The 144,179-nt window shown below is 43.1% G+C and overlaps 4 protein-coding genes across 20 annotated transcripts in view; 2 read left to right on the forward strand and 2 right to left on the reverse strand.

Moving 5' to 3' along the window:
• Positions 1-2,362, forward strand: part of nrxn3b (neurexin 3b) — a 416,790-nt gene extending 414,428 nt beyond the window's left edge. For all 13 annotated transcript variants that reach the window (XM_014145020.2, XM_014145028.2, XM_014145029.2 and 10 more), the window contains one exon: positions 1-2,362. This exon is cut by the window's left edge. In XM_014145020.2, coding sequence (XP_014000495.1) covers positions 1-490 — 490 coding nt within the window. In that variant the 3' untranslated portion in view covers positions 491-2,362.
• A 24,164-nt stretch (positions 2,363-26,526) lies between these two features.
• Positions 26,527-72,939, reverse strand: LOC106571677 (centrosomal protein of 128 kDa). 2 transcript variants are annotated; one of them, XM_014145016.2, is made up of 25 exons: positions 72,807-72,939; positions 72,234-72,411; positions 71,996-72,082; positions 71,694-71,820; positions 71,320-71,453; positions 70,977-71,068; positions 70,835-70,907; positions 70,463-70,582; positions 69,499-69,585; positions 68,706-68,780; positions 68,458-68,587; positions 57,914-58,056; positions 57,232-57,519; positions 56,089-56,412; positions 54,009-54,335; positions 52,233-52,397; positions 47,297-47,473; positions 40,367-40,426; positions 39,979-40,171; positions 35,723-35,772; positions 34,969-34,992; positions 30,452-30,529; positions 29,059-29,172; positions 27,987-28,095; positions 26,527-27,700 (listed from the first exon to the last, which is right to left on the reverse strand). In XM_014145016.2, exons 2-25 carry the CDS (start codon positions 72,390-72,392, stop codon positions 27,570-27,572), a joined length of 3,267 nt encoding a protein of 1,088 aa, XP_014000491.2. In that variant the 5' UTR covers positions 72,393-72,411; positions 72,807-72,939; the 3' UTR covers positions 26,527-27,569. The 2 variants fall into 2 exon arrangements, with proteins under 2 accessions (XP_014000491.2, XP_014000492.2); XM_014145017.2 differs by having other exon boundaries at positions 72,234-72,378; positions 72,807-72,924.
• An 861-nt stretch (positions 72,940-73,800) lies between these two features.
• LOC100136382 (thyrotropin receptor) lies at positions 73,801-107,970 on the forward strand. Its single transcript, XM_014145015.2, has 12 exons — positions 73,801-74,212; positions 83,973-84,044; positions 88,368-88,442; positions 90,616-90,690; positions 91,079-91,153; positions 95,700-95,777; positions 96,272-96,340; positions 97,910-97,987; positions 100,143-100,331; positions 104,995-105,337; positions 105,461-106,042; positions 106,234-107,970. Exons 1-12 carry the CDS (start codon positions 74,019-74,021, stop codon positions 106,861-106,863), a joined length of 2,460 nt encoding a protein of 819 aa, XP_014000490.1. The 5' UTR covers positions 73,801-74,018; the 3' UTR covers positions 106,864-107,970.
• Positions 107,971-110,681: 2,711 nt separating this feature from the next.
• On the reverse strand, positions 110,682-122,275 carry LOC106571676 (transcription initiation factor IIA subunit 1). 4 transcript variants are annotated; one of them, XM_014145012.2, is made up of 12 exons: positions 122,047-122,275; positions 120,162-120,263; positions 119,723-119,882; positions 119,126-119,164; positions 118,863-118,927; positions 118,106-118,181; positions 117,870-117,908; positions 117,485-117,618; positions 115,850-115,951; positions 115,326-115,586; positions 113,497-113,586; positions 110,682-113,258 (listed from the first exon to the last, which is right to left on the reverse strand). In XM_014145012.2, the coding sequence occupies exons 1-12, from the start codon at positions 122,074-122,076 to the stop codon at positions 113,151-113,153; spliced, it is 1,206 nt and encodes a 401-aa protein (XP_014000487.1). In that variant the 5' UTR covers positions 122,077-122,275; the 3' UTR covers positions 110,682-113,150. The 4 variants fall into 4 exon arrangements, with proteins under 4 accessions (XP_014000487.1, XP_014000486.1, XP_014000489.1 ...); XM_014145011.2 differs by having other exon boundaries at positions 117,467-117,618; XM_014145014.2 differs by lacking the exon at positions 117,870-117,908.
• Positions 122,276-144,179: the final 21,904 nt, after the last annotated feature.

Genomic DNA, 144,179 nt, shown 5'->3' on the forward strand with positions numbered 1-144,179 from the left:
TGGCACGCCGCCCAAACTGCCCGCCGGGAAAATGGACAACCGCGAGGTGATCAAACCCCTACAGCCGGACATTGTCCTGCTGCCTCTGCCGACCGCGTCCTTCGACCTGGACGGCACCAAGCCCCGCGGGCCCCTCATCACCTCGCCCATGCTACGCACGGTGCCTGCCACGTTACCCACCGTACCCGTCGTAAGGCGGGTGCCCCCGGGGGCCTCGGAGGTGATACGAGAATCCAGCAGCACAACAGGCATGGTGGTGGGCATCGTCTCGGCCGCGGCACTCTGCATCCTCATCCTCCTCTACGCCATGTACAAGTACAGGAACAGAGACGAAGGCTCCTACCAGGTAGACGAGACACGGAATTACATCAGCAACTCGGCACAGACCAACGGCGCCGTGGTGAAAGATAAAACGCCCAGTGGGGGCAGTGGTGCCAAGGGAGCCAGCAGCAAGAGACCGAAAGACAAGGACAAGGAATACTATGTATAGAAAAAAATCAACCATTCCCAATGCAAACAAAAAAATATAAAAAAACTGTTTGGAGAAAATAGGAATAAACGCTTGACAGTACCATATTGGGAGCTGTAATTCAAAAAGGAAAACAAAATCTGCTCATGAGAACTCAAAGTGAATGAGTCCAAGTTTAAACATTTTCAAATGTACTGTGACCTAAAAGCACACTATGGTAAGCATACAGAGAAACAGGCTGATAGGGACACTACTATAAGAGACCTTGTTGTGACGAGATGACGGAGCTCTGTCCGGAGTCGTTGCCAGAGGTTTGGCAGTGTAAGATACTTCACTGTTACTTCGCTATCCCTCCCAAGTGACTGTCAGAGATGTGTGATCCTTGGCGTAAACAACCTTGTCCATTGTAACCCTGTAAAATAACAAAACAAACAACCATAATTTCGGCCATTCTGAGCATGCATGTGAGATGTATGTGACGTGGTGCTGGCATCTGTGTGAGGGACCTGAAGATAAGAACGATTGGTCAGTTAAAGATAAAGTTTGAAAGACAAAACATAATTAGCATAAAATATTTCCATTTCTATGCCTAGCATTGGTATAAGGGAAGGTATGTGTGTAGTAGCTAAGGTGTATTTATTCCGCCCTATGCTTTTTGAGGGATGAGACATTGTCAGGGCTGACCAGTCAATGCTCAATGAATGGTAGTGCAGTAATGTATCTCCATTTTGTTTTTACCTTTTTTCCCCACCGGTCTCAAATAAGGATTTGAAATCTACAGTATGCATGACATCCACAATCAAGAGGGTATTCAACCGTACTAGAGTGGATGCAGCAGGCAAAATGCTATGTTTTTTTAATTATATATTTTACAGAACATTAGATCCCTGATAGCATTTTTATTTCAGTTAATTTCGTTTTCCATAGAACACTGATTCAGTTATTTGTTACATTCTGTTTGTCCCATTTTTCAGTGTGTCGGAGGTTTATTCAAAGTCATGATGTCTGAGAGATTTTTGGTACAATATTGAAAACAATGTGGCTAAAGAAGACTTAACCAATGTGAAAAAGTTTAGAATTATTTTCTGTTGTCACAGTCAACTGTGTCAAAACAACAAATATGTTTACATATGTTATTGCATCATAGCCGTCGTCCTTTGCAGGTCAATATTGTACATAACCTTTGATTTTTTTTTGTATTGTACAGACAGATCATTTGAGCTGATTTATTTTCTTGGTGTACTACAATCCATTACAAAAATCTAACCTTTTTTTGATGTTGAGAAAGTGATTATTGGAGAAAGACTGGAGAAAGCGATGCTGTACTTGCATTTTGTTTGTAAGGAGAGGAGGAAAATGTTGATAAGTTAGAAAATCTAGTATTTTTGGATGGTGTTTCTAAAACGCATGAATATTTGACCAATGGGAGGAATCAATCGATATTGTACTAGGGCCTCCTGATTTTGGATTACGTTGATAGTTTATTTGTTTTTGTTTTTTTTACATAAAAACAGTGAAGAGAAACCTGATAATAAAGAAAGAATCTGGTGGATTTTTGAGACCCAGTACTGGCACCTTACTAAGATACAGGATTATGTTTTTTTTTACTGTGATGTCTATGTTCCTTCCTTTCGGTTTTTGCTGTTCTTTTATGTTTATGTTTCTCCTCTTATTGTGCAGTTTTCATTTGAAGTCCTATCATTTTTATGACAGTTTGGGCTGGCAGTACATTTTTTGTATTTATTTATTACTTAATATATTTGATTGTGTCTTGTTCAGTTCGCATTCTAAGCAAATCTCAAGTTGTTGTGCACATTCATTTTGATTTTGTGTTGTTATTACTGCTTTTCAACCCATTAATAAATCCCAGCAATAAAATGTTCTTCCCCAAGTTTTCAATGGTAGATTATGGTTAGCTGTCTGTCATGTGGTGTGGGTGTGAATGTAAAAAAAGAGCATAGACATGAATGGAAGGGGAAAAGAAAGAGAAAGAAAAATAAATATGGTTGACATGGAGAGGGTTTATGAGCTTTTAGAAGTACATTCATCAGTAACAGAGCACAGAGACAGGATTCGGTTTCTCAACCTGTGTCCATTACCTAAATCATCTTATTCCAAAATGGATGAATGATTTTTTTCCATTAAAAGTAGGGCAGAGGCGATACCAGTATCGCGATACTCGTTAGTATCGTGGCAAGGAAACAAAACACGAAACGGATTTAACTTCTTTAGGAAAACAGCCCTAATGTTGGAAACAAACATCATTATGTTGTCATCCAGAGTCATATTTATTTATTTTCTAATCTATAACACATATTTTATATACAGCAGGTTTTTAAAGGACCAAAGAGTTTGGCCTGCTTAGCATAAAAAAATGTTATCATGGAAAAATGATTGCCATACTGGTATCGTCACAGCCCTAATTAAAAGTCCTAAACACAATAGTACATTTTTAGATTAATCTTCAGGTAATCTTCAGGTAATGACCAGATATTCCTCTAATTCCTTTTTACAAACAAGGTTTCCATCCAACCTTTTTATGCGAGAAAAGTACATTCACAACAGGCCTGATGGAAACAGCGAATTTGTCGGTAAACAAAATATTCTAGACAAGGTGGCAACTTTTTTTTTTGTGTCTGTAAAATGTATTATGAGAGAAATGGGGGTGGAAACAACTTTATGCGCAAATATTGATATAATAATCATATCAAAGTAAACTTGGAGTCACGCAATGAGTTGTGTGGTCCTCCCACTACAAGGCTACAGATGAAATAAGATATGATGAACTTCACATGGAGGTGAAAGTGCACGGTGATGAGCTAGATTTGCCTGGATACCCAAACTCCTTGCTCCGACAAACACTACGCCACACCCACAGAAGTTAGTTTCTTCTCCGCAATGAGTCTGGATCTGATGCCGCATTCAAAACAACTGGGAACTCGGAAATCTCCGACTGCAGTCGGAGATTGTAGTCGGAGATTCCCAGACAACTGGGAACTCGGTAAAACACTAGCTCAGACTGGGAAAAATCATTTTGAACGGTCATCCAACTCGGAATTCCAAGTCGGAAACTCTGGCATCTTTCTAGAGCTCCAACTTTCTAACCTAAAGATCACTGACATCATGATTTGACCTTGTTGAATTAACAAGCTGTTGGCTAGAGCGCCCGTACCAAGATCAGAGTGGGCACATTCATCAGTAGAGTTGGTTGGAAACCCATTTAAATTAGATTTTTTAAATCGGTACATGGGAATTTAACCGCAAAAGTTATTTTTATGTGCGCTACATCATCCCGCACAGCCTTTTACCCGCAACAAGTCAATTAGATAAAAACACATCTCTGGTGGGAAAATGTGCATATTGTTTTTATGCAGATTTGAGAATATTCGCATGAAAATCTCACCAATTGTATGGAAACCTAGTTATAGCTAGAGTCAGTGTTAACTCTCCTATACCCTCCAAGCACAGCAGGTTCTGAGAAGAGACTGGAATAAGAAGAATGCCATTATCCCCTTCCATCACCAGGTCTTTGTGGTAACGCATGAATGATGGGGGGAATGAGATATTTATTTTCTTCTAGGCACCATATGGACAGGTTATGACTTTGTGAATGGCTGGCTGCTGCACCTGCTTCCCAGACCCATTTTTACACCATTCCATATTTTGCGCTAATGGGCCACACAGTCCTGATCATTACCTTGGAATAACCCATTGATGTAAGTTAGAGGGCTGTAAGGAGTATATTTAGCCAGCACAATGACTACATATTAACTCATTCATTCTGCTACTGCCAAGGGTAATAAGAGTCCAACAGTTTTTTTTGTTTTCTTTACGACCTAAATGTACTTTCACATTCTCATTGAGTGACCTGACATGCTTTTTTTACTCTCAATGGGAACATTTTAGTAGGCTTACAGTACTCGTGGTTGGTTGGGCTTAGTGAGGTTGCTAGTATTGACTCTGTAAGAATGTACGTATGATGCATAGAAAACCAATAACCGTGTATTAGTGTATGAATGGGTTTGTCCAAAAAAACACCTGACTGCACCAATCAGTAGCCTGTCTATAACTGTAACGCTGGATCATAGGAGGAAGGAGGAAGCAGGTGACTGACTGAGCCTTTAGTGATGTCACACACAGCTGCTATTTGGTGGTCTTGGGTGGCTCATTTGGTAAAAGTGTGGCACAAGCAACGCCAAGGTTGTGGGTTCAATATCGCACAGTCATGACATACCAATACGAATAATGAATGCACTCGTACTTTAAGTTGCTTTGTGTAACCTTGTCTGCTAACTGACAGGTAATATTTCAGGTGTACGCTGGCCCACCCTACCCTGTCACCTCAGGGCCATGTAACCAGCGGGTGGGTTAACTGTTGTGCTTGATGGCTCAGAGAGACTGTTTTCTTTTTTTAGTCAAATGTGCAGAAATAGGTTACATCAATTTGCCCAAACAGATTGGATAATTCATACCATTCATTCGAACCCCTTCTGTTCTTCCACATTTATTTTACGCTACAGCCTTGTTCTAAAATGGATTACATTCATGTTTTGCGTCAATCGACACAAAATACTCCATAATGACAAAGTGAAAACCGGTTTTAGAAATGTTTGCAAATTGATATATAATTTTTTAATCTTGAAATAGCTTATTTACATACGTATTCAGACTCTTTGCTATGAGACTAGAAATTAAGCTCAGGTGCATCCTGTTTCCATTGATCATCCTTGAGATGTTTCTACAACTTGATTGGAGTCCACATGTGGTAAATTCAATTGATTGGATATGATTTGGAAAGGCACTCACCTGTCTATATAAATCCAATTTTATTTGTCACATGCGCCAAATACAACAGGTGTAGATCTTACTGTGAAATGTTTACTTACAAGCCATTAACCAACAATGCAGTTCAATAAATAGGGTCAAGAAAATATTTACTAAATAAACCAAAGTAAAAAAATCAAGTAACAATAACGAGGCTATATACAGGGGTACCGGTACCGAGTCAACGTGCGGGGGTACAGGTTAGTCGAGGTAGTTTGTACATGTAGGTTGGGATAAAGTGACTATGCATAGATAATAAACAGCGAGTAGCAGCAGTCTAAAAACGGGGGGGGGGTAGAAGCTGTTATAGCTTGGGGGATAGAAGCTGTAAAGGAGCCTTTTGGATCTAGACTTGGCGCTCTGGTACCGCTTGCCGTGCAGTAGCAGAGAGAACAGTCTATGACTTGGGTGACTGAAATCTTTGAACATTTTTTGCGCCTTCCTCTGACACCACCTAGTATATAGGTCCTGGATGGCAGGAAGCTTGGCCCCAGTGATGTATTGGGCTGTATGCACTACCCTCTGTAGCACCTTACAGTCAGAAACCGAGCAGTTGCCATACCAGGCGGTGATGCAACCGGTAAGGATGCTCTCGATGGTGCAGCTCTAGAACTTTTTGAGGATCTGGGGACCCATGCTAAATCTTTTCAGTCTCCTGAGGGGGGAAATGTGTTGTCGTGACCTCTTCCCGACTGTCTTGGTGTGTTTGGACCATGATTGTTTGTTGGCGATGTGGACACCAAGGAACTTAAAACTCTCAACCCGCTCCAGTACAGCCATGTTGATGTTAATGGGGGGCCTGTTCGGCCCTCCTTTTCCTGTAGTCCACAATCATCTCATTTGTCTGGCTCACATTGAGGGCGAGGTTGTTGTCCTGGCACCACACTGCCAGTTCTCCGATCTCCTCCCTATAGGCAGTCTCATCAATGTCGGTGATCAGGCCTACCACTGTTGTGTCGTCAGCAAACTTAAAGATGGTGTTGGAGTCGTGCTTGGCCACTCAGTCATGGGGGAACAGGGAGTAGAGGAGGGGACTAAGCACGCACCCCTGAGGGGCCCCGGTGTTGAGGATCAGCGTGGCAGATATGTTGTTGCCTGCCCTTACCATCTGGGAGCGGCCCGTCAGAAAGTCCAGGATCCAGTTGCAGAGGGAGGTGTTTAATCTCTTACATCCAGGCGTTCCGCTAGTGGAACCCCGTTCCGCCAGCAGAACCCCTAGCCAACAGCCAATGGGATCGCATGGCGCGAAATACAAAAACCTCAAAAATCCAATCATTTCAATTTTTCAAACATACGACTATTTTACACCATTTGAAAGATAAACCTCTCCTGAATCCAACCACGTTGTCCGATTTCAAAAAGGCTTTACAGCGAAAACAAAACATTAGATTATGTTAGGAGAGTACATAGACCAAAATAACCACACAGCCATTTTCCAAGCAAGCATATATGTCAATAAAACACAAAACACAGCTAAATGAAGCACTAACCTTTGATGATCTTCATCAGATGACACTCCTAGGACATTATGTTATACAATACATGTATGTTTTGTTCAATCAAGTTCATATTTATATCCAAAAACAGCTTTTTACATTGGGGCGTGATGTTCAGAAAATGTATTCCCACCAAAAACTTCCGGTGAATTTACAAAAATACTCATCATAAACGTTGACAAAATACATAACAATTATTTTAAGAATTATAGATACAGAACTCCTTTATGCAATCACTGTGTCAGATTTTAATATAGCTTTTCGGCGAAAGCACATTTTTCAATATTCTGAGTACATAGCTCGCCATCACGGTGAGATATTCAGACACCCGCCAAGTTCGGGGCAACCTAAACTCAGAATTAGTATTAGAAATATTGTATTACCTTTGCTGATCTTCGTCAGAATGCACTGCCAGGACTGCTACTTCCACAAGAAATGTTGTTTTTGTTCGAAATAATCCATAGTTATGTCCAAATACCTCCGTTTTGTTCGTGCGTTCAGGTCACTATCCAAAGGGTAACGCGCGAGCGCAATTCGAGACACAAAAAGTCAAAATGTTCCATTACTGTACTTAGAAGCATGTCAAATGCTGTTCAAAATCATTTTTTATGGTATTTTATATGTAAAATTGCGATAATATTCCAACCGGACAATAGTTTATTTATTCAAGGAGGAAAAGAAAAAACAGCGTGCTCGCAAAAACGCGCATATCCAATCTCTTTGTCCTCAGGCAGACCACTCAGTAACTGAGCTCCTATACTCTGCCCAGAGACAGGAGAAGGCTCAATCCACTTTCTGAAGGCTTTAGACAGCCAATGGAAGTCTTAGAAAGTGCAACGTAACAGCACAGATACTGTAGTTTCGAAAGGGACTAGAAAGAAGAACTACATTTCTCGGATCCTACACTTCCTGGTTGACTTTTTCTCATGTTTTTGCCTGCCATATGAGTTCTGTTAATCCCAGGGTCCTTAGCTTCGTGATGAGCTTGGAGGGCACTATGGTGTTGAACTCTGAGCTGTAGTCAATTAACAGCATTCTCACATAGGTGTTCCTTTTGTCCAGGTGGAAAAGGGCAGTGTGGAGTGCGATTGAGATTGCGTCATCAGTGGATCTGTTGGGGCGGTATGCAAATTGGAGTGGGTCTAGGATTTCCTGGACCAGCCTTTCAAAGGACTTCATTGCTGAAGACGTGAGTGCTATGGGGCGGTAATCATTCAAACAGGTTACCTTTGCATTCTTTGGCACAGGGACTGTGGTGGTCTGCTTGAAACATGTGGGTATTACAGACTCAGTCAGGGAGAGGTTGAAAATGTCAGTGAAGACACTTGCCAGTCGGTCTGCGCATGCTCTGAGTACACGCCCTGATAATCCATAAGCCCCGTGGCCTTCTGAATGTTGGCCTGTTTAAAGGTCTTGCTCACATCTGCTACGGAGAGCGTGATCACACAGTCATCCGGAACAGCTGGTGCTCTCATTCATGCATGCTTCAGTGTTGCTTGTTTCGAAGCGAGCATATTGGTGGAGTGCTGCGGAGATGGTTGTCCTTCTGAAAGGTTCTCCCACCTCCACAGAGGAACTTTGGAGCTCTGTCAGAGTGACTATTGGGTTCTTGGTCACCTCCCTGACCCACAGTTGGTATAAGGTCCCACAGTTGACAGTGCTTGTCAGAGCAAAAACTAAGCCATGAGGTCGAAGGAATTGTCCATAGAGCTCTGAGACAGGATTGTGTCGAGGCACAGTACCAAAAACTTTCTGCAGCATTGAAGGTCCGCAATAGAGTGGCCTCCAGTATTCCTAAATAGAAGAAGTTTGGAACCACCAAGACTCTTCCAAGAGCTGGCCTCCTGGCCAAACTGAGCAATTGGGGGAGAAAGGCACTGGTCAGGGAGATGATCAATATCTCGATCTTCACTCTGACAGAGCTCCAGAGTTCCTCTGTGGAGATGGGAGAACCTTCCAGAAGGACAACCATCTCTGCAGCACTCCACCAATCAGGCCTTTATGGTAGAGTGACCCGACGGAAGCCACTCCTCAGTAAAAGGCACATGACAGTGGGCTTGGAGTTTTCCAAAAGGCACCTAAAGGACTTTCAGACCATGAGAAACTAGATTCTCTGGTCTGATGAAACCAAGATTGAACGCTTAGGACTGAATGCCAAGCGTCACGTCTGGAGGAAACCTGGCACCATCCCTACGGTGAAGCATGGTGGTGGCAGCGTCATACTGTGGTGATGTTTTTCAGCAGCAGGGACTAGGAGACTAGTCCGGATCGAGGGAAAGATAAACGGAGCAAAGTACAGAGAGATCCTTGATGAAAACCTGCACCAGAGCGCTCAGGACCTCAGTCTGGGGCGAAGGTTCACCTTCCAACAGGACAATGACCCTAAGCACACAGCTAAGACAACCCTGCAGTGCCTTCAGTACAAGTCTCTGAATGTCCTTGAGTGGCCCAGCCAGAGCCTGGACTTGAACCTGATGTAACATCTCTGGAGAGACCTGAAAATAGCTGTGCAGCGACGCTCTCAATCCAACCTGACAGAGCTTGAGAGGATCTGCAGAGAAGAATGGGAGAAACTCCCCAACATAGGTGTGCCAAGCTTGTAGCCTCATACTCAATATATACATTGGCAAACATTTCTAAAAACCTGTTTTTACTTTGTCATTATGGGCTATTGTGTGTAGATTGATGAGGGGGAAAAAACAATTTCATCCATTTTAGAATAAGGCTGTAATGTAACGAAATGTGGAAAAAGTAAAGGGGTCTGAATTTCTTTCCGTATGCACTGCATCTTAATTGACAGAAAAAACTTTACATTTGCCAATGACTTTGTCCTAAAAAATTTTTGGGAACAATTGAATAAGCTCACTCTGCTCTCTGGATAGTGTTTGAACTCTCCATACACAAAGATAAATTCTATTCTTCTTTAACCTTTATTTAACTAGGCAAGTCAGTTAAGAACAATTTCTTATTTTCAATGATGGCCTAGGAACAGTGGGTTAACTGCCTTGTTCAGGGGCAGAACGACAGATTTTCTATCTTGTCAGCTCGGGGATTCAATCTTGCAACCTTTTGGTTACTAGTCCAACGCTCTAACCACTAGGCTATGCTGCCGCCTACTTCTAAGAGCTGTGCTCTCCTTTCCTTTCCTCTCTCCTCTGAACGTCCAATTAAACAACAAATTAAACAAAGTATGGCAGCTTCACAGATTAGTAAAAGTATAACAAGTGATCATTGTGAATATTAGCTCAAAAGTATTGTGGAGTTCCTACACCTAAATATAAACAGTACCGGCGCACACAAAATGAGTACCGGCACCTATTTCAGTCCATGTCAAGAACTGGTCTTCAGTTTTACCACTTCAATCATACAGTGAAGGCAATTGGAACCATTTGGGTATTTATACTGTATATCCCAAGCAAGGGTCTTAGTAGCAGTGATACCAAGTGATACCTCTTGAATGAAGAATGAGGTTTTTCATCGTTTTGTACAGCAGCAGTAAGCTGCTCCAGCCCTTCATAACTATCCAATACCCCAGAAAACCTGCTCCGAGGAAATGGTGATCAAACCTGGCAAGTAGAATATGAGTCGATCCGACCTTACCACCAGGTTTAGGAAGGGTAAGAGCATGCAGTGTACTGCCGTCAAACTACTCTACGATACGGTGTGTGTTTGTGTGTGAGTTTTCACTCTGTTTGTGTGTACACAAAAAGGAGATGCCCGTCCATTGATCTATTTCCCCCCTCTCCTACTACAGCAGTTTGGGCATGTAGCCACAGCTTTTTAGTTTACTCCTCACACCTAATTAACTGGAGCGATATGAACGTGCAAATCTACAGTTCCACTGACAAAGGATTTTATGACTATCACAGCATCATGATAAACACTCCCTGGTGATGTAGTGTGTAGTGGCCGGCTGGCATAGTGTGTAGTAAGTAGTTGACAGCGCCATCTAAGGACTGAGTACAGGAATGACATGCAGGTTTAGGAGCCCGGTTCTCCTGCTCTGCTTTGCAGTATTGATGCAGACTTCTTCGGGGCATCCATTTTCAGAATGCAGTATTCTAGTGAAACATCTGCACTAGTATGCATAATGAAAAGGGCTCTTTTGTAAACATGGATCGGCTGCATTAATATCAATGTAAATGAGGAGGACCAAGTGGATGGTAGGTAGAGTAACGTCCCATGATATACAACACACAGCTTTAGCTGCAGAGTTATCTAACATATAGCAGACCTACAATAATAAACATACACACACACACATATACACACACACACACTTGACTTCAGATTTCTGAATAACAAGGTGTGACAGAAGGTGAGATTTAAAGAGTGAGTTTAAACGACCATGTCAGCCAGAATGAGATTGGTATTGCTGCTCCACTGTGCTATGAGAGAGAGAGAGAGAGAGAGAGAGAGAGAGAGAGAGAGAGAGAGAGAGAGAGAGAGAGAGAGAGAGAGAGAGAGAGAGAGAGAGAGAGAGAGAGAGAGAGAGAGAGAGAGAGAGAGAGAGAGAGAGACGGGATAAAAAGAGGAGCAGCTCGCCAAAACATTGGCTCAGTGGCGTTCAACAGACTAGGAATTGACAGGGTTGTGTTTTCTCTTGTGTGTGTGATCTGCAGCCTGACTGCTGTGTGTGTGAGAGAGAGCGTGTGTGCATGCCTGCTTGCAGGCATGTGTGGCTGACAGGCTGATTTCTACTGTGTGATTGGATTCAATGAGAATCCAAATGTAGCAATAAGCATCCCAGACCCAGCACCACTCTCCCAAGACCCAACCCGTCCCACAGGCAGCCTCTGCACAGACAGACAGACGGAATTGGAAAGCAGGGCACACAAAAATACTGTTTCAGTAAGCTGCTTGCAACAACCCACTCACTCACACACGCCATAACCCACGGCATTAAATACAATACACTCCCAGCCAGCTCCCAGCCCAGCAGCCAGGGGGCTTAAGGTAGAGCAGTAGAACAGCAAACCTGTCTGATTCAATGGGTTTATAATGCAAGCCAAATAGGTCTGTTCTGATGGGAGCAGGCTGTGGGCTGTGCTGATGCCGTAAAGGCTTACGCCAGCAGCACCATAAAAGTATAACAGCCCAGACTGCAGTACAAAGTACCCCATCGTTATGTGATCCAAATGAGAGGCAGTAACTACTGGAACAACAACAGTAGGTTGATGTATTCACAAATGACCCGTTTGGCACTGCAGTATGCTGTGGAGCATGTCTGTGTGAGTGTGCGCACAAGTGTGCATGTGTGCATGTACATTACAGCGTGTGTGCGCCCAAGTGTGCATGCATTCATGTGTGTGTGTGTTTACTGTCAGTCACTAGCTGGCAGCGTTGAAGACTATTGTGTATCATCATTCACAACACAACACAGCTGTAATGACCTGATTTCTGTTCCATCTCTGATTTAATGGAGGGTAAGAAAAACCTTCAATAATTCATTCTGAATTGATTTGAATACATGACTGTCCTGTATTGAATATCTTTGAATATAATTCATATACTTTACTGTCGGTTAGCTTAGCTCAGAGCAAATAGTTTCTTTCTATTTACTCTGCAGTCAATTATTTACAATAAGGTGTCTGGGAAAGACAAGTTACAAGAAAACAAGTCTAAACTCTGACTTTATTTCTCATAATCGTCAACAAGGCTAAATGGAACACTCTGTTTAATAAAAGCAGAATTTAAATGGGACACACCCTACTGGAAGTCCCACAGGTAAATGGCGTGTGTTAAAATGGCGCCGAAGAGGATGGCTGACGTAATCAATTGTGCTACTTTGTTCATTTTTTGTTGTTGTTTGTAACTTCTTTTATAACTTGTTTTGTACATAGTGTTGCTGCTACTGTCTCTTATGACCGAAAATAACTTCTGGACATCAGAACTGGGATTACTCACCACGGACTGGAAGAAGCTTTTTCCTTTAACGAGTCCGATGAGAAAGAGATACTGCTCTCCCGAGAACAGGCCCAGATCCCCGTCATTTGCGTGAAGAAAATACGCAGGAAAAGAGGACGCAGATCAGGCTGCCTTTTGAAAATCTGTAGGCGAGCGAGTAAACTCCCACTGCCATCAACTTAACTTGCTAACATGCAATCATTGCAAAATAATTGCATAACAGTCCGTCTCCTTCCTAGGGTACCGCATTTCCACGTCAGGGGTGGAGATGGAGAGTGACCGCATTTCAGCCGTGCGTAATTGTCCGACTCCCACCACGGTAAAAGAAGTGCAGCGGTTCCTAGGGTTTGCCAACTACTACCGGAGGTTTATCCAGAGCTTTGGTCAGGTAGTGGCTCCCATTAAGGGGGGACCGGTGCGACTGCAGTGGTTGGCTGAGGCGGACAGGGCTTTTCGTCACCTGAGGGCTCTGTTTACCTCGGCTGCCGTGCTGGCTCATCCAGATCCCTCTCTGGTGTTCATAGTGGAGGTGGACGCGTCCGAGGCTGGGATAGGGGCCGTGCTCTCTCAGCGCTCGGGTACGCCACCGAAGCTCTGCCCCGTGCCTTCTTTTCGAAGAAGCTCAGCCCGGCGGAGCAAATCTATGATGTGGGGGACCGGGAGCTGTTGGCTGTCGTCAAGGCTCTGAAGGCGTGGAGACATTGGCTTGAGGGGGCGAGACACCCTTTTCTCATCTGGACTGACCACCGCAATCTGGAGTACATCCGGGCGGTGAGGAGACTGAACCCTCGCCAAGCAAGGTGGGCCATGTTTTTTACTCGTTTTGTGTTCACCCTGTCCTACCGACCAGGTTCCCAGTACGCTAAGGCAGACGCACTGTCCCGGATGTATGATACAGAGGAGCGGTCCATGGATCACACTCCCATACTCCCCGCCTCTTGCCTGGTGCCACCGGGTAGTGTGGGAGCTGGACGCGGACATTGAGCGGGCGTTACGTACAGAGCCCACTCCTCTCCAGTGTCCAGCTGGGCGTCTGTATGTTCTGTCTGCTGTCCGCAACCGGTTGATCTATTGGGCCCACATGTCACCCTCCTCTGGTCATCCTGGCATCAGTCGGACAGTGCGCTGTCTTAGTGGGAAGTACTGGTGGTCCACCTTGGCCAAGGACGTGAGGGTTTATGTTTCCTCCTGCTCGGTGTGCGCCCAGTGCAAGGCTCCCAGGCACCTGCCCAGAGGGAAATTACAACCCCTACCCGTTCCACAATGGCCGTGGTTGCACCTGTCGGTGGACTTACTGATGGATCTTCCTCCCTCACAGGGCAACACCACGATCCTGGTCGTTGTGGATTGGTTTTCTAAGTCCTGCCGTCTCCTCCCTTTGCCCGGTCTCCCTTCGGCCCTACAGACTGCGTAGGCCCTGTTCACTCACGTCTTCCGGCACTACGGGGTGCCTGAGGACATAGTCTCTGATCGGGGTCCCCAGTTCACGTCCAGGGTATGGAGGGCGTTCATGGAACATCTGGGGGTCTCGGTCAGCCTCACATCAGGTTTTCACCCCGAGAGTAACGGGCAGGTGGAGAGAGTAAACCAGGATGTGGGTAGGTTTCTGCGGTCATATTGCCAGGACCGGCCGGGGGAGTTTTGGGCAGAGATGGCCCAAAACTCACTCCGCCACTCCTCCACTAACCTCTCCCCTTCCAGTGCGTACTGGGGTATCAGCCGGTTCTGGCACCTTGGCATCAGAGCCAGATCGAGGCTCCTGCGGTGGACGAATGGTTTAAGCGCTCGGAGGAGACCTGGGACGCCGCTCATGTGCACCTGCAACGGGCCGTGAGGTGGCAGAAGACGAGCGCCGACCGCCATCGCAGTGAGGCCCCGGTGTACACACCTGGGAACCGGGTCTGGCTCTCGATCCGAAAACTGCCCCTCCGCCTGCCCTGCCGGAAGCAGGCCACGTGGTTTGTGGGGCCATTCAAAGTCCTGAGGAGACTGAACGAGTTATGCTACAGGTTACAGCTACAGGTTACAGACAAAGGAGCTGATCGTGGACTACAGGAACATTAACATCAACGGGGCTGGAGTGGACCGGGTCAAGAGTTTCATGTTCCTTGGTGTCCACATCACCAACGATTTATCATGGTCCAAACACACCAAGACAGTCGTGAAGAGGGCAGGACAAAACCTTTTCCCCCTCAGGAGACTGAAAAGATTTGGCATTGGTCCCCAGATCCTCAAAAAGTTCTACAGCTGCACCATCGAGAGCAATCTGACCGGTTGCATCACCGCCTGGTATGGCAACTGCTCGGTATCTGACCGTAAGGCACTACAGAGGGTAGTGCGTACAGCACAGTACATCGCTGGGGCCAAGATTCCTGCAATCCAGGACCTATATAAAGCCCATAAAATTGTCAGAGACTCCAGTCACCCAAGTCATAGACTGTTTTCTCTGCTACCGCACGGCAAGCGGTACCGGAGCGCCAAGTCGAGGACCAAAAGGCTCCTGAACAGCTTCTACCCCCAAGCCATAAGACTGCTGAACAATTAATCAAATGGCCACCGGACTATTTACATTGACCTCCTCCATATCTGTTTTGTACACTGCTGCTACTCGCTGTTTATTATCTCTGCATAGTCACTTCACCCCTACCTACATGTACAAATTACCTCTAACCTGTTATTGTGTTACTTTTTACTTTAGTTTATTTGGTAAATATTTTGTTAACTCTTCTTGAACTGCATTGTTGGTTAAGGGCTTGTAAGTAAGCATTTCACGGTATGGTCTACCTACACCTGTTGTATTTGGCGCATGTGACAATTAAAGTTTGACTTGATTTTTTTATTAGATTTGATTTAAAGGCGGAACTGTATCAACCGAATTAATCTACCTCACACCCAACCACACTGTTAAAGTACAAGACTCAACCACCAAGAAGACAATGAACTGAAAAAGTGTGTGTGTGTGTGTGTGTGTGTGTGTGTGTGTGTGTGTGTGTGTGTGTGTGTGCGTGCGTGCGTGCGTGCGTGCGTGCGTGCGTGCGTGCGTGCGTGCGTGCGTGCGTGCGTGCGTGTTGGGTGATTAGAGACACCTTGAAAAAGGGAATGTACCAGTTTCCCTGTCAATTTGGAAGTCATGTGTGGGACTCCCCAGTACTCTACCATAGGCTGTAGTATATACCTAGCTAACAACCAACATTCCCACAACTTTAGAAAACATTCCCTCATTAGGTCATGTTTTCATAGCAATGTTCCTATGATGTGCAAGGAATGTTTCCATGAGACTATTCCCTTATCGTAAAATAGAACTACAAAATGTGGTTACCATGTTCTCAGAATTTAAGATATTAATGTCCTAGACTTGTTTCATAGGAACATTGCAAGAACATGTGTCCAGTTTTCTGTCGGTTGGGAGAGTATTCCATCAACGTCCCCTCAAATATACACAGTACATGGTTGCCATGTTCTAAGATAAGAAATGAATGTTCTAGACACGTTTCAATGCAACATTCATGTGTCTGGTTTTCTGAGAATATTCCATCAACATCACTCAGAACACAGTTGCCATGTTTTTAGAATATATGTTCATATTCTAGTCACTTTTCATTACACCTTTTTACTGTTGCCAAGCAAATCAAGGCCCTGATTGGTGAACAACTGATCCATTCATAGCTCTTTGTTTATTGGCAAGGTGGCACACACATGGGGGTTTTTAACGTACATATTTGACACACATTATTACATTGTCCATGCCTTCCCTGGGGTTTGAACTCACAACCTCTTGGTTCACGGTATTACTATCTTCCCACTACACCACCATGTCTGTGTCAGGTATCGTTTAATCAGACTATTCTCATCATTTTATTTGTATTGACTTATTTCAGCAATTTAAGGGCTTTCTGTATAGTTGTCTAATGTTGGTGGGGCATAGTAACCTGTATCAATGATACTCCTGAATCACTATGATCTAGAAAATTGTTTTCTCTTGAGAGCCCTTTTAACTGACATTTACTTCAATGTGCATTCACCCTATTGCTTACACCTATCAAGTTGTTTCATCTACAAAAGTGCCTAGGGAGGAGTGGTTAGGGTTTATTCTGGACAGGGCCTAACTATCACAACCGGACGTGATCGGGAGTCCCATAGGGCGGCGCACAATTGGCCCAGCGTCGTCTGGGTTACGAGAGGGTTTGGCTGGGGGTAGGCCGTCATTGTAAATAAGAATTTGTTCTTAACTGACTTGCCTAGTTAAATAAAGGTTTAATAAAAATGTAAAAAACTATACCGGCCCAATAAGTACATGCCCTAGAGATATCCCTTATAGTGGTTAGGGTGTTTATCACTGGTGCTGGTGGCCTGGGCTTGAGACCTGCTAGGGGAGTCTCTCTACTCTCACCTTCTAAGCAATGTGTTAATGTTCTATGTTAATGTCATTATTTGGCAACAGTTACAACACACCGATCTGATCTAATTCAAATGACACGTTTGTTCTACATTGTATAAGTGGTACAGATTTAAAAAGATGGTGGAGTTCTCTTTGAGATGCTGAGCTATATAGAATGAATAAATACTGATTGATGAGGTAGTGGAAATCTAGTCATAACTCGTGCTCAAGGGGAAATCCTACAGATTCCCATCTTTCAATGAAAACTCATTAATTCGATCAGATAGGTGAATTGTAACTGTTGTTAAGACTGTAAGAGTTAGTGCCGTGTATTCATGGATGCCAAGGGAAGCCAGGCTTCGTCAAATATTTGCCCCCCAAAAATGATAACAATAATAATATTTATTTCATCTCTCTGTGATTTCATAATTTTCCATCAATTTGCAGGTGGCTGAATCTCACCGGAGAAATCCTCAGAGTGAGGGAAACAGCACCGCTCTGTCTCAGTATGTGTAGCCCATGTATCTGATGCTGTCTGGAACAAAAGAGTATGACATGTTGTCGCAGTAGCATTTGGTTGATTGATGCCAGGAAGCGTTTGGCCTCCCTTGATAAAAACAATTATAAAATAATTAGCCAATCAGCTTTGAGCTGGTCTCAACTGTGCCTTGTCCTGGCACAGCATAACACCCCCCAAGCGAGGCCAGTTTGCATTTGGCTTCAGACTAATCAAATCACATACTAAGCAAAGCAGCATCATTGTCAGAAAAACCTGTCTGTTTCTGGTCTGCTTGTGTTGACGTCCTGGAGTAGTAGCTTTCTATATCGACCCTTCCCTAAGCCATGGATGAAGATGGGGATTTGGACTTCTGGTTTTGACTTAATTCTTTGTACAGGCCAATGATTATGACGGCAATTTTGATCCAACCATAAGTTAATATATTGTGCCACTGGCCTGAGATGATTGAAGTTCAATATGTAGCCTAGATGTAGCCTAGTAGGCTCACGCTAACTAGCTAGCTAACTTAGCTGGTTCATTGTTGGCCATGCAAGGAAGCTAGGCTAGCACGCATTTTAGCTTGGTAGCCTTTGACAACAAAAACTAAAAGCGTACTGTATGACAGAGCCAAGGACCGTTTTGCCAACATGAAGGAGAGGAGGATGGCATTGGCGTTCAACTGGTCTACAAGTAGTAGGGCGAGTCAACATTTTTTGTTTTTACTTGAGCACGCACGCACACACACACACACACACACAGAGAGAAATCAGTATCATGGACAGCCACATGATATTTAGCTAAATTTGTATTTTTAAGTTTGTTTTCAGTGTTTTCAACTAAGTATATATAGCCTTGTTGATTTTATGTTTAACCCTCAGAAAACTGGACACATGAATGTTCTTGCAACGTTCTCATGAAGCGTGTCTAGAACATGGCAACCATGTTCTGTGTATGTTCGGTGCGACGTTGATGGAATATTCTCCAAACCCACGGAAACGAGACATGAATGTTCTTGCAACGACCCATAAAACAGTAATATTGTATATTCTGAGAACAGGGTAATGTTCTGGATATGTTCTGTCTGAAATCAAGGGAATGTTCTCCTAACTCTAACGCCAAAACGTGCTAAGAAGGTTTTTTTACAGCCTGAAATTTAAATGGATTACATTGAGATTTTGTGGCACTGGCCTACACACAATAGCCAGTAATGTCATAGCGGAATTCTGTTTTTAGAATTTTTTTACAAATGAATTACAAATGAAAAGCTGAAACATCTTGAGTCAATAAGTATTCAACCCCTTTGTTATGCCAAGACTAAATACGTTCAGGAGTAAACATTTGGTTATCAAGTCACATAATAGTGTTTAAAAAAAAGAAGAATTATGACAACCTCATCTCTGTAACTCACACATAAAACTATTTGTTAAGTCCCTCGGTCGAGCAGTGAATTTCAAACGCAGATTCAACCACAATCTCCAGGGAGGTTTTCCAAAGGGCACCTACTGGTAGATGGGTAAAAAAAGGTTAAAGCAGAAATTGACTTATCCCTTTGAGCATGGTGAAATTATTAGTTACACTTTGGATGGTGTATCAATACTCCCAGTCACTACAATGATACAGGCATCCTTCCTAACTCAGTTGCCGGAGAGGAAGGAAGCAGCTCAGGGATTTCACCATGAGGCCAATGGTGACTTTTAAACAGTTACAGAGTTTAATGGCTGGGATAGGAGAAAACTGAGGATGGATCAACAACATTGTAGTTACTCCACAATGATAACCTAATTGACAGAGTGAAAACAAGGACACCTGTACAGAATAACAATATTCCAAAACATGCATCTTGGTTGCAACAAGGCACCAAAGTAATATTGCCAAAAACCTTATGTCCTGAATACAAAGCATTGTTTGGGGCAAATCCAACACAACACATCAATGAGTACCACTCTTCATATTTTCAAGAATGGTGGTGGCTGCATCATGTTATGGGTATGCTTTTCATCAGTAAGGAACTGGGGAGTTTTTGGGGGATAAAAAGAAACAGAATAGATCTAAGAACAGGCAAAATCCTAGAGGAAAACCTGGTTTAGTCTGCTTTCCATCTGACACTGGGAGACAATTTCACCTTTCAGCAGGACAATAATCTACAACACAATGCCAAGTTGTTTACCAAAAAGACAGTGATTGTTCCTGAGTGGTCTAGTTACAGTGCTGACTTATATTGGCTTGAAAATCTATGGTCTAGCATTGATCAACAACCAACTTGACAGAGCTTGAAGAATATTGTACAATCCAGGTGTGCAAAGCTCTTAAGAGACTTACCCAGAGAGACTCACAGCTGTAATCACTGTGAAAGGGGATTCTAATGTGTATTGACTCAGGGGTGTGAATAGGTATATAAAAGAGATATTTCTGTATAAACATGTTTTCACTTTGTCATTCAGAGGTAGTGTGTAGATGGGTGAATTATTAAAATGTTTGTAATATACATTTTGAATTCAGGCTGTAACACAAGAAAATGTGGAATAAGTCAAGGGGTATGAATACTTTCTGAAGGCACTGTATGTTTCAATTAACTTGTCCAGTGATTTGTTGTTGTTGATGTTTATAAAGTTTGCATAGAAAATAGATGCAACATTTGCCTGTTGGGGGCGTCCCGAGTGGCGCAGCGGTCGAATGCACAGCATTGCAGGTTGTGTCACAGCTGGCCATGACCGGGAGCCCCATGAGGCAGCGCACAATTGGCCCAGCGTCGTCCGGGTTAGGGGAGGGTTAAGCCTTATCCCATCGCGCTCTAGTGACTCCTTGTGGCGGCCCGGACGCCTGCAAGCTGTGACCGGTTGCCAGCTGGACAGTGTTTCATCTGACAAATTAGTGTGGCTGGCTTCCGGGTTAAGTGAGCAGAGTGACAAGAAGTAGTGCGGCTTGGCAGGTCGTGTTTCGGAGTACGCACGGCTATCGACCTTCGCCGAGTCCATAGCGGAGATGCAGCGATGGGACAAGACTGTAACTACCAATTGGATATCACGAAAAAGGTATAATAAAAATAAATACATTTTCCTGTTAGGGTGCGTTTCCAATGAACTATCATGTGTCAATAAAAACAGCTGGACGTAATGACGTCACACCTACCAAAACACCTACAGTGTAAAATAGAAATGTAGCAGTGAAGTGTTTCCATTACCCATTTAGGCAAATTTCGCATGAATAAATTGGCGACAGCCTGTATACCCTCCCACCTATCTGTGTCATGTCTCAGGTAGCCTCGAAACCCAGCATTGATAGAATGCAATAACTGGCTAATCCTAATCCTTGTCCTGCAAATAAACATTTTTATAGTTGAACAAAATAATTTTCAAGCTGTAGGTATTTAGAATTAAATGTGGAATAGAGTGTATAGTTGCATAATAACATCACATGCCCCGCATACCTTCAAAATTATTCAGCAATCATCATTTATTTGAAAAACAGTTTATCATCGTTTGTTGCAAGAGGAAGTTAGACATAAGGAAAATCCACCCCAGCCGAACAGATAAAAATGTTGACATTTAGAACAGTAATCCTGTACAGTTCCTTCAGAAAGTATTCATAACCCTTGACTTATTCCACATGTTGTTGTGTTACAGACTGACAGGTGATGAGCTTCGCCAAAGTTTTAAATTTTTGTCTCATCAGACCACAGAATCTTTTGCCTTATGAGCTCAGTCTTTCACGTGTGCCTTTTTCTCAGGAGTGCCATCCGTCTGGCCACTCCCCCATAAAGCCCAGATTGGTGAAGTGCTGTAGAGACTGTTGTCCTTCTGGCAGGTTCTCCCATCTCAGGCAAGGAACTCTGTAGTTTTGTCAGTGGTCATTGGGTTCTTGGTCACCTCCCTGACTAAGATCCTTCTTGACTGGTTGCTCAGTTTGATGGGATGGCCAGCTCTTGATAGAGTCTGGATAGTTTCATATTTGTTCCATTTACCAATGATGGAGACCACTGTGCTCTTGGAAACACTCTAGAAATGGTTTTATACCCTTCCCCACATATATGCCTCGTCACAATTCTATCTCAGAGATCGACAGGACTTCATGGTGTAGTTTCTGCACTGTGCACATTAACTGTGGGACCTTATATAGACAGGTGTGTTTCTTTCTAAATCATGTCAAAACAATTTAATTGGCCACAGGTGGACTCCAATCAAGTTGTAGTGACATCTCAAGGGTGATCAAAGGAAATTGGAGGCACCCGAGCTCAATTTGGAGTGTCAAAAGCAAAGAGGTGTGAATACCTATGTAAATTAGTTAGTTCTGTATTTCACTTTCACTACACAAAAAAAAATCTAAAAACTTGTTTTCACTTCGTCATTATGGGGTATTGTGTGTAGATGGGTGAATTTTGTATTTATTTACAGTTGAAGTCGGAAGATTACATACACCTTAGCCAAATACATTTAAACTCAGTTTTTCACAATTCCTGACATTTAATCCTGGTAAACAGTCCCTGTCTTAGGTCAGTTAGGATCACCACTTTATTTTAAAAATGTGAAATGTCAGAATAATAGTAGAGAGAAAGATTTATTTCAGCTTTTATTTCTTTCATCACATTCCCAGTGGGTCAGAAGTTTACATACACTCAATTAGTATTTTGTAGCATTGCCTTAAATTGTTTAACTTGGGTCAAACATTTCAGGTAGCCTTCCACAAGCTTCCCACAATAAGTTGGGTGAATTTTGGCCTGACAGAGCTGGTGTAACTGAGTCAGGTTTGTAGGCCTCCTTGCTCGCACACACTTTTTCAGTTCTGCCCACAAATGTTCTATGGGATTGAGGTCAGGGCTTTGTGATGGCCACTCCAATACCTTGACTTTGTTGTCCTTAAGCAATTTTTTCACAACTTTGGAAGTATGCTTGGGGTCATTGTCCATTTGTGACCAAGCTTTAACTTCCTGACTGATGTCTTGAGATGTTGCTTCAATATAGCCACATAATTGTCCTTCCTCATGAAGCCATCTATTTTGTGAAGTGCACCAGTCTCTCCTGCAGCAAAGCACCCCCACAACATGATGCTACCACCCCAGTGCTTCATGGTTGGGATGGTGTTCTTCGGCTTGCAAGCCTCCCCCTTTTCCCTCCAAACATAACGATGCTCAACGTAGTCTGGCTTTTTTATGGCAGTTTTGGAGCAGTTGCTTCTTCCTTGCTGAGCGGCCTTTCAGGTTATGTCGATATAGGACTCGTTTTATTGTGGATATAGATACTTTTGTACCTGTTTCCTCCAGCATCTTCACAAGGTCCTTTGCTGCTGTTCTGGGATTGATTTGCACTTTTCACACCAAAGTACATTCATCTCTAGGAGACAGAACAAGTCTCCTTCCTGAGCGGAATGACAGCTGCGTGGTCCCATGGTGTTTATACTTGCGTACTATTGTTTGTACAGATGAACGTGGTACCTTCAGGCGTTTGGAAATTGCTCCCAAGGATGAACCCGACTTGTGGAGGTCTACAATTCTTTTTCTAATGTCTTGGCTGATTTCTTTAGATTTTCCCATGATGTCAAGCAAAGAAGCACTGAGTTTGAATGTAGGCCTCGAAATACATCCACAGGTATACCTCCAATTGACTCAAATGATGTCAATTAGTCTATCAGAAGCTTCTAAAGCCATATAATTTTCTGGAATTTTCCAAGCTGTTTAAAGGTGTACCTGTGTCAACTTTGTGTGTGTAAACTTCTGACCCACTGGAATTGTGATACAGTTAAATAGTCTGTCTGTAAACAATTGTTGGAAAAATGACTTGTGTCATGCACAAAGTAGATGTCCTAACCGACTTGCCAAAACTATAGTTTGTTAACAAGAAATTTGTGGAGTGGTTGAAAAACAATTTCGAATGACTCCAACCTAAGTGTATGTAAACTTCTGACTTCAACTGTATACATTTTAAATTCAGGCTGTAACACAAAATGTGGAATAAATCATTGGTTATGAATACTTTCTGAAGACACTGTATCTGCCATTTCCATTACACGTCCCAATGATTTTTTTTTACGATATTGCTTTTGTTAAATAAACCTGGGTCCATGGAAACCTGCCTATATATAGAAACTAATCTAAGGAAAACTGGACACTCAAACGTTAGGGTAGCATTAAAAAAAAACAATCTCCCTAGAACTGTTAGCTGTGTAGAATATCATAAAGGGGAATATGTTTAATTCATTCCTCAGTTTGGTGTTATGTGGAGGAATATTCAGTTAGCTCTGTACTGAAAATAAAATCAATACAAAAATGATGATTACAGATAATAACTTTACAAAACAACCCCATGATAGATCAAATGTGTTAGAATCTTCCAAAAGAGCTCTCTCCTGTACAGTAATTCTTTCACAGGAGGATTCAATGTACTTGGCCTAAGACCTAAAAAAACTAAAAACTAAGACCTAAAAGCTGACAGTCCATGTAATTGAGAGGAAAGTACTTTTGAAAGGGTTTGTAAGAGCTTCAGAAAAGACCAATACACTAGAAGTCAGTGAATCGTCACCACTCAACGGTAACAGAAGACTTCCAAATTCTTTTAACTGTAGGTTATAGACCTAAAGCCTCAGAATATTCATAGCCAAGGCCTGTCGTTCAATTTAAAACATGAATATGAATTATATAGCAGTTCAGTCCATTTACAGTGCATTCAGAACATATTCAGACCCCTTGACTTTTTCTTCATTTCTTTGTTACAGCTTTTTCCTAAAATGGATTAAATAAAAAATCCTCAATCTATACACAAACCCAATACCCAATAATGACAAAGCGAAAACAGGTTTTTATAAATTTGTGCAAATGTATTACAAATAAAAAACATTGATTGGACATGATTTGGAAAGGCACACCTGTCTATATACGGTCCCACAGTTGACAGTGCAGAGCAAAAACCAAACCATTAGGTCGAAGAAATTGTCTGTAGTTCCGAGTCAGGGTTGTGTCGAGGCACAGATCTGGGGAAGGGTACCACAAAATGTCTGCAGCATTGAAGGTCCCCAAAAACACAGTGGCCTCCATCATTCTTAAATGGAAGAAGTTCTGAACCACCAAGTCTCTTCCTAGAGCTGGCCGCCCAGCAAAACTGAGTAATTGGGCGAGAAGGGCCTTGTTCAGGGAGGTGACCAAGAACCCGATGGTCATTCTGACAGAGCTCCAGAGTTCCTCTGTGTAGATGGGATAACCTTCCAGAACTATCTCTGCAGCACTCCACCAATCAGGCCTTTATAGTTGAGTGGCCCGACGGAAGCCACTCCTCAGTAAAAGGCACATGACAGCCTGCTTGGAGTTTGCCAAAAGGCACCGAAAGGACTATGACCATGAGAAACAAGATTCTCTGGTCTGATGAAACCAAGATTAAACTCTTTGGCCTGAATGCCAAGCGTTACGTCTGGAGGAAAACTGGCACCATCCCTATGGTGAAGCATGGTGGTGGCAGCATCATTCTGTGGGGATGTTTTTCGGTGGCAGGGACTGGGAGACTAGTCAGGAGAGGGAAAGATGAACAGCACAAAGTACAGAGATATCCTTGATGAAACCTCTAGAGAGCTCAGGACCTCAGACCGGTGGAAATATGTCCTTTAGTCTGATGAGTCCAAATGTGATATTTTTGGTTCCAACCGCTGTCTTTGTGAGATGCAGAGTAGGTGAACGGATGATCTCCACATGTGTGGTTCCCACCCTGAAGCATGGAGGAGGGGTGATGGTGTGGGGGTGCTTTGCTGGTGAGACTGTCAGTGATTTATTTAGAATTCAAGGCACACTTAACCAGCACGGCTACTACAGCATTCTGCAGTGATACGCCATCCAATCTGGTTTGCGCTTAGTGGGACTATAATTTGTTTTTCAACAGGTCAATGACCCAACACACCTCCAGGCTGTGTAACAGCTATTTGACCAAGAAGGAAAGTGCTGCATCAGATGACCTGGCCTCTACAATCACCTGACCTCAACTGGGATGAGTTGGAGTGAAGGAAAAGCAGCCAAGTGCTCAGCATATGTTGGAACTCCTTCAAGACTGTTGGAAAAGCATTCCAGGTGAAGCTGGTTGAGAGAATGCCAAGAGTGTGCATAGCTGTCATCAAAGCAAAGGGTGGCTACTTTGAAGAATCTCAAATATAAAATAGAATTTGATTTGTTTAACACTTTTTTGGTCACTACATGATTCCATGTGTTATTTTATAGTTTTGATGTCTTCACTATTATTCTACAATGTAGAAAGAGTAAAAATAAAGAAAAACCCTTGAATGAGTAGGTGTGTCCAAACTTTTGACTGGTATTGTATGTAAATGTGATATTTCAGTTTTTTATTTGTAATAAATTTGCACACATTTCTAAAAACCTGTTTTTGCTTTGTCATTATGGGGTATTGTGTGTAGATTGATGAGGAAAAAAAACTATTGATTAAATCTTAAAATAAGGCTGTTACGTAACAAAATGTTGAAAAAGTCAAGGGGTCTGAATACTTTCCGACGGCACTGTAGAGAAGTTTCGATCAACAAAGTTATTCATCAGTGCAGTTTACAGAGAAAGCAATATGAAAGTACAGTATTCAGCTTTGAAAGGTTGAGGATGAGGCTTCTACGCAAGTCCCTGTGGGAAAGAGACAGCATAGCTACATGTGGTCCGAGGTGTGAAATCTTATGTGCAGAACATAGGACATTAATACAATAACTCGAAATTGAAAAGACACGGAACTTTCTAGCGACTTGTTTTCACTGAACAGCAGATATGTATCGGCTCTTCTGAAGTACAGATGCATTTGGTAAATGTAAATTGAAGCTGAAATAAGGCTGGAGTGGCCATATAAACCTACAAACATAAGCCCATGCTACGAGTCATTTTCTCAACAGATGGACCAAGGCAACAGCGATTGACATACCATAGAGACTTAGGAGCCTAAGGAAACAACACTTCATTTTGAAATGGATGAGACCAGGGCTCAGGGGAAATGATCCTTACAGATCTGTGGAGATTTGTTTATTGCATATATTCTTTTCTACATTTCATAAAAATATACATATATTGTGCTTATTGGCATTTTTCTTCTTCTTTACAAATAAAACTTCTTTCCACAACTGCATAAAAGTACTTTTTTTTTTTTTTAATTACGGTAGTGGTAAAAACACTCCAATATAAAAACAAAGTCATTGTGACTTGTCAAGTCTGTTGAAAACAATAATATATTGTTAATGCATAGGCTACATGAAGTTAGAAAGGCAGCACAACTTTCACAGATTGTCAGCATAAATATAATCATCACATCTAATCTGTTCAGATAAAACACATTGGCATGATAACACCAGAGTACAAAAACTGTCACAAAAAGGTAAACATTGGGGCTTAAAACAGTGTTTTTCAGATAAGTGTTTGAGTGTTGAAATATGTATACAAACGTAACGTCAGTATGACATGTTGGAATGTTGACCTACCTTGGCTTTATCACTGGTTCTTCAATCTATTTTCAGTCAAACTTCATGGGTTCTTTAAGCTCTGCCTGCTTTCTTTGCACCAAGTAACATTCAATGAAAAATCTTCATTAAAAAAAAAGCTACAATCGTCTTTCACAGTGCTAAATTTGGTGGTTCTCTTATAAGATACCCCAAGCTATGTGCAATGAACCTTCCACTAGGTTTAACCCTGCTTTACTTATCACAATCGCACTTAGTATGTATGCTTGGCTTCATGCTAGCTGTTTTCTAGGTTGGCTGCTAGTTACGTCGCTTGGAAGGGTTGGCTGTTTTTGGTTGAGGTATTCACGGAAGACTGTTGTGGTGATGCTTTGCAACCAGGGTACTGCATAGAGCTGGGTGTCGGTTGTACTGTCAAGTAAGGCATAGAGTTAAAAAGAGGGCCCACCACTATCTTTGCTATTATCGCCTCTGTGCCCGTGTTAAAACATACTTCTGTGTGAGCCCTCTATCCAACTCTATAATGAAAAGCTTGTTGATGAATACATGTATGTAACCAGTGTGAATCCCTGATGGTGGGCACTATGTGTTACTGTTGAGGTGGTCGGAGACGGAGTGAGAGTGGGCACCGTTGACAGCAGGAGAGGCTCGGCGGTGCAGAGAAAGGCTATAGTCCAGGGTGCAGTCTGGAGAGACCAGGCGTTTGTGTGGAGCTAAGCACCACAGGGAGAAAGGGAGGAGTTACAACACTAAGCACAACCTATTAAGAGTCATGTTTTAAATTTTTTGTTAGAAAAAAAAAAGGAACATGTTCTAGGGTCTTTTAATGCAATGCTTCTTCACAGAGTTTCTTTACATTAGGGTATGAGACATATGAGTGATTTAGCAGACGCGCTTACAATCAGCGCAGTCGACTGAAGTAGGTAAAACAACCACACATCACAATCATTGCACTCTTCGAGAGGAGACGAGAGGTGAACATTGCGGCTGTGTACTCACATGTGGTGTCAGTGAGCATGGAGCTGGTGAGGAGAGCGCTAGGGCCTCTTATGGAGGAGGAGAGAGCAGTCAATCGAATGCTCTGCGTTGTAGCATCCAACCTGTCATCCTGGAAGAGGGTACAGTCTTGAGTACACACACTGCAAACTGGCATAACATCCAACCTTATGTGAAATGTATTCCGAGCAGTGCTCTTTCAGTCTTTGTCCTGGGTGAGCCAACAGGGCGACCAGGGTTTTGTTCCAGTCCAGCACTAGCACGACAGGTTAAACTAAGCAACTCGTCTTCGAGCTTTTGATTAGCTGATCAGGTGTTAAAATGCTGGGCTGCAGAAAAATCTCCGGTCTGTGCTTATCCTGTGGGTCCCCAGGACCAGCGTTAAATGAGAACGGACTCTATCAGCATTCTGTACTGAAACAGATTGCCTCTAACTGCAAAGTGAAAGCTAAGTAGATGAAGACTTTTCTTTATTCTACTTTCTTTAAATGAACTCCTGGTGGGTGCCGTACTATTAGGCACTAATGCAATCAGCACTTATGGATCAACACGGGAGTCGTTTGGCGTCGCAGCAGAGTCGTCTGGCAGATTAATGCACTTTAAGAAGTGGCTTCGATGTGGCTGCTGTGTGTGTGTGTGTGTGTGTGTGTGTGTGTGTGTGTGTGTGTGTGTGTGTGTGGCTGCTGTGCGGGCAGAATAGACACACTGATGGCAATCTGCTGTCAACAATGCAATGATGTTTCTCTGTTGGCCGCGTAAGAAGATAAATATGATCATTAGGACTGATTGGAAGTTACTACCCTCCGTCTCACTCTGTCAGTTGCGTTTGCCAACATTGGCTTGGAATATTCATATTAAATGCAAATGCCAGTTGTGGACAAACGATACACCAGTGCACTCAGAAGGTGTCATAGGCTGGATGGCTCTGGGAGTAAGAGTACAAAGTACTCTTTGAACAGGCCAAGTATTGAAATTGCAGAGTGGCAAAGTCTCGTTTTGGGCTTCTAGGTATCATAAAGCTGATATTTGATGTAGCATATACATAGAGTGCACTATGGGTAATGTAGTCAAGTACCCTGTACTCCTGTATCTGTCGTTTGGACTCATCCAGCTGGTGCTGCAGGACTCCAACGATCTCTTTGTATTTAATGTAACGTTGTTCCACCAACTCCTTCTGCCGCTGAGACTCCTATATAAACAACATGGAAATAGTCACTCGCCACACAAACCAGCCATAAAATGGAACTCATCACAAAACCGGTTTGGAGTTGAAGTTGCACAGATCTAGGATCAGGTTAGATAGACACCTAAGTTGGTGTCATTAAGATTCAGAAGAGATCAAACACATAGAAAGACCCAGGCCACAGGTCTCCCTTCTAGACATATGGGTCGTTCCACCAATTAGATGCCGTTTGAGTAGTCTAACTTGGTGAAAAAGTTATTTCACCTCATTTTAACATTCTGTCATAAACAAAAAACACTTTTTTCCCCATCTCAAGAGGTGAAATAAAATAATGACTATAATAAGTGCCGAATAAGTCCTACAGAAAGTAATAGGGTTGACCGTAACAGGGCTGATGACTACATTTTAAAATCAGCCATGGAAGCTTGTTGTGTGCAACAGGGAGGGGCAATTGAATGTAAGCTTTAAAAAAAAACGTTAATTGTTAAAACATTTCTAGCGTGTCTATCTATGGGTAACAGGGTTGACGTGTTATGCTCAACCCGCTCAGTTTCCCACCACAAAACATGAGAAAACGGCCAAAGAGAATAGAACCAGTTCACCTGCTTTTACACTATGATTTCACTATGAGGTGTTCAATGTCTCTTTTGGAGGAAAAAAATACTTCAAAAGGAATAGTTTCACCATATTAAAACGAGAGTTCAGTTCACGTAATAGGGTTGACCTTGAAGAGATACTTCGGGATTTTGGCAATGAAGCCCGTTATCTACTTCCCTAGAGTCAGATGAACTCATGGACACCATCTCTGTGTCCAGTATGAAGGAAAATGGTATCCACAAGTTCATCTGAATCTGGGTAAGTAGATAAAGGGCTTCAAAATCCTGATTATTTAATTACCTTAAAATAAATCACAAATAAATAATAATCTTCAGAAATGTCTGTCAAAGCAACAAAATAATTAGGGCTTTACAATGATGGTGGAAAATTGGGAGAAATGTTGGGGTTTTGTTAGTTAAAATCTTCCTAGAAGTCACAGAGGATAAACAGAGGGACATGTCAAAATGCTGAATTTTGTCATTTTAGCAAGTCTTTTTTACATATCAGATTTATGGAATTTTCCATATGGTCTATATTAAAGGGCACTTCATTTAATATAACAAGCTTTTAAAATGCTATATTTGTGCACAAGTTCTACTTAAAATATTAAAAGGGATGCAAAAAGGCCCTAATGTCGTGGAACAACCCATATATTTGGTACATCCCAGGTCTCCCCAGTGAGCCTCACCTCCAGGTCTTTGAAGTTGTCCAGCAGACACAGCTTCTCAGGGACTGACTCCAGGTGATCCACCGCCAGCCTGGTGCTCTGAATAGATAAAGGAATACAAGGAGGTTAATATACTGCACATTAGGTTTACTCACAATACAACACAGCAAGGTGCTGAATCCAGCTACTATTCATGCCCATTCAAAAGGCTTTATTGTACTGTCACACAATGTACTAAAAAAGCTCTGACAACGGCAGTAGGCTGCTATAAGTGGGCTTAAATGACCTAGTGATACTAGGAAAGTGCAGTGTGCTGGTATTTATTTGACACAGCACATGCACAGTGGCTTCAGAAAGGATTCACACCCCTTGACTTTTTCCACATTTTGTTGTGTTACAGCCTGCATTTAACATTGATTAAATTGCAATTTTTTTGTCACTGGCCTACACATAATATCCCATAATGTCAAAGTGGAATTATGTTTTTGGGACATTTTTACAAATTAATTAAAAATGAAAAGCTGAAATGTCTTGAGTCAATAAGCATTCCACCCCTTTGTTATGGCAAGCCTAAATAAGTTCAGGAGTAAAAATGTGCTTGACAAGTCACATAATAAGTTGCATGGACTCACTCTGTGTGCAATAATAGTGTTCAACATGATTTTTGAATGACTACCTCATCTCTGTACCCCACACATACAAAGACCAGGGAGGTTTTCCATTGCCTCGCAAAGGGGACCTACTGGTAGATGGGTAAAAAGAAACTGCAGATATTGAATATCCCTTGGAGTATGGTGTATCAATACGCCCAGTCACTACAAAGATACAGGCATCCTCCCTAACTCAGTTGCCAGATGAAGGAAACTGCTCAAGGTTTTCACCATGAGGCCAATGGTGACTTTAAAACAGTTATAGTTGAATGGTTGTGACAGGAGAAAACTGAGGATGGATCAACAACATTGTAGTTACTCCACAATACTAACCTAAATGACAGAGTGAAAAGGAAGCCTGTGACCGAATAAAAACATTACAAAACATGCATCATGTTTGTAACAAGGCACTAAAATAATACTGCAAAAAAATGTGGCAAAGCAATTAACTTTTTATCCTGAATACAAAGTGTTATGTTTGGGGCAAATCCAATACAACACATTAATGAGTACGACTCTCCATATTTTCAAAAATTGTGGTGGCTGCATCATTTTATGGGTATGCTTGTCATCGTTAAGGACTGGGGAGTTTTTAAAGATACAAATAAACAGAATGGGGATAAGCACAGGCAAAATCCTAGAGGAAAACCTGGTTCAGTCTGCTTTCCACCAGACACATGACAATAACTTAAAACACAAGGCCAAATCTATACTGGAGTTGCTTACCAAGAAGACAATGAATGTTCCTGAGTGGCAGTTTTGACTTAAATCTAATAATATAAATCTATGGTAAGACCTGAAAATGGTTGTCTAGCAATGATCAACAACCAATTTGGACAGAGCTTGCAGAATCTTGAAAATAATAAATGGGCAAATGTTGCACAATCCAGGTGTGGAAAGCTCTTAAGAGACTTACCCAGAAAGACTCACAGCTGTAATCGCTGCCAAAGGTGCTTCTACAAAGTCTGACTCAGGGGTGTGAATACTTACGCATTTCATTTTCCATCAATTCGTTCCAAAAACATGTTTTCATATTGTCATTATTTGGTATTTGTGTGTAGATGGGTGAATTCTTTTATGTAATGAATCCATTTTAAATTCAGGCTGTAACACAACAAAATGTGGAATAAGTCAATAAGTACTTTGAAGGCATATGTCTACAGAAAGACAGCATTTGCAAGATGACAATTGAAGTAGCCCCACTGACAATCCGTTATACGAAGACAAAACAAAAAGCAATTGTCATCTGGGGTTGTATTATTATTGCCACATCATATTAGACAGACAGGCCTGTATTGTATTCCATTCTATTCAGATGGCGGCTTCGTCCCAAATGACACACTATCCCCTCCATAGTGCACTACTTTTGACAAGTAGTGTACTATGTAGAGAGTAGGGTGCCATTTGGGACTCGGCCCGTGCGTTTTCTGAGACATTAAAGAGCCGGGGCTGTTGGAGAACCTTACACAGACTGCTCCGCTGATCGCCGCTGTAGTAATGTAAACGTGAAACCCCGCTCACTGCCTGATGAATCAGCTGCCTGCATGCGCACACATACTGTACAGTGCTTTCGGAAACTATTCAGACCCCATGACTTTTTCCACATTTTGTTACGTTACAGTCCTAGTCTAAATTGATTAAATCGTTTTTTCCCCCTCATCAATCTACACACAATACCCCGCAATGACAAAGCAAAAACTAGTTGAGAAATTTCTGCAAATGTATCATTGTTTTTTACTGAAATATTACATTTACATAAGTATTCAGACCCTTTACTCAGTACTTTGCTAAAGCACCTTTAGCAGTGATTGAAGCCTGGAGTCGTCTTGGGTATGGCGCTACAAGCTTGGCATACCTGTATTTGGGGAGTTTCTCCCATTCTTCTCATTAGGGTTTAGCTCTAACATGCACTGTCAATTGTGGGACCTTATGTAGACAGGTGTGTGCCTTTCCAAATCATTAATTGAATTTATTACAGGTGGACTCCAATCAAGTTGTAGAAACATCTCAAGGATGATCAATCGAAAAAGTATGCACCTGAGCTCAATTTCGAGTCTCATAGCAAAGGGTCTGAATACTTATGTAAATAAGGTATTTCTGTTTATAATAAATTTGCAAAAAAAAATCTAAAAACCTGTTTTCTGTTTGTCATTATGGGGTATTGTGTGCAGATCGATGAAGATCAATTGTTATTTAATCAGTTTTAGAATAACGCTAAAACGTAACAAAATGTGGAAAAGGGGTCTGAATACTTTCTGAATGCACTGTACATACACACACAGGTCGATACCCTGTGCCACAGTGTTGTAGCAGTAAGCAGGAATTATCTGAATGGATGGGCTTCGCAGGGTTTTTATTAAAGCTAATTGAAGTCGAGGCCGCCGGCCGCGACACATAATTGTGATGGATAGAGAGAGAACACAGATCGCTTCATAGCTTCACAGCCCATAAATACTCTTAGGTCAATACGGCCTGTCGATATCCCTAACGAATGTGTCTGTCGGTTTGGGTTGACGTGACATGGAGCGGGTGATAAAGGATGTTTGAGTGGGGTGTTTACATTCTCCTGCCTGGGGGCAATGTTTGTTGTTGAGTCAGTGGACCCTAATCAGTGTCTAATGATCCTTACATATACCTGATCATGTTAGCTTTATGGTGATTGAATGATGCTCAGCACTTTTATAAAAACAATCACTAACAATTTACCATCTTCAAGTTAGGAGTCAGAGTTTACAAACAAACCTTCTCTAGGTTGAGTCCATCAAGCTATCAAGAGGGAAGCCATATATCTGTTAATACGTTTTGTTGGCTATGTTAAAGGAAACACGCCCAGTAGAATGGCCTTACTGAAGAGCTCAGTGACTTTCAACGTGGCACCGTCATAGGATGCCACCTTTCCAACAAGTCAGTTCGTCAAATTTCTGCCCTGCTAGAGCTACCCCAGTCAACTGTAAGTGGTGATATTGTGAAGTGGAAAAGTCTAGGAGCAACAACGGCTCAGCTGCGAAGTGGTAGGCCACACAAGTTCGCAGAACGGGACCACCGGGTGCTGAAGCGTAGTGCAACACTCACTACAGAGTTCCAAACTGCCTCTGGAAGCAAAGTCAGCTTCAAAAAATGGGTTTCCATGGCCGAACAGCAGCACACAGGCCCAAGATCACCATGCGCAATGCCAAGCGTCGGCTGGAGTGGTGTAAACTCGCCGCTATTGGACTCTGGAGCAGTGGAAATGCATTCTGTGGAGTGAAGAATCGCGCAACACCATCTGGCAGTCCAACGGACAAATCTGCTTTGGCGGATGCCAGGAGAATGCTACCTGCCCCAATGCATAGTGCCAACTGTAAAGTTTGGTGGAGGAGGAATAATGGTCTCGGGCTGTTTTTCATGGTTCTGCCTAGGCCCCTTAGTTCTAGTGAAGGGAAATCTTAACGCTACAGCATACTATGACATTTTAGACGATTCTGTGCTTCCAACTTCTTGGCAAAAGTTTGGGAAAGGTCCTTTCCTGTTTCAGCATGACAATGCCCCATGCATAAAGAAAGGTCCCTACAGAAATGGTTTGTCGAGATCGGTGTGGAAGAATTTAACTGGCCTGCACAGAGCCCTGACCTCAACCCCTTTGGGATGACTTGGAAAGCCGACTACGATCCAGGCCTAATCATCCAACATCAGTGCCCGACCTCAATAATGCCTGTGGCTGAATGGAAGCAAGTCCCCACAGCAATGTTCCAACATCTAGTGGCAAGCCTTCCCAGAAGAGTGGAGGCTGTTATAGCAGCAAAGGGGGGACCAACTCCATATTAATGCCCATGATTTTGGAATGAGATGTTCGACGAGCAGCTCTCCACATACTTTTGGTCATGTAGTGTATAAACAATCAAATCTTACCATCTCCAGATCCAAGATACGATCCTGTGAAGACAAGAACCACAGTTACTTATTGTTTAATGACCAAAAGACGTGTATGAGTGACTGAAAGCGTGTCAAAGCTTAAACCACTAAACAGTGAGTCAGCACGGCGTGTGTATTGCCAATAAACAAGCAACAGGGGACGGAACAGAAGAAGCTGTGGAGAACACGCTCCTCTCTCTCCTCCCTTTCATCTGGCTCCTGAGTGATGTTGGTTCTCTAATGATGCATAAGTGATGCGATGCGTCTTATAGGCCTGTCACTCATCCATCCCCACACCTGCTAGATTCCCTCCCTCTCTCCCCCTCCTCCCCCGTCCTGTGACTGCGCTGGCTGTTGGGTGGCAGCAGTGTGCGGTTGAACTCGACTCCTCATTCTTCTTAATTAAAGGCCTGGCTGGGTCCGAGGGGACTGATTAATTATAGCAGGTGCACACACGTACAGACACAGATGGGCCCCAGTACACACACACACACACAGACACACACACACACACACACCACTTTGAGGAGAAAATGGAAAACAGACTGTGTGACTGGACAGGACTGCCATGGGGTTTAGGACGTTATAGCTGGATTGGGGATGGTGTGTAGTAATGTTTAATAGAGGAGAGAGAGGAGGTAGTACTATAACAGGGTACTCTGTCTGAGGGTGAGTCTGTGTGTTGGGGCCCTGGACAGCAGGCTGCATTGTTCAGACAGAAGAGCAAGGCCAACATGGGTGTCTGGCTCACCTGAAGACTTCTCATCTCATTTTCCTTCCTTCGAGTCTTCTCCAGGAGTTCTTTAATGAGACAAGCACATTAATAATTACCATCTAATATAATATTCACATAGACAGAGGCATTTGGGACCCACAGCCTTAACACCTTGACTAGCCATGCTATCAGTGGCTATGAAACTTTTCCTATTCTGAACAACCTTGCTGTCAGTCTCAACACCTCCCTAAACTTGGTCAAATCAAATAGATTGCTGTGATTGCTGCTCATTGGTCTCCCACTCCCTGCTGTCTGCTGTCTTGTTGAACTGAGTGCTGAGCAGGCTGGCTGGGCTGGGAGAGGAGGCTGCTCCCAGCTCACACATTCAATATTCAATCACTAGGCATTGGATGACTGCTTTCTACCCTCGTCCCTCTGTCCCTGCCCACCTCTGTCACTCACACTCACACACACTCCACCACGTGCCCACCCAGCCGGAACCCCATGCCGCCACCTCAGGAATACCCAAGCAGCCACTGAGCCACTTGCCAATCTCCAGATGGCACCGGCGAGACTCTGGCAGTCTAAACGGGTGTAAAGACGACGGGCCACATGACGTGAGAGAGAACGTCACAGACCGCCAAACTGCCTTCTCTCGCTCACTCAGTCCCTCTCCGTTTAATCTGAATGTGTGGAAGTCAGTTACTGAGGCAAGAGCTGTAATCCAACAGCTATCTACCACAGACTGTGTTTTAGTAAATAGGGAGGTGTTAAAAGTTAGACCGTACGCAAGAGAAAAACTTCCTCTGAAAAGTACCACCGTAGTGTTTAAGAAAGAAGGCAAAAGTTCCAAGGCAGCCGTTTTTATCTCAATATCAACTGTGATTGTTATTTAACATTTTAATTGAAAACAAACAAAAAAATCTTCTTAGCAAAGACCAATTTCTGAAACAAGACTAGGACTGTCTGGGAGTGGTCTGAGTGGGGAAGGGAAAACTGAAAACTAGCCGCTATTGGCAGAGAAGTTTGGAACTCTTATCGGTCTATTAACTAATTTCAAAGTATTTTTAAACAGCTCTTACACTAAAAGGGCATTATCATAATGTTCACAATTCCACAGTATTATTCCAACCTCAGTGTGTAAATATATATAAAGCACAGGAAATGTAGTTTTTGACTGCACTGGGCCTTTAAGTTGGCTGACCTGAACTTAACCAATTGAAAAGTAAGAGGAAAGTACACTGGCAGCAACTGTCAGCAACCAAAAACTCTGAAAACTTCTGAAGTAAGTTACGATGATCAAAGACATGAGGAGTGCACCCAGTGAACCGTATATCTAGATAGAACAAATACATCTAAGATGTGTTGCTGTTCGTTCCTAATGAGAGAGAACATTTCCAGATGGCCCAATTTAGTTTTCTTCTGTTTTGTACCAAATCGCGCCAAAGATATACAGCTACCAGCCTCTTTCCCAAGGGGAAGGCAGAGTTGGGGGTTAGACAGCATCATTGTAAATAAGAATTTGTTCTTAACTGACTTGCCTAGTTAAATAAAAGTTAAATAAAAATAAATAAAAAAATACAAATTACTATGGTGTCTAGGATCCACAATGTAAGGGCTGATAATGGCCAGGGACACGATATTATCACGATACTTAGGTGCCGATTCAATATATATTGTGATTCTCACCATTCTATATCTATTGCTAATCGATACAGCGATGTTATTGTGATTTGATATTCCAAACATATTGCTCACTATATGTCTGCTGCAGCAGACAAGAGAGCATGAGAAAATTAGTTTTGATTACTCAGAGAAATAAAAATGCTGAAAACATGTTGGCTCACTATTTACATTTTTGGCATTTAGCAGATGCTCTTATCAAGAGTGGCTTACAGGAGCAATTGGGGTTAAGTGCCTTGCTCAAGGGCACATCGACAGAATTTTCACCCAAACCCAGTTTCCATTGGCACTAGAAAGTCAGCTTGGTGGGCTAGCTCAATTTGCGTTTCCACTGCCTTAAGAAATGTGAAATGATGTCATGTTGCTAGGTAGCCAATATGTGACTGTGTAGCTGGCTTCGCTAATGTTGCTAGCTAGCTAGCAAGATGTTGATGAATGTAATTCACCCTCACCATGCTGTAATTAACGTTAACCCAAACTCCAGCCATTGCCAGCCAGACTCAGAGCCACGTATTTAGCTTGCTAACATTAGCTAGCTAGCTAAACGGTTAACGTCGTCGCATAAAAGGCTAGCTAACTTAATTACTACCTTGCTTGCCATGGCATTGCTTATTAGTTAGCTAGCTAACCAAGCGAACTAGAAGACAGGTTCGATATGATGTAGCTAGCTAGCTAGCTTTCAATACGACCTGGCCAGCTATAATTCCTGCTAGCTCACGTTAGCTAGCGAGCTTGTTTCAACTCTGACGTTAGGTAGCTACCATTAGAGGGCTGACTGTTCTCATACATAAAAGTTTATTGTGTAGCACAAAAATGAATCAAGGATCTAACTATGGTGGTAATTCGTGTTATGTTTGACTACTGCAGTACTGCTTGTCCATGTGCTTGCTAACAGCCACAAGCCCAGACGAGCTAGCTAAACTGTACCCGATCCTGTAGGTTCATGCTCTACAACATTCGCAGAGTACGACCCTGCCTCACACAGGAAGCGGCGCAGGTCCTAATCCGGGCACTTGTCATCTCCCGTCTGGATTACTGCAACTCGCTGTTGGCTGGGCTCCCTGCCTGTGCCATTAAACCCCTACAACTCATCCAGAACGCCGCAGCCCGTCTGGTGTTCAACCTTCCCAAGTTCTCTCACGTCACCCCGCTCCTCCGCTCTCTCCACTGGCTTCCAGTTGAAGCTCGCATCCGCTACAAGACCATGGTGATTGCCTACGGAGCTGTGAAGGGAACGGCACCTCCATACCTTCAGGCTCTGATCAGGCCCTACACCCAAACAAGAGCACTGCGTTCATCCACCACTGGCCTGCTGGCCCCCCTACCTCTGAGGAAGCACAGTTCCCGCTCAGCCCAGTCAAAACTGTTCGCTGCTCTGGCACCCCAATGGTGGAACAAGCTCCCTCACGACGCCAGGACAGGGGAGTCAATCACCACCTTCCGGAGACACCTGAAACCCCACCTTTTTAAGGAATACCTAGGATAGGATAAAGTAATCCTTCTAACCCCCCCCTTAAAAGATTTAGATGCACTATTGTAAAGTGGTTGTTCCACTGGATATCATAAGGTGAATGCACCATTTTGTAAGTCGCTCTGGATAAGAGCGTCTGCTAAATGACTTAAATGTAATGTAATGTAAACCTGCTAGCACCCAGCAGTGATCAGCTGGTGGTTGCATAGTAACGGCGTCACCAACCAGAATTCTAATCAAGCTAGTTGTGAAACTGGGCTGCGCTGGCCCTGGGTTCCCTTGAACCAGCTCGATTTTCAGAATTACACCCGAGTCAGCTCAAATTTGGCCCTAATTTTAAGTGCCAGTGGAAACTGGGCTCTAGTCGGCTCAGGGATTCGAACCAGCGACCTTTCGGTTACTGGCCCAACGCTCTTAACCGCTAGACTATCTACCTATTTAAATAGAAGATGGAGAACAAAGTAGCTGTACGATGAAAATTACCAGAGTTTTTGCGCAGGTACAGTTGATTAGCACTAGTTAACGCAACCTAGCAAAACAAATATTGAAGTATCGATATAATATTGTCCAAAATAACATAGCGATTTGTAACTGTATCGACCCCCCCATTACTACACAATGCCACGCTGTTCCAGCCAGAGCAGCACAGCACGTCTGAATGAGAGAGACTGGTTGATTAGGTCTTTGTCTGTACGTCTGTCAGTCTGTGTAAAACAGAGGAAAGAGGGAGCTAAGAATTAGATGGAGGTTCCCCTGGTTGTTGTGATGAAACCTGCTCTGCTGGGTCCACCTTCTCTAACTCATTATCAAGAGTTTAGTTTAGAAACTGGGAGAGAGAAGAACTTCCCTGTCTGGATGTGAATGTGTGGGAGGAAGAAATGAGAGGAACAAACCAAGTGCATTTGCAGAAATGAACACAAATTAAGAACTACAGACAAAAACAAGGACACTTGAGCAGATAGAAACACAACCATAATGAGGCTAGCTACATGTCGGACAATTCATTAGCAACCGTCTAGATGGAACAGAAAAAGCCTGAATGAGCCCATATTGCAGCTCTTAAACTGATGTACGGGAGATTTAGAAGTTGGCCCTCAATGAATGAATGAATGAATCAATCAATCGGATCCAGCCCTACCTTTCTTCTCTGTGCTGATGGAGTGCAGTAGTTTCTCCTGCTGGTCCAGTCTCTGTAGCAGGGCCTGTCTTTCAGAGTCTCTGCTCTGTCTCAGTCCTTTCAGCTGTTCTCTGTCCTGTTGGACCTGCCGACGCAGCTTTCTCTCTCTGGCCTCACGGACAGACACCTCCTCACACAGCCAACGCAGCTTGGTCTGGAACACACACACAGCCTCCTTTCATAATGCAGTCATATGCAGTCATACCCACAATGTCACACATGCATGTTGTTTCTCAGTCTCTAACATTCACACCCAAAAAAACCTGATGAACTGTCAGTTTCTCCCAATAGCGACAGGTGGGTCAATGCTTTTAAAGTATCTCCGTAAAAGATGGATAATGTAGTGTACCTTGGTCTCAGCCAACCAGCGATGAGGGTCTTTCTGGAGTCCAGGATTGAGGGATATGGCCTAGAAATAACAAAGACGGTTAGGTCTAGAGTTCGACCGATTAATCGGAATGGCCGATTAATTAGGGCCGATTTCAAGTTTTCATAACAATCGGTAATCGGTATTTTTGGCCACCGATTTGCCGATAAAAAAAAAAAAAAAAAATGTTTTTTATATAAATATTGTTTAACTAGGCAAGTCTGTTAAGAACACATTCTTATTTTCAATGACGGCCTAGGAACGGTGGGTTAACTGCCTTGTTCAGAGGCAGAACGACAGATTTTTACTTGTCAGCTTGGGGATGCAACCTTACGGTTAAACTAGTCCAATGCTCTAACCACCTGCTTTACATTGCACTCCACGAGGAGCCTGCCTGTTACGCGAATGCAGTAAGAAGCCAAGGTAGGTTGCTAGCTAGCATTAAACTTATCTTATAAAAACAAACAATCAATCAATCAATCAATCATAATCACTAGTTAACTACACATGGTTGATGATATTACTAGTTTATCTAGCCTGTCCTGCGTTGCATATAATCGATGTGGTGCGCATTCGCGAAAAAGGTCTGTCGTTGATCCAACTTGTACCTAACCATAAACATCAATACCTTTCTTAAAATCAATACACAAGTATATATTTTTAAACCTGCATCTTTAGTTAATATTGCCTGCTAACATGAATTTCTTTTAACTAGGGAAAATGTGTCACCTCTGCAACAGAGTCAGGGTATATGCAGCAGTTTGGGCCGCCTGGCTCGTTGCGAACTGTGAAGACTATTTCTTCCTAACAAAGACAGCTGACTTCGCCAAACGGGGGATGATTTAACAAAAGCGCATTTGCGAAAAAAGCACAATCGTTGCACAACTGTACGTAACCATAAACATCAATGCCTTTCTTAAAATCAATACACAGAAGTATATATTTTTAAACCTGCATATTTAGCTAAAATAAATCCAGGTTAGCAGGCAATATTAACCAGGTGAAATTGTCACTTCTCTTCCGTTCATTGCACGCAGAGTCGGGGTATATTAAACAGTTTGGGCCGCCTGGCTCGTTGCGAACTAATTTGCCAGAATTTTACTTAATTATGACATAACATTGAAGGTTGTGCAATGTAACAGGAACATTTAGACTTATGGATGCCACCCGTTAGATCAAATACGTAACAGTTCCGTATTTCACTGAAAGAATAAACGTTTTGTTTTCTAAATGATAGTTTCCGGATTCGACCATATTAATGACCTAAGGCTCGTATTTCTGTGTGTTATTATGTTATAATTAAGTCTATGATTTGATAGAGCAGTCTGACTGAGCGATGGTAGGCAGCAGCAGGCTCGTAAGCATTCATTTAAAATAGCACTTTCGTGTGTTTTGCCAGCAGCTCTTCGCAATGCATTGCACTGTTTATGACTTCAAGCCTATCAACTCCCAAGATTAGGCTGGTGTAACCGATATGAAAGGTCTAGCTAGTTAGCCGGGTGCACGCTAATAGCTTTTCAAACGTCACTCGCTCTGAGACTTGGAGTAGTTGTTTCCCTTGCTCTACATGGGTAACGCTGCTTCGAGGGTGGCTGTTGTCGATGTGTTCCTGGTTCGAGCCCAGGTAGGAGCGAGGAGAGGGACGGAAGCTATACTGTTAGACTGGCAATACTAAAGTGCCTATAAGAACATCCAATATTCAAAGGTATATGAAATACAAATCGTATAGAGAAAAATAGTCCTATAATTCTTCTAATAACTACAACCTAAAACTTCTTACCTGGGAATATTGAAGACTCATGTTAGAAGGAACCACCAGCTTTCATATGTTCTCATGTTCTGAGCAAGGAACTTAAACGTTAGCTTTCTTACATGGCACATATTGCACTTTTACTTTCTTCTCCAACACTTTGTTTTTGCATTATTTCAACCAAATTGAACATGTTTCATTATTTATTTGAGGCTAAATTGATTTTATTGATGTATTATATTAAGTTAAAATAAGTGTTCATTCAGTATTGTTGTAATTGTCATTATTACAAAAAATTAAAAAAGTTAAAAAAAGTAAAAAATAATAATAAAAAGAATCGGCTGATTAATCGGTATCGGCTTTTTTTGGTCCTCCAATAATCGGTATTGGCGTTGAAAAATCATAATCGGTCGACCTCTAGTTAGGTCTAGAAGTTTGGAACCCATCAAGATTTGTATGTGTAGAAATCCCACAGCCCTAAACTGCTCCTACCTCCTCAGAACGGTGAGTGGGAGCTATAAATGGCCATTTCCAGCAACATCACACACACAGTGGGGAGAGACAGACAACATTCTCTGACTGTCACATAAAAAAAAAACATCCGCTCCCCTGACATACCCTTCTGCTGTCAACACAGCCTGTGTCTCTGCGTGGGTCAGCAGTGGCAGACAGAGTTGGGCATAACAGACAATGTGTACGTGTGTGTGTGTGCTTGCTTTCCTGCATGTGCGTACGTGCGTCTACAACTGTGTGAAAGTGTGTGATCATGTACAGAGGTAGCAACCTGCCCCTTTCTCTCCCTGTACCCTTTAGCGATCAAAAGCCCAGTGTGTAATGTTGGGAGGCTGATAAAACAGTGTGAAAGAGCAGGATATATTATAGGAGGAGTAAAAAGCTCTGTTTGACAGACAGCACCCAGGTGAAATGAAAGAAAGACGGAACAGGCAGCAGAGCAGTCATGTCGGAGCAGGGTGTGAGATGCATACTGCCTACATAAACAGCTGTTTGTTCAAAACTTATCCAGGAAGAGAGAGAAGAGGGGGAGTAGAGAGTAGGGGGAGGATGACAAGGAAGAGAGGGAGGAGGAAGAAGAAGATAAGGATGAAGAAGATGAGGAGGGTTAGACGGAAGGGAAAATAGGAAGGAGGAGGAGAGGGGTAGCATGAAGGAGGTGTTATAGTTATGCAATAGTTAATGAAAGGCAGCTTAATGCCGCTTGTTTCTCTCTAACCTTTAACTTTAATGATCCCCCTCATTAGCCCAATCCTTGACACAGTTTGACTCCTTTATAACATGACAAATTACAGATGAACATTGTATTAGGCCGACTCGCCTCGGTGCATATTGGAAAATCTATATGCTGGAGCAAAGAGGGCTAACTGGGTTCGTTAAACTCAGCGGAGAGGGAACAGTACAGGGTTTGTGGGAATATTTTGTATTGTCCTAAGAGACTGGGACATTTACAGGCCTTTTGTGTTTTGGACTACAAACAAATAAACACACATGTTACCAACTCACTCTTCACTCTGTGAATGAATACAGATTATTGCAAATCATCTAATGTAGATAGACCTCTGAGTCACTAATCATTATTACTGTATGAGGTATTATTGGTTAGGTTACCCCTGTGCTGTGACTTGTGTATATATGGTGTGTCTTATCCACTGGCTGTCTGGCAAACAGGCTACACTAAGCAGTCTCTTCTGTTGATGTGTGTAGCAGTACTCTCTCTCTCTCCTACACTATTCACATCGGCAGTGTAAATACCTGCCTGTCGACCCAACAAAAACCTTTATCTTTACACCTCTCTAACAACACCGCTACAGGTTTAGGTTAAAGTGTGTGAGGAATAGGTGAGGGTGTGTTAAAATGTGTGTGGAATAGGTGAGGGTGTGTTAAAGTGTGTGTGGAATAGGTGAGGGTGTGTTAGTGTGTGAGGAATAGGTGAGGGTGTGTTAAAGTGTGTGTGGAATAGGTGAGGGTGTGTTAAAGTGTGTGAGGAATAGGTGAGGGTGTGTTAAAGTGTGTGTGGAATAGGTGAGGGTGTGTTAAAGTGTGTGTGGAATAGGTGAGGGTGTGTTAGTGTGTGAGGGTGTGTGAGGAATAGGTATGGGTGTGTTAAAGTGCGTGAGGGATAGGTGAGGGTGTGTTAAAGTGTGTGAGGAATAGATCAGGGTGTTACATGCAATAGGCATGGTAACATGCAATTAAATGTCAATAGAAAAGCCATGACACAAGCCTACCAGACGAGCTAGATTACTTCTATGCTCGCTTCAAGGCAAATAACACTGAAACATTCATGAGAGTATCAGCTGTTCCGGACGACTGTGTGATCACGCTCTCCACAGCCGATGTGAGTAAGACCTTTAAACAGGTCAACATTCACAAGGCCGCAGGGCCAGACGGATTACCAGGACGTGTACTCAGAGCATGCGCTGACCAACTGGCAAGTGTCTTCACTGACATTTTCAACATCTCCCTGTCTGAGTCTGTAATACCAACATGTTTAAAGCAGACCACCATAGTCCCTGTGCCGAAGAACACCAAGGTCACCTGCGTAAATGACACCTGCTTTGAAAGGCTGGTCATGGCTCACATCAACACCATTATCCCAGAAACGCTAGACCCACTCCAATTTGCATACCGCCCAAACACATCCAGAGATGCAATCTCTATTGCACTCCACACTGCCCTTTCCCACCTGGACAAAAGGAACAACTATGTGAGAATGCTATTCATTGACTACAGCTCAGCGTTCAACACCATAGTGCCTTCAAAGATCATCACTAAGCTAAGGACTCTGGGACTAAACACCTCCCTCTGCAACTGGATCCTGGACTTCCTGACAAGCCAACTCCAGGTGGTAAGGGTAGGTAACAACACATCCGCCACGCTGATCCTCAACACGGGGGCCCCTCAGGGGTGCGTGCTCAGCCCCCTCCACACCCCCATTCTCATTGACGGGGCTGTGGTGGAGCAGGTTGAGAGCTTCAAGTTCCTTGGCGTCCACATCACCAACAAACTAACATTTATTTATTTATTTTAACCTTTATTTAACTAGGCAAGTCAGTGAAGAACAAATTCTTATTTACCATGACGGCCTACCGGGGAACAGTGTGTTAACTGCCTTGTTCAGGGGCAGAACGACAGATTTTTTTACCTTGTCAGCTCAAGGATTCAATCCAGCAACCTTTTGGTTACTGGCCCAACGCTCTAACCACTAGGCTACCTGCCGTCCCAGGTCCAATCACACCAAGACAGTCGTGAAGAGGGCACGACAAAACCTATTCCCCTTCTGGAGACTGAAAAGATTTGGCATGGGTCCTCAGATCCTCAAAAGGTTCTACAGCTGCACCATCGAGAGCATCCTGACTGGTTGCATCACTGCCTGGTATGGAAACTGCTCGGCCTCCGACCGCAAGTACTACAGAGGGTAGTGCGTACGTCCCAGTACATCACTGGGGCCAAGCTTCCTGCCATCCTGGATCTTTATACCAGGCAGTGTCAGAGGAAGGCCCAAAAATTGTCGAAGACTCCAGCCACCCTAGTCATAGACTGTTCTCTCTGCTACCGCACGGCAAGCAGTACCAGAGCGCCAAGTCTAGGTCCAAGAGGCTTCTAAACAGCTTCTATCCCCAAGCCATAAGACTCCTGAACACCTAATCAAATGGCTACCCAGACTATTTGCATTGCGCCCCCCCCCCTCTTTTACACTGCTGCTACTCTCTGTTATTATCTATGCATAGTCACTATAATAACTCTACCTACATGTACATATTACCTCGACACCGGTGCCCCGCACATTGACTCTGTACCGGTACCCACTGTATATAGCCTCGCTATTGTTATTTTACTGCTGCTCTTTATTTATTTGTTACTTTTATTTCTTATTTTTTGGAAGTATTGTTCTTAAAACTGCATTGTTGGTTAAGGGCTTGTAAGTAAGCATTTCACTGTAAGGTCTACACCTGTTGTATTCGGCACAAGTGACAAAATGTGATTTGATTTGACAACGGAGGAAAATGGAGCGTTTGCTGCCGTTCCAGCTGTAGACTTTGTAGTGTTAGTTGGAAGGATTAAATGGTATGAGTTTCCTTATCAAAATAACGTGCAGGCATCACGAGCATATGTCAATAAAGTGAATGTGCCGCTTTTGTGATGGGTGTGTTGAAGTGTGTGTGAGGAATAGGTATGGGTGTGTGTGAGGAATAGGTAAGGGTGTGTTAAAGTGTGTGTGAGGAATAGGTATAGGTGTGTGTGAGGAATAGGTAAGGGTGTGTTAAAGTGTGTGTGAGGAATAGGTATAGGTGTGTGAGGAATAGGTATGGGTGTGTTAAAGTGTGTGTGAGGAATAGGTATGGGTGTGTGTGAGGAATAGGTAAGGGTGTGTTAAAGTGTGTGTGAGGAATAGGTAAGGGTGTGTTAAAGTGTGTGTGAGGAATAGGTATGGGTGTGTTAAAGTGTGTGTGAGGAATAGGTAAGGGTGTGTGAGGAATAGGTATGTGTGTGAGGAATATGTATGGGTGTGTTAAAGTGTGTGAGGAATAGGTATATGTGTGTGTGAGGAATAGGTAAGGGTGTGTTAAAGTGTGTGTGAGGAATAGGTATGGGTGTGTGAGGAATAGGTATGTGTGTGAGGAATATGTATGGGTGTGTTAAAGTGTGTGTGGAATAGGTAAGGGTGTGTTAAAGTGTGTGGGGAATAGGTAAGGGTGTGTTAAAGTGTGTGGGGAATAGGTAAGGGTGTGTTAAAGTGTGTGGGGAATAGGTAGGGGTGTGTTAAAGTGTGTGGGGAATAGGTAAGGGTGTGTTAAAGTGTGTGTGAGGAATAGGTAAAGGTGTGTTAAAGCGTGTGTGGAATAGGTAAGGCTGTGTTAAAGTGTGTGGGGAATAGGTAAGGGTGTGTGTGAGGAATAGGCAAGGGTGTGTTAAAGTGTGTGTGGAATAGGTAAGGGTGTGTGTGAGGAATAGGCAAGGGTGTGTAGGAGTGCATGTATTGAATAAAGAATAATCTGAATGTGTGTGTTCGGAATAACAAAGGATGAGTAGACAATAGTACGTGTGTATGGAACACGTTAGGGTGTGTAGGGGTGTGAGTACGGAATAGGTACAGGTGTGTATGAGTGTGTGCCTATCGGGAATAGTTGATGGTGTGTGTTTACTTTGAGTTTGTCCTGGGAGTCCTTGAACAGTGCTCTGCAGGCAGCGTCGATCTCCTCTGCTACAGAACTGAGGATGGACTCCTGTTCAGTGTCCAGACGAGACAGTCTGTCTTCTAGTGTCGCTACAGCCTCCTCTGACCCACGCCTCCGCTCCTCTCCCTGAACCATGCACTTCACCTGGAGGAAGGAAGAAGGAGAGAGAGAGAGAGAGAGGTGATTCAAGTGTACAACTCTGGTTATTACGACTTGTTCTTGCTTCCATTTCTAACATCACAACAGAAGAGACCCTAGAAGAAAAAAAAATGTCGGACGGATGGACAGGCTGGGCAGAGACAACCTTGAACATCGGACCTCTCTCTCCACGTTATAGTGTCAGCTCCACCTCCCCATACAGAGTCAATACTCTCTGGGTCTCTACGGAGATACATTAATCAATACATAATTACATTTTACATTTACATTTAAGTCATTTAGCAGACGCTCTTATCCAGAGCGACTTACAAAATGGTGCATTCACCTTATGATATCCAGTGGAACAACCACTTTACAATAGTGCATCTAAATATTTTAGGGGGGGGGGTTAGAAGGATTACTTTATCCTATCCTAGGTATTCCTTAAAGAGGTGGGGTTTCAGGTGTCTCCGGAAGGTGGTGATTGACTCCGCTGTCCTGGTGTCGTGAGGGAGCTTGTTCCACCATTGGGGTGCCAGAGCAGCGAACAGTTTTGACTGGGCTGAGCGGGAACTGTGCTTCCTCAGAGGTAGGGGGGCCAGCAGGCCAGTGGTGGATGAACGCAGTGCCCTTGTTTGGGTGTAGGGCCTGATCAGAGCCTGAAGGTATGGAGGTGCCGTTCCCTTCACAGCTCCGTAGGCAATCACCATGGTCTTGTAGCGGATGCGAGCTTCAACTGGAAGCCAGTGGAGAGAGCGGAGGAGCGGGGTGACGTGAGAGAACTTGGGAAGGTTGAACACCAGACGGGCTGCGGCGTTCTGGATGAGTTGTAGGGGTTTAATGGCACAGGCAGGGAGCCCAGCCAACAGCGAGTTGCAGTAATCCAGACGGGAGATGACAAGTGCCTGGATTAGGACCTGCGCCGCTTCCTGTGTGAGGCAGGGTCGTACTCTGCGAATGTTGTAGAGCATGAACCTACAGGATCGGGTCACCGCCTTGATGTTAGTGGAGAACGACAGGGTGTTGTCCAGGATCACGCCAAGGTTCTTAGCACTCTGGGAGGAGGACACAAGGGAGTTGTCAACCGTGATGGCGAGATCATGGAACGGGCAGTCCTTCCCCGGGAGGAAGAGCAGCTCCGTCTTGCCGAGGTTCAGCTTGAGCTGGTGATCCGTCATCCACACTGATATGTCTGACAGACATGCAGAGATGCGATTCGCCGCCTGGTTATCAGAAGGGGGAAAGGAGAAGATTAATTGTGTGTCGTCTGCATAGCAATGATAGGAGAGACCATGTGAGGATATGACAGAGCCAAGTGACTTGGTGTATAGCGAGAATAGGAGAGGGCCTAGAACAGAGCCCTGGGGGACACCAGTGGTGAGAGCGCATGGTGCGGAGACAGATTCTCGCCACGCCACCTGGTAGGAGCGACCTGTCAGGTAGGACGCAATCCAAGCGTGGGCCGCGCCGGAGATGCCCAACTCGGAGAGGGTGGAGAGGAGGATCTGATGGTTCACAGTATCAAAGGCAGCAGATAGGTCTAGAAGTATGAGAGCAGAGGAGAGAGAGTTAGCTTTAGCAGTGCAGAGAGCCTCCGTGACACAGAGAAGAGCAGTCTCAGTTGAATGCCCAGTCTTGAAACCTGACTGATTAGGATCAAGAAGGTCATTCTGAGAGAGATAGCAGGAGAGCTGGCCAAGGACGGCACGTTCAAGAGTTTTGGAGAGAAAAGAAAGAAGGGATACTGGTCTGTAGTTGTTGACATCGGAGGGATCGAGTGTAGGTTTTTTCAGAAGGGGTGCAACTCTCGCTCTCTTGAAGACAGAAGGGACGTAGCCAGCGGTCAAGGATGAGTTGATGAGCGAGGTGAGGAAGGGGAGAAGGTCTCCGGAAATGGTCTGGAGAAGAGAGGAGGGGATAGGGTCAAGTGGGCAGGTTGTTGGGCGGCCGGCCGTCACAAGACGCGAGATTTCATCTGGAGAGAGAGGGGAGAAAGAGGTCAAAGCACAGGGTAGGGCAGTGTGAGCAGGACCAGCGGTGTCGTTTGACTTAGCAAACGAGGATCGGATATCGTCAACCTTCTTTTCAAAATGGTTGACGAAGTCATCCGCAGAGAGGGAGGAGGGGGGGAGGGGGAGGAGGATTCAGGAGGGAGGAGAAGGTAGCAAAGAGCTTCCCTAGGGTTAGAGGCAGATGCTTGGAATTTAGAGTGGTAGAAAGTGGCTTTAGCAGCAGAGACAGAAGAGGAGAATGTAGAGAGGAGTGAGTGAAAGGATGCCAGGTCCGCAGGGGAGGCGAGTTTTCCTCCATTTCCGCTCGGCTGCCCGGAGCCCTGTTCTGTGAGCTCGTAGTGAGTCGTCGAGCCACGGAGCAGGAGGGGAGGACCGAGCCGGCCTGGAGGATAGGGGACAGAGAAAATCAAAGGATGCAGAAAGGGAGGAGAGGAGGGTTGAGGAGGCAGAATCAGGAGATAGGTTGGAGAAGGTTTGAGCAGAGGGAAGAGATGATAGGATGGAAGAGGAGAGAGTAGCGGGAGAGAGAGAGCGAAGGTTGGGACGGCGCAATACCATCCGAGTAGGGGCAGAGTGAGAAGTGTTGGATGAGAGCAAGAGGGAAAAGGATACAAGGTAGTGGTCGGAGATTTGGAGGGGAGTTGCAATGAGATTAGTGGAAGAACAGCATCTAGTAAAGATGAGGTCAAGCGTATTGCCTGCCTTGTGAGTAGGGGGGGAAGGTGAGAGGGTGAGGTCAAAAGAGGAGAGGAGTGGAAAGAAGGAGGCAGAGAGGAATGAGTCAAAGGTAGACGTGGGGAGGTTAAAGTCACCCAGAACTGTGAGAGGTGAGCCATCCTCAGGAAAGGAACTTATCAAGGAGTCAAGCTCATTGATGAACTCTCCAAGGGAACCTGGAGGGCGATAAATGATAAGGATGTTAAGCTTGAAAGGGCTGGTAACTGTGACAGCATGGAATTCAAATGAGGAGATAGACAGATGGGTCAGGGGAGAAAGAGAGAATGTCCACTTGGGAGAGATGAGGATTCCAGTGCCACCACCCCGCTGGCTCGATGCTCTAGGGGTATGCGAGAACACGTGGGCAGACGAAGAGAGAGCAGTAGGAGTAGCAGTGTTATCTGTGGTAATCCATGTTTCCGTCAGCGCCAGGAAGTCTAGGGACTGGAGGGTAGCATAGAGATGAACTCTGAGATGAACTCAGCCTTGTTGGCTGCAGACCGGCAGTTCCAGAGGCTGCCGGAGACCTGGAACTCCACGTGGGTCGTGCGCGCTGGGACCACCAGGTTGGAGTGGCAGCGGCCACGCGGTGTGAAGCGTTTGTATGGCCTGTGCAGAGAGGAGAGAACAGGGATAGACAGACACATAGTTGACAAGCTACAGAAGTGTTGTTTCTTGTATTATTGTCTCCTGTGTCTTTAGACAACTGTTTCACTTTGATATCCTTTTTCTTCTGTCCTGATTTTCTCTTTCTTTTCTTCTGTTAACTAGATATTCTTTGTTGTTCTTCGTTAGCTAGCTAGCTTCTTCCAAAAGAGTCCCTAGCAACTGCTTAGCAACTGGTAAACAATTCAGCTAGCTAAGATAACTACAATTTTATGAAAAATAGTTATTTTTCAAAAGCCTATCTTCTTTGTTTGTTGCTTGTTTTTTCTCCTATTCAGTCTTGCAGTTTTCTTTAGCTTTTTTCCGATGTACTTCACTCTAAAATCCATGTAAATTTCAATATTTGTAGGAGCTCATTTTTCAGCTGCTGCTGCTCAAATTGGAGTTCCGGAACAAATAATAATAATAATCAATATGTCAATGTAAACTAACCGGCCAGGGGGCCAGGGGAGAGGGAGGCTGTGTGTGGACGTGTGGATCATTTATTTACATTTTTTTCACCTTTATTTAACCAGGAAGGCTAGTTGAGAACAAGTTCTCATTTACAACTGCAACCTGGCCAAGATAAAGCAAAGCAGTGCGACACAAACAACACAGAGTTACACATGGAATAAACAAACGTACAGTCAATAACACAATAAGAAATTATATATACAGTGTGTGCAAATGTAGTAAGATTAGGGAGGTAAGGCAATAAATAGGCCATAGTTGCAAAATAATTACCATTTAGCAATTAAACATTGGAGTGATAGATGTGCAGAAGATGAATGTGCAAGTACAGATACTGGGGTGCAAAGGAGGAAATAAATAACAATATAAGGTAGTTGGATGAGGATATTTACAGATGGGCTGTGTACAGGTGCAATGATCGGTAAGCTGCTCTGACAGCTGATGCTTAAAGTTGGTGAGGGAGATATGAGTCTCCAGCTTCAGTTATTTTTGCAATTCGTTCCAGTCATTGGCAGCAGAGAACTGGAAGGAAAGGCGGCCAAAGGAGGAGTTGGCTTTGGGGATGACCAGTGAAATATACCTGCTGGAGCGCGTGCTACGGGTGGGTGCTGCTATTGTGACTAGTGAGCTGAGATAAGGCTGGGCTTTACCTAGCAAAGACTTATAGATGACCTGGAGCCAGTGGGTTTGGCGACAAATATGGGGCATTGGTGACAAAACGGACGGCACTGTGATAGACTACATCCAATTTGCTGAGTAGAGTGTTGGAGGCTGTTTTGTAAGTGACATCGCCGAAGTCAAGGATCGGTAGGATAGTCAGTTTTACGAGGGTATGTTTGGCAGCATGAGTGAAGGATGCTTTGTTGCGAAATAGGAAGGCGATTCTAGATGTAATTTTGGATTGGAGATTTTAGGCTCACCTTGTCATCCAGTTCCTGCTTAAGTAGCTGGTATTTCCTGCGGAGGTGTGAGCGCTGCTCCTCTCCTTCGCTCAGGTCCTCTGTCATCCGGTCACACTCAGTCTTCATCCTGTCCAGCTTCACACGCAGAACCCTCACCAGCTCCTTGTCCGACGCGGCATCCGCCTGCAGGGAGGATGCGCAAAACGAGTTACAAAAAATGTATTCATAAATAAAATGGGTTAAAATTGGAAACCCTAGCCAACCTTTTAAAAAACACAGGAGAAGGTCTGAAGGGAGCAACCTTGGAGGTTTTCTTCCAGTGTTTTTAAGAAGCGAGGAAGGAAGATGGAGGATTGTGAACATGAGCTCAGAGAAGGAAGGAAGGAAGGAAGGAAGGAAGGAAGGAAGGAAGGAAGGAAAAGACTGCCACCGCATGGCAAGTGGTACCGAGGGAACCAAGTCTGGAACCAACAGGACCCTGAACAGCTTCTACTCAGGTTTGTGTGTGGATTTCAGGAGGGTCCAAGCCCCTATTTGCCTAGCTGCCTTGATGAGCTAGTCACACTAAAGGGAAGGAGGAAGCAGAGTGTAAATATTCAGGCCTTCCTATCCACCTCTAGCCTGTAGGAACCTACTGTCCTAGATTCACCCTGGCTCAAAGCACTGGGCGTGTGAGTTCTGGGACTGCATGGATAGGCAAAGAGGAGGAAATTGAAATCACATTAAAGAAAAACGGAGCTGAACATTTTCCTGAGAAATTCCCACTTCCACTTCATCGGGACCGATGCCAGATAATAATGGGTTACCTTGACGTTGTTCCACCAAGGTTAATTACAAGGGAGTAATATTTATTTTACCTTTATTTAACTAGGCAAGTCAGTTAAAAACAAATTCTTATTTTCAATGACGGCCTAGGAACAGTGGGTTAACTGCTTTGTTCAGTGGCAGAACGACAGATTTTAGCCCCTGTAATTAATTAATATGAATTAATTAATATTAATTACAAGGGGATAAAATATCCACAGCTATTATAAAGCTAATAACAAGCAGTGGAGAATATACGATACACGAACTGTGAGGACTACTCTACAAGCCTTCTCACACTTCATTGTTTTTAGCCCCGGGTTAGACCGGATACAAGGATTCACACTTGTATTCCAAAGCCCTGGGCTAACAGACATTGGCCTAGCATTTGATTTCTAACAGTGATGGTTTGAATAAACCTTGCTCCCTTTTGAAATTTGATCTCGCCCCGTACAGAGAATGCTGTGCATGATCCAGGCGGAATCATGCGACAATATTATTATCATCATGGTAACATGCAATTAAATGTCAATAGAAAAGCTATGACAACGGAGGAAAATGGAGCGTTTGCTGCCGTTCCAGCAGTTTGTAGCGTCAGTTGGAAGGATTAAAACGATATGAGTTTACTTATCAAAATAACGTGCAGGCATCACGAGCACATGTCAATTAAGTGAATGTGCTGCTTTTGTGATTGAACAGTAAAAGCATTCTAGGCGTTGTTCTTGACCCCGTTTCACACTGGCTATTTTGGCAACGTGTTTCTGGGGCTAACCCTGGAAAGTCGGTGCCAACTCTGCTCCGGAGCAGGGCCAGCTAGCCCTGGGCTAAGGTTGGTGCTAGCCCACTTTACAATTTGCAAGTGTGAACACTCACTTAGCCCCGGGTTAAAATCACCGAGCCCCGGGCTAAAATCACCTAGCCCCGGGCTAAGATCACCTAGCCCCGGACTAAGGTGCAGTTTGAACGCGCCTTACACGAACCAGTACCTACCTTGATCTCCTTGAGGTGATGCTCCATCTCATTCCTCTCCTTCATACAGAGTCGTAGTGTCTCCTGTATGTCTCTATCCTGCTTGGCCCTGCCATTCTGCACAGTGGCTCTGAGACTGGCCAGCTCCCTCTGGTGTACCTCCCTCTCCAGCTCCAGCTGCTGCCCCAGGGAAGCCCTCTGCTCCTGGGCTGCGGCCAGCCGCGCTGCCCCCTCCGCCCCACTCCTCTGGAGCTCCGTCCTGAACGCCGCCTCATCAGCTAGACGGGTGGTGAGCTGGGCACGGGCGGTGGTTAACTCCTTCATGGCTGCCTGGAGGCTATGTAACTCCTTAGAAAGTCACTTTATGCTTAGTTCATTTATAATTTTAAAGCCCAAAGTTTTAATGTTTAGGCCCTGGGCAAAAGCAGTTCAATACAGTTGAAGTCGGAAGTTTACATACACTTAGGTTGGAGTCATTAATACTCGTTTTTCAACCACTCCACAAATGTCTTGTTAACAAACTATAGTTTTGGCAAGTCGGTTAGGACATCTACTTTGTGCATGACACAAGTAATTTTTCCAACAATTGTTTACAGACAGATTATTTCACTTATAATTCACTGTATCACAATTCCAGTGGGTCAGAAGTTTACATACACTTGACTGTGCCTTCAAAACAGCTTGGAAAATTCCAGAAAATGATGTCACGGCTTTAGAAGCTTCTGATAGGCTAATTGACATCATTTGAGTCAATTGGAGGTGTACTTCAAGGCCTACCTTCCTCAGTGCCTCTTTGCTTGACATCATGGGAAAATCAAAAGAAATCAGACATCAGAAAATACAATTGTAGACCTCCACAAGTCTAGTTCATCCTTGAGAGCAATTTCCAAACGCCTGAAGGTACCACGTTCATCTGTACAAACAATAGTACACAAGTATAAACACCATGGGACTACGCAGCCGTCATACCGCTCAGGAAGGAGACGCGTTCTGTCTCCTAGAGATGAACGTACTTTGGTGCGAAAAGTGCAAATCAATCCCAGAACAACAGCAAAGGACCTTGTGAAGATGCTGGAGGAAACGGGTACAAAAGTATCTTTATCCACAGTAAAACGAGTCCTATATCGACAAAACCTGAAAAGCCATTCAGCAAGGAAGAAGCCACTGCTCCAAAACTGCCATAAAAAAGCCAGACTACGGTTAGCAACTACACATGGGTACAAAGATCATACTTTTTGGAGAAATGTCCTATGGTCTGATGAAACAAAAATATAACTGTTTGGCCATAATGACCATCATTATATTTGGAGGAAAAAGGGGGACGCTTGCAAGCCGAAGAACACCATCCCAACCGTGAAGCACAGGGGTGGCAGCATCATGTTGTCACTCCTGCTTTGCTGCAAGAGGGACTGGTGCACTTCACAAAATAGATGGCATCATGAGGGAGGACAATTGTGGATATATTGAAGCAACATCTCAAGACATCAGTCAGGAAATTAAAGCTTGGTCGCAAATGGGTCTTCCAAATGGACAATGACCCAAAGCATACTTCCAAAGTTGTGAAAAAATGGCTTAAGGAAAACAAAGTCAAGGTATTGGAGTGGCCATCACAAAGCCCTGACCTCAATCCCATAGAAAATGTGTGGGCGGAACTGAAAAAGCATGTGCGAGCAAGGAGGCCTACAAACCTGACTCAGTTACACCAGCTCTGTCAGGAGAAATGGGTCAAAATTCACCCAACTTATTGTGGGAAGCTTGTGGAAGGCTACCCGAAACGTTTGACCCAAGTTAAACAATTTAAAGGCAATGCTACCAAATACTAATTGAGTGTACGTAAACTACTGACCCACTTGGAATGTGATGAAAGAAATAGAAGCTGAAATAAATAATTCTCTCTATTATTATTCTGACATTTCACATTCTTAAAATAAAGTGGTGATCCTAACTGACCTAAAACAGGGAATATTTACTGGGATTAAATGTCAGGAATTGTGAAAAACTGAGTTTAAATGTATTTGGTTAAGGTGTATGTAAACTTCCGACTTCAACTGTATATTAGGGAATAGGATGCCCTTTCAGACTCTGCTATGAAATAGCCTACCTCCTGGTCTCTCTGGCTGCGTCGGGCCATGGACTCAGCCCTCTCCTCCAGACTCTGGTTCTCCTCTCTCAGCCTAACCTGCAGGACAGACTGCCGCTGGGCCTCCTCCTCCAGGGCTATGGAGGCCTCCCTCACCTCCCTCACTTCCTGCTCTAGGCCCAGGTGACGTGCCCGCGTCTCCGACAGCTCCACGTCTTTACGGAGCACCTCTTCCTCGCTCTGAGCCAGACGCCCCAGCACCTCCGCTAGCTCCCTGCGCACCCCTTCAGTTTGCTGGGAGAAGGCTTTCAGCTGGGCCTGGGACAGCTCTCTCTCCTTACACGCCTGGGGGGAGAGGAGAGGGATGAGAGGGGTGAAAAAGGAGGAGAGGGGAAAAGAAGAGAGGGATGAGAGTAAGACAAACGAAGGGGGAGAAGTGAAGAGGACAATGCATTTAAAGTGCAAACACCAGCTTCAACGTAGATAGTGAAAAGCTGTCGCTCAGCTCAGATTTGTATTAAGGCTATAGGCCTAGCCCTGGTCTGTTTAAGAAAGATTGGTTCGCCTTTTTGTCTCTGATCCAACTCTTACAAATCACCCCACTGTCTAATCTGCTGTCTGAGAGACTGTCTGCAAGGCTTTCTCCCAGCTCAGAGCTCCACTCCTAATCAGTTAATTGAGCACTTCATTCTCTGCCTCCTAATTTATTAAGATGAGAAATGATTCAGGGTATTCATTCTTGTCACGTAGCGAGCGAGCCAGGTGTGAGTCAGTCAGCAAGTCAGCTGCTGCTGGGGAGAGAGTTTTGAGGTGACTCATAGCGCAGAAAGAAACAGAGCGGTGACATTCCCACTAATAATGCCTGGCTGACTGACTACAGCTAATCACTTAGCTAAGGCCAGCCAGCCATACCAGCAGCCTCAGTAGATCTAGCAGTTCACGCTTCCAATCCCCTGTAAATGAGCCTTGTCTTCTTCAGCCTCATAAGGCCAGTATGAGTCCGAAAAACACTTTGACAGCTGCTCTTTGGCTATTAGAAAGCTTTACCAAGAGTAACAGAGGAGTGCACTTGATCACTCTTCTAATCAGCAACAGTGTCATCCACAAAACCAACCTCGATGCATCTCTTTCAATGCACCGTCACCTCCCAGTCTCAATACAGACCTGTTTGGCTTTCTCCGTGTCCAGCTGGGCCTGTCCCCTCAGTTCCTCCATGTCCCTCTCCATCCTCTTACACTTGGCCCTCCACTGTCTGACTGCCTCCTGGGCTCTGGTCTTCAGCTCCTCCCTCCTCGTGGAGCTGTCCTGGAGCCGTGCCTCAGCCTCCTCAGCCCTGAGCAGGGCCCGGGCCCTCTCGGCAGCACACGCCTCCGAACGGCCTTGGATCTCCTTCAACTGCTCCAGCATCCTCAACTGTTGCTGCTCGCGCCTTGCCAGGTCTGACGACAACACCTGGGGTAGGAAGACGGTGAAGAAGAGAGAGAAATTCAGTGAAGATAGTGCAGACAAAAAAAAACGGTGTAAATATATCCTCTATACCTTTATTAAGTCAAAAATATTTCCACTACAAAGTGGTTTATATCTTTGTGCTTAGTAGGGAGCGTTTGATATTTCCACTCAGTGAACTGACAGATCTCAGCTCTATGAGGCGGAAAAATGACTGTTAGCTAGCTAGACGACTGATGTTCTACTCTGACTGTTGTCTTACTTGGCACATTTAACCAGATCAAGAGAGTGTTTGCAGCAAACAGAAGCTGTGGCATAAAGACAATCTGATTCAACCTCACTCAGGCAGACATGCATAACACACACCTACATATCGACGCGCACGCACATACACACGTACCTCGACCTGGTTGCAGAGCTGTGTTCTCTCTCGGTCTTTGCGCTCCAGAGTCCTCCTGAGATCGTCCACCTCACTGAGGACAGATGTCCTGCTCAGCTGGGCTCTCAGCTCCTGCACCTCTCTCTCCAGCTCCGACGACCGGTCTAAATGTAACAACAACAACACATCGAAGTCAGACAACACGTACACTAACGGTCAAAAGTTTTAGAACACCTTCTCATTCAAGGGTTTTTCTTTATTTTTACTATTTTCTACATTGTAGAATAATAGTGAAGCCATCAAAACTATGAAATAACACATATGGAACCATGTAGTAACCAAAAAAAGTGTTAAACAAATCTAAATATATTTTATATTTGAGATTTTTCAAATAGCCACCGTTTGCCTTGATGACAACTTTGCAGACTCTTGGCATTCTCTCAACCAGCTTCATAAGGTGCATTGAAATGCATTTCAATTAACGGGTGTACCTTCTTAAAAGTTAATTTGTGGAATTTCTTTCCTTCTGAATGCATTTGAGCCAATCAGTTGTGTTGTGACAAGGTAGGGGGGGTATACAGAAGATAGTCATATTTGGTAAATATCAAATCAAATTTTATTTGTCACATACACTCGCATTAACATCTGCTAACCATGTGTATCAAAATGCTTGTGCTTCTAGTTCCGACAGTGCAGTAATATCTAACAAGTAATCTAACAATTCTCCAACAACTACCTAATACACACAAATCTAAAAGGGGTGAATGAGAATATGTACATAGAAATATATGGATGAGAGATGGCCCATCGGCATAGGCAAGGTGCAATAGATGGTACAAAATACAGTATATACACATGTGATATGAGTAATATAAGATATGTAAACATTATTAAAGTGTCATTATTTAGAGTGGCATTGTATAAAGTGACTAGTGATCCATTTATTGAAGTGGCCAGTGATTGGGTCTCAATGTAGGCAGCAGCCTCTCTGAGTTAGTGATTGCTGTTTAGCAGTCTGATGGCCTTGAGATAGAAGCTGTTTTCAATCTCTCGGTCCCAGCTTTGATGCACCTGTACTGACCTCGCCGTCTGGATGGTAGCGGTGTGAACAGGCAGTGGCTCAGGTAGTTGATGTCCTTGATGATCTTTTTGGCCTTCCTGTGACATCAGGTGCTGTAGGTGTCATGGAGGGCAGGTAGTTTACCCCTGTGATGCGTTGTGCAGACCGCACCAAACTCTGGAGAGCCTTGCGGTTGAGGGCGGTGCAGTTGCCGTACCAGGCTGTGATACAGCCCGACAGGATGCTCTCGATTGTGCATCTATAAAGGTTTGTCAGGGTTTTGGGTGACAAGCCAAATTTCTTCAGCCTCCTGAAGTGCTGAGATGCTGTTGCGCCTTCTTCACCACACTGTCTGTGTGGTTGGACCATTTCAGTTTGTCTGTGATTTGTATGCCGAGGAACTTAAAACTTTCCACCTTCTCCACTGCTGTCCCTTCGTTGTGGATAGGGGGGTGCTCCCTCTGCTGTTTCCTGAAGTCCACCATCATCTCCTTTGTTTTGTTGACGTTGAGTGAGGTTGTTTTCCTGACACCACAATCAGAGTGCTCTCACCTCCTCCCTGTAGACTGTCTCGTCGTTGTTGGTAATCAAGCCCACTACTGTTGTGTTGTCTGCAAACTTGATGATTGAGTTGGAGGAGTGCATGGCCACGCAGTCGTGGGTGAACAGGGAGTACAGGAGGGGGCTGAGCACGCACCCTTGTGGGGCCCCAGTGTTGAGGATCAGCGAAGTGGAGATGATGTTTCCTACCTTCACCACCTGGGGGCGGCCCAGGACCCAATTGCACAGGGTGGGGTTGAGACCAATTATGGCAAGAACAGCTCAAATAAGCAAAGGGAAACGACAGTCCATCATTACTTTAAGACATGAAGGTTAGTCAAAATGGAACATTTCAAGAACTTTGAAAGTTTCTTCAAGTGCAGTCGCAAAAACCATCAAGCGCTGATGAAACTGGCTCTCATCAGGACCGTTACAGGTAAGGAACACCCAGTGTTACTACTGCTGCAAAAAAAACAATACTAAAAGGACACCAATAATAAGAAGAGACTTGCTTGGGCCAAAAAACATGAGCAATGGACATTAGACCGGTGGAAATTTGTCCTTTGGTCTGGAGTCCAAATTGAAGATTTTTGGTTCCAACCGCCCTGTCTTTGTGAGACACGGTGTGAGTGAACGGATGATCTCCGCATGTGTATTTCCCACTGTAAAGCATGGAGGAGGAGGTGTTATGGTGTGGGGGTGCTTTGCTGGTGACACTGTCAGTGATTTATTTAGAATTCAAGGCACACTTAACCAGCATGACTACCACAGCATTGTGTAGTGATACACCATCCCATTTGGTTTGGGCTTAGTGGGACTATCATTTGTTTCTCAACAGGACAATGACCCAACACACATCCAGCCTGTGTAACGGCTATTTTACTAAGAAAGAGAGTGATGGAGTGCTGCATCAGATGACCTGGCCGCCACAATTCTCCAACCTCAACCCAATTGAGATGATTTGGACTGCAAAGTGAGGGAAAAGCAGGCAACAAGTGCTCAGCATATGTGGGAACTCCTTCAAGACTGTTGGAAAAGCATTCCAGGTGAAGCTGGTTGAGAGAATGCCAAGAGTGTGCAAAGCTTTCATCAAGGCAAAAGTGGCTGTTTGAAGAATCTCAAATATAAAATATATTTTGATTCGTTTAAAACTTTTTGGGTTACTACATGATTCCATATGTGTTATTTCAGAGTTTTGATGTCTTCACTATTATTCTACAATGTAGAAAATAGTAAAAATAAAGAAAAACCCTTGAATGAGAAGGTGTTCTAAAACTTTTTAACGGTAGTGTACAATGCTCTACATGTCAGATAACACACACACTATATCAAAACAGCCTTCATTTAGTTTCAGACAGGATGCAGCCTCCACAATTTCTGAAAAAAACACATTCCTGTGGGCCAGCAGTAGTTATGTTTCACTATATTGGATCACTCCAATATGTTGGTATCACTCCTTGGCGGAGGCATACATCCGAGGTGAGGATTTACAGATTCACTCCCGTGTACACCTGTGCCCGTGTACACCTGTGTCACGGCTGGGGTACGTACGCTCCTATATATAGACCCCATGGCCGCGACACACGTTCTTTCATTTTCTCGGCGGACGTCGTATGGTTTGAGGTACAAACTTTCTGAAGTTAGCTTGGTAAGTCACTGGTAAGTGTAATATCTTGCATGGAGGTATACTCACTGGCTGTTTGCAGCCTGGAGCAGCTGACCACATGGCCAGCCCCTCCACCTTGAGTGCTCCACTTGCTGTGTGTGGTTGAGCTGTATCTTCTGCCTGTGGTTTGTCGTACTTGTGTTCGTTAGAGTTACACCAGGACTTTGTGTGCATCCATTAGTATGGTGGCTCTTACTGCCTCAAACTGTAATTTACCTTACACAACTTGCCGACTGGCTTGTTCTATGTGTGTGTTGTGAATTGTTTTAACATGCTGCTCCCTGCACCGTAGGGTTCTCTGCTAATTACCCTGCAGGGTTTTTTTTCTTGTTCTTTCCCCTGCAGAGTGTAAGAGTATCGTGGTGGGCTTTCCACTACTTTGAGACATTAACTTCGGAGTTCCTTAACAGAGTTACTCCATCATATGGTGCTGTTTTTACTGCTAGGTAATATTGCAGTTGGCCTAAAAACAAAAAAACAAATATCAAATCAAATCCATTACCTGGTTGCTGTTTTTTTGTCTGCCTGTTTTTCCAACCGGGGTCTTCCCTGTTTTTTTGCAGAGGTACTGGGTAATGTATTCCTCACCAGGTTCCTATTCCTCCAGGCGGGTCATGACATAAGCTCTCCCAGGGCGTCAGACCCTTGCTCCGTGGCCTTGTCGGCTTGGCTGAGCTTAAGGCTTCCATTTGTGACAGGTGTGATGGTGGCATCCCCCCTGGGGATCCGCATACCTCGTGTATGCACTGCCTGGGGTTGTGCCACACGGAGAGGGTGGTGGAGTGCCCTACTCGATGCCTGATTTGTGTGGTGTTCTCAGAACGCCTGCGCCTGGTGCGATTGGAGGCCATGCGCGAGTAGGTCAGCCAGGCTCGGGCTCAGGATGAGAACGAGCTCCCTCCCTCAGGAGTAGTGCACCAGCGAGCTGTTAGTCCCTCTACTGGGCCCAGTACCCCTCCCAGGACGCATGGCCAGAGCCACCGAAGGCAGAGCCCATCTGCTTGCCAGTCCTGGACAGGAGCAGGAGTCAGACCGCTGGGACCACCTTGAACATAGGGTGCATGCCCTGTGTCAGGAGGTTGATAGCTTCGATGGCGATGACAGCTGATCCCTGTTGGCTAGTGATAGGCTATTCCTGGGGGACAATACTGGCACTGTTCACCACCGTGAGCGGGGCTACCAGGCTGACAGGCCATCAGAAGCCACCAGCGGGGCTTTATCACCCCCAGCGGCTCGAGAGGCTATGAGGGGCCTACTCACTCGGGTAGCCAATGCACTGGACATCAAACTGGTGGACAGTGATGACTCTCCATCTGTCCCCATCTCTGCTGAGTTCCACGAGGCCTTGCAGGAGAGCTGGGCCTCTGCCAGGGGGGGCGCTTCTGACTCACAGCAGAGACTGGACCATGGAGTTATGTTGCGGGCGCAGAGTCACTCGGCCTCCGGGAGTACCCGACCATGGACACCATGATAGCTGCCATAGTCCTCCCGGACCGGGAGATTATAGGGCGGAACCCGTGACTGAAGACGGGACCCCCCAGAGTCTTTGATGCGGATCTGAAAGCAACATATGGGTCCCTCTGCTCTCTTGGCCATGCTGCTGCAGACCTACCTGCAGACTCTGTTGCCCCGGCTGCAGGAGGGCACAGAGGAGCCCCTCTGGGAAGTGATGGAGGTGTCTTGCCTGCTTTCCTGCTCCCGGGGGATGTGGCCCACGCCAACGGACGGGCCATGGCGCAGGTGGTTACCTCCCGGCGCCATCTCTGGCTGGCCCAATCCCGTCAGCTTTCCAGAGCACATTTGCCACTCTCCCCATCACCCCAGGGCTGATGTTTGGCCCAGGGGTTGATGACATTCTGGAGCAGACCGATAAGGTTCGTAGGGACCGGGAGACCCTGAGACGGTTCATGCCGCCTCCTCAGGCCCCGGGTCCAAGGCAAATAGGCCGCCACCACCCACCTGCACCTGAACGACGGTGGAGTCCCTCTCCTGCCCCATCACCCTGTGCTGAGGGACGACAGCGTGGAGGGGAACAGCGTCCGGTGGAGCAACAACCTGTCAACCGTCACCGCCATAGGGACGTGCCTGGGGGACCCCTCATACACCCTTCCCTGGCCACTTCTCCCGGTCTCAAAGGGAAAAGTGGGAAGAGGGTGTGGAATCCCCCTGGGTGTTGTCGACAATGCACAAGGGGTACCGACTCCAATTCTGGTGCCGGCCCCCGTCCTTCAGGGGCCTTCATGTCACCACAGTGGCCGACCCCCTGAAGAAAACCCTGCGGCTGGAGATCTCTTCACTCCTGAACAAGGGTGCTATCCTCAGGATCGGGACATCAGAACGACTAGGTGGGTTCTACTCCACTTATTTTGTGGTCCCAAAAAGAGACTGAGGGTTTCGACCGATTCTGGACCTCCACAACCTCAATGGGTACAACCTCAATGGGCTCCGGGCAGCCGAGCGGAAATGGAGGAAAACTCGCCTCCCTGCGGACCTGGCATCCTTTCACTCCCTCCTCTCTACATTTTCCTCTTCTGTCTCTGCTGCTAAAGCCACTTTCTACCACTCTAAACTCCAAGCATCTGCCTCTAACCCTAGGAAGCTCTTTGACCCTATCTAACCCTAGGAAGCCACTTGACCCTATCCCCTCCTCTCTTCTCCAGACCATTTCCGGAGACCTTCTCCCCTACCTCACCTCGCTCATCAACTCATCCTTGACCGCTGGCTACGTCCCTTCCGTCTTCAAGAGAGCGAGAGTTGCACCCCTTCTGAAAAAACCTACACTCGATCCCTCCGATGTCAACAACTACAGACCAGTATCCCTTCTTTCCTTTCTCTCCAAAACTCTTGAACGTGCCGTCCTTGGCCAGCTCTCTTGCTATCTCTCTCAGAATGACCTTCTTGATCCTAATCAGTCAGGTTTCAAGACTGGGCATTCAACTGAGACTGCTCTTCTCTGTGTCACGGAGGCTCTCCGCACTGCTAAAGCTAACTCTCTCTCCTCTGCTCTCATCCTTCTAGACCTATCTGCTGCCTTTGATACCGTGAACCATCAGATCCTCCTCTCCACCCTCTCCGAGCTGGGCATCTCCGGCGCGGCCCACGCTTGGATTGCGTCCTACCTGACAGGTCGCTCCTACCAGGTGGCGTGGCGAGAATCTGTCTCCGCACCACGTGCTTTCACCACTGGTGTCCCCCAGGGCTCTGTTCTAGGCCCACTCCTATTCTCGCTATACACAAAGTCACTTGGCTCTGTAATATCCTCACATGGTCTCTCATATCATTGCTATGCAGATGACACACAATTAATCTTCTCCTTTCCCCCTTCTGACAACCAGGTGGCGAATCGCATCTCTGCATGTCTGGCAGACATATCAGTGTGGATGACGGATCACCACCTCAAGCTGAACCTCGGCAAGACGGAGCTGCTCTTCCTCCCGGGGAAGGACTGCCCGTTCCATGATCTCGCCATCACGGTTGACAACTCCCTTGTGTCCTCCTCCCAGAGTGCTAAGAGCCTCGGCGTGACCCTGGACAACACCCTGTCGTTCTCCACTAACATCAAGGCGGTGACCCGATCCTGTAGGTTCATGCTCTACAACATTCGCAGAGTACGACCCTGCCTCACACAGGAAGCGGCGCAGGTCCTAATCCAGGCACTTGTCATCTCCCGTCTGGATTACTGCAACTCGCTGTTGGCTGGGCTCCCTGCATGTGCCATTAAACCCCTACAACTCATCCAGAACGCCGCAGCCCGTCTGGTGTTCAACCTTCCCAAGTTCTCTCACGTCACCCCGCTCCTCCGCTCTCTCCACTGGCTTCCAGTCGAAGCTCGCATCCGCTACAAGACCATGGTGCTTGCCTACGGAGCTGTGAGGGGAACGGCACCTCCGTACCTTCAGGCTCTGATCAGGCCCTACACCCAAACAAGGGCACTGCGTTCATCCACCTCTGGCCTGCTCGCCTCCCTACCTCTGAGGAAGCACAGTTCCCGCTCAGCCCAGTCAAAACTGTTCGCTGCTCTGGCACCCCAATGGTGGAACAAGCTCCCTCACGACGCCAGGACAGCGGAGTCAATCACCACCTTCCGGAGACACCTGAAACCCCACCTCTTTAAGGAATACCTGGGATAGGATAAAGTAATCCTTCTAACCCCCCCTTAAAAGATTTAGATGCACTATTGTAGTGGTTGTTCCACTGGATATTATAAGGTGAATGCACCAATTTGTAAGTCGCTCTGGATAAGAGCGTCTGCTAAATGACTTAAATGTAATGTAATGTACTTGAAGGTACTGAGATTCCACATGCTGTCCCCAGCCCGCGTGTTGCAGGCCGTGTCCAGGGACCAGTGGTTTGTGACACTGGACCTGAGGGATGCGTACTTCCATGTTCCTGTTCACCCAGCTCATTGGCAGTACCTCTGATTCGCTTCCGAAGGGATGGCTTACGAATTCATGGTTCTTCCCTTCGGCCTCTACTTGGCACCCCGCACTTTCACAAAGTGCATGGACGCTGTCCTGGCACCTCTCGCGTCCTGAGGATTGTTGATCCTCAATTACCTGGACGATTGGCTGATTTGTGCCACGACAGAGACATGCAGCAAGGAGCCAAGGTAAGTTGCTAGCTAGCATTAAACGTATCTTATAAAAAACAATCAATCTTAACATAATCACTAGTTAACTACACATGGTTGATGATATTACTAGTTTATATAGCTTGTCCTGCGTTGCATATAATCGATGCGGTGCCTGTTAATTTATCATTGAATCACAGCCTACTTCGCCAAATGGGTGATTTAACAAGCACATTTGCGAAAAAAGCACTGTCGTTGCACCAATGTGTACCTAACCATAAACGTCAACGCCTTCCTTAAAATCAATACACAAGTATATATTTTTAAACCTGCACATAGTTAATATTGCCTGCTAACATGAATTTCTTTTAACTAGGGAAATTGTGTCACTTCTCTTGCATTCTGTGCAACAGAGTCAGGGTATATGCAGCAGTTTGTGCCGCCTGGCTCGTTGCGAACTGTGTGAAGACTATTTCTCCCTAACAAAGACAGCCAACTTCGCCAAACGGGGGATGATTTAACAAAAGCACATTTGCGAAAAAAGCACAATTGTTGAACGAATGTAGCTAACCATAAACATCAATGCCTTTCTAAAAATCAATACACAGAAGTATATTTTTTTTAAACCTGCATATTTATTTAAAAGAAATTCATGTTAGCAGGCAATATTAAACTAGGGAAATTGTGTCACTTCTCTTCCGTTCATTGCACGCAGAGTCGGGGTATATTAAACAGTTTGGGCCGCCTGGCTCGTTGCGAACTAATTACCAGAATTTTACATAATTATGACATAACATTGAAGGTTGTGCAATGTAACTGCAATATTTAGACTTATGGATGCCACCCGTTAGATAAAACACGGAACGGTTCCATATTTCACTGAAAGAATAAACGTTTTGTTTTCTAAATGATAGTTTCCGGATTTGACCATATTAATGACCTAAGGCTCGTATTTCTGTGTGTTATTATATTATAATTAAGTCTATGATTTCATAGAGCAGTCTGACTGAGCGGTGGTAAGCAGCAGCAGGCTCGTAAGCATTCATTCAAACAGCACTTTACTGCGACGGCCAGCAGCTCATGCTGTTTATGACTTCAAGCCTATCAACTCCCGAGATTAGGCTGGCAATACTAAAGTTCCTATTAGAACATCCAATAGTCAAAGGTATATGAAATACAAATCGTATAGAGATAAATAGTTCTATAATAACTACAACCTAAAACTTCTTACCTGGGAATATTGAAGACTTATGCTAAAAGGAACCACCAGCTTTCATATGTTCTCATGTTCTGAGCAAGGAACTTCAACGTTAGCTTTTTTACATGGCACATATTGCACTTTTACTTTCTTCTCCAACACTGTTTTTGCATTATTTAAACCAAATTGAACATGTTTCATTATTTATTTGAGACTAAATTGATTTTATTGATGTATTAAATTAAGTTAAAATAAAAATGTTCATTGTTCATTCAGTATTGTGTAATTATCATTATTACAAATAATATATAAAAATAATATATAAATTTTATATATATATATATATAAAAAAAAAAAAATATATATATTATATATATATATATATATATATATATATCGGCCGATTAATCGGCAGCGGCCTTTTCTGGTCCTCCAATAATCGGTATCGACGTTGAAAAATCATAATTGGTCGACCTCTAGTAGTGATTACATCCATGAAGAGGGTGGGTGAGCTCCATGCTCTTTCAGTAAGTTCTGAGTGCTACCGGCTGGACCCTGGTGGGAGGAGTATATCCTGTCTGCTTATGACCCCCCCGGCAGTGGCGGGGGAGTCTGGGCCTCCCTCCGGCATACTGTGCCCTGTGCGGGCACTGGCTGCCTATGTGGAGCGGACACGGTCAGAGAGAACAACAGAGCAGCTCTTTGTCTGCTATGGTGAGAGAGTCCTGGGGGCTGGGTTATCAAAGCAGAGGCTCTCTCATTGGATGGTGGACAAGACTACGACAGCATACCATCTGGCTGGCAGGCCAGTGCTGGGATCTGTGGTGACACATTCAACACGAGGTGTGGCTGTGTCCTGGGCTCTACTGAGAGGAGTGCCCCTCGCTGATATCTGTGCTGCGACCAGCTGGGCTTCCTCTTGCAACTTTGCTAGGTACTATCGGGTAAACGTGGTACCTTCCTCTGCGGTTGGTTCAGCGGTCCTCGGCGTCGCCTCCTTCCGGGGACTGTGCCGGGACCCCCCTTCCACATTGACGGCCCGTGTCTCGGTCCCGCGCTGGGACTTCGCCGCTGGCTGGCCAGGTCCTTCTAGCACCGACTAAATCTGGTACGGGTATACCAATATATTGGAAAGATCCAATATAGTGAAACATAACGAAGGTTACATGTGTTACCACGGTTATGTGAGCTATATGGATCACTCCAATCCTCTACGGTGCTAGAGGTGCGCCTCAAAAATGATTTAGAGAACGTGTGTCGTGACCATGGGGTCTATAAATAGGGGCGGACCCCAGCCGTGACACAGGTGTACACGGGAGTAAATCTGTAAATCCTCACCTCGGATGTATTCCTCCACCGCAGAGTGATACCAATATATTGGTGATCCATATAGCTGACACAGCCGTGGTTACGTAAGTAACCTTCAGTCAGTACCTAAGCCCAGGCATTCACTCTCCTCCATCAGCCAACAACCTCCAGTGAAAAACCCTTAACTCATAAGAGCTCCAGCCTCTTCTCCAGCAGTCAGTACCTAGTCCTGCTCCTCTCTCCTCCCTGTCCATGCGAGTGGCTCTGGGCTGGGTAGTGAGCTGGGAGATCTCCCTCTGCAGATCCATACGTTCCTTCTCTGTCCTCAGCAGCTGCACACGCATCTCCTCTACCTGGGAACACACACATGGAGGAGTTTACCCACACAGAGAATATGAATTTGATTAACACCGTAGCGCCCACCCCTACACACACACACACACACACCTTTAAGAAGAGCTACTCGAGTACCTGTTGTTGAAGAGCGCCCCTGCCTCCTTCTGATTGGTCCAGCTGTCTCCTGGCCCTCTCCAGTTCCGCCTCCATCTGGAGGACAGATCACATGATTAGTGCCAAGAGTTTTAGCTGGTCAGGTCACACGGTCAGGAAAAAAAATCCTGGCCCTACACATGACCTGGACAGACACATTCAGGAGATCCCTTTCATTATACAACCAGGAAGTACTTCAGCTCATATAGAATATCATCTGCATTCTGCGACAAGGCAGAAAGTGGGTAACAGAATACATGGCTAAAATATTATTTGCACACACAGTCACATTTTAAATACTTTATTTGAATCCACAAATCACATTACATCATGAAGGATTCAAACATGTCTAAGCTCATTGATGCAAGGACAATTAAGGAAACAAAAAGCACCTTCGCACAGCTAGGCTGCTCATAACATTTTTTGACCTTTATTTAACTAGGCAAGTCAGTTAAGAACAAATTCTTATTTACAATGAAGGCCTAGGAACAGTAGTTTAACGGCTGAAACAGAGCAGTACCTAGTCGGTTGTTTTGTTCTACTCTTAGGCAGGCCTGCAATCTGAAGGCCACATACTGTAAGCCTATGTACGTGACCCAGACTGCCAAATATCAATGCCACCAACTTGCATTGCTATCCCAGGCTGTCCAAGCGTGATACGAGGGGCTGGTATTTAAGGAGCTTGTCAGAAAAGGCCTGCTCCATGTAACAATCAAATGAGCAACCCACTTCCAAAATCAGCACCTCCAACACACACACACGCACACACACACACCTTGGTCTTCTCGCTCTCTGATCTCAGTAGTTTGTTCTTGACGGCCTCCTCAGTTTCCAGGTCCCGAGCCTCTCGCAGCCTCAGAGCCTTGAGAAGGAAACCATAGAGTAATGAATGATACCTACATGTACACACCACAGCACTATGCATTTAGTGTGTAGTATCACATTCAAACTAAATTAGCTAACGTGGCTTTTAGCCTTTAGGCAAGTAGGGAATCGAAAAAGGCAAAGAATAGCCTTTAGGCTAGTCGATAACCGAACAGTCAGGAGGAGAAACACGAGTAATGGTGTTACAGTCGATGGCTAGCTAGCTTCCATCTCCTCTCAAAGAGACAATGTGTTGGGTTTCTAATAGAGCTTAGCATCCCATCCCACACACTCCTGTTTCTGTGGTGTTTTGTAAAGGCTTAGTGATGTATTACAGCCCCTTAAGGCACCATCCACCAATTGACTCATCCTATCCATTCATTCACAACATGGCAGTAGAGTAGAGTAGGCCCACTGGAGTGTAGCCTTATAATACAACTACCCAGGCAGACCTCTCCCTTGCCCAGTCTCTCTTCAGCAAAAGAGATGATTTTCCTCTTCATTTCCTCTCCTCTTGTTTATTTACCCTTAACTTGGGAACAAATACATTATTTTCCCCTAGCCTGGGGCAGCCGGCTTCTCATTAGAAGAAGAAGCTCTCTGCAGTGGAAAGAGATGCAAATGACTTAGCCACCTCTCTTATCACTGCTTCTCTGAGGGGAAGAGGGGAGGATTAGAGCTGATAGATAGCTAAACACTGCCCCCCACCTGTAACTTTCAGAACTGGTCTTCATTTGAAAACAACACCACCACTGACATGGAAAAGGCTAATTGCAGGGATGGAAGGACAGCTAGAATGGTTTGGATGAGAGGGGTGGATGGTGCGAGATGAATGTGGGTTATATTAGGGAAGGGTAGAAGTCAAGGTGTGCCACCTCCTGCAGTTCATCAGACATGATAAACCGCTGTTCTGGTCGTCTGTCTGACACGCTCTGTCGCTCCGAACGCATCTCCCTCTCAATCTCCTGCAGACGCTTCTCCACACGAGACGACACCTGGGGGAGAAAGTCACTGTAGGTTACAGCACTAAGCGTTCTAAGATCACCTCTAGAGTGGAGCACCTAACGTTGGAGTAAACGTTTTTACAGTTATGTATTTAATGTGAATTCATGTATTTACAGTGATGCTATTACATGCATATTTTAGTCATTTAGCAGATGCTCTTATCCAGAGCGACTTACAGTAGTGAGTGCCTACATTTTCATGCTTTTTCATACTGTTATGTTACTGTTATGTTCCTAACTGACCGAGTCCTGTCTCTGTGAAGTCGTCAGGTGCTCGGACAGATTCTCCAAGGCTCGTCTGGTGTCAATGTCAGACCTTAGAAACAGGGAAACAGGAATTAATGAATTAATGAATGGTACATTTTGGACAATACAGGGCCTCTACCTGTTCCTCCTGAGGATTTCTCTGTCCATGTCGTCCCCCAATCTCAGCTGGTCACTGCGCAGGTCTCTGAATGACTGGTGCAGGACGTGGACCTAAGCAGGAAGAGGAAAAAGAGAACACTTGCACTACTTAAAACGTCCACAAGGGCTGCATAATACTGTTATAGCACTGTCATAGGCTGATACTAACAGATTCAACTGTTACTGAGAAACCTTTAGGGCACAAAAACAATACAATGCGCCCTCTGCTGGTTCTGGTCTCTAACTGCATTACAACGGTGAGCGTTGAAGTGGCGATACTGAAGATGCAGAGCTTTGACAGATAAGGTGGTCTCAGGACTTACATCCCCGTCTGGCAGGCTGGAGTCTCTGAAGCGGACTGTAGCTGATCTAGACCTCCTTCTCGCTCCTCCTTCTCCGGCCGACTCAGATCTCCCATAGTCCTTCAAGGGAGACGTGGGGTAGAAGCGCTGGCCCTCTACAAACGTACACAATAAACTGTGGGCTATATAACTATTTTATAACTGTATAACTGCACATAATTATTTTTTCAAAATAAAACAGTTATAATAAGTCACGTTTCTAAATTAATTCCACCTGCCCCCTGGTGTTTTGACCTTGACTATCTGTCTGTCAGTTATTGTTTTACTTAGTGTTGGCCAATTGAGACACAGCAGCATAGGTCTCACATCTAGACATCATACATAGCATATATCACCTGAGCCATAGCCAGCTTCCAGGTCGCTGGTGTGCAGGGTGGAGGCTGAGGCACTCCGGACCCCTGAGGAACTATGCAGCCTCTGGTTCTGCAGCTGAGCGATAGACTCCTCCAGATTATCCCTCAACTAGAGAGGGGGAGGGAGGAAAAGAAGGGGGAGATGGAGAGACAGATGTACTAGAGAACTTCTGACAATGCGTTGACTGAGTTTTACAGCACACAACCTTCATGCATAAAATGAGACGTGGGCAATTTAAACTAAACAGTTGCAGACAGTACATTTTTGATGATGTTTTACTTACTGTTGCCATAGCTTCCGCCTGGTCATCTGTGTGCTCTCTGTATTGCCCCAGCATCCGGTCCACTTTGTTCAAATTCCTATTAGTGTCCTGGAATGAGAAAATAGCCATTAGTGCTGGCTGTAATGGTTTTCGGAGTGACAATTCGTATGCTAAATATTGGAAAGGTTTTGATTGGTTTCAACCTGCATGCACAGTTCTTGACTGTCATTAGCAGGGAAGAGAAAGGAGACTAGCCTACCTGTAAAGTACTCGCCAAGGTGTTAATTTTTTCTGAAATGGCTGGAGCATCAGGACCTGTTCTGTGACTGTCCCGTCGCGGTCTAGAGCTGGCATTCCGCCGCCGAGACCTCAGCCCCCTCGTCCGGTCGAAGGTGTCTGACTCGCTGGAGGATTCCATTGTTTTGGTCAGGGGTAGCCTTTAAAATGTTTTTAAAAACTTTACTGCTGATATTACTAATCGCTGATTAGCAATTTAACTAATCAGATTAGCTAGCTAGCAAACTGGAAAATATAACGTTAGCTAGTTGCATCTCTTCTTTATGACAGCTCTTGTTTTCTATTCAAACTCAGTTAGCTGTACATTTTTGTATAACTAGCTATGAGTTTGGAAGCTAGCTAGCCAACCTGATGACTGTTAGTAAATCAGATAGAAAACTGGCTAGCTAACGTTAATATAACTGGGCTAACTATGGCTAGTTTAGCTAGCTAAACCAGACTAGCTAAGCCATTTTTTAAAAACAGGTTTTATCTGGAACCATCGGTAGCTAGCTAACTCAACTAAACACACTCTCAACATATTAGCCACACTTACCAGCATGAATTAGCTACAAAGAAACCGTTAACAAGTCACTTTAGCAAGTGACAACTGAAGAGGGACAAGCCAGTTTCTCTCTGCTATGGCAACTTGAACTGGCCGCCAAGAACAGGAAGACAACAAGAGTAGAACAGTTTCAAATTACGTCGGGAGTTGTAGTTTTAAAAGTTACCTCGGTGACGGAATTATGTGTGAATCACATTCTTGAGAACTACATTGTCCGAAACTTGTTCTGGGGAGATGCATATTGCGCCACTGCGACCGCCTTTCAGATTACAGCGCAACCCGTCTAGTTAGTAGGATGCTACTGATATAAGTAAGAAGATAAGAAAGATAAGAAGATTAGACTTTGTTTGTTTATTTTATGTAGGCTAGCCTATGCCTGTTATCTATAGCCTGTTATCTATAGCCTCGACTAATTCGTGCCCCCGCACATTGACTCTGAACCGGTACACCCTGCATATAGCCCCGCTATTGTAATTTTACTGCGGCTCTTAAATTATTTGTTACTTTTATTTCTCATTCTTATTTTTAGTAGCTATTTATTTATTTATTTATTTTTTAACTGCATTGTTGGTTAGGGCTTGTATGTAAGCATTTCACTGTAAGGTCTACCTGCACCTGTTGTATTCGGCGCGTGTGACAAATAACATTTGATTTGAAAATTATAATGATTATAACTTATTGACAATTAATAATTATAATAGGTTAGCAGCTCAATTAATGAGTAGGCTAAGAATATACTGAACATTAAAACACATCATGATTTTAATGTGGTGTTTTTAGGTTATTTAGATGCTTGATGATATGAAATTGCATTTCTAGGAAGGATAGCCTAAATACTTTATAACATAGCCAACGGACCATGAGGTAAAGAAAATCCAATATATTAAATTCCCCTACTTAACACAAGAGTGTCTCAGAAGTCTTCTGTAGACCCACTCCATAAGAAGCAAGACTAAATCCACACCTCAGAGAGAGTATCCCCAAGCGTCTCCTCTCACCGCTCTCTCACACGACACCGAGAGTCAGTGGCCAATAAGAAAACTGTCAGTATAATTGAACTGGGACGAGTCGAGTTCATGTGTTGAAATTTATGACAAACAAAGTAACGTGCTTAAACTTCAGTTTGCAGTGGGCTTCAGGTGAGAAGGTTTTCGTCAGTGCCTGAAGTGCTTTCAAATTACTTTTTATATTTTTTTTAAAGAGATGACTGAAAACGACCGACACCGCTTGCAGGTGATAACATGTGCGCTGTTTACCCTCGTCACGTTACCGATCAACACCTTGGGGGACACCGACTCCTGCCCCACTGTTTGCGAATGCTCAGAGTGGAAGACTTACACTATCTCTTGCTTTGACATTGATGTCATTCCCACATTTCCTACAAGCACAGAGACAATGTAAGTATCTGTTTGTATAGGCTTATTAGCTTTGATGTCTCAGTGATATTGAGCTGTGTGTGTGAAAAAGTTAAAAAATATACAGGGTTGAAGATAAAACTATGATTTTGAGATGTATTCAGAAATTAAACTTCAGAAAAAAATACCCAAAATGGCCAAAAGTATGTGGACACACTTTCGAATTAGTGGATTTGGCAATTTTAGCCACACCCGTTGCTGACAGGTGTATAAAATTGCGCACACAGACATGCAATCTCCATAGACATACATTGGCAGTAAAATGGCCTTACTGAAGAGCTCCGTGACTTTCAATGTGGCACTGTCATAGGATGCTAACAAGTCAGTTCGTCAAATGTCTGCCCTGCTAAAGCTGCCCTGGTCAACTGTAAGTGCTGTTATTGTGAAATGGAAACTTCTAGGAGCAACAACGGCTCTGAAGCGTGGAGTGGTAGGCCACACAAGCTCACAGAACGGGACCGCCGAGTGTGTACAAATCGTCTGTCCTCGGTCGCAACAATCACTACCGAGTTCCAAACTGCATCTGGAAGCAACGTCAGCACAATAACTGTTTGTCGGTAGCTTTGGTAGCTCCATGGCCGAGCAGCCTAACATCACCATATGCAATGCCAAGCGTTGGCTGGAGTGGTGTAAAGCCATTGGACTCTGGAGCAGTGGAAACGCGTTCTCTGGAGTGATGAATAACGCTTCACCATCTGGCAGTACAATGGACAAATCTGGGTTTGGCGGATGCAAGGAGAACACTATTATAGTGCCAACTGTAAAGTTTGGTGGAGGAGGAACAATGGTCTGGGGCTGTTTTTCATGGTTCGAGCTAGGCCCCTTAGTTCCAGTGAAGGGAAATCTTAATGCTACAGCATACAATGTAATTTTAGACAATTCTGTTCTTCCAACTTTGTGGCAACAGTTTGGGGAAGGCCCTTTCCTGTTTCAGCATGACAATATATATATTTTTTTATTTAACCTTTTTCTATTTAACTAGGCAAGTCAGTTAAAAACAAATTCTTATTTACAATGACGGCCTAGGAACAGTGGCTTAACTGCCTTGTTTAGGGGCAGAACGACAGATTTTTACCTTGTCAGCTCGGGGATTCGATCTAGCAACCTTTCAGTTACTGGCCCAATGCTCTAACACTAGGCTACCTGCACAATGCCACTGTGCACAAAGCGAGTTCCGTACAGAAATGGTTAATCGAGATTGGTGTGGAAGAACTTGACTGGCCTGCACAGAGCCCTGACCTCAACCTCATCGAACACCTTTGGGATGAATTGGAAAGCCGACGCCGACTGCCCGACCTCACTAATGCTCTTGTGGCTGAATGGAAGCAAGTCCCCACAGCAATGTTCCAACATCTAGTGGAAAGCCTTCCCAGAAGAGTGGAGGCTGTTATTGCAGCAAAGGGGGGACCAATTCCATATTAATGCCCATGATTTTGGAATAAGATGTTCGATGAGCAGGTGTTCACATACTTTTGTACATGTAGTGTATATTGGCACAGAGATGATCAAACACTAGATCGTCTAAATTACTTAATTGGCTATTATTTTCAAGAGATAGATTTTAGTCAGTAAACATTTACAGTTTTATAAAACAGAATCCTTGGCACACTCAGCGATGCAAGGCAAACATTTCTCTTTAATGAGTTCATACCATAACGAATCTTGTCTGAGAGAACATAGAACCAGTTTATCAGACAGCCTGTCCATGGAGCTTTGAGGGTGTTTGGGTCATATCTGCAATGTGTCTGTCCTCACTTGCAGTAAAGGGAAATATGCCTACATATGTGCTTATGAGAACAGGAAAGGTAAAGAAATGACCAGTAAAAAATGTTATTGAAACAAAGACATGTATTGAAAGACATTATGCAGTTTTTTTGTTATTGGTATAACTATATATTCAAACACAATTCAACATGTGCAAGGACAAAATCATAATTGATTAAACAAGTGAACAAATCAGTTTCTCTGAATCAGCGTTATAAAAAGAGATCAGTTTTTCCTAAACATTTCAATAACTTTTTAGTGCTCGGGTTTGTCATTGTGTATTGGCTGCAGAGAGAAGAGAGGATATTGGCTTTGATATTAATATCTCTATTAAAGTCTAGGCCTATTCTGCCCCTAAATCCTTAACATATTATTCCTTTATCTGCACATGTCAGAGCAAACACATCCTAAACGCTGTGACACTGAAAGACTATCCAGGCTCTGTAGGCTTTGCTAGGGACTCTGGGTAAAGAGTCAGGATTTGGTGATCTTTGGGTTGCAGCTTAAATGGGACCCTATTCCCTAAAGTACACTACTTTTGACCATAGGGCTCTGGCCAACAGTAGTGCACTATATAGGGAAAAGGGTGACATTTCGGACACAGCTCTGGTCCTGTCTTGAGTGAGAACAGCAGGGCAGACAAAAAGGCCATGTCCACTTCACAGGATAATGATCGTCATGATAACTTTATTTGTAAAGCACCGTTGTCTGGAGACGCACTCATGAGTATCAGATGTCACAAAGCGGAGGGAGAGATCTTTGGTGGGCTTTTGTGCAAAAGCGACCATTTAATTCTTTACTCTTTCTTATCCTTCTGGTGACTGGGGCATCTGGTGTGTCAGCCCCCAGACATAGGGAGGCATCAGGGAAGGCAGGGCAAGGGTTTGTGGGGCATGGTGAGCCTACAGCCCTCCTCTGGCTGTGCAGGTTTAGGTTAAACAATACGTGTGATAATCTACATTCTGCTCCAGTTTGTTTTACTGGTATGCTCAGAAAACATTCCTCTGTTACCCATTCTTCAACCGTCCCCCTCCTCACCCAGCCGCCATCTCATGGTCTACCAAGGACACCCATCACATGAAATTATGCTCTAATCAGTGCCCCAATTCAGACGCCCCCGCGACGCCACTGCATTCTTCACCCTCGCATAGTTTGCTCAATGCCCTCCAGGAAACAAAAGACAAAAAAATATCTCCCAAAATAGTCCAAAAAAGCCCAGCCCAAAATAGCCATTTGGCAACCTGCGTGTAAGACAGGGATGTTCTGATAGTTTAGACATGAAGATGTTGTACTGTACACACTGACAGGGGCACATTGTTGGAGCTGAACCCGTTGTGTTAGTGCTGCTGGGACTAGGCCCCTGTCTCTTTTGTGTTAACACCGTGGCTAGGTGTGTCTCTCTCTCTCAATTTCAATTTAAGCGGCTTTATTGACATGGGAAACATATTTACATTGCCAAAGCAAGTGAACTAGATAATGAACAGTAAACATAACATTCCAAAAGAATAGAGCCATTTCAAATGTCATATTATGTCTATATACAGTGTTGTAACTGTGTAAATAATTAAAGTACAGAAGTCTCTCTGTAGTACTGCTGGTTACTGACGAGAGGTTGACTTATCAGCACATTGCTAATTGTTTTTTGTAGTGCACGCTAATAAAAAGTGTGTACTGTATCTTTGTGAGTGCACGTGTGTGTGTCACAGGGGTAAGACGGAGTATTCTATTCAGGTTGTGTGTGTGTGTGTGTGTGTGTGTGTGTGTGGGGGGGGCGGGGGGGTATTTTTGCAGGTCTTGTCCATGCGTTGAAGAGTTAGATAAGAGGTAGAGGTACGGTGGAAAGGAAAGCAGAGACACTCTTTAACAGTCTGTGTAGCGTGACTGCTAGCTCTCCCACACCAGACGCTGGGCCTGCTCGATGCACTCAAATACAATATTTACTTTTCACAGCACATTTCTCAAACACCCAGAGAGAGAGAGTGCCATTTGAGAATAATTAGGGAGAACACATTTTTTTCAAGAGAGGGGAAAAACCCACAATAACTCTCTTCAGTCTCCTAACACTGGAATTCTTGGATTCATTCTAGAATGACAATTTTATTTAGATCCAGGTATCCGTTGTCTATAAATCCCACATAGATTGTAATTAGGGGTGAGATTGACTAATTTAGCTCTTAAGAATCGATTCCCAAATGATTTTTAAAGTAGTCACTGTGGGTCTAAAGGGTTGGGAAAAAATTGAAGTATAGAAGTATGATTAATTATAGGAAATTACCATGACTAATAATTCTAAACACTGAACTGTTAGAATGAATTAATGACTTCAAACTGTGAACTATTTTAATTTGATAATCTGTTAATTAAGGTTTAAGAAAACAAACAGTCACAAAAGCAATATTCATAGTCTTTTCATTACTTTCTGCTCAAAATGCAGTTACAGAACAACGAACAGAAGAGGAAAAACACTGAGCCCAGGCACTGCATAACCTAACACTTGATAGAACACTTGAAGACAGTGATAGTGGTAGAGTACAGATTGAAGGTTTAGCCTAGGCCTACACCAATGGCGGTCAGTGCCGTTTTAAGATGAGGGAGGGCAATTTTTTTATTCTTCTCATGAGCATGGATTTATTTATCTTATTGTAATGGGTGCGTGTTGGTGGCAGAGAAGTCAGGTGCAGGAGAAGGAACTTGGTGCAAACGGAGTCGTTTAATAAGAACTCATAACAACTCCAAAACCAAACAAATACAATAATAATAATAAAATGGGTACAAAACCCGTCGCGCAACAACACATACTAGCACAAACATACAATTAAACAATCTCCGACAAGGACATGACGGGAACCGGAGGGTTAAATACACAACATGTAATTGATGGGATTGGAACCAGGTGTGAAGGAAGACAAGACAAAACCAATGGAAAATGAAAAATGGATCAGTGATGACTAGAAGGTCGGTGACGTCGACCGCCGAACACCGCTCGAACAAGGAGAGGGGCCGACTTCAGCGGAAGTCGTGACACCTATAGCATATTGGATGACTGTCATTCATATTCCATTCAAGTTCAAAGTAACATCGATAGGTTTAGGCTACTATATGATACTGAAATTTTCCCTATACCCACCATGAGGTTGCTACAACCTAGCCTATGAATGAAGGTTTACAATGTAGGTGCACACAGGTCGAGAAACATTTGAGGTGACAGACAGTGACACATTCAATACCGCCTTGTACACTCTTGCCTGCATCTACCTGATCTAGGATGTAATCATTAGTCACACAGTTGCAAACGAGTTTCTACGGGACAAATTCAGGTACTGTATGTTTATCCCTGTTTCGTTCCATTTGCTTCTGTTTTAAGAAGCATTTTTCAACAGAATCGGCGGAATGAATACCCCCCTGATCACACGTGAACTCACTTCACTTTCATAGCAGCCACGTTGTATTCCTTCTCGCATCTATGCGCTCTCCCCTTCTCACCTTCTCCCTTCATTTGTGGACTTCAGTGCACAACACATTACCTGTATGTGAACAGGCGAAAAAACCTTTCCAAGCGAAGCCATATCTTAACCGCTACACACAGCCTACATCGTTGTCCCCATATTAGCGAAAGTAACATCATAGTCAACATAGCTAATAGAACTAACAAGTTAGTAAACCCGCTACAATCATGCAGTAACGTTAGTGTATAGTTAGTACGCAGTTTAGCAGTTACACCGGCAAACCCCGGTGGCAATAAATTAGTAAAACCAAAAGCTTACCTTGACTTGGAAGAGTTCCAGTGTTGTGTTGGATATTCATAGCCAGCTAGCTAACATTGCATCCCTCTGTTTGAGTAGGCTAAACTTGCTAGCTGCATTTGCTAGCTAATTCAATTACTCTTTTGCTTCTCCTTAATCTTTGAAGAAATTGTTTTTCTCTCTCTTTGAGACAAATACTCACCACGTTTTGAGCACTACAGTGCTAGCTAGCTGCGGCTTATGCTTTCAGTACTAGATTTATTCTCTGATCCTTTGATTGGGTGGACAACATGTCAGTTCATGCTGCAAGAGCTCTGATAGGTTGGAGGACGTCCTCCGGAAGTTGTCATAATTACTGCGTAGGTCTATGGAAGGGGATGAGAATCATGAGCCTCCTAGGTTTTGTTTTGAAGTCAATGTACCCAGTGGAGGGAGGAAGCTAGCTGTTCTCTGGCTACACCATGGTGCTACCCTACAGAGTGCTGTTGAGGCTACTGTACACCTTCATTGCAATAACAGTGTGTTTTAATAAATTATTTGGAGATGTGAATATATTTAGTGTAGTTTTATCTAAAAAGGATAACTTAAATGTTTTACAATGTCTATTTTTATGAAATTCACTGAGGAGGATGTTCCTCCCGTTCCTCCTCTAAGGGGCCTCCACTGGCCTACACTTGGCACGATTAGTGAGTACAGTTTGTACACTGTTACGCTGTCACTTACTAAATCATTAAGGCCAATCATTAAGGCCATAAATAAGCCCAGTATTGCTCCATCATTCTACTTGAGAGAGAGAGATCTAGTAGTAAACAACCCCAGCCATGTTGTCAGCCCCTCTCTGTTCTGACAACATTATAAATTACGAGGGGTTTTCCTCTGTTGAATGACAAATTGAGGGAGTCATTTTCCCCTAAAGCCTGTAGGATGCTGATTGTCTGCCCTCTGTGGCCCTAGTGTAACACTGGGTTGATTTTATTATGGCGTGTGTGTAGTAGTAGTAGTAGTAGTAGTAGTAGTAGTAGTAGTAGTAGTAGTAGTAGTAGGTATCCAGTGAAATGGCTCAACACATTGTGATGGGAGTCTGCTCTGTGTATCTCTGTTTGTTTGACTTTGTCAAAGAGCTGCCGTGCTCTACGCTACCACTGACCAACCCCCTGACTAGCCGCCAGCTCTCGGCACTGAATTAGTCCATTGTTTCACCAAATTGTTCTGGCGTGCCAACCTCCCCGCCCCCTTGTCCCACCGTGCTCGTCTCGATACAATCTTTCCAAATTGGTAAAGATTGGTGTGAAAATAGTAAATGGGAGTAGAGAAGGGTAAAGAAAAAGTTAGATCAATGTCACACATGCTTAGCAGAGAAGTGCAGGTGTTCCGAGCAGACGCTTAGGCACATTGAAGTAGGTCTATGGAGTATACGGCTCCATTACCATCTGAGTCAGAAGTCTAAAGAGGATCTCCATTTTCGTTGGCTGAAATTATTTTTGGGGAAATGGTCTACTGAGCGAACGATTTATCCTAGTGAAGAGCATTTAAGTAGTGTTTCTTCTCCAGGCTTGACATTCAACTGATACTAGGGGCTCGATTTAATCCGTGGTGCTGAAGATCCACACTGTAGCACGATTGACATTTTTAAAGGTCCTTTCCGATTGAGCCGACATATGCAGCGTTTCCTATGAAGGCAGACATGGGAACATTGCCTTCAGATTTGTAGCGCACTATGGCGCTACAGGTTGAAACAAAACTTAGGTCCGATAGCTAGCTCAGCTACTGCCGCTGCGATTAACTACCGCAGCAACAACAACAAAATGTTTTTATGGAATGATATTCATAAACCACTAATAAACCACTTTTTAGTAATAAACCATTATAACCCAGTGTGTTTCCCCCCCAGCCACCAGGTCGTAGGTGTAAGCAGGGCCAGACGTTGTTTGGTTTGGCTGAGAGCTGACGGGTTAGGTCCAGGTCCACTCCTACATACTCAGACCCAACATTTTTGTTTTCCACTCATGTTCCTATGACAGGGTTTACACCATACACTTCAAAGAACCCTTTCATCCAGCCCTGCATTGCATGGAGAGAGAATCTAGTAACCAGAAACATACAGTCTATCTACCAATGTTGGTCTGGTGCCGACCCGTGTTAGCCGAGGCCGACTTCGCTGTAAGTTAAGGATCTTGTTTGATTCTATAACAAATGTGTAATACCGACAATTCTGAAATCAAAGCGATCGACAGGCTTTGGAGTGATCCCGAGCTTGTACCCTCACTTGCCCCCGTTCTTCGTCTCCAATCCATGTCTCTCTCTCTCTTTTCACTGTTGGGTCTACTTTTTAACTCCAAGATTAATCCATGTCTTCAGCACTCTTGCATTATGGTCTGCTTGATCAATTTCAATTGTTGTCTTCTCTGCTGCACGCCCAGTTTACAGGATACAAAGTGTATGATGAGTGTTTTCAGGGCATGCCTATAGATCCTGCAGACTGACTGAACAAGCACAAGGACAGGGTTGGGGTTAATTCCACAAATTCAATTCCCTCTCCCTGTAAATTCCATTTAATTCAATTCAAATTCCAGGTCAGTCTTTAAATTCAGAGATAATTCAATTGCTCTCAATTCCAATGTTAGGTAAATTCCAATGATTAATTTCCCAATTCAATATTATCCCCAACAATTCCACAAATTTGAATTAAATTCTTTCAGGATGATCATGTCACTGTTCAGACATTCTAGCTATACTTGAAACATAGAAATACAATTTAAAATGGTTTAAAACAAATCTTGCAGTACATTTTGATACTAAGTGTATACCAGATGGGGATACATTTTTAGGATGGGAAATTATAATACACACCATAATATATACGCAAACAAACACTTACACACATACTGTATAAACACACTCGCCTTGTCTGTACTCATGTTATAGCCAACTCTTGACTTTTGTATGTATTCATTATCTTTAACTGGTGACATGTTTGAAGTTTGCATGTTTCAGTAATAAATAAAATGGTTAAATAATTGTAAATTTTTGCTTGATTTCTTTTGTAATTTTTACTCATTCTGTTTTGCTGCATAACACACTTACATTATTTGTCTACCCATATGATGTGGATCACTGTCAGGTTATTAGATGTATATGGTTCAGTAACAACAGAACACCGTGGTTGTAATAACACTTTAAACAGGTAGTTTGTAAATGTGTAGAATGTGTATTGTTTTGGGTCCACACTGGTAAGAATAACCCAACACAATGTTGAAACACAGAACACTTCCCACCACTAGATCACATAACTAGACGTAAGCTGGACGTGATCTGAACGCTGCCAACAATGTAGTAGAAGAAAGTGAAAGCTGCAACAGGGACTCTAACCAGGGCTCATCTGTGGCAAAGTGAGCTCTAACGGCCATTGCCCAGAAAGCCTAGTATTCCTCTGGGCAGAGGCAGTAGCCCTACAATGCTGGCATATGTCTTGTTACAATAGCCTACTGTAAGTGATTGACACGAACGTAATAAACATGAAATGGCCTAGGAAGTGCCATAAGTGTAAGCCGCCAACATTATTCATTATTTTACATGAACCTGTTTAACTGCATTGATATGGCTTAATTGACCATTGTCCAGACTCGTTATATTTGCACATAGCATGCAGTTGCACCAGGGGAATTTAAACCAAACAGATTTTTTTTTGCTGTTTACCCATGTTTATTGATTAACTAATTTCCCATCATGAAAATGTATCCCCAATCAAAAACCTCCATCAATAACACAAAAAAAAGACAAATACTGTTTTTTTACTCCAATATGGCAACCCTCATAAAATACGACATGGCACCAGTATCTCAAAGTATTAAGTGAAAATAAGCATAGAACACAGCATTGGCATTCATTTCAGTGTCAACCTGGTTGATTAACAACAACAAAGGCAGTGTAGAACACCATTGCCCAAAATGCATTGCACCAATAACTTTGAAAAGATTGTTCTGAAGTTTGCCCACACAAAATGTATTTTCCTATGAATAAGGTTGCACAAATATTTGTGTCTTTTCCTATGAGTTAAGTCGCACCAAAACAGGTGTGTTTTCACACGAATTAAGCAACACAAAAATGAACAAAATCTGCTGAAATACTTTTTGTACGTATTTGCACGATTTGAGTGTAAGATTGTGTTAGATCTGTCAATTTTACATGGATCTGTAAACTTTACGTTGATCAGTACTCCTCTATGTCTCTTCCAGATGGCTTCTGGAGACGCGTCTGACATCAGTGCCAGGAGATGTCTTCTCCAACCTGGTCAACATCTCAAGGATGTGAGTGAATCACCATCAGCACAATCACACAGTCTCTTTTCACCATTATTCCCTTCCTTGTCCCTCTCTATCTCTCTGATCATCATCACAAATTCTCAGCTCGTTAAGCCACAAAGCTATATTTCAATTCTTAATATCCCGACTCCACATCATCCACCTGTCTATTATCCTCCCTCTGATCCAAAAAATTGGGATCAGAGATCCAAGCCTTTTCCAAGCCTCGTCTCGCTCTCTGCTTCCTCTCTCTCTCTCTTTCTCCCCTCACTCTCTCTCTCTCTTCCCCCCCCCCAAATATCTCTCTCTCTCTCTGTCCTCTCCTCCCCTCGTGCAGATGATCTGTTCTCTGTTTAGTATCACCGCTGTCTGCTAATCACAGTTGGAAGAGCTAATGCGTTCCTAGAATAGGAACGTCAGCATTCCCACCGCAAGGGCCCAGGCATCGGCAAGGTATTCCGGTGGAGTCGCTGTACGGATTGGTGCCTCGTTCAGGGAACGGGTTAGATGATGTGGTAAAATATAAACCCAGTAGTAGAAGGTGGAAAAGGGTATCACCAAGCCAAAATGTTGAAAGCAATGCGAAAATTTGAAATTGAGTTCTTTTTAGACAACTTCTCTGAAAATATACACGAGCTAGGCCTTGATCCCAGCCTGAGGCCGGTGGCTGTGTCCAAGTCCTACATGAGGAAAGAAGAGCAAAAGGAGATGTTTTCCCCAGCCTCATCCAGCACACCTCTATATCGCCCAACAGAATAGCAGGTTAGCGGTTTTCGTCATCAATCTTGTTCTGGGGGTAGCTCTGCAGAGTGGTCGCTAGCTGGCACAGCCAGAAAGTCATCAAATCTGATTTTAAACCTAACCTTAACCACACTGCTAACCCTAATGCCTAACCTTAAATGAAGATCAAAAAGTTTTAAATATATATATATATATATATATATATATATATATCATACATTTTTACTACATAGACAATTTTGACCTTGCAGCTGCCCAGTTCTGCCTCCGGGACAAGACCCATGACAATAAGCTTCAACCTGCCACAGAATACTGGAATAGAGACTCTTTTTAACCTATAGTCTAGACAGTTTAGACTGGAAGTACTTGTTTAACCCCCTTAATTTAGCAGCATGTAAATAGTATTTATTAGCAATCAGGAGCAATTCTAGTCTAGTGCACTGCACTTTAAATACTAACCCTGCTTTCTCACGATGAAGAGACTCATTCCATTTCTGATATAGATTCATAATCTCAGTCTGTTTTATATGCCATTAGACTACACACTAACTACACAGTTATTCAGTAATAACAAATGAAAGCAGTGGTACTGATGACTGGGTAATGGATATGTAGGGTGCATACATACCTGTTAAATTACCCATGGATTTCGAGGCATTGGTTAGAGGTGGGTGGTTAAGACTATAGGACTGAGGCTAAAACTTGGCTTTGGATTGAGGATCATTAGTCTAGTAGCTTTACTTCTCTTAGTGGTTCAGGTACACGCCCCTCCGTATTTATTTGGACAGTGAAGCTAACATATTTTTACATTGGGCTCTATACTCCAGCATTTTGAATGTTTCAATTGAGGCTTACAGTACAGAATCTCACCTTTTTATTTGAGGGTATTTTCATATGTATCTTTTTTAGCGTCGTCGTCGCCCCCCCCCCCCATTTTGAAGATTTTTGGACAAAAGAATTTGGAGAAATTCACTTATAGTGTAGTCAAAAGTTTAGTATTTGGTCCCATTATCCTTAGCACGCAATGACTACATCAAACTTGTGACTCTACACACTTGGTGGATGCATTTGCAGATTGTTTTGGTTGTGTTTCAGATTGTTTTGCCCAATTAGGAACTGAATGGTGAATAATCTTGTGTCATCTTGGAGTAACTTTTATTGTAAATAAGAAAATAATGTTTCTGAACACTTTACAGTAATGTGGATGCTACCATGATTATGGATAATCATGAATGAATCGCAACAAGAGCAAAGATCATACCCCCACAAAAATGCTAGCCTCTCCTTTTACTGGTAATGGTGAGATGTTAGAATTTGATTTGGCAATATGATGTTTGTTCCTCTGTAAATTTCTCACTCATCATTATTCACAATTCATTCATGATTATCCATAATCATGGTAACATCCACATTAATGTAGAAGTGTTCAGAAACATTATTTTCTTATTTACAATAGAAGTTACTCCAAGATGACACTAGATTATTCACCATTCAGTTCCTATTGGGCACAACGTAATCCAAAGCACAAACAAAACAAACTGCAAATGCATCCATCAAGTTTGTAGAGTCACAAGCTTGATGTACAGTGCCTTCGGAGAGTATTCAGATCCCTTGCCTTTTTCCACATTTTGTTACGTTACAGCCTTATTCTTAAATAGATTAAATTATATTTTTTCTTCATCAATCTACTCTCAATACCCCATAATGACAAAGTGAAAACAGTTTACTTTTTAAATGTGTACATTTTATTTAAAAAAATAAAAACAGAAATACCTTATTTACATAAGTATTCAGACTCTTTGCTATGAGACGTGAAATTGAGCTCAGGTCCATCCTGTTTCCATTGATCATCCTTGAGATGTTTTTACAACTTGATTAGAGTCTACCTGTGGGAAATTCAGTTGATTGGACATGATTTGGAAAGGCACACACCTGTCTATATAAGGTCCCACAGTTGACAGTGCATGTCAGAGCAAAAACCAAGCCATGAAGTTGAAGGAATTGTCCGTAGAGATCCGAGACAGGATTGTGTCGAGGCACAGATCTGGGGAAGGGTACCAAAACATTTCTGCAGCTTTGAAGGTCCCCAAGAACACAGTGACCTCCATCATTCTTAAATGGAAGAAGTTTGTAATTACCAATACTCTTCCTAGAGCTGGCCACCTGCCCAAACTGAACAGGGAGGTGACCAAGAACCCGATGGTCACTCTGACAGAGCTCCAGAGTTCCTCTGTGGAGATGGGAGAACCTTCCAGAAGGACAACCATCTCTGCAGAACTCCACCAATCAAGCCTTTATGGTACAGTAGAGTGGCCAGACGGAAGCCACTCCTCAGTGAAAGGCACATGATATCACGCTTGGAGTTTGCCAAAAGGCACCTAAAGGACTCTCAGACCATGAGAAACAAGATTCTCTGGTCTGATTAAACCAAGATTGAACACTTTGGTCTGAATTCCAAGCGTCAGATCTGGAGGAAACCTGTCACCGTCCCTACAGTGAAGCATGGTGGTGGCAGCATCATGCTGTGGGGATGTTTTTCAGCGGCAGGCACAGGGAGACTAGTCAGGATCGAGGGAAAGATGAATGGAGCAAGGTACAGGGAGAACCTTGATGAAAACCTGCTCCAGAGCACTCAAGACCTTAGACTGGGGCAAAGGTTCACCTTCCAACAGGGCAACGACCCTAAGCACACAGCTAAGACAATGCAGGAGTGGCTTTGGGACAAGTCTCTGAATGTCCTTGAGTGGCCCAGCCAGAGCCTGGACTTGAACTCGATCAAACATCTCTGGAGAGACCTGAAAACAGCTGTGCAGTGACGCTCCCTATCCAACCTTACAGAGCTTGAGTGGATCTGCAGAGAAGAATGGCAGAAACTCCCCAAATACAGGTGTGATAAGCTTGTAGCGTCATACCCAAGACGACTTGAGGCCTGAGTAAATTGTCTGAATACTTATTCAAATGTGATATTTACGGGGGGGTTGTATATAAATTTGCTAAAATTGATGGGGTATTGTCTGTAGATTGATGAGAGAAAAAAATATGTAATCCATTTTATAATAAGGCATAACAAAACAAACATAACAAAATGTGGAAAAGGTCAAGGGGTCTGAATACTTTCCGAATGCACTGTAGTTGTTGCGTGCTAGGAATATGCACATAAGTGAATTTATCCAAATACTTATGAAAAAAACATCTTCAAAAGGGGGGACAAGATGCATAAAGTGATTTCATTTCTAAACAGTACAACCGATATGTATGAAAATAGCCACAATTGAAAGGTGACATTCTGTACTGTCGCCTCATTTGATCTCAAATCCAAAATGCCGGAGTATACAAAGTTGATCTTCACTGTCCAAATAAATACGGAAAGGAGTGTAGATGACAGTAAATCACATGTTGTATAATAATTGGTATGTTTGCGCAATACCTTTTAATTGTATTTGATCAAATGTTACACAGTAAAACCATATGTGTAAGGAATGTGGAGGAAAGAGTGTAAAATTGAACTTTAATTGTATTAAAAATACCCTATGTCTTTCTGTATGTTGAAAATCCCTATATCAAAGTATGATTGTTTGTTCCTTTCAGATACATATCAGTGGACGTAACACTGGCAGGACTTAAGAGGCATTCCTTCTACAATCTAAAGAAAATCACCCACATGTGAGTAGAGGATATGTACACTCCCCTCCATATGTATTTGAACAGTGAAGATAAAAAATAATTTGTCTCTATACTCCAGCATTTTAGATTTGAGCTAGAATGTTTCATATGAGGCGACAGTACATAATGTCACCTTTTAATTTGACGGTATTTTCATACAAATCTGTTTTAATGTTTAGAAACAAAAGCACTTTATAGATCTATTCCCCCCATTTGAAGAAGTCATGAAAATACCCTCAAATAAAAGGTGACATTCTGTACTGTCTCCTCATATGAAACATTTGATCTCAAATCCAAAATGCTGGAACTTCACAAAATGTTTTGCTTCACTGTCCAAATACATAGGAGTGTTTTTTTCTAATAATGACTCTTATTAAACACATTATGGTCAAGAAGTTAGACGAATTTGCCTTATTTTCAGGATCGTAAATAGTGTTCTCCCCTTCCATGCCGCAAACCATTGCGAGCGCCAGCATATGCATACACGATCAACAGATATTCTAGAACTGTTACCCAACAGCGTTTCCATAACAGTTACGGTTGACGACAACATTTCATAACATCTGAAGAGCGTGGCTTTGCCGTCCCATGTTACTCTGGGGCAGCACTTTAGCGAAGTGCCTTCTGACATAATGACGTTGGAGAGAATAATTGATACGTAGAGTATCTGTCTCCTGTCCATCATCGCTAGGTCTGGGTCTAAACAGACAGACGTAACAGCGTGCAACTGGAGATGTTAGGAGAGAGGGAAAGCCAACAGTCAATGTGGTTTTCCTACCCATGCCTGAGCTGCTGTAGAGGCGTCTCATAAACAGCAAGTTGGTTCGCGTGATGGCCTTAGTCGTCTCTATATCTGCGTCTGATGTATGTTCTTTCTAAGGTCTGACCTCTAAGTTGCATGGGATGAGATCATTTATTTGCTTTGCGTTAAGACTAATCAAGCTGCTTCATCACAATAGTACAGAACACTGACTTTTCCCTTATCTCGTATTCCATTGATGTCCATCAGCACAGTCCCCACTGTGACAGGCTCTATATTTGGCCAATCCCTGTCCTGGCTCACGCTCTGTGATAAGCTCAAAGTGTAGAGACCAAGAGAGTTTCTCCTACACTAAGAAGAGTTCATAGCCCATTATTTCTATTGGATCACCGGGGTCTGTTCAGACCTGATTGGTCCAGTGGTTGTGCCACATCACATAATAATGGCATCGCTCTCCTGTTTCCTCCATGGGTCAGACACAAAGGCCGGACCAAGAGGAGGTGGAGGGTGGCAAGGGCGGTTCGGGGAGCCAAGGAGCTGAGGTCTGAGAGGGAGGGATGTAGAAGGTGGAGAGTGGGATGGGGTAGAAGGGTGGAGGGTAGCAGTTCACTGCACACAGACACACCAACTCAGGGACTGAGAGGCAGGGATGGAGGGGGGTGGAGGTAGGACGAGGTGGGGTGGAGGTTGGAAGGTAGCTGTTCACTGCACACAAACACACACAGTGGCTCAGACTCTCAGTGGTAAGAACATGTTGGCTAGGGTGCTGATTGCGGTTACCTAGGTGTGTGAAGGAGAGCTAGGTTCACACATTCCCCAGCTTTCATCCACACCACATGGGTTAGACAAGCAAAGAGGAGAGCCCCCTTGGCCCTCTCTATGGCCGATGGGTGCACCAGAGTCAACACACTAATGAAACGTTAATTGAACCTTGACTTCCAGAGTTGGATGTATGTGGAGACTTTGGAGATTTTCCTCCTGGTCTTTCCGATAGACAGACATGCACCTTGCCCTCTTCTGTCAGCACTCAGTGTGTGTGTGGGGGGGGGGGATCTTAGGGTGTGTGAATGTAAGTAAACGTTTCACTGTTAGTCTACACCTGTTGTTTTACGAAGCATGTGACGAATAAGATTTGATTTGATGTGTGTGTGTGTGTGTGTGTCAGTGAACCTAAAGCACGGACTTGACTTTTAGAGAACATGAAAGGAAACTGTAAAGGACTAGTGGGGATGAATACAACCCTATATACTCCACAACATGTCCTGTATATTCAGTGACACAGGAATGTCAACCGACTAAGCAAAGCAAAGAATGTATGAGCACTTAATCCTAGGATACACAGAAGTACATGTCAAACTGGAAATCATCATGTTTACTGTACTTTTTACGGTGTATTTGTGTTTTCCATTTCAGAGAGATCCGGAACGCAAAGAGTCTGTCATACATCGACCCAGAAGCATTTAAGAACCTTCCAAACCTGAAATACCTGTGAGCTCATTTAGAAATCATACGTGTATTATAAGCGTCTTTTTTCAAAATCAAAACCATCTTGGCTTTGAAAACGCTAATGTAAGTGAAAAACTGACAACCTTACTTTAACACAAGATACAATAGATGAGACTTGTCTTCAAATATTTGGCTTTGGCTGTAATTGAGCAATTATATCCAATCTATTCAACTTAAAAAGGTTCCTATTGTATATGCCAGTACTGGCACTGTCATGTTATATTTTATACTCTGTGGTAGCTTGATTGGTGAGGGAGTCTGCTTGGTCACTGCCAGCTATCTTTCCATCTCTCTCTTGGTTTTGATTGGGATAGTCTGCTTGGTCATCGCCTGCCAGCTATCTAACCATCTCTCTCTTGGTTCCTTCTAGGGGTATTTTCAATACTGGCCTCACCATCTTTCCTGATCTCACCAACATCCACTCAGATGATATGAACTTTATACTGTAAGCAAACTACAATAATAATACACACTACCTTTGTTAGCACTATACTCTTACAAGTAGGTACTGTCTCACAAGTATTACAACCATAACATTACATATTTCAGTAATAATTACATACATTCCAGTATTCCATTCAATACCTCACTCATTTGTCATATTAAATGTGGAAAATAATGGCATTTTTATCCGTAAGTCGATTGAGGTTTAAATCTCTTTTATGAGACTGACATCACACACACTCCTCTACATATGTATTTGGACAGTGAAGCTAAAACTTTTAATTAAGCTCTATACTCTGTACAAAATAGCATTTGAGGCGACAGTACAGAATGTCACCTTTTTATTTGATGGTAATTTCATACATATCGGTTTTATCAATTAGAAATGAAGGCACTTTATGTATCTACAGTCATGGCCAAAAGTTTTGAGAATGACACAAATATTAATTTTCACAAAGTCTGCTGCCTCAGTGTCTAGATATTTTTGTCAGATGTTACTATGGAATACTGAAGTATAATTACAAGCATTTCATAAGTGTCAAAGGCTTTTATTGACAATTACATAAAGTTGATGCAAAGAGTCAATATTTGCAGTGTTGACCCTTCTTTTTCAAGACTTCTGCAATCCGCCCTGGCATGCTGTCAATTAACTTCTGGGCCACATCCTGACTGATGGCAGCCCATTCTTGCATAATCAATGCTTGGAGTTTGTCAGAATTTGTGGGTTTTTGTTTGTCCACCCGCCTCTTGAGGATTGACCACAAGTTCTCAATGGGATTAAGGTCTGGGGAGTTTCCTGGCCATGGACCCAAAATATCGATGCTTTGTTCCCCGAGCCACTTAGTTATCACTTTTGCATAATGGCAAGGTGCTCCATCATGCTGGAAAAGGCATTGTTTGTCACCAAACTGTTCCTGGATGGTTGGGAGAAGTTGCTCTCGGAGGATGTGTTGGTACCATTCTTTATTCATGACTGTGTTCTTAGGCAAAATTGTGAGTGAGCCCACTCCCTTGGCTGAGAAGCAACCCCACACATGAATGGTCTCAGGATGCTTTACTGTTGGCATGACACAGGACTGATGGTAGCGCTCACCTTGTCTTCTCCGGACAAGCTTTTTTCCGGATGCCCCAAACAATCGGAAAGGGGATTCATCAGAGAAAATGACTTTACGCCAGTCCTCAGCAGTTCAATCCCTGCACCTTTTGCAGAATATCAGTCTGTCCCTGATGTTTTTCCTGGAGAGAAGTGGCTTCTTTGTTGCCCTTCTTGACACCAGACCATCCTCCAAAAGTCTTTGCCTCACTGTGCGTGCAGATGCACTCACACCTGCCTGCTGCCATTCCTGAGCAAGCTCTGTACTGGTGGTGCCCCGATCCCGCAGCTGAATCAACTTTAGGAGACGGTCCTGGCGCTTGCTGGACTTTCTTGGGCGCCCTGAAGCCTTCTTCACAACAATTGAACCGCTCTCTTTGAAGTTCTTGATGATCCAATAAATGGTTGATTTAGGTGCAATCTTACTGGCAGCAATATCCTTGCCTGTGAAGCCCTTTTTGTGCAAAGCAATGATGACAGCACGTGTTTCCTTGCAGGTAACCGTGGTAGACAGAGGAAGAACAATGATTCCAAGCACCACCCTCCTTTTGAAGCTTCCAGTCTGTTATTCGAACTCAATCAGCATGACAGTGTTCTGCAGCCTTGTCCTCGTCAACACTCACACCTGTGTTAATGAGAGAATCACTGACATGATGTCAGCTGGTCCTTTTGTGGCAGGGCTGAAATGCAGTGGAAATGTTTTTTGGGGATTCAGTTCATTTGCATGGCAAAGAGGGACTTTGCAATTAATTGCAATTCACCTGATCACTCTTCATAACATTCTGGAGTATATGCAAATTGCCATCATACAAACTGAGGCAGCAGACTTTGTGAAAAATAATATTTGTGTCATTCTCAAAACTTTTGGCCACGACTGTAGTCCTCCGATTTGAAGGTGTTATAAGTATTTGGACAAATACACTTATAGTGTATAAATTTTTTTCAAAAGTTTGTGACTCTACAAACTTGTTGGATGCATTTGCAGTTTGTTTTGGTTGTGTTTCAGATTATGTTGTGCCCAATAGAAATGAATGGTAAATATTGTATTGTGTCGTTTTGGAGTCACATTGTGGGTAAATAAGAATATAATATGTTTCTGAACACATATGTATCATGAGTGAATTGTGAATAATGATGAGCGAATAAGTTACAGTGGCATAAATATCATACCCCACCCCAAAAAATGGGGGCATGATCAGTTAAATAAAAATTGCATCTTTAACTTAATCACTCATCATTATTCACGATTCATTCATGATTATCCATAGTCATGGTAGCATCCACATTAATGTAGAAGTATTTAGAAATATTATATTCTTATTTACAATAAAAGTGATTCCGAAATAAAACAATACATTATTTACCATTCATTTCTATTGGGCACAACCTAATCCGAAACACATGCATCCAACAAGTTTGTAGAGTCACAAGCTTGATGTAGTCGTTGCGTGCTAAGAATATGGGATCATATACTAAACTTTTGACTAAATATAATAAACTAGAAGTGAATTTGTCCAAATACTCATGACACCTTCAAATGGGGAACTAGATACATAGTGGTTTCATTTCAAAATGGTAAAACAGATAAGTATAAAAATACCCTCAAATAAAAGGTGAAAATATGTACTGTCACCTCATATAATAACGTTTGACCTCAAATCCAAAATTCTGGGGTATAGAGCCAAATTAAGGAATGTAGCTATACTGTCAAAACACATACGTAGGGGAGTGTAGAAGCATCATCCTGTCCTCTCTAAAGGGCTGTCTTATTTATAGTAAGGATTTTCCAATCCATTATGTCTCGCCTGTCGTCTAATGCCAGTGGTTACTATAGTGCTAGGAGATGTACTTAGCTATTTTCCATTCTGTGGCATTCCATTCCTTTTTTCTACTCTCCGACGAGGTTTTCTATACACTACCGGTCAAAAGTTTTAGAACACGTACTCATTCTAGGGTTTTTCTTTATTTTTTACTATTTTCTACATTGTAGAATAATAGTGAAGACATCAGAACTATGAAATAGCACATATGGAATCCTGTAGTAACCAAAAAATTGTTAACCAAATCAAAATATATTTGAAATTCTTCAAATAGCCGCCCTTTCCTTGATGACAGCTTTGCACACTCTTGGCATTCTCTCAACCAGCTTTATGAGGTAGTCACCTGGAATGCATTTCAATTAACATGTGTGCCTTCTTAAAAGTTAATTTGTGGAATTTCTTTCCTTTTTAATGCATTTGAGCCAATCAGTTGTGTTGTGACAAGGTGTGGGGGTATACAGAAGATAGCCCTATTTCGTAAAAGACCAAGTCCATATTATGGCGAGAACAGCTCAAATAAGCAAAGAGAAACGACAGTCCATCATTACTTTAAGACATGGTCAGCCAATATTCAACATTTCTTTGAAAGTTTCTTCAAGTGCAGTCGCAAAAAAACATCAATCGCTATGATGAAACTGGCTCTCATGAGGACCGCCACAGGAATGGAAGACGCAGCGTTCCCTCTGCTGCAGAGGATAAGTTCATTGGAGTTACCAGTCTCAGAAATTGCAGCCCAAATAAATGCTTCACAGAGTTCAAGTAAAAGACACATCCCAACATCGACTGTTCAGAGGAGACTGTGTGAATCAGGCCTTCATGGTCGAATTGCTGCAAAGAAAACATAACCAAAGGACACCAATAATAAGAAGTGCCTTGCTTTGGCCAAGAAACACAAGCAATGGACATTAGACCGGTGGAAATGTATCCTTTGGTCTGGAGTCCAAATGTTGGTTACAACCGCCGTGTCTATGTGAGATGCAATGATAAACTGTAAAGCATGGAGGAGGAGGTGTTATGGTGTGGGGGTGCTTTGCTGGTGATACTGTCTGTGATTTACTTAGAATTGAAGGCATACTTAACCAGCATGGCTACCACAGCATTCTGCAGCAATTCGCCATCCAATCTAGTTTGGGCTTAGTGGGACTACCATTTATTTTTCAACAGGACAATGACCCAACACATCTCCAGGCTGTGTAAGGGCTATATTACCAAGAAGGAGAGTGATGAGTGCTGCATCAGATGACCTGGCCTCCACAATCCCCCAACCTCAACCAAATTGAGATGGTTTGGGATGAGTGGGAACGCAGAGTGAAGGAAAAGCAGCCAACAAAACAACAGAAAATAATTCCAGGTGAAGCTGGTTGAGAGAATGCAAAGAGTGTGCAAAGCTGTCAAGGCAAATGGTGGCTATTTGAAGAATCTCAAATAAAAAATATATTTGGATTTGTTTAACACTTTTTTGGTTACTACATGATTCCATATATGTTATTTAATAGTTTTGACATCTTCACTATTATTCTACAATGTAGAAAATAGTAAAAATAAAGAAAAACCCTTGTATGAGTAGGTGTTCTAAAACTTTTTACCGGAAGTGTATTTGCAACATCACCTAATTTCCTCTTGTATCTCCTCAGTGAAATAGCTGATCATCCCTACATATCTGAGGTCCCAGCAAACTCATTCCGCGGTATTACCAACCAAGTGCTGACAGTGTGAGTACACAGCCATAGCTCTACAGTTTCACTGGTGTCTTCACTGTGGACTACGGGCCATTACATTACCCTTGCTTGCAGTCTGAGAGTGCTGTGACCAGCACAGAGATGTTCTCACAAATGTCTGTCGGCGAGAAAACACCATTACATTAGATGCCAAAGCCATGGTCACATTGACAAACTGATTCAGGACACAACTAACCAATACATCGATCGAAGTGGTTAAATGTTGTTGGGGAGAACATAACGCAGTGAAATATGTTACAGAAAATGTTGTAGTGATTTTGGTCACTGAATTGCATACACAGGCAAATCCTCAGCACAAAAATATACATGTTATTCAACAGCTGGAATTGGCATTACTGATTAATAGGAGCTGTACAACCAGACAGATTCAAAGTTAGTCAGTGGGTTGGTGCATAAAATAACACACGTTTGACTTCACTAAATGTTAACTGTTATGAATGTTTTCTGATGTGTTTATTCTCTTACAGGATGTTGTACAGTAATGGTTTCACCGACATTCAACATCATGCTTTCAACGGGACCAAACTGGATGCTGTGTAAGTTATTTTGCTTATATCATTAACACAAAATAATAGAAAGGTATAGAATAGAATATAACAGAATAGAATGGTATAGAATAGAATATAACAGAATAGAATGGTATAGAATAGAAAATAACAGAATAGAATGGTATAGAATAGAAAGGAATAGAATGGTATAGAATAGAAAATAATAGAATAGAAAATGAAATACTGTATTAGTAGCCACATGCAGCGCTCTGCTTAACACTGCTGACCCAAAGTCATGCAGGACAAAGCACTGAAGCAGCAAGGATTCTTGTAATGTTGTATTGTTGATGACCTCTTGCTGTTGGAACCAATTACTGTATAAATGGATTGTAACAGTGCTTTGGACTGCCTTAGAGGAAGAGTATTCTCATAGAGAAGTACTGGAGGTACGGTTCTCTATGTTGTTACAGTTATGATATCTTTCACTCTGGCTTAACAATCAGTCATTTCAGACCCCTTCATTTCACCAAAATTAAGTTATTTAGTATTTTGACTGGATTAATTTTTTTTTTTACATCTGGCATTAATATTTCCTTACTCAAAATTACACTATTACGCTACACAAGCAGTAGGATCACGGTTCCATCTGAACTGGTTCTCCCAGACGTGCTTAAAGAGAGGTTAACCCCAGCCTTGATTAGGAAGCCCTAGTTCTCCTGATTTTTGTAAGAAGACGATTTCAGGAAGTCTGCACCAAAGCACATGTATTTCCCCATAAGGGAACAAAAAGTCATATTTTTTTATCTAGATTTCATCTTACTGAAACTAACCTGGATGAATAAAGTTTAAAATTGAAATGTAAAAAAACAATCATTACTTTCTGTGTCACTACACTGTCCCGATGCACCCATCCTCCACTCCGACCCCAATATTGTATAAAGACATGTAAACATTACATTACTTACTTTTGTTACTGTTTTCCCTTTAACGCCAAACTTCACCCCCCGCCACCCTCCTTTTTGTCACCTCTCTCTAGCTTTCCCATCAGGATATGAAACATTAATATAGCTCTGACCCCCACCCCATCCCCCCACCCCTCCATTTAACCATTCACCCCCAGTAAAACCCTAGCTGGTCCTTGTGGAGTTGTAATTAGACCAATGGGCAGTCACTGTAGTCAGTCTTACCACACTGCTGTTTGGGTTGGCACGCACAGAGCGGGCTTAGAGAAAAAAGTGATCCGGGAGTGTGTGTATCGGTGTGTATGTGTGTTTTCTCAGAGCGAGAGCTGATCCCAGAGCTGTAACACCAAGACAAACACTCTCCCACACACGTTTTATTATCAAAATTAGATTTAGGGACTCTACAATATCTATTTTAAAGGTGCAGCGTGTTTCTGAAGTACCTTCTCCGATGGTGGGATGGCTGATTTAAAACAACACTCAGGATAAGACCTGAGTCGTCCGAAGTCAGTGTTACTCCAGGAAGCGGGGTACATAAACAGTAGAACGTGGTGTGATGAGGATAGTGAAAATATTGTAGCACGTCTCCGAGCTATCAGGATGATTACATTCTTGTGTGTGTGTGTGTGTGTGTGTGTGTGTGTTTTCTCTCCAGGTACCTCCATAGGAACAAGCGTCTGACCAAGATGGATGAAAGAACGTTTGCTGGCACTGTTAGTGGCCCAATGCTTCTGTGCGTAATTATTCATCCTTTATTTAACCAGGAAAGTCATATAGAGATGAGCATCCTTTTTTTTTTCAAGTGAGCCCTGGACAAAAAAATTCCTCTCACTGCACTGCCCAACATGTTCAGTTCCTATTCTGAAGTTATAGTTGCTCAAACTACTTTGAAAGAATGGTACAAATGCATCCAATGTTCCTACGTTCGTCTTAAATGTCAGTTATTGGTCTTATTAAACAGAGAGATACAGTATGTTCCAATAATGTGATATTAATCAAGTGTGTTTTGCAATGATATGTGATTTATGAGTCGGGTTCGGAACTTTTATAGAAAAAGTTTATATTGGAGTCCAAAATTATCAGACGATTAAGTATCGAAAATATTAAAATAATTACTAGAAAACAATCATTTTTACAAAGTCAAATGGGTTCAAGTCATAACTTCCGTAATTCATTCATTGGCTAAGTTTCTTTCTCTTTGTACCTCTCTATTTTCCCATAAAAGTGGAGAATGAGTGAGAAACATGTCTGGGAGAAACACAGTTCAGAAATCATGAAAATAGCTTAACGACAGCTGGGATTTTGACTGGGAAATCAGACACAGATTGTGTGTGAGTGTTATAGAAACGTTTCAACTTTTCCTTCCCCTCTCTGTTTTGGGAGTCATAGTGGAATGAAATATCCCCTTCCCTTTCTGGGGAGTTTGATGCAGAAACCTTACCTCTGTTATCTGTTTTCTGAAGTAGTACTCCTAAAGCTGTAACCTCTTTAATACGTTTTTAATAAGTCAATCTGTTCCCCAGCCTTGTTCAGTACTTCAGAAATGCGGCCGTCCTTCCTACATTCCTTGAAGTAATCACTGACCTGAATTGGTTGGATTGGTGAAAGTAGTAAGGTTGTTAACTTGCTTATACCCATTCAATCACGTATCTCTATGCTAACCTCAAGGGGAAAAAGGAAGGAAGGATGCATATTTCTAAAGTATTCGAACATGTCTTAGTCCTGGCTGAGTGGTGAGGTCATCCACATGAGGTCATGGCCTAAACATCTCCCAATGACAAAATCAGACCGCCGGCAGGCCTTCAACACACACTATTATTATCCAGTGTTGCTCAATGTTCCCCCAGAGAGAGAGAACCAATGTGACAGAAAAATACTCAGCTGCCTCTGGAAAAGAAAGAAAGAAAGTGTGATTTAATTTTATGCATTGTTTGGCTTGTGTTTCTGTATATTATTATTATTATTATTATCTTATTAAATCATTTAGCAGATCATTTCACTGATACACTAGATGAGGAAACATCTTGTTAATGTTTTGTCCCCCGCTTGGCCCCTCGAAGGGGGAGTGTAGGTTACACTTTGCTGATAATACAATCACACAGGATGCTGAAGGAGAAATGGAATACCCAAATGGCACCCTATTCCCTGTATAGTGCACTACTTTTGACGAGGGCACCGGTCCAAAGTAGTGCACTATATAGGGAATAGGGTGCCATTTGGGATGCCGCCAAGGACTGGATGTGAGCTTGTACTGAGTTGTGACTTTACGTCCCAGTGAGGTTCAATCTTTGGCATGGCAACGTGGACAATAAAAAACAATGTTTAATTAGATAAAGACGATGGAAGAGTGGTGGATACTCTTTTGCGGGAACAAGATGTAGGCGTTGTATTTTGCGTTCCGTTTCGGAAAGATCGCAAGTCTAACAATTGGGGAATAAATAGGCATTTGACAAAAATGTGTATCCCAGAATGCGCAAAACGGGTAGCCGTGCATATCATAACAACTAGAAAGTGGGGAGGTGTTGCTGTCCTAAACAGTACAAAACCATATCTTCACTAGGCTTCATCTGTTGTTAGGCTTTAATGATAGTAATGTCTATGGCCCGTGCCATGGCCTATGATTCCAAATACCATTACAGCACTTCTACACACACGCACGTTCCCCAAGGTGACATATGTGACCCAAAGCTGTATGAACTCTGTATGACGCCTGTTTAACCTCCAGCTGTCTCCCGTATTCACTGTTCTGAACTCTGTAAGAACCCTCTATGAGCCCAGTATGACCTCCACTGTCTCCCGTATTCACTGTTCTGAACTCTGTAAGAACCCCCTATGAGCCCTGTATTACCTCCAGCTGTCACATGTATTCCCTGTGTTTCCTTTTCCAGTGACGTGTCCCTGACGGGGGTGTCATCCCTCCCCACAGCAGGCCTGGAATCTCTCAGGGAGCTGATGGCCCGCAACGCCTGGAACCTGAAGAAGCTCCCGCCAATCAAAACCTTCAAACACCTGGTTACCGCAGACCTCACCTACCCCTCCCTGTGCTGCGGCTTCAAGAACCTCAAGAAGAAGAGAGGGTGAGATTATGTTTTCATGTTTTTTTTATGTCAATCATTGTGAAGCCATTTCCATATTGCGTGGACAATGACGTTATTCTGGAGATGTGAAAAGGCTGTATCTTCTGTGTGTTGATGTTGAGTTGTTGTTGAGCTGTTGTATCACACGTTTATTTTTATTGTGTACTATAGATACAGTTGAAGTCGGAGGTTTACATACACTTAGGTTGGAGTCATTAAAACTCGTTTTTCAACCACTCTACAATTTTCTTGTTAACAAACTATAGTTTTGGCAAGTCGGTTAGGACATCTACTTTGTGCATGACACAAGTCATTTTTCCAACAATTGTTTACAGACAGATTATTTAACTTATAATTCACTGTATCACAATTCCAGTGCGTAAGACGTTTACATACACTATGTTGACTGTGCCTTTAAACAGCTTGGAAATTTCAAGAAAATGATGTCATGGCTTTAGAGGCTTCTGATAGGCTAATTGACATAATTTGAGTCAATTGGAGGTGTACCTGTGGATGTATTTCAAGGCCTACCTTCAAACGCAGTGCCTCTTTGCTTGACGTTTGAAAATCAAAAGAAATCAGCCAAGACCTCAGAAAAAAAATTGTAGACCTCCATAAGTCTGGTTCATCCTTGAGAGCAATTTCCAAACGCCTGAAGGTACCACGTTCATCTGAACAAACAATAGTACGCAAGTATAAACACCATATGACCACACAGCCGTCATACCGCTCAGGAAGGAGACACATTCTGTCTCCTAGAGATGAAATTACTTTGGTGCGAAAAGTGCAAATCAATCCCAGAACAACAGCAAAGGACCTTGTGAATATGCTGGAGGAAACGGGTACAAAAGTATCTATATCCACAGTAAAATGAGTCCTATATCGACATATCCTGAAACACCGCTCAGCAAGGAAGAAGGCACTGCTCCAAAACCGCCATAAAAAAAGCCAGACTGCGGTTTGCAACTGCACATGGGGACAAAGATCGTACTTTTTGGAGAAATGTCCTCTGGTATGATGAAACAAAAATAGAACTGTTTGGCCATAATGACCATCGTTATGTTTGGAGTAAAAGGGGAGGCTTGCAAGCCGAAGAATACCAGCATCATGGCAGCATCATGTTGTGGGGGTGCTTTGCTGCAGGAGGGACTGGTGCACTTGGCAAAATAGATGGCATCATGAGGGACGAAAATTGTGGATATTTTGAAGCAACATCTCAAGACATCAGTCAGGAAGTTAAAGCTTGGTCGCAAATGGATCTTCAGAATGGACAATGACCCCAAGCATACTTCCAAAGTTGTGGCAAAATGGCTTAAGGTTAACAAAGTCGAGGTATTGGAGTGGCCATCACAATGCACTGACCTCAATCCGATAGAAAATTTGTGGGCAGAACTGAAAAAGCGTGTGCGAGCAAGGAAGCCTACAAACCTGACTCAGTTACACCAGCTCTGTCAGGAGGAATGGGCCAAAATTCACCCAACTTTTTGTGGGAAGCTTGTGGAAGGCTTCCTGAAAGGTTTGACCCAAGTCCAACAATTTAAAGGCAATGCTACCAAATACTAATTGAGTGTATGTAAACTTCTGACCCACTGGGAATGTGATGAAAGAAATAAAAGCTGAAATAAATCATTCTCTCTACTATTATTCTGACATTTCACATTCTTAAAATAAAGTGGTGATCCAAACTGACCTAAGACAGGGAATTTTTACTAGGATTTAATGTCAGGAATTGTGAAAAACTGAGTTTAAATGTATTTGGCTAAGGTGTATGTAAACTTCCGACTTCAACTGTGTATGTATGTATAAGTATGTATAAAAAGGCTGCAACGTAACAAAATGTGGAAAAAGTCATATATATATATATATATATATATATTTATTTTTATTAATTTTTTTCCACATTTTGTTACGTTGCAGCCTTTTTCTAATATGGATTAAATCGTTTTCCCCTTATCAATCTATACACAATACCCCATAATGACAAAGCAAAAACAGGTTTCAAAATGTTTAGGGAAATGGAAATATCACATTTACATAAGTATTCAGACCCTTTACTTTCTTGAAGCATCTTTGGCAGCGATTACAGCATCGAGTCTTGGATATGACACTACAAGCTTGGCACACCTGTATTTGGGGAGTTTCTGCCATTCTTCTCTACAGATCCTCTCAAGCTCTGTCAGGTTGGATGGGCAGTGTCACTGCACAGCTATTTTCAGGTTTCTCCAGAGATGTTCGATCGGGTTCAAGTCCGGGCTCTGGCTTGGCCTCTCAAGGACTTTGTCCTGAAGCCACTCCTGTGTTGTCTTGGCTGTGTGCTTAGGGTCGTTGTCCTGTTGGAAGGTGAACCTTCACCCCAGTCTGAGTTCCTGAACGCTGTGGAGCAGGTTTCCATCAAGAATTTCTCTGTACTTTGCTCCATTCATTTATCCATCTCCTGACTAGTCTCCCAGTCCCTGCCGCTGAAAAACATCCCCTCCCTGACCAAGGCCCTTCTCCCCCGATTGCTCAGTTTGGCCTGGTGGCCAGCTGTAGGAAGAGTCTTGGTGGTTCCAAACTTTTTCCATTTAAGAATGATAGAGGTCACTGTGTTCTTGGGGAGCTTCAATGCTGCAGAAATGTTTTGATACCCTTCCATAGAGCTGTGCCTCGACACAATCCTGTCTATGCACTCTACGGACAATTCCTTCGACCTCATGGCTTGGTTTTTGCTCTGACATGCATTGCAAATGCGGGACCTTATTCAGACAAGTGTGTCCTTTTCCAAATGTCCAATCATTTTAATTTACCACAGGTGAACTTCAATGAATTTGCACAAACATCTCAAGGATGATCGATGGAAACAGGATGCACCTGAGCTAAATTTCGAGTCTCATAGCAAAGGGTCTGTATACTTATTTAAATAAGGTATATCTGTTTTTAATTTTTTATACATTTGCAAAAACCTGTTTTCACTTCGTCATTATGGGGTATTGTGTGTAGATTGAAGAGGAAGTTTTATTTATTTAATACATTTTAAATAAGGCTGTACTGTAACATAACAAAATGTGGAAAAAGGGAAAGGGTCTGAATACTTACAGAATGTATGTATGTATGTATGTATGTATGTATGTATGTATGTATGTATGTATGTATGTATGTATGTATGTATGTATGTATGTATGTATGTATGTATGTGTATATATATATATATATTTTATTTAACACAACAATACAATACACAGACAATACACATTTCCGCTCCACAGTAGGTGCTCTGGTCAGTATGTGCTCTGATCAGGTCAGTGAGTGCTCTGGTCAGGTCAGTGAGTGCTCTGGTCAGGTCAGTGAGTGCTCTGGTCTGGTCAGTGAGTGCTCTGGTCAGGTCAGTGAGTGCTCTGGTCTGGTCAGTGAGTGCTCTGGTCAGGTCAGTGAGTGGTCTGGTCAGTGAGTGCTCTGGTCAGTGAGTGCTCAGGTCAGGTCAGTGAGTGCTCTGGTCAGTATGTGCTCTGGTCAGTATGTGCTCTGGTCAGTGAGTGCTCTGGTCAGTATGTGCTCTGGTCAGTGGGTGCGCTCGACCCCACCAGCCCCGAGATGCCCCCGGCCAAAAATGATTTTCCAAGTGCTGGAAAAACCAAGCCCCACCCGACACCTGGACGGGCATGGAAGCAAGCGCACCCATAACTACCAGGATCAACACTAGCACCACTCACAGCATGAAACCAAACCGCAAAACATATAACAATCCCATCTTCACCCCTGATTGGAGGACCTCAAACATTTCTACTGTACATTTGTGTGTAGAATTATTCCAACACTCATCAATTCCACCGTTCAGACAGCCACAGATCAACCCATCTTTCCCAATAAATCATCATTCTACCATTTTCCTCTCGCAATACATTCCTCCATTCTACCATGGTGTCTCACTAGGGACTTGAGCCATACCATCTGCAACGTTGCCCCAAAAATAAACATAAACAAGAGCACAATGATATTTCCCTTTGACTGACTGGTCCTTCCAACGTTTATTTATTTGTCTAGAAGTTTGTAAATAATTGCTGCTTGGCTCCGTTACAACTAGAGACCTGTGAACTCTTTCATTGATGGTTTTGTAAATGAAAATAAAATCATAGTGCATTACTAACCCTGGAAGTCTACTGTAGTGTGTATTACTCTGTATTGTGTACAGTTCCAGTATGATTAATGGCTGTTGAATAGCACAGCTGTAATTCCTCAGTGTGGATGTTGGCTGAGATTAAATCAACTCTGACGCGGTTACCTATAACCTTTTATTAGGCGGCTTTAATTACTGTCAGTCAACACTGTTATTGTAGGAAGACCAACGTCTAAACAAGACTAATGAGCCTCTCAAAACATGAATCAGTTTTTCTTCTTTAACTGGGTATGTAAATAATATGATAGCTGGACCCAGGAGTGTATAAAGAGGTATTTTGAAGTAAAGGACAAGCTGAATTATTTTGTATTTATTTGTTTGCACTCAACTTGAACTTATAGTCATTCGCAGTTTCATTTGTTCAACTTGCAATGTTCATTACAGACTCAAACGAATGATTTCACCTTCAGTTATTCTTAAAGCACAAACAGAAGCAGAAAGTGAAACTCAAAAGAAAAACTCATAGATCTGCAGTACACTTTCTACAATGAGTCTCTTTTGACATTGCAGATACCTGGAGTACATCATCTGCAACCTGACAGCTTTCTACGACCAGCATCAAAAGAGATCAGTAGGTCCCCTCAGAGTTCCATCTCTTCAAATAGACCCAGTCTCTGACACTGCAGCAGACCGGCGCCAGAAGAGATCCGTGGGTCCCCTCACAGTCCCATCCCTCCAAGAGGGTCCCATGGGGGATGCAGCTGACCAGCAGCCCAGCGAGGTGGGATTCAGAGATGGGGTGTTCAGAGACACCCAGGGAGATCCCCGGAGAGACTTCCAAAGCAGCCTCCACTACCACGCTTACTTCGGGGGCCAGCCGGATGATGACGTGGGCTTCGGGGAGACACTGAAGGTAAAGAGAGACTGGTCAGCAACCAGAGTGTCGCCAGTGCTGACGGGGGGGGTGGGGGAAATAACAAATCAAGGAAAGGAAAAGGATACATTTCAGTGTCTCTGTGATGATCTTATCTTACAGAACCCCCAGGAAGACACCAGCCAGGACTTCGACAGTCGCTACGACTACGTGGTCTGTGAGGAGGGCGAGGAGGTGACCTGCGCCCCTGCGCCGGACGAGTTCAACCCGTGCGAGGATATCATGGGCTTCAGCTTCCTGCGGGTGTCTGTGTGGTTCGTGTCCCTACTGGCTGTTGTAGGCAACATGGTGGCACTTCTAGTCCTCCTCACCTCTCACTACAAGCTCTCCGTCTCCCGCTTCCTCATGTGTCACCTGGCCTTCGCTGACCTCTGCATGGGGATATATCTCCTCCTCATCGCCTCTGTGGACCTTCACACCCGGGCAGAGTACTACAACCACGCCATCGACTGGCAGACAGGGCCGGGCTGCGGGTTAGCGGGGTTCTTTACCGTGTTTGCCAGCGAACTGTCGGTGTATACGCTGACGGTGATCACGCTAGAGAGATGGTATGCGATAACGTTTGCCATGAGGCTGGACAGGAAGTTGCGTCTGCCCCATGCAGCTGCTGTGATGCTGGCTGGATGGTTGTTCTGCCTCCTCCTAGCGATGCTCCCCCTAGTGGGGGTTAGTAGTTACCAGAAGGTCAGTATTTATCTATTTCTTAATATTAATTGATTGATTCAGTGATTGATTGTGTTACAAAACCAATTAGCCAGTCTATGGCAAGCCTAGGACCCCGTAGACCTGCAAGAGTAGCCATAGCAGTGGGCTGGCTAATCGGTTTTGTTATGATTGATTGATGGATTATTTATTTTCTATCTTTATTTAATTAGGTCAGTATCTGCCTACCCATGGACACCCAGTCCACCGTGGCCCAGGTGTACATTGTCTCAGTCCTTATCCTCAACATCCTGGCATTTCTGGTCATCTGTGCCTGTTACATCAAGATCTACTGCACTGTCCACAACCCGCACTACCGGTCCGGCTCCAAAGACACCAACATCGCCAAACGCATGGCCGTTCTTATCTTCACGGACTTCCTGTGTATGGCGCCCATCTCTTTCTACGCCATGTCGGCGGTTCTGGACCGGCCTCTCATCACTGTATCCAACTCTAAGATCCTGCTGGTGCTCTTCTACCCTCTTAACTCCTGTGCCAACCCCTTCCTGTACGCCATCTTCACCAAGGCCTTCAGGGGGGATGTCTTTATCCTGCTCAGTAAGGTGGGGCTGTGCCAGCGCCGGGCACAGCTCTTCAGAGGGCAGACGGTCAGTTCGAAGGGTAGCAGTGGGGTATGTCACCAGGGCCGAAGAGGTAAGAAGAGAGACAAAAACGAGAAGGGAACAGGAGGACCAGAGGAGGTACCCATCCACCTGCAGGATCGTTCTGGGTCTGGTCAAACCTACCTCCAACCCACCTCCCAGCAACCCAGTCCGGAGGAGAACCATAGCCTGGACACATGAACTCAAACCTAGCCTGGGGAGATCAAAGAGTACTGTGATGGTGCCAGTGATGGTTTGGTTGGAGGGAGGAGAGGAGCCACAGTGAAATCAAAACTGGAAGTGGATTGAACTGTTGAGATATTTTACAGCAAGCCAGTATTTTCTCTGAACCTTTTCGCACGTTTGACTGTTTTCATAATTTCTGCTGTGATTTTTGTTGTTGCAATTAATATACTGACTGTCAAGGAATATTACGTGTCAGTGAGATATGAGATATTCTGGTTGATTGCAGCAAAACTTCGTTAGGAAATGATCCTATTTCGGTCGTTGTTAATTCTAAAGATTTAATTGGGTGTTGAAACTGTTGCTAAATGTCAGCTGTACTGTATCTGAAAGCAAAGTTGATTTACACTTTTGTTTAAATTGTAGATGAACTGGAGCTGGTCCCCCCCCCAAAAAAAAAATATCTCCCCGATCATTGTTTTATCACATTTAGCAAATAAATCTACCCTGTTTTCTTGTGAACATTAAATCCATGATTATTCATACATACCAGACAAAAAAAGGGACATGTTTTTGTACACTAACTGGGACTCTCAAACATATTCACTACTAAGAGCTAAATGAAGACATTGAGAGAGGTCTGCAAGATGATATTTGATTTCTCAAACGTCAGACCTATGAAATGAAGAGATTCCTTAGAGACTCCTGGATATTGTCCCTGGTACTGTATTACAGATCAGCCTGCAGGTCCAGGGTGATTAGAAACTAGACCTAACTTCAGACAGGGAAATACTGCATCCCTTAATGTTCCACAATGTGTATACTGTATAGAAATGAGAAGAGTAATCCATGTACAAAGACATAAAATGCAAAACTTTGTGACACTGCATCTTTTTAGTGTGCCTTTTAAAAATGTTAATTAACAAACCAGCTACATAAAGGAAGTGAGAAAATGTGTTAATCGTCACATGGCATCAATCTATAGAAGGAGCCATAATGTGAAAACCAGACATGAGTGTTTTTACCGAACCGTTCTCTTTGAAAAGTATCTAGAGCGAAAGTGATTTGGTTTTGCCCCAAATGTATATTGAAATTCCAGAGATGCATTAAACATTTGTCTACTTATTTTCCTTCTTCTCGTTGTCCTATTTAATGTTGCTACTGAACTGATCCAAATAAACATGTAAAGAATTTCCAGAAATGCATCCCAACTCCGAAACCGAAATATATTTCCATTCTTAAAAGGATATATGTGACTTTTCAGACAATCAGAGATGCAACCAGACCTGGGTTCAAATACTATTTCAAATATTTCAATTACATTCCAATGTATGTATTCAGATATATTTTATACTTGAAAAGACAAGTAGTTGAATATTTTAATATATTTGAAAATACTCAAATACACATTCCTCGCACTTAACCCAGGTATTTTAAAATAGTCTCAAATACAATTGGTAGACTACTTGGTTTTTATAAATAACCATTCAAATACTCTAATAAAAGTACTTGTTTTGGGATGAAAAATATTTTCAATACCAAATACTCAAATACACATGTATTTGAACCCAGGTCTGGATAAAACCGTGCCTTGCTAGAAAAACCTAAGAAAAACACTAACATACAAAAAAAGCAAGATAGCTCCAATATCTCACTATAGCAACAGCTTTCTGCCAATGACCGCCCGCTTGACATCTGGATAGCGTTTGAACTGCACTGTGACATTTTCAGAGAAATGCAGACAGCTAGGGAATTAACTTTCCTGGAAAAAGGGATCATTTCCTATTATGTTTTATTTTCTCTTTTGCATCAGGCCAAAGTGATATGCAACTCTTCCGTTCAGCTAAATAAAGGTTCTTGGCCTTTTGTTAGATTTTGTCAGATATCCAACAGATTAAAAATATTCCGTTTTTCTAATTCGTATAAAAACATTTTTTTACTGGTTGACACAAGTTGTCTTAGTCTAGTCTTCAATATCAAAAGGATTAAATACAACGAAAACGGGAATAATAAAACCAACCAAGGAGCATGTAACAGGCTGTGTTATATTGAAGTAGTAAAAACTCTAAATACTTAAACAGTCATCATTTATTTGTAGTATTACATTTCTATTGATTACAGCATTGAGTTTAGAGGTTGAAAGAAAGGCAATTCACTGTACTTGTGCATGACATTAAAACTTGAAACAAATCGATTGAGGGGTGAGACAGATCTCATTGAGTTCACCAGAGTACATAACGATATAACACTATTATAGTATGTCCTCCCATGGCACAAACTAGAATAAAATATGAATCAAACAGAGAAAAAAAAGACAGTCATGGTCTACAGACAGGGTCAAACAAACTGACTTGTGTTAAATTGAACCAATTTCATTCCATTCTCACTCTAGCCCTGGTTCCTATCATGGCCTGGCCCATTCCTCTCCTGCTATTTCAAATAAACCTCTCATCTCCCAGCCGCTCCCCAAATAACCAGGAGGGCAGGGCGCTTTGGATGAACGACATGCAACCACGCTGCCATATTGAGTTTCTCAACACAAATAGTGGGAAGAAACTGAACTCATCAAAAGCGAGAGAGTGAATGAGAGAGATGGGAAGAAACAGAGAGAAAGCGAGAGAGAGAAGGCACAGATTCTAATATCGAAAAATATTAGGACTGGTCTGGGTGTGTGAGATCGTGCTGTTTTTATATTAATGCTGTGACTCAGCTTGTTGACTTGTCCCTCCTCATGTCTCTGCAGGTCAGTAGGTGTAGTCAGTGTGCTGTTCTTGAAAGGTCAAGGGTCACCCTCTCATAGAACTACTAGAGCGTTCCACCACGCTCTGCTCTCTTACGCAGAGAGAAAATGAGAGAATGATGAAGTGGAGGAGAAAGAAAACACTCCTTCCTCCCTTTCAGATTTTTCAAGTGTCTCCAGACCGCCTTGCCTGCCATTATTTCATGCTAGTGAACCTCACAGCCGACAAGAGACACGTCACAAGGTCCCACATCACAAGTTCCAACACTTTTAATAACAGCCAGAGTCCATCACGATAATTGGATGGACTGCAGATGTCCACCATCAAGCCTGTAGACCTGGGTCAAATATCATACTCTCTAGCGAGCTTACTCCCAGGATATTCTCCCTGTCGGACTTGGGATTTTGGAATCAAGAGGATACACTGGACGTACCTGGATCTATAAAAACGATTAGGCAGTATAACTAGCAGCTCTCTACTCCAGTGCTCACTCAGGAGTAGCCTAGGCCTAGACTACTTTTGGAGTATGTAGGGTACACTATCCCTCATCCACTCCATCGGAGTTAACTTCAACTCCGTGTGGCATTTAGGATGGGCCATTACTCAGCTCTCCATTTACAATCAGAGGCAGAATCAACATCACATTTTAGTCATTTAGCACACCCTTATCCAGAGCAACCTACAACCAGAGAATTCAACTAAAGTAGGCAAAACCACCACAATCCATTTAAACTAGGCTGAGTAACTGGGCTCTAGTCCCACTTCCACCATACCTTTTATCTCAAAAGTACCCACACGAAGACATACACCAGCCCGTCTGGAATTAGGGCACGAGAAACACCCACACAACATGGCCCACTGCCATACAGTATTTGGATTATCCCGCACAAATGTGGAAACTAAAGATTTTCATCTCCGTGGAAAAGGACTGTAGATTTATAGCTGATCGAATGCTCAGTTACAAAAAAAGTTTGTGTCAAAGCTACATCACCCGAATTCTTTATTTTCTGAGGTAAGAAATTCTTAAATTCTGCCACTCATCTGTCAATGAACGATTATACTATTCCAGTAAAAACACAAAAAGCCATACACAAACAAGTTTGATATTACTTTAATAAAATGTTTAGAAAAGGCAAAAACTCAACATGTCTGCTCAATAAAATACTACCTTCTCTAATTAGTTGTATTCAAAGCACATCCAAGTTATATCATTTACAAAGATATTTGATTTTAAATAAAATAAAAGTTATATGAATGATAATACAAACGATACATCTCAAACAAACCGTTTTCTTGAACAGCAGTTGAAAAGCATGGTACATGAAGAATAAAATAAGTCAAAGTACATTATCTAGAGAAATCCTCTCTCCAAATGATTATCATTATATGTGAATACCTAAAAGCCAAACTAAAATCCAAAAAGGCACATCCAAAATTACATCAGGGAATTAGAACACGTGGAATTAGGAACAATGCTAAAATAATTTGATTGAAAAAAAATGGTCAAAACCACTTGAGCAGAAGAGTGGCTCATATCATATGCTACTGCTTGTCCAAGCGCAGAGTTCCAGAACTAGAAGCTACTCTGAAATGTTCCAGCATACATTCCTCAACAGAATGACTACTTTAGTCATGAGTCGGGCCATTGTGTCTGAGAATGACTGCACAGGCATACGTATACACACAACACACACACAAAACCCAAACAGAATCAAAGCTACTAAGAAAAAGCTGAAAACATACTTTATTTATTTCAGAGATTTTGTTGTTGCAATGGGGAACTGTTAAAATAAACTGCAGAGAACACACACCTTGCCCCCCAGAAGTTGAAACCTGCTTGAACAGGACTTTTATAAAATCATCATGATTAAAATGAAAGCACAAGACAGACAGTGCTGTACACAGCAGCCAAGACATGGCCCACAGCACATGCAGCCTAGTCCAACCAACTAAAAGAAAAAAAAGGAACACTTCGTATCATCATAAGAGCACATATTGGTGTGGCTTCTTGATTACTTTTTACCCCCCCCAAAAAAATATATATAACACTGCCTGAGCTTTCAGGAATAAATACAAAAATCGACAAAAGAAATGAATCACAAAAATGTTATCTATTTGTACTGTAAAATCAGAAAGGGGATGTGGGGTGTCCATTCTTCCAACAACATTAACTGATGAATCCATCTTCAACAAGCAGTGAACTCGGACAGACCTCACACACACACAATATTGGGCATGCTGTGGCCAAACTTGACTGACTTCACGATACATCGACACTGACAATGCAAAGCTCCAGCTGGCTGCACTGATTAACCACTGAATTAAAAGACCAGATACACAAAACAGGAAAACTAAGTGTTTGAAGACATTTGTACAATAATTGTATCTATCCATTCATTGGCTGATTAATTAACCGTCTTTGCACGGGGTCAGTCAACGATAGGATGATTTAGGAGGGCTTGAAAAAGAAGCAGACTGGGGATTTAAAGAAATCCCCTATGGCATCCTATTCCCTTTGTAGAGCACTACTTTTGACCAGGGCTCACAAAAGTGCATTCTATAGGGAATAGGAGGTGCCCTGGGTTCCCTTCACTCAATTTACATCACTAAGTCGTTACCGTCCTTTTGCCTTTAGTGGGGTTGATCATCATAACAATAAAAATATACAAAGTTACGATTACAGGAGGGGAGCGCTACACTGCCGAACACAGTGGGTACTAGTAACAACTGGATACCCGGAAGGAAACTTCTAGTATGGACCATGAGAACACGTGGCAGGAATATCATATCAGTGACATGGAATGGAGATTTACAACAAGAAGCTAATAACGTCGGCTTTTGCAAACAGCCATCTTAACTCAATACACTGGTGTCAACTTTACTGTGTAGTGCAGGGTCACTTTGAGGGGGGGAAAAAAACCTACTACAATTGACTGACAAGTTCCCTAGCCAATCACTGGGCACAACTGGAATTGACAGATTTCCCTGTCCAATAGCTAGGCATTTTCACTGAAATTTGACCTCGATTCAAACATATAAAGTGTTTAGGGTGGGTCAAGTCGGTGGTTATATCTGGTCCACTACAACTGCAAGTGAGTAAGACCGTCAGTTCAAACTGAAGGTGAATTCATTCAAACAAAGAAGCGCAAAGGATCCCTCCTCTTCTGAGGGTTCTACGATGCAGGGACAGTGTTCTCAGGCTTGTTGGGTATTGATACTGAAATACCATTCATTCAGATGTGCATTTCACAGTTTTGGGTGGTGTCATATTTTCCTTCCCCCACCAACCCACCACAGGTCTTCGGGCTGAAATGTCTCCAGTGATTCCCTGGGTCTTCAGTTATTGAGGTCTCCCTCTTTCTCCAACAGAAAGTTCCAGAGTTCTTTTGTGGTGTTTTGTTGCTTTGCCTACGTTCCAAACAGCACCCTATTCCCCTATGTAGTGCACTCATTTTGACCAGAGGACTATGGGCCCTGGTCAAAAGTAGTGCACTACAAAAAAAAAAAAAAAAAAAAAATGGTAATAGGGTGCCATTTTGGATGTACCCTTTTTTGTGGTGTGTTTTACCACTCAGCGTCCCCGATGGCTTTGGAGAAGACGTAGTCTCGGCCATTCAGGTTCATGATCCCATCCTTCAGGTGGAACTTCCATTTGTTCTTACTTCTGTGGATCTGAGGAGAGAAAAGCATGAGGTAGGAACAGACTGGGATGCCTCGCTCTTTCACACAATACAGTGTGTGTGTGTATGTGTGTGTGTGTGAGGAGAGGAGGGAAACCAAATGGACAGTGTCAGTGATGGCGTTAGGAGAAAACGGGGATACCAGTCACATACACAGGAAGTCTGGGGTTTCCTCACTGGATTCTCATATACAGGATACCTCGTATTGTAGTCATCTGTGGATGACTTACCTTGTCGTACTGGCACACCACCACGTTCTCTGTGTCAAACAGTTCTTGGTCCTCCTCATCACTCACGTCATCTTCACTGTTCAGAGGCTCCTGAAAGAGAGGGGGGGGGGATTAATAACCTACATACTGTGCATTCAAAGATTCAAAGTATTCAGGCCCCTGGACTTTTTCCACATTTTGTTACGTTACAGCCTTTTTATAAAATGGATTAAAGAAAACCAAAAATCTTCAATCTACACACAATACCCCATAATGACAAAGCGAAAACAGGTTTTGAAATGTTTGCAAATTGATAAACAAAAAACTGAAATACCTTATTTACATAAGTATTCAGACTCTTTGCTATGACACTCAAAATTGAGCACAGGTGCATCCTGTTTCCATGAATCATCCTTCAGATGTTTCTACAACTTGACTGGAATCCACCTGTGGTAAATTCAATTGATTGGACATGATTTGGAAAGGCACACACCTGTCTATATAAGGTCCCACAGTTGACAGCGCACGTCAGAGTAAAAACCAAGTTATGAGATCGAAGGAATTGTCTGTAGAGCTCCAAGACAGGTTTGTGTCGAGGCACAGATCTGGGGAAGGGTACCAAACAATTTCTTCAGCATTGAAGGTCCCCAAGAACACAGTGGCCTCAATCATTCTTAAAAATGGAAGAAGTTTGGAACCACATAAAGACTATTCCTATAGCTGGCCACCCAGCCAAACTGAGCAATCGGGGGAGAAGGGCTTTGGTCAGGGAGGTGACCAAGAACCTGATGGTCACTCTGACAGAGCTCCAGGGTTCCTGTGGCGATGGGAGAACCTTCCAGAAGGACAACCATCTCTGCAGCACTCCACCAAATCAAGCCTTTATGGTAGAGTGGCCAGGCAGAAGCCACTCATCAGTAAGAGGCACATGACAGTCTTGGAGTTTGCCAAAAGGCACTTAAAGGCCTCTGACAATGAGAAACAAGATTTTCTAGTCTGATGAAACAAAGATTTAACACTTTGGCCTGAATGCCAAGCGTCACGTCTGGAGGAAACCTGGCACCATCCTACGGTGAATCATGGTGGTGGCAGCATCATGCTGTGGGGATATTTTCAGCGGCAAGGACTGGGAGACTAGTCAGGATTGAGGAAAAGATTAATGAAGCAAAGTACAGAGAGATCCTTGAAGAAAATCTGCTCCAGAGCACTCAGGACCTCAGACTGGGGAGAAGGTTCACCAGGACAAGTCCCTGAATGTCCTTTAGTGGCCCAGCCAGAGCCTGGACTTGAACCAGATCGAACATCTCTGGGTAGACCTGAAACTAGCTGTGCAGCAACGCTCCACATCCAACCTGACAGAGCTTGTGAGGATCTGCAGTAAAGAGTCGGAGAAATCCCCAAATACAGGTGTTCCAAGTTTGTAGCATCACACCCAAGAAGACAAAGCAGTGATCGCTGCCAGAGGTGCTTCAACAAAGTAAAGGGTCTGAATACTTATGTAAATGTGTTTATATATTTTTTATTAGCAAACATTTCTAAAAACCTGTTTTTGCTTTGTCATTATGGGATATTGTGTGTAGAAGAGGGAATTATTTTCTCTCCAATTTTAAAATAAAGCTGTAACGTAACTAAAGTCAAGGGGTCTGAACACTTTCCAAAGGCACTGTATATCCATCCTTTCAGTCAATCTCTACAGCCAAATCTAGAGAGTACAACAGTGTGCTGGTAAAGTGCTTTGGAACTGGTTAGAGACAGTTTTGCTCACCTAGTCAGTAGGTCATACAAACATTCTAAAGGTAAAAGTTTAGAACCATTGTATCTCTCTCGGTCTCATTGAGAGTACTACCCACCTCCTCCACCTGGCCGTCCTCCCCTCCATCTTTATCCTTGTCTTCATCCTCATCCTCATCATACTCCTCCTCCTCCTCGTCCTCATCCTCTGAGGACGTGTCCCCCGCGCCGTCAACCTGCAGCATCATAGGAGGCTGCTGCTTGGCTTGCTGCTGCTGCTGCGGGGGCCCTGGCGCAGCGCCACCCTGGACCTGTTGTACTTGTTGGACCTGCTGTTGGATCTGCTGCACCTGGCCGGGCTGGCCTGGCATCTGCATTACCTGAAGAGAGGGATGGGTTGAGAAGGATTGGGTGGTGAGAGCTGGGGTGTTCAGCAGAGGAATCACCATTTGTATAATACGGTAAATAATTCCCTCTTGCATATGCATATCTATAGATTCTCAAAAGCTGAGTGTAAAAATACATTGAATGTAGGTATACTAATGCATATTTTATAAAAACAAAACATTTCAGGGGAATACGTGTACCATCTTTTTGTTTCTTTAGAGCGCCAGTAGTGACTAGTGAGTGTTTGATATCTGACCTGTGCGTTCTGCTGGACCTTGTTCCCAGTGAGGACGATCTGTTGAGGCTGGATGATGACTCCAGTCTGCTGCGGGTGGCCTCCCTGGAGAGGAGCCAGCACCTGGGGGGCAGCAAGATGACATTACACCCCACTGAACCACCAGGAACTAGTAACGGACACGTCACCTTCCAAAACCACTCAGCTTGCACAACATAGCCATCTTAAGCCACTTCTGTAAATCTGAGGACCTCACAGAAGGCCCATAGGGTAACGGCCATTTTATCCTCCTCTACTCATGCCATCTATCACAGCTTTGACACAAGACCAGGTATTCTGGCACTGGTTAGTGAGCAAGTGGCCGCAAAATATTCTTAATTGAACTGTGGACAATCTGCACGAGGAGGACTACGTCCACCAGAGGTACCACCATGTCTATTTCAGCCACACCCGTCGCTGACATGCGTATAAAACCGAGCACACAGCCATGCAATCTCCATAGTCAGGCATTGGCAGTAGAATGACCCGTACCGAAGCGCTCAGTAACTTTCAATGTCGCACCGTCATAGAATGCCACCTTTCCAACATGTCAGTTCGTCAAATGTCTGCCTTGCTAGAGCTGCCCCAGTCAACTGTACGTGCTGTTATTGTGAAGTGGAACCGTCTAGGAGCAACAACGTCTCAGCCGCGAAGTAGTAGGCCACACAAGCTCACAGAGCAGGACCGCCGAGTGCTGAAGCACGTACAAATCGTCTGTCCTCTGTTGCATCACTCACTACAGTGTTCCAAACGGCCTCTGGAAGCAACATCAGCACCAAAACTGTTAGTCGGGAGCTTCATGAAATGGTTTCCATGGCCAAGTAGCCGCACAAGCTTAAGATCACCATGCGCAATGCCAAGTGTCGGCTGAAGTGGTGCAAAGCTCGCCGTCATTGGACCCTGGAGCAGTGGAAGCACGTTCTCTGGAGTGATGAATCACGTTTCACCATCTGGCAGTCCGACGGATGAATCTGGGTTTGGCGGATGCCAGGAGAACACTACCTGTCCAAATTCTACCATAGTGCCAACTGTAAAGTTTGGTGGAGGAGGAATAATGGTCTCGGGATGTTTTTCATGGTTCTGCCTAGGCCCCTTAGTTCCAGTGAAGGGAAATCTTAATGCTACAGTATACAATTACATTTTAGACGATTCTGTGCTTCCAACTTCTTGGCAAAAGTTTCAGGAAGGCCCTTTCCTGTTTCAGCATGACAATGCCCCCGTGCACAAAGTGAGGTCCATACAGAAATGGTTTGTTGAGATCGAGGTGGAAGAACTTGACTGGCCTGCACAGAGCCCTGACCTCAAACCCATCGAACACCTTTGGGATGAATTGGAACGCCGACTCTGAGCCTGGCCTAATCGCCCAACATCAGTGCCCGACCTCACTAATGCTTGTGGCTGAATGGAAACAAGTCCCCGCAGCAATGTTCCAACATCTATTGGAAAGCCTTCCCAGAAGAGAGGAAGCTGTTACAGCAGCAAAGGGAGGACCAACTCCATATTAATGTCCATGATTTTGGAATTAGATGTTCAACAAGCAGGTGTCCACATACTTTTGGTCATGTAGTGTATATGTTGGAGGACGGCGAGCAGACCTACCTGTGTAATGGGGCGTACCTGCTGTATTACGGGAGCCTGCACGCCACCCGGCTGCATCTGAGGAAGGACCTGCTGTTGTAGCACCATCTGCTGCTGGGGCTGGATGATGTACTGAGCACCGTTGGCTGCACGCACAAACTGTAGGATCTGACCTGGGGCCAGAGAGGAGGAGAGCGGAGGATATTAGACCTATGAAGAGTATGTTCAGGATCTGACTGGAGAACAGAGGAGAGGAACGAGCGATGAAGACCAAAGCCCTCGAGACCCAGACTCAACCTCGTGAGACTCAATCAAAGATCCATATTATCGAAACCATGACCAGACCAAGAACAGTTTGAATGTTGAGAAACAAGTATATTAACAAGTCAGAAAGAAAGGCTTCTTATTCCTAGGTTGTACACACCATCCGCTGTCTTAATATAACAATTCTGGGACAAATTGCCTGATGTGCGTCACCCGGGAAGGACATAAGAAATCCAGGGCAGAAAAAAAAAAAAAACAGATTGGTATTTGGTGAGGTAATCTTTCTGCAACAATACGGCTGTGTATATACTTTTAGTTGTCAAATAATCAATGAATCACTATGCAGTATTATAATACATGATTAATACTAGAGCTAGTGTGATGCTAATGTTCTACCTTGGCTGGTGATAAGCTGATGGTAGGGACTGACACCTGTGGGTAAGGCCAGGGTTGCTGCGGTGGCTGCTGCACTCTACAGGACAAACAGAGAAAACGCACATTACTATCCAGGCAAGGACAAAGAGCTACTCCTAATCATTCACAGAAAAAATTTACAAAATAAAGAGAGGGTGCGCTAGAGTGTGTGCTTGTTCAAGATAAGACTCTGCACAGATAAACAGATCTTCAAAACGCCTGGAGAAGCATTTAAAATGTAACCTATCACTTTGCTATAATAATCCTATATTCTGTGCAGACCGGTAAAATCTGTGCATCGCACAAAGACTACAGCATCTAAATCTGACACGTGAGTTCAGAAGACAAAACAAATTGATGGGGGAAGGTTAGAGAGGGAAAAAAACAGGCCGTCCGAAAAACAGGTCAGAAAACTAGGGAGACACCTTTCTATCCAATCTGAAAAACAGAGCTAGAGTATCCCAGAGTCTAAGACTGATCTAACTTCAGCTCAGAAAATACCCCGGGGGGGGGACAGACGAGTTGTGAGACTCTTCTCGGTTTATCTGCTCAGTAATCCAGTCTGAAATCCGTAGCTCTCACTAAACGATTTCCTGAGTGGCCTCGCTTCTCCTCCCCTCATCCCTCTGTTCCATCTGTCCTCCAGCTGGCCTGGTCAGTGTCACGCTCAGCGCCAGCTCTTATGTCACCGGTCCTAAACGTGTAGTCCATCTACAGACAACCGCCCTACTCCACTCACCATCCCCGTTGCACTCATGTGCTGCAGAATCTTAGGATCCTGCACAATGACTTGCTGCTGGGGTGCTGTGGAGAGACAGGGGAGATGCATGTATTCATTAAAGTATTGATTACACACGCAGTAATTAAACTTCTAAAAAATTTGAAACATCTTGCCAATGCCACTTTGGAACAAACTGTGTGTGTGTGTGTGTGTGTGTGTGTGTGTGTGTGTATGTAAACAATAAATACTGTATTATAATCATAATCAAGGGATTATATTACCGCTTGTGACAGTAGGCCGGGTGGATTGCCAGCTCGTCACTGTGAATGAGAATGGATTCTCTTTTCAATGCATTTGTGGTTTTCATATACTTTGCAGATAGTCATTTCAAGTAGTTCTTTGAAATGGACTTTGAATTGGGCACTTTAGACGAGAACCTGTTGTGTCTGGACTCATAGCAATTTATATCATACACTGCGAGTGTGGAAAGACCAGACATGGTGGTTAGGGCTGGCAGGCAGGGCAGGTCTGAGGTGGGTGGTTGGCTTTAAAGGGCTGTGTCAGAGAACCATCTACATGGGTTTTACATAGCACTTTTCAATGCCCCAAATATGCTCATACACTGGAGGTGGTGAGAAAGAAGGTGGTTAGAGGTGTTAGAGGCTGGGCATGGCTGTAAAATGGGGCAATGGCTTATAGGCCAGGTTAATTTCCTCTACACAGATTCAACCTAATCCTGGATTAAAAAGCCTTATCAATTGAGAATCTCCATTGAACATGCTTTTTAACTCTAGGACTGGGCTTAATCTGTGTCTTGGGAAACCAGCCCATAACATACCAAGGACAGCAGGGGTGATGTGTCAGGGCCGAGGACTCACCTTGCTGCTGCGGGGGCAGGAGGACCTGCTGTGCCTGGGCTTGCTGGGTGGCCTGCTGGGCCTGTTGGGCCTGCTGATGGGCTGCTGCCTGGAGGGCCGCCTGCTCCTCGGTATGGAAGCCCTCCACTGCCTTACTCTGCATCAACTTGTTCTCCCACAGCTAGGGAAGATGAGAGGAAGACAACTTTAAAAATGGAGGGGTAAGTAAGAAGTTGACCATCAGCTTATAGACTAATATAACTTCATGTTTTCCAGAGGGATCTTCAGACTTGCTTATCCTCTGACCACAAACGGAAGGTAGAATTAGATGGTCCATTCATTTGGGATTGAGGCTTAGAGGTCTCATATTGCATAATAGCAGGATCTACTACAGATCTGCTAAAGATGAAGAATATTCTACAATGGAATGCGACTAAAAAGGAAGTGATGAGTTCCGTACCGTTTTGAGCTCCATGAGAACCTGCTCGTCCACCCCCTCATCCAGGAAGAGCTCCCGGACTTCGTTGATAACATCTTCAATCACAGACCTGTACAGTTTAGGCTGACAGAACATTCAGAGTACTGTTAGAAGTGCTCTAATATAGAGTATAGTTATTCCACATGGTGATAAATGAAATGTACTCAAATGCAACTTGGTAAAGAATGTCAGCCAACAAATAATGCAAAATGTCATGTTTTGAAAAATGTCATTTTGGGGCATGACTGCCTTTGAACATCAGTGCCAGGCATTCATAAACTGCATACCATAAGAATCATAAAATTAAACAGAATTTAGAAACTATAGAATTGCAAAAAAAAGTGCCATTCTTACAATTTAACTATGTAAAATCAATTCCAAATTATGATTTGTAAAGTGAAAGTGTGCAGACTTTCATTGCATTCCCCAAAATGTTACAAATTCTTGGACAAGTTGGGACAATTCATCATCAAGTTATCAAGTCATTAATATACGATTGAACATAGTTTGGAAACCCTAGACTAGACCACAAATGTGCAGTGCATATGGGAGCTTTCAAACCGTAAACAAGTTAACGCAGCAATCGTTTCTCAACCAATCAATCCTTTAGGATTTTCTCAAACTGTAAACAACCTAAACAAACCGATCAGCTGGCGAGAAGTAAACTCAATAGGCCGTGCACAACATAGCTTAACATTCAATCATACACCGTCAAACTCAAACGGTCGCGTGAACACCGACAAAAGGTCATTTTCCCCGGTGTCACCGTCGCTCTCCCCGCCTCTTGGCCTGTCTGCTCACTATTTCAAGCTCAGTCGGGTGTTTATATGTAGAGACGGTGACGTAGGGTTGAGTAGCGCCTTCCCATCCCGGGCAGTCTATATTAGAGAGCCAATATGGCTGTATAAAACCGAGCTGCGGAAAGGAGGAAGGTCACAACCGTCAAGAGAGGAGACATGGAAGCCATTTTACGGAGCCGGGGTCAGGCACACATTGCCTCACGCTCGCAGTCACTAATATTCCAATGTTGGATGTAAATGGGGTTGTTGCTAGAAGATAGTGTGACTTTAGCTGGTTAAAATGTGATTTTAGAGACGGACAAATAAATAGTGGAGAATAGAGGGCTACGTGTTTTGGGGCGGCTAGCGAGCAGCCTTGTTCGTGTAATGGTGGACAGAGGCACTGTACGACCTTGTTTGAAATTATCAAGCAATACATAGCACCTGAATCAGTTTTAATTCCGACAATAGGAATTAAACAAATGCATTGGATGAGAAGGTGCTTCCAACTGTACATCAAGGCAAACTGCTAGTTTTCATTAGGCTCCAGGAACAATTCCTAAACTCGAAGATACTGTAGATAGGTACCGTACTAACTAGTAACTAACGTTATTGATAGCTAACTACGTTATATTATTTTTTAGGTAGCTCTCCAGTCCACATTGAAAATGCATCAATGTAGTTGATGCATGTTGACTAGCTAACGTTACTGTAGTTAGGTGGCATAGCTTGCAAATTAGACGAGGCTCAAAACACATTTCTAACTTGATATTTAATTATTTAGCTTAAAACTAAAAGACTTGGCTAAAGGTTAACACTGCATCTGAGAACATTTGCCCAAGATAAGTTAAAAACGTCATTCCCCAGCTGCATTCTGAAAATGATTTAGCTATGGTTTCGAAGAGGTTAAAATGGCTGTTGTACTTATGGCTATCATTTTTATTCATGAGAAAACCTAAATTGTTCGCCAAAAATACTCCCTAGGTAACTTATTTTAATGTTTTTGCACTCAAAATTATTTTTTGGCAGTTAGTTTGCCATCATAACTAGTTCTGTCTCACTAACTACCCTCTGAGAATGATCCTTACCACTGGATTCGAGTTAGCCGAGCTCGCCATTACGCGTAGTGTAAAACCACACGAAAATGAAGCGAGGAATGAGAGCAAAAAAAGGAAAAACGATCTAAAACAACTGGGTACGATACTTAAAATTAGCCGGCATAACTTTTGTAAATAAAACACAGATTTGAACGGTCTTATTTACAAATCCGGTCTGTGCCTTCCCAGCCGTTCTTCGCCCGCCGTTGTCCTCCTTTATATACTGAGCTGGAGCTGCGAGTGCGCGAGACATAAGGCAGGTCAACCCGGTCATTACCGCGAGAGTCCGCGGGAATATCGTACAGAAGAAAAACATTCAGTTTTAACAGTACCTCGAAATGTATTTTTACGTAGTGTATTGGGAATTGAGTGAATGAAAGTATTCACAAAAAGCAAATAGCTTTGCTTCAATCGTTTCTGATTAGCTTTGATGCTGACTACTGTTTTTTTAGTTTTTTTTGTATTACTACGTTTTGTTTGGTAAATAAACATAAACATCACAATGCATTCATGCAATCTGTTTTTTTTAATATATATACCAGACGTTGCAAAACAAGGTAAACTGTCTAATGCCATATTTCCAAGGCAGGCACAGAAATGTACGAGCTATGCGAAAATAGTTTTTTCTCATAGAGTGAACCAGTAGTCTGTAATGCAGATTGGATGGTGCCGCCAGTGGAAACTATCATGTTTATAGATTGGATAATCTTCCTTTTTCTAAATATTTTTCGTTGTTTCGCCCAACAAGCAAGTTTGGGGTGTTAGTATCTAGGTCAATGAGAGTGTCGAATTTGATCAACAAAAAATGAATGGATTATATGCTACGTGATGTTTATTTGATCGAATAGAAGATTCGTAATGCTTATAAAGTTGTTACGAGTGTACTGATAAAAGTAGGACATGTGCAACGTTAAGAAAAAATACTTTATATCGGAGTTGTCTCGAGATGACTATGCAAATTTTGCTTAAGGCTAGTAGCATAGCGTCTCCCTCCATTGAATACAGGCGGTTGACGTCAACAACCCTCATCGAATAATCAAAAAAGGACTACAACAATGAGATGTATCCACCAATCCAACGAACAGATAAACTCGACAGCCCGCAGTGCAGCGTTGAGGACAACGACTCCCATTGTTAGCTCAAAGAGCACAGGAGGTTGGTGGCATCTTAATTGGGGAGGACGGGCTCGTGGTAATGGCTGGAGCAGAATAATTGGAATGGTGTCAACAACATCAAACACGTGATTGATGCCATTCCACCATTCCAGCCATTATTATGAGCCATCCTACCCTCAGCAGCCTCCACTGGCGAAGATACATGTATCTTGTCAGTATATCCACAATCTTTGGTTATAATAAGGAAGTGAACGTTAATGATATTAAGGGTTAAATGGAAAAAATCTGACCTCTGAGATAAAATGGGATGGCCCTCTCTTCAGCAAAATATATTTTAAAGTGGATAGCAGAGAACATCCTTACCGTTACCCTCACTTCTTGGACAGACCGGAGCCTTAGATATGATGTTTTAGAAAGTGTTCTTCGTCTTGTAAGCATTATGGCAATGCAATAATTTTGATCGTGTACAGGGCTGCGGGCCAGAAGGTTATCGGTTCACAGACCACGTAGAGAAGAGTATCGGTGGAAAGATCTCCTTTATAGTAAAAGCATGAATCTATCATCGTATTTGCAGGTCTGAAGAAAAATGCTTTTTATAAACATTTCATGCATTTCATACTTAATTTTACAAAGCAGAATCTTTTTTAATACCACACAAATTACAGGCTAAGAATGGACCAAGATAGGCCTGCAGTGCCTAAAGAAAGTATTCACACCCCTTGACTTTTTCCACATTTTGTTGTGTTACAAAGTGGGATTTAATTGTCATTTTTTGTCAACGATCTACACAAAATACTCTGTAAAGTCAAAGTGGAAGAAAAATTCGAACATTTATAAAAAATAAATGGAAAATAGAAAAACACATATATTGATTAGATACAGTTGAAGTCGGAAGTTTGCATACATTTAGGTTGGGGTCATTAAAACTCAATTTTCAACCACTCCACAAATTTCTTGTTAACAAACTATAGTTTTGGCAAGTCGGTTAGAACATCTACTTTCTGCAGTAATTTTTCCAACAATTGTTTACAGACAGATTATTTCAATTTATAAGTCACTGTATCACAATTCCAGTGGATCAGAAGTTTGCATACACTAAATTGACTGTGCCTTTAAACAGCTTGGAAAATTCCAGAAAATGATGTCATGGCTTTAGAAGCTTCTGATAGGCTAATTGACATAATTTGAGTCAATTGGAGGTGTACCTGTTGATGTATTTCAAGGCCTACCTTCAAGCTCAGTGCCTCTTTGCTTGACATCATGGGAAAATCAAAAGAAATCTGCCAAGACCTCAGAAAAAAAATTGTAGACCTCCACAAGTCTGGTTCATCATTGGGAGCAACAATCCCAGAACAACAACAAAGGACCTTGTGAAGATGCTGGAGGGAACAGATACAAAAGTTTCTATATCCAGAGTAAAACGAGTCCTATATCGACATGAGCTGAAAGGTCGCTCAGCAAGGAAGAAGCCACTGCTCCAAAATCGCAATAAAAAAGCCAGACTACGGTTTGCAACTGCACATGGGGACAAAGATCGTACTTTTTGGAGAAATGTCCTCTAGTCTGATGAAACAAAAATAGAACTGTTTGGCCATAATGACCATCGTTATGTTTGGAGGAAAAAGGGGGCTGCTTGCAAGCCGAAGAACACCATCCCAACCGTGAAGCATGGTGGTGGCAGCATCATGTTGTGGGGGTGCTTTGCTGCAGAGGGACTGGTGCACTTGGCAAAATAGATGGCATCATGAGGGAGGAAAATTGTGGATATTTTGAAGTAACATCTCAAGACATCAGTCAGGAAGTTAAAGCTTGGTCGCAAATGGGTCTTCAGAATGGACAATGACCCCAAGCATACTTCCAAAGTTGTGGCAAAATGGCTTAAGGACAACAAAGTCAAGGTATTGGAGTGGCCATCACAAAGCCCTGACCTCAATCCCATAGAAAATTTGTAGGGCAGAACTGAAAAAGCGCGTTTGAGCAAGGAGGCCTACATACCTGACTCAGTTACACCAGCTCTGTCAGTCAGGAGGAATGGGCCGAAATTCACCCAACTTATTGTGGGAAGCTTGTGGAAGGCTACCCAAAACATTTGACCCAAGTTAAACAATTTAAAGGCAATGCTACCAAATACTAATTGAGTGTATGTAAACCTCTGACCCACTGGGAATGTGATGAAAGAAATAAAAGCTGAAATTAATCATTCTCTCTACTATTATTCTGACATTTCACATTCTTAAAATCAAGTGGTTATCCTAACTGACCTAAGACAGGGAATTTTAACTAGGAATAAATGTCAGGAATTGTGAAAAACTGAGTTTAAATGTATTTGGCTAAGGTGTATGTAAACTTCTGACTTCAACTGTATATACTGTATTCTATCCTATTCTACTGTATCTTAGTTTATGCCTCCCTGACATTGCTCGTCCAAATATTTATATATTCTTATTTCCATTTCTTTACTTTAGATTTGTATGTATTGTTGTGAAATTGTTAGTTATTACTTGTTAGATATTACTGCACTGTTGGAGCTAGAAACACAAGCATTTCACTACACCCACAATAACATCTACATAATTAAAAAATCCCTATCAAAATCTCTCAATTTAAGCTAGAGATATGTTTTTTGCATGGGCTGCGTCTCAATCCACCGCAACCGCCTTTGTTGCATCTGCCTGCAGTGCTGTATCTCATCCATTGGTCCAAATCACAGATTATCCATGATATTGACCAGATACTCAAATGGCCACTCTAACAATGAAAATAAATGTATTCTTAAATGGAAGGCAGTCGGGAGGAGGCAAGATCAGGTGGGACCATAGCCAATGAGAGGGTAGATGTGCGTGTGAACAACATTCACAACTCCGATATAAAGTATTTTTTCGCCAAGTTGCCGGGATGTCACATGTCCTACTTATATCAGTACACTTGTAAGAAAATAAGCATTACGAAACTTCTATTCGATCAAATAAGCCACACGCAGCAAATAATCCATACATTTTTATGACATTGACCTCTATACAAAACTACTTGCTTGGTCAGTAAAAAAATACCAAAAAAACGCCACATGATGGAGGAGACAGATTTTGTGCCTAGTTATCCCTATTGCCTCTTCTGTATTTTTAAGAACATTTTTTTCAGTGCATTCAGAAAGTATTCAGACCCCTTGACTTTTTCCACATTTTGTTACGTTACAATTTGATTCTAAAATGGATTAAATTGTTTTTTCCATATCAATATACACACAGTATCCCATAATGACAAAGCAAAAACAGATTTAAAAAATGTTTGTGAAATGGAAATATCACATTTACATAAGTATTCAGACCTTTACTCAGTACTTTGTTGAAGCATATTTGGCAGCGATTACAGCCTCAAGTCTTCTTGGGTATTACGCTACAAGCTTGGGACACCTCTATTGGGGGAGTTTCTCCCATTCTTCTCTGCAGATTCTCTCAAGCTCTGTCAGGTTGGATGGGGAGCATCGCTGCACAGCTGTTTTCAGGTCTCCCCAGACATGTTCGATCGGGTTTAAGTCCGGGCTCTGGCTGGGCCACTCAAGGACATTCAGAGACTTGTCCCGAAGCCACTCCTACGTTGTCTTGGCTGTGTGCTTAGGGTCATTGTCCTGTTGGAAGGTGAACCTTCACCCCAGTCTGAGGTCCTGAGCGCTCTGGAGCAGGTTTTCATTAAGGATCTCTCTGTACTTTGCTCTGTTAATCTTTGATCCTGACTAGTCTCCCAGTCTCTGCCGCTGAAAAACATCCCTACAGCATGATGCTGCCACCACCATGCTTCACCGTAGGGATGGTGCCAGGTTTCTTCCAGACGTGACGCTTGGCATTCAGGCCAAATAGTTCATTCTTTGTTTCACCAGACCAGAAAATCTTGTTTCTCATGATCAGAGGACTTTAGGTGCCTTTTGGTAAACTCCAAGCAGGCTGTGCCTTTTACTGAGGAGTGGCTTCCATCTGGCCACTACCATAAAGGCCTGATTGGTGGAGTGCTGCATAAATGGTTGTCCTTCTGGAAGGTTCTCCCATCTCCACAGAGGAACTCTGGAGCTCTGTCAGTGTGACCATCGGGTTCTTGGTCACCTCCCTGACCAAGGCCCTTCTCCCCCGATTGTTCAGTTTGGCCGGACGGCCAGCTCTAGGAAGAGTCTTGGTGGTTCCAAACTTCTTCATTTAAGAATGATGGAGGCCACTGTATTCTTGTAAAACTTTAATGCTGCAGAAATGTTTTGGTATCCTTCCCCAGATCTGTGCCTCGACACAATCCTGTCTCAGAGCTCTACGGACAATTCCTTTGACCTGATGGCTTGGTTTTTGCTCTGTGGTACCTTATATAGACAGGTGTGTGCCTTTCCAAATCATGGGAGACACTCGGGCTCCCGAGTGGCGCATTGGTCTAAGGCACTGCGTCTCAGTGCTAGAGGCGTCACTACAAACACCCTGGTTCGAATCCAGGCTGTATCACAACTGGCCGTGATTGGGAGTCCCATAGGACGGCGCACAGCGTCGTCCGAGTTTGGCCGGTGTAGGTTGTCATTGTAAATATGAATTGGTTCTTAACTGACTTGCCTAGTTAAATAAAATAAAACATTATTTTACCACTTGTGGACTCCAGTCAAGTTGTAGAAACATCTCTAGGATGATCAATGGAAACAGGGTGCACCTAAGCTCAATTTCGAGTCTCGTAGCAACGGGTCTGAATACTTACATAATTAAGGTATTTCTGTTTTTTGCTTTGTAATAATGGGGTATTGTGTGTAGATTTATGAGGGAATTATTTTATTTAATCCATTTTAGAATAAGGCTGTAACGCAGGGGTGGGCAACTCCAGTCCTCAGGGGCCTGATTGGTGTCACACTTTTTCTACATCCCTAGCAAACACAGCTGATTAATCAAATTGCATTCTAAACTAAGATCATGATTAGGTGATTATTGGAGTCAGGTGTGTTAGCTGGGGCAATACTATGACATAACAAACTGTGGAAAAAGTCAAGGGGTCTGAATACTTTCCAAATGTACTATATATATATATATATATTATTATTATTTTTTTTTTAATTAACAACAATAAATCAATACAAAAGGTACACGAGAACACACGTATGTATAAGACAGTTGGGCTAGGGAAGGGTTCCCCAACTGGTGGCTGAATTTGGCCCGCGGCTGGTTTTATTTGTCCCCTAAAGTTTTCTGAGCATTTAAAAAAAAAAGGAAACACACACAAAAAAATTATATAATAACACAAAGCACTTAAAGGATATACACACATTTATTATTCTAACAGCGTTTTTGTTAGTAGAGTATTTAATTGTCTTAAAATATTGTTACGTCTTCAAATATCGTAAAATGTCCTTTTGTAAGGTAAGAAAAATGGGTGTTTTGTTTGTAAAATTGCATTTGTGAATATGAAATTTGGCCAGAAGAATAATGAAATTACTGTAAAAACATACAATTGTTTAAAATCATTTCTATCTTAGGTAAAGAATCCAACCACCACATCTCTCCATAGTAGGTTAAAATCTTCATAAATATGATCAATTATAAATCTAATGATGTCTTGGAACAGATTGTTTACATGAATACAATGCTTAAAAAGATGTAACACTGTTTCTGGGTGGTCCTTACAAAAGGTACAATTTGAGATAATCTTTTTTAAACTTCTTCATATTGTGGTTGGCAGGATAATGAATAATGAAAAAATAAACTTCCTTAATGTTTTTAAATAAGTAGGTATGTGTGAGGCAACATCCAAACTTTATTCCCAATACACAAGGTAAGTCAGGGTCAGGTTTTGCTTGACAAGTCCCTGAATAATAAATCAACACCTGAGGGAATGGTATTAAAAACAATTGCACAATCATTATGTGTTACAGGGATCTTGTAAAGTGATAAGAATTCCTCATAATGAAGTAAAAGACCCTCTGCATTTACAAGTTGGATCACCAATAGGATATTATTTTGGAACCAATATTCTAAAAACAAAGATGTATTTTTACACAATATGTCCCAATTCTAATAACATAATATCTGTGTGGGGAGAAATTATACTTATAAATTAAGGACAATGACAAGAAAACCTGCCGAAAACCTCACTGGAACCTTGTCAATATTATAATTGCAAACCAACATGAAGGCCACCAAAAGTAGATAAGACATGATGAGGAATAAGTTCCACATAGAAGTGGGTCTTCTTAGGCATTGTTTTATCCAATTGATCTTAAAAGTATTATTGAAAATGTATATTTTGTATTCATTATTATAAAAAAGTCCTGAAAATTAAGCCCACCATACTCATTACTACAGTTTTCCTAATGTAATGGGCACGGTTTCTCCACAGAATGTTGAAAAGCATCTGGTCTATCTCTTATTTTACAGTCAAGATATAAAGATAAAGCAGCATATGTTAGTCTAGAGCTTATTATGACTATTCCTTACAATGTCCCACTGTAGACATTGATTTAGCTTATTCTGTTTTTTTTAATAACAGGGTTAAAATTTAGGAAGCTACTAGACTTCTGATCCTTTGTAATGGTTATGCCTAAATATGTTCTAAAATAAAAAAATAAAGTTTGGTATTTCACTGGAATACCATAGTACGAGCAGTGGCGATCTTAGCATGTAAATCTTAGTAGCAAAAACTACAAGAACATTTTTTAGATGTATGCCAGCAAAGCCGCTACACAACACCAAACAATACATTAATTGCACTATAATGGTGACAAACGGTGCCCACAAACTGTTAAGGCCTACATAAAGCTGTCCCAACAGCAGAGCTTTATTTTCAGCACCATGGAGTGAATCCTTTCCACTGCTGCACCTGGCTATCAGCGGAGCCTTGTCTGGCAGCTAAACAGTTCATTCTGCCTAATTGAATGCCTTTTAAAAAAACATAGCTGATATGGCTGACTTGCTTAAACAAATGTGGTTTCTACTGACAATTGAGAAGTACAAACTATGGCATCGGGACGACGGGCGAAATCCGTGATTTCAATTAAGACATTAATGAGCGAGCTAGGATGGACGTAGTCAATATAACTATTTGTTCAGCACTTTTGAAATGTACATCGACAGAATTCAGAACATGGGCCGTCCTTACAGTATTCTCCCTGTACACCAAGTCAAAGCCATAGGTTAAATAAAGGGGGCATATAAGTAGACAATGAAAGCTCAATATTCGATGACTACATTTCTCTAAAACAGGCTATAGGCTGCATGTGCACTAAGTTATTAGGGTGAAAGGGACCAAATTATTAGGGTGAGGCACATGGGCTATACACAAAAAAACACATAGTATAACTTTTTTAGCTACAGTATACATATCTTCCTGGCATATTGCATAATTTATACAGCAGCATACAAGACATTTTTGGACTCACCTTGTTGTGCTTTGCTCACTTGAACAGGAAGGTGGCACAGCGGTCCTTCTTGTGTGTAAATTTTGTCATCAAACTTTGTCATCAAAGTCTGGTATTCTTTGGATGTATGGTGCTTTCAAGACAACTGGGAATCATGACGTCATTGATCTTCAGGAAGAGGCCCGATTTCTCAACTTGGAATTCCGAGTTGGATGACCATTCAAAACACATTTTCTCAGTCGGAGCTTGTTTTTCTTCAGAGTTCCCAGTAGTCTTGAACTCACTGAAGTCTGAGATTTCCCAGTTACAAGTTTCCAGTTGTTTTGAACGCAGCAGAAGTCATGTTGGATTGACAGCATGGCCAATGTATTCAACCTTTTCTGGTCCATGGTGTTGAATGTTTATCCTTTTAAGCTTGGAAAAAAGGCCCTTAAACCCAGACTTGGACCACGAACCCACTCCACTGAATAGCAGGCTAGTGATTATTTTGCAATGCTTGCAGTTTGCCACTGATTCCTTCCAAACCACTCATTGTTGAATTTGTGATTTCCAACTTGTGTAATGTTTATGTCCAATGGCCGATGAGCACTGATACGTTTTATATATAATTTATCTTCATATGACAAGGATTAAAAAGTATTTGCCAGTAGATTGTCGACTTGATTCATGATGATGACTCCTTGTCTATATTGCTAGCTAAGATTTTGAAAGTATGATATGACAGTCCAATCAAAGCTACGGTAGATATAACGTGATTTGACATAATTTTATCTGTGGGCAATGACCTTGCGCCTTCTTGGATGGGCACTTCTAATGTAAATCCATAGCAGCACTCAAGGGGTTTGAATCTTCGAGCTCTCGCCGTAGATTTTGCAGTGACCCCATGAGTGACAGAACACTGAGCCAATCACGGCGCAACTAGAGAACATTACCAACCCCTACGCTCTGTATTTTCCGCTGGCTACCCCACCACCACAGAAAGCAATGAGCTAGGCTGAAACAGTGGCATTTTGGAGCTGCCTTACTCAAGAAAGCAAAAAAGAGACCATGTTTGTTTCCGGCTTTATTAACTCAATGATCTTTTATTTATTTTTTTACATTGTTTGCAAACTGATATGTGACACGTATTAATGCCAAAATAACATGCAAAACGGGAAACACATTTTCTTTTAGCTAAACGAGCCCCACCTGCCCTGAATGACGGGTCGCCACTGAATACGAGGGTGTCACACAATCTTTGACAGCCATGAGTTCGCATTTATTCATGTTAAGAAATAGACCAGATGCTTTGGAAAATGATTATATCACATTGATCGATATCGGTATCTGACTACAGTGTAGTATCGTCAGCCTTATCGCTTCAGCTCTTCGTCTCTGCCCAAGTGGAGTCGAGTGACAGATTCAGGGGTCACTGGATGTAGTAACTCCATTACACCACTAGAGAGTGATCACACACCACAACAAAACACAGAGGATCAGTTTCCAATCCCTATAATGACCCACATCCCAATCAATTTAAGCAATATGAGAAGGAAGATACTTTATCATAAAATATGTGCAATTTATGTCAAAATGGCAAATTTATGTCCACTTCAGGAAAGATTTATCCGTTGTTTTGTACAGCCTATAACAGGGGTGGACAAATGTTTTGTGTAAAGGGCCACATTGGGATTTTGAAATTCAATGGAGGGCGGCACAGATTAGATTTAATTCGTCAAAATGTATTTGCAGGCCAGAAAACGGGAAGTTATTTGAAAATATATAGGTCCTTCATCATTTCTACATACTTTTTATGTAGACGTTCAAGAGTGACCTGGAGTGTTTTATTAACCCAAAGTAATAATTTCCCCCCAAAAACTGCCGCAGGCTGGCTCAAACCTCCCACGGGCCGGATTGAAGGGGTTTGCAGGCCGGATCCGGCCTGCGGGGCGTAGTTTTCCCACCCCTGGCATATAACAATAACCCTGCTCTTCTAGGGGGAAAATTCCCCAAAAGCATAACGCCATGGAATAAATGCAGGCTAACAAAGAGCCTTAACTCTACTTTCTACAGTCTCCATGGAAACCTGTCTCAATTGACATTTAGTAAATCTGGATGATCTGGACCATGAAGAGCAGAACTCTTACAATAAAAGATAGCAGTTTTAAAACGGCAGTAAAAGTGCAGTAACTGCAGTCAACTGTGGTATTTTGGACGCAGTAAAAACAACGTGTTATTCTGGTTGCAGTTTTTGCAGCATAATGCAGTTATATTACTTACACTGCACCCTGACTCCACAGGAGGCTGCTGAGAGAGGACGGCTCATAATAATGGCTGGAACGGAGCAATTGGAATGGCATCATATTTTATACCATTCCACCAATTCTGTTCCAGCCATTACCACGAGCCTGTCCTTCAGAGGGTGGTGCGGACAGCCCAGTACATTGCTTGGGCCGAGCTCCCTACCATCCAGGACCTCTATACCAGGCGGTGTCAGAAGGACGGAAAATTGTCAAAGACCTCAGCCACCCAAGCCATAGACTGTTCACTCTGGAAACGCACGGCAAGCATTACCGGTGCGCCACGTCTGGGACCAAAAGGCACCTGAACAGCTTCTACCCCAAACCATAAGACTGCTGAACAGTTATTCAAATGGCCACCCGGACTATTAGTATTGATCCTTTGTTGCACTTACTCACTTACACTGCCTCTATGCACACTCATTGGACTATACCCACACACTCACAACTACTTACACTGACACTCCAACACACACACACACACACACACACACACACACACACACACACACACACACACACACACACACACACACACACACACACACACACACACACACACACACACACACACACACACACACACACACACACACACACATTACATAGGCCCACAAACCACACATGCGTATTGACGCCACAAACACACAAACATACACACACTTTCCTTTCCAAGCCATAGACTGTTCTCTCTGCTACCGCACGGCAAGTGGTACCGGAGCACCAAGTCTAGGTCCAAAAGGCTTCTAAAACAGCTTCTACCCCCAAGCCATAAGACTCCTGAATAGCTACTATTTGCATTTATCTGAAAACCGCATTGTTGGTTAAGGGCTTGTAAGTAAGCATTTCACTGTAAGGTCTACATCTGTTGTATTCAGTGCATGTGACAAATACAATTTGATTTGATTTGACTTTCACACTCCACATACGCTACTGCTATTCTGTTTATTATCTATCCTGATTGCCTAGTCACTTTTAACCCTACCTACATGTACACACTGTAATTACCTCAACTACCTTGTACCCCTGCACACTGACTCCTTACCGCTACTCCTTCTATATAGCCTCGTTATTGGTATTTATTCTGTTACTATTTTCTATTTTTATTTGGACATTTTCTTACTTTTTAACTCTGCGTTGTTGGGAAAAGGCTCATAAGTAAGCATTTCAATGTAAAGTCTACACCTGTTGTAATCAGCGGATGTGACAATACAGTTTGATTTGAATTGAACCTTCTGTGTCTGACTCACCCCACCTCACACAGCACACATATTCTCCTCTCCTACACGCCTGGCCCCTGAATACCATGTAGTCATTTATTTCATCCGTTTCAGTGGGTAAAGAGCCCTCATATTTGTGGATATTTCTTGGATTTTTTACTGCTCATACATGTCACGTTACACAGACAAAGTCTTGAAGATGAACTGGCATTTCAAAAACGGCCCTTGTAAAAGTGGTGAAGGACAACTTCCAAGAGAACTAAAACATAGCAGACTGACATAATGGCGTGTTAAGACATTTGTTTGAGCCTCAGGCAACTGGGTCAGTGGAAAGATGCCCCTTAAAGATGTACAGAATATACTTGCACTTTCTTTGCTGCAGTTGCATAGCAACAGAGACTGGCTCCATGCAGTTGTAGCGCATGGTGGAGGGATATGTGGCGCGCTGTGCTGTGCTGCGCTGTGCTGCACGGGGAGGCAGTGGCTGGTGATTAAGCCTGTAGTCTTTGGCTTTAATTATGAATGGCCTTCCTTTCTCTGCCACATGGCTCCATCATGGCAACCATCAGATTGACTGAGTGACAAGAAGGAACTATATCCCTGACTGGGAGTAAAACACTGATGGCACACCGCTGACACTTAATCAAAAGTATTGGACTTTAATGATTACAGGAAGTGAATGAATAGTTATGTAACAGGTTGAAAAGGGTCTTGTTATGTTCTGAGCCTTGTTAATGTGAACATTTGAGGTCAATAACAGAGGCCAGTCTAAAGAGCCAATCACAGGCACTGGTCTCAATAACCTAATGATCAATTTACTTATGCGAAGGGTTCAACCGAGCTTTCAAGCATTTGCTTGCTTTTCTGAAACAGAGAATATGTTTCGTTTTTAGTTGCTCTGTGTGGGATGATTTGGGATGATGTGAATAACATGGATATTACATGCTTATTGCTACTGTTGGTTCGGTTTTATTTTTAAGATTAGGGATGAGGTGCAATGGATAGTGACCGTTTTCTTCACTAATATGAATGTAATGTTGTTGTTTTGTATTCTTTGTCTTGTCTTTTAACCATTAGATGTTTTACTTGTTTTTACTATCGAGGACCAAGTGCTTTAATTAATACTTTTTAAGCGCTGTCCTCTGGGAATACAATGTGGTAATGTTTTTACCCAATTCAATTCAATTGAATGTAATTATTTCATGGTCTCTTTCAAGGAGTTGAGTTCAGGTCAACTTTAATCATTGCAACTGGAAGACAATACACCACATAAACATTATTGAAGGTTTCAGAAAAATTGAAAAGAAAAAACAACATTTATACTTTTTTTTTGCCACGGTATTGGACAACGTGATATTTACATGAATGAAATCGATGAAATTGTTTGAAATCGTTCTTTGGCAATGTGATTGCACAACAAGGAAATAATCAAACATTCATTGGAAAACCAACCAAGCTGGGTGCACTCTGCATTACATCGATTCTTCTCATAGAGCAACATAATCATTTGCGTTTGACATCTCTATTCTATGGCTTTCTGACCCTTCTCAAATAGTCATTAACGTGGCAGTATTGTAACGTCTTGTCAGAGTAAACAAACACAAAAAAAGAAAAAAAAATTAATAGAAAACAAAATGGCGGACTGGCTGGCAGGCTGGCTTTGGGTGACTCCCGAATTGCACCATATTCTCTTTATAATGCACTACTTTTGAAAGAAAAGTGCACTATATAGGGAATGTGTTGCCATTTGGGATGCACACTTTGAGCATGGTTTAGTTTGGCAGGTTTTAGTTCAAATAAAATAAGCACATTTGTTTCTCATTCGAGGGCTTTTCAGGCAGTGATAGAGTTTCTTATTTTTCTTCCCTATGCATTAAATTACTCAGTCCTATTTCCCAGTATCGTTCTATTTGTCAAGCAGACCCTTATATGTTCATAACTTCACCTTCCTTCCCTGTATGTCACTGGAAGTGTCCGAAATGGCATCCTATTCCCTATATAGTGCACAACTTTTGAACAGAGCCCTATTAGCTCTGGTCAAAAGTAGTGCCATTTGGGACACAGTCACCATGTGAGTCACTGGAGGAGATGGTGGTTACTTAAGCAACACATTCTCCTTGACTTGCCACGGCAGACTCTACTATTAGTCACCAGTTCACTGACTTCCTACTGCAAATAACACAGAGGGCTTGACCTGTAACACAATAACACTTTTCTAGTGTCAAGAGAGGAAGTGGAGATGGCAGTGAGGTATACAGGGAGTGAGTCTATTTCATGTCAACATTGATAGAAGAAACACATTGAATTGAATAGAATAGTCAGTGTTCCGTATCAAAGTTGATAGAATACTATGACAATGGAACTCTGCTGTCATTTGCTTGTCTAACTCCCAGTCTAGCTGTCAGTCACTCTCAGTCTTTCCCATAAACCCAAAACAAAGTCTGTCTCTCTCTGACTCTGCCTTTCCCTACTGTCTGCACATAACCTCTTTCTAACCCATAATTACCTCTGCTGTTTGTACAGAAACGTGTTCATCATGTACAGTAACTCCACTCTATATACATAAATCCTCAGTCAGTTCATGGTATGGTAACTTTCAACAAAAGGTTTGGCTGTACCAGTTGGAGCCAGTTGAACGGTGGAACATTCTGACAAATTCTAAATTCCATGTCAAACAGGTACATATACTCCGTCCATTTACAGGGAAGTGTCTGCCAGGGAGGAGAAAACTAGGACCCAATGGTAACACATTTACAGAACAAAACGAGAGAAAACACTTTCAGAAATAAAGAAATATGTTCTGTTCAATATGAAAACATGTCAGTTAAAGACATCGGAATACAATTAAGTCTGGAGGGCAGGCACAATGTTAAAGGGTGTATGGTTGTTGGACACACACACTCACACACTATTGATATATTCTGAATAACACTAGAACACTGACACATTTATTGTTTAAGAGGCAGAAGAAGACTGAAGGCCATACTAGAGGCTTTTCAGTTGATCCATCTAGCCTTAGAGCTAACAGACTGGGTTCAAATACTATTTGAAACCTTTCAAATAATTTTACAGTTCGCTTTAGCCTGGCTGGGGTGCCAGGTGGGCGGGGTTTGCACTTTTGGGACTTTACTATTGGTTGCATTGCAACAGGCAAGCTCAATTAAGCACATATTAAATTATTTGAAATAATTTCAAATAGTTTTTGAACCCAGGTCTGTTATACTTAAAGCCCAGAGTAGCAGGGCCTCATAATTGCAGAGTGATTTCCCCATAAAATGTCTCCCTGAAGAAGATATATCATTAAAAGCCCGCTCATCTGAAGAAATACAATATCAATAAACATTTTTTAAATCAAAATTAAATTAAATAAAATTGAGTGTATAAGAATTGGCGGCAAAACCTTTGTTTTCTCTTCTAGGATCTAAGTTTATATGAAAATAAGTCATGCTTCATGCTAAATACATTGTTTATCTTACATGATCTTTGAATAAAAAAAGATTTACTTTTGCATCTTATTTACAAGCACCCATGCAATATAACTGAGAAAGTCCTGCAGGTCAAATTGCTTCAATTAAGAAAGGAAAAATAAAATATTTTCTAACCTTTTTACAGAGTTGTCCAGACTGGACAAATTGCTTATACTTTTATGAGGGTAGAGGAAGAAGGGGAAGCAATACAAACAGAATTGCAAGAAACAACAATGAATCCACAGTTTATGTATATAGTTTTCTGAGTCTGTAAAAATGATAGGCAGGTGTCGTAGCATGGGTTATATTTAAACCGGCGTTCACGTTTGTGGAAGAGGAATACTGGAAGAGTTTCAGGGACGTCTAGGCTACTGTATGTCTGAAATGGCACCCTATTCCCAATATAGTGCTCTCCTTTTGTCAAGAGCCCATGAACCCATAGTACACTACTTTTGGCCAGATCCATGAGATTTTGGTCAAAAGTAGTGTACTAAAAAGGGAATAGGAGGACATTTCAAATGCAGCTGAGAATCAAGAACAAGATAGATGAGATACAGTATATTGCCTCTGACCCAGCACTAAGTCATCACCATGGCACCAAAAATGGAACAGTATATTAACAGTATAGTTCTAACTATGCTTAAATACTAAGGAGTGATCTTAAAGGAATCATGCCCATTCTCAATGATGCTTTTACTATTGGTGATAGAAATCACCGTAATAAATAGAAATAAGTGCATGACTCTTTAAGAATGGATTTTACAATTATTGAGACATTTACGGTGTTCTCCTATCTCTTCTCCTCAGATCTTCTGATGTTGCTATGCCTTTTATGTTTGTCTTTGTAAGCTGTCAGATTGGCTACATTGAAGCAACCTGGTCGCTCGTCTTTGGCACAGTCTTACATTTTGTGCTCATGGGCGTTGGATGACGTGTGTGTGAGCAGCAACTTTTAACAGTTTTCAATCTGTTAGTATCATTGGCTCAACTTCCTGGCTTACATTACTGGAAGATTGCTACAAATTCACAGATACACTTCTGACAAGTTACAGATGACACAAAACGCTCAGCTATTCTCCTCAATGATTCTATTTTTAACGTGTATTTCCCTAATTAGTGACAAAAATGTGTTTTTCTATGGCTTGCATCCCCTTTACACAACATAAAAACATCAACAGAGACACGTGAGAATCAATTACCCATCAGAGTTAGTGTTGAAACATATAGGAAACGTATAGTAAAAACTGATTTTTGATATTGCCATAAATAAGTAGGATTCTCCTAATGCCCCCGGAGGAGAGATAGAGGTTAAAGGTTAAAGAGAGAGAGATGGAGTAGTGTCTCTTGAGACTAATGCTTAATAACGTTATCTCTTGGCCTGTTGGTGGTTGGTTGGTTGGTCGGTGTGTAGACCTGGTGTGTAGTCCTACTGTAGGTCTCTCTGCGCTCAGGCCTGGCCATATACCCTTTTCACACTACTGATGCCAAACCGAGCTGTACTGGGCTGGCCTGGTTACGCATCCACCATAATTGCTGCTGGAACCATGCTGGAAAGCAAAATCTGAAAAGAATATATCCGAGCCAGCACAGTTAGGGTCGGCCCTATAGTGGGAATCAGGCATTAGAGACAAAATACACCGGGACAACCAACTGTTAAAAGCAGCGGGTGGCCATCCTATCGCCTCTGACCAGAATATCTGCTGTCGTTTTCTGTTCATTCCCGACAATTCTACATGTTGAATCTCCACTGTTCTTCGCCACCCAGCAAGTGTTGGCTAACACACCCTGCAACACTCTGCGGCCACCCGCTGCTTTTCGACGTTGGTCTTTGCAGTGTGTCTTAGCTATTAGTTTCTAGGTCTTGGCGGTCGGTGTGTAGACCAGATGTGTAGGCCTTAGTTAGTTCCTTAGGGCCTCTTTCTGCTCCTTCTCCTTCTGAGCAGCCTTGGCGGCGCGGTTAGTGATGTTGTTGAGACACGCCCTGACGCCCGCCAGGTGAAGCAACGACCCCGCCGCCTCCTTCATCTCCTCGTCATCGCTCTCCGACGGTGGCTTCTCCACCGCTGCCGCTGCTGAACGCCGCTTTTTCAGCGGCAGCGTGTCGCCCAGAGCCCGCAGGCGGTTTTTCGTCCAGGGCAGGCCCCGTCGCCGGGCATGCTGGGAGAGGAAGGAGACAGAGGCAGAGTCCAGCGGGACTTCTTGAGGTTCCGATTTGACCTCTCGGTGAACGCCGACCTCCACCGCGATGATGTCATCGTCGTCGTCTAACGTGGAGGGCCCCTGCGAAGAGCACGGCATGCTGGGGGATTTGGCGGTGCTGTAGTTGTGGTCCTCCTGGAGGTCGTCGCTGGGAGGGGGGGAGGGAGAGTCACAGGGGTGGCCGATGTTGCCTTGGGTCAGGTAGTCCCCCAAAGCTGACCTGGAGAGACACACAGGAGATCAGAAGGCTACAGTTACTCTTAATGTGAACAGACTACATTTAGGATGCGTCCCAAATGGCACCCTGTTCCCGATACAGTGCACTACTTTTGACCAGCGCCCATACAGTTCACAAAGGGGACAGGCTACAGTCACTGTTGACATACATCACACTTGTCTACTGTTTCTACAGACTGTAGTGCATGTCTAGCGCTGTGCGCCAGGCTTTTGGCTGCACCATAGTATCATCAGACACACGGCTACCGCATTTGTAAACTCATACCTTTGATAAGTAGTCACATTTGGGTTGACATTTTTCAAACACATATTTGTATAGTTACTGTGTCGTCACAATAGTACATTTGATATACCATAAAAGCGGATCAGAGCACCACGCCATCCTATAAATCCAAAATAGTCCCACTGTCAGCCCACGCCACACCCTCCCTCGGATCAAACGTTGTTTTCTTTTAGCAGGACAGTCTGTTGGCATATTACTATCTCATGGGAAGGACATACCCTCTTTTATATGATCAAATATTCAGTGCATACCTTATGTGAGCTGCTGCCTTGCCTGTGGGGATGTTTAATTCATGACATGGCGTGTGTGTGGTGTGTGTGTGTGTGTGTGTGTGTGTGTGTGTGTGTGTGTGTGTGTGTGTGTGTGTGTGTGTGTGTGTGTGTGTGTGTGTGTGTCCCGTCATACTCTCATGCTACCATGATGGATGAGCAGGTCCAGGCCTGTTCCTAAATCTTCTCTGAATCACGAGGCTCTTCACAGGGATAAACCATTGTGAAGGCTGTATAAACACACCTGGTTGGGCTATGACTCCCAAATGGCACCCTATTCCCTCCCTACATAGTGCCCTACTTTTGACCAGGGCCCATAGGGTAGTAGTGCACTATGTAGAGAATAGGGTGCCATTTAGGATCCATCCTGCGTCTGAACTCAATAGGAGCATGAGGTACTGTATTACACCTTTGTGTGAAGGTTCCAGTTTTGAGTACAATAAACAAATTAACATGCGATTATGTAAATGGTGGAAAAATACAGTTTGGTGTCGAGGTGTGTGTATTATCCAGGTAAAATTCTACGTCATAACCAGCCGAATGATCATTGACAGTTTCACTGACCTTATCGCAGTGGTCCTGCTTCCCACGGAGCATATGGGTAGGGGTCGGATGACAGGAAATAGACCCTGGCTCCTGATGCGGGCCCCATTTTGGATCACGCCTTGAGGAACTACAGAGAGAGGAGCAGACATAAGGACTTACATAGAGATACATACTAACAAATCCACGCCAAAAAAAAAAAATATATATATATATATATATATATATACACAGAACACATGTACAACAAAAAGCAGTTTCATTGTTAAGATCTCAAGGAGACGTCAGGGAAATAAAATAATAAATAATATCTGCATCATAAGGCATTGTAGTGACCTTAAAGGAGAAGTTTTATTTTTTACAACCAATCTCTACTTTTGATGGAAATGGCTCCAGACACCTTTATTGTGATTTCACTCGTTTCTGAGAAACTTACCCCAAACAGCAAATCCCTTCCTCATCCTCATTGTGTAGTATGGGGGCCCTGCAAAAACATGAGCAAAGGCTCCAAAAACACCCAAATATGTCCTTTTAGAAATAGCAAAGCTCTCAGTATAGTGATGCGTTTCTTTTTAAATGTTGTACACTTGAAATTGTGTCATTCGGAACGTTATCCACAATGTTACATACCGTTTTGCGCAACTCGAGCCATTTCCCCTACCCAGCTGTTCTGTTAGATGTATAGCCTGCTGCTACAGGTAACTACCAAAACACCAACATAGTGTCTTAACTGGGCGTTGGGCCACCACGACCCAGAACAGATTCAATGCACCTTGGCATAGATTCTACAAGTGTCTGGAACTTCCTGTTTGGAAGCAGCCATGCTTTCAATACACTTTGTATCCCTCATATACTCAAGTGTTTCTTTTTGTATGGCGGTTACCTGCAGAATGGACGACGAGGTATCGCTTGAGTCGCATCAAAATGAAATATAAATATAATGAAGTTCGGAATGACACAATTTTATGTGTTCAAACATGCATCACTAACAGACCTGCATCACTGTGCTGAGAACTGTGTTGTTTCTAAGAGGATGTATTTGGGTGTTTTTGGAGCCTTTGTTCTTGTTTATTCAGGAAGTTTGCCGTTTGGGGTAAGTTTCTCAAAAACTGGAATCACAAAAAAAAAGGTGTCTGGACCCGTCTACAACATGCCATTTACATAAAAAATAGAGATTTGGTTGTAAAAAACTAAACGTATTTAATCCAACACCTTGACCTTGTCAAGAGGGCGGGGGATGGGGGATATTGTGTGTGTGTGTTTCTATGTACAGTATACCGCGACCACGTGGGAAGCATGGCTAGTACACTGTGTTCTGTTCTGCCTAACTTACACAGCACTGGCTTTCTTTAGTGAGAGGATCGATGGAGGGAGAGAGGAAGAGAGAGAGCGAAAGGGAGAGAGAGAGGGGAGTGGGAGAGAGGAAAATAGGAAGAGAAAGAGAAAACAGAGAGAGAGAGACAGAGATAGGTATTTAAATAAAGAGGGGTGGAGAGAAAGATACAGAGGGAACGATAGAGGGAAAGAGGAAGTGTGTGAGCCAGGGCTCCAGTCATTCGAGGCTGGCTGCTCAGCTCGGCTCACGACAGACGCCCCAGTTCAGCTCAGTAAAACAGCTGTCATCCACATCTCTCTCTGGATCTCTGGGGTCAGTGTGCTTTTCAGAAATGATGACTACCATTTGCTTTTGTCTGCGACAGACTTCTTTTTTTTTAAAGCATGTGAACTCACACATTTGGCCCTATCATCACAGTAGCTGTCACCTGCCATTTTATGAATAAGTAGGCCTATGTGCAATATGCATACATTATGTACCGTAAAAGAGTGTCTCTGTTGTACTGTACCTATAGGGTTTTGTCTATTAGCCCCTAACTGTTAGCCCGTATCCATTATCCATGTAAATCCTATTGACTCTGGTTGTGGGGCTGACCCTGATATCTTTAGGGCTGCTCCTGTTAACCTTATAAGTAAGTCCCTGCCTGCCTGCACACTATCTCCATTGTAATCTTGATCACTCGCTGTGTGCGTGTGTGTGCGCGTGTGTGCGCGTGTGCGTGTGTGTGTGCGTGTGTGTGAGTGAAAGTGTGCACACGACTATCTTGGTGTGTGTCAATGTGTGTGCTACTGCTTGGTCTTTCTGGGTCAACATCCCCCTCTGCTTTCTCCCTCCCCCTTTTGGGTCTCTCTCTCGCTCCGGCGGCAGGGAGGGCTTTCCGTTGCCGTGGAGACGGCTCCCATTCCACATGCCACAGAGCGGTAGATCATGCTTCAGCGGAGGAGGCAGGAAATACCTCTCTGTGTTCAACACAGCCTCAGAGGCAGAGCACACAGCTAAGAGATGACCCCATTTACCCCATAGACACACTGCACACTACCCTGGCCTGGCCCTGCTATGCCTAATCTAACCCTGGCCTGGCCCTAGCCCAGCTCTGCCTAATCTAACCCTGGCCTGGCCCTAGCCCAGCTCTGCCTAATCTAACCCTGGCCCTGCCTGGATCCACAGGCAACTCTCTGTTCGATTTGTCCACTGACTCTCTCTCTGCTTCACTATCTTTCCTATCCATTTATACAAAATGTTTCTCTCTTTCTGTAGGTCTTTTCATTTGCTTGCTTACTTGCTTTCTGTCCCCCTTTCCTCCATTCCATTAGCATTGGTTGTCTCTCTCTCTCTCTCTCTCTCTCTCTCTCTCTCTCTCTCTCTCTCTCGCTCTCTCTCTCTCTCTCTTGCTCCCTCTCTCTCTCCTTTCCCTTTCTTTCCCTGTCCCTGTCTCACTCTCTTGCTTGCCCATTCTCTCTCTCTCCCCCGCTTAGTCTCCCATGCAGCCATGCTATGTATAGCGGTGACTCATGTCTTCCAACTTCGGAGGCATGCCGTCTCTGCAGGTATAAAGCCTGAGACATATGCTGCTGAGAAGCTGGGAGAAAACACTGCTCACGTTGTCTTTACACCCTGGCGGTACAGAGAGAGAGAGAGAGAGAGAGAATATATACAGTGAGCTCTTAAAGTATCGGGACAGTGTCCATTATGTTGTTGTTAAAGTGCAGAATGTCAGCTTTTTGAGTGTATCATCCATATCGGGTGAACCGTTTAGATATTGCAGCACTTTTTCTACATACTGTAGTCCCCCCATTTTAGGGGACCAAAC

This window comes from Salmo salar, chromosome ssa15 (assembly GCF_905237065.1).
Source record: "Salmo salar chromosome ssa15, Ssal_v3.1, whole genome shotgun sequence".
NCBI lineage: Eukaryota > Metazoa > Chordata > Actinopteri > Salmoniformes > Salmonidae > Salmo > Salmo salar.

Bases quoted from the DNA above. Each gene is read 5' to 3' on its own strand.
- LOC100136382 (XM_014145015.2), top strand. From the start codon at position 74,019: ATGACTGAAAACGACCGACACCGCTTGCAGGTGATAACATGTGCGCTG. The intron at 88,443-90,615 runs GTGAGTAGAGGA...TTTCCATTTCAG, and splicing joins CTAAAGAAAATCACCCACAT to AGAGATCCGGAACGCAAAGA. The intron at 90,691-91,078 runs GTGAGCTCATTT...GGTTCCTTCTAG, and splicing joins CTTCCAAACCTGAAATACCT to GGGTATTTTCAATACTGGCC.
- LOC106571677 (XM_014145016.2), bottom strand. From the start codon at position 72,392: ATGGAATCCTCCAGCGAGTCAGACACCTTCGACCGGACGAGGGGGCTG. The intron at 71,821-71,995 runs GTAAGTAAAACA...CCCCCTCTCTAG, and splicing joins AGGCGGAAGCTATGGCAACA to TTGAGGGATAATCTGGAGGA. The intron at 27,701-27,986 runs GTGAGTACACAG...TGTGGTGCTTAG, and splicing joins CATGCTCACTGACACCACAT to CTCCACACAAACGCCTGGTC.
- LOC106571676 (XM_014145011.2), bottom strand. From the start codon at position 122,076: ATGGCGAGCTCGGCTAACTCGAATCCAGTG. The intron at 120,264-122,046 runs GTAAGGATCATT...ATGTTCTGTCAG, and splicing joins CGGCTAACTCGAATCCAGTG to CCTAAACTGTACAGGTCTGT. The intron at 118,928-119,125 runs GTAATATAATCC...GTCTCTCCACAG, and splicing joins CCGGCCTACTGTCACAAGCG to CACCCCAGCAGCAAGTCATT.